Source organism: Carcharhinus amblyrhynchos, chromosome 15 (assembly GCF_965287045.1).
Source record: "Carcharhinus amblyrhynchos chromosome 15, sCarAmb.v2.hapA, whole genome shotgun sequence".
Taxonomy (NCBI): Eukaryota; Metazoa; Chordata; class Chondrichthyes; order Carcharhiniformes; family Carcharhinidae; genus Carcharhinus; species Carcharhinus amblyrhynchos.
This window is the reverse complement of record NC_137338.1, coordinates 12,006,401-12,143,807: the sequence shown is the minus strand read 5'-3', so window position 1 is coordinate 12,143,807 and position 137,407 is coordinate 12,006,401. Positions and strand designations below refer to the sequence as shown.

Here is a 137,407-nt window from a genome sequence, read left to right as displayed (position 1 = left end):
GGTTGAGTAAGAAAATTAAAGGATTCGACTTTCCGATTCATCGGAAGTCTGCTGACCATCCTGAACTAGGGTGGGATTTTGGTAGTTTACTGGTCAGTAGGTAGGGGGTGGGGTTAGTTGCTGGGAGGCATGGTGAACCAGTGAGATGCTGGGGACAACCTTCAGGATGGCTTCCCAATATAACCCACTGCCTGGCCATTTACCTGGAGGCACAAACATCAGTGGTTTGTCAGCCCGTATGTCAAAGGGGGGGGGGGGGGTGGGGGGTGCTGCAAATTGAAGAATTAAAGGTTCAGTTGACAGCTACTATCCTAGGCTGCTGGCAGATTTTGCAGGCGGAGGGGGAGCACCCCATTCATCGAGGCGGGTGGGGGGAGGTCTGGTAGCTGCCTCAAGGTAACTTACCAAGGGGGTGATGGAGCAAGTCAGAATAAGGCCTTCGGTGTTCCTCACACAAAGTGCCTAAAAGCACGAATAAAGAAAGAACTGACGGCTCTGAGGATGACGTTCTGTCAGAACTGTGCAAGCATCAGGCTGAGTTGAAAGCCATCAGTACACACAATCGAACAAAGAAAGAGGAGCTTCTTAGACTTGCCAAAGAGGAGTTAAAAAAAAAAAGAGTTACGCGCTGTATTAATCTGCTCTCTGGCTCACAGAGAGAACCTCCGCAGTAACTGTTGCCCCCAAAGCCACCACAGTCCAGGGGGATTAACTCTTTGATCACCAGAGCCTTGCCGCCTGGGGAATGGCAAAAAAAGTGGTTTGTTTTCCTCCCTTGTAGCCTCAGGAGGAAAAATACACCTCCTCCCCTCCCTCTCCCCCCTCCCTCTCTCTCTCTCTCTCTCGCCTTCTCTCCTCTCAAAGTGATCACCACTTCCTGTTTGGTCTCCCCAGTGTAGAAGAGAGTGCAGAGTGAGCAGTGAATTCAATGTGACAAAGTCGAAAGAAACACAAGTGAAACTGCTTCCCCACCCCCACCCCCGAAAGCGGTGGTTGAGTCCTTGGACAGTGAGAAGAGAGGGGATAAAGGGAGCAGGTGTTACACCTCCTGCAATTGTATGGGAAGGTGTTACGGGAGGGGGTGCATTGCTGTGGATGAAACATAGAAAATGGAAGCGGGAGTAGAATGAGGGAGGGTAGAATGAGGGATATGCTGTACGATGAGGCCATGCATTGTGGTTGACTACAATTCTGCTGCCGCTGATAGCCCACAGTCCCTTACGGATATCCAGTCTTGAGCTGTTAGACCTGTTAAAATCTATCCCATTTGCACAGTAGTTGTGCAACTCAATAGCAGGTATCCTCAGTGTGAAGGTTGGACCTCATCTCCACAAGTTGACTGCGTAGCAGTCACTCCTACCAACACTGTCATGGACGGACATATCAGCAACAGATAGATTGGTGAGGACAATATCAGGCCTTGTTGGTCCCCTCACCAACTGCCACAGATGCAGTTTAGCAGGAATGTCCTTTAGGACTTGGCCAGCATGGTCAGTAGTGCTGATAGCAGGCTACTCTTGGTGAGGGATATAGACATCCCCCATCCAGGGTATATTCTGTACTCCTGCCATCCTCGATGCTTTTTCCAATTGGTTTACATCATCAGGCTGTTGCTTGACCGGTCTATGGCACAAGGCCCTTGATGTCGACATGGATGCCATCATCTCACGTGAGAACACCATCCATCAGTTACACGGTACATACTCTTGCAACTCGGCCAACGTTGTCTACCTGATGCGCTGCAGCAAAGGATGTCCTGAGGCATGATACATTGGAGAGACCATGCAGATGCTAAGGCATCTAAGGCATGCTAAGATGAATGAACACCACTCGACAATAACCAGGCAAGAGTGTTTTCTTCTTGTTGGGGAACACTTCAGCGGTCACGGGCTTTTGGCCTCTGATCTTTTGATAAGTGTTCTCCAAGGTGACCTTCATGACACATGACAACGCAAGTCGCTGAGCAGGTTCTGCACACATGAGGACAGCCTCAATCGGGATCTGTAACCCCCACGGCTTACCTGACTTGCAAAATCTCACTAACTGTCCTGGCTGGAGACAATACACATCTTTTTAACCTGTGCTTAACACTCTCTCCACTCACATTGTCTGTACCTTTAAGACTTGATTACCTGTAAATACTCGCATTCCAACCATTATTTTGTAAATTGAGGTTGTATCTTTATATGCCCTGTTTGTGAACAGAGCTCCCACTCACCTGACGAAGGGGAAGCGCTCCGAAAGCTAGTGGTTTTTGCTACCAAATAAACCTGTTGCACTTTAACCTGGTGTTGTGAGACTTCTTACTGTCTAGCTTGGAAACAGAAGCTTAAAAGTGAAGGCAGAGGGATCAAAAGAATTCTCTCCTAAGGTAAAGATGTGTTGAAGCCTTATATTAGTTTTCTTGCTTCTTCTTTTAAGTAGTTCATCCTATTATTATTGGCCCATTTAAAGTGTAATTTTTGATTTTATTTAATATGAATAAATGAACATAGATTTTATTATTTGTTTTAAATCTATGAAACTATTTAAATCCCATCCCTGTAACCCTTTGCATTTACCCTAGCTAACCCCCCTGACGCTAAAGGGCAATTTAGCATGGCCAATCCACCTAACTCATGCATCTTCAGGCTATGGAAGGAAACCAGAGCACCCAGAGGAAACCCACGCAGACATGGGGAGAACATGCAGACTCCACACAGGCAATGACCTGAGGCTGGAATTGAACATAAGTCCCTGGCACTGTGGGGTAGCAGTGCTAACCATTGTGCCACCATGCTACCCACTAGGGCAAGACTGCAGTGCAACCCTTGAACACCTAGATAACAAGTACACCTATGTCTGACTCTTATTTATTGACTATAGCTTAGCCTTCACCATCATTATTTCCACAAAACTCATCTCCAAATTCTGTGGCCTGGGTATCGGCATCTCCCTCTGTGACTGGATCCTGAACTTCTAACTCACAGGCCACAATCAGTAAGGAGAGGCAATAACACCTCCTCCATGATCATCCTCAACATCGGTGCCCCACAAGGCTGTGTTCTCAGCCCCCTACTATACTCCTTGTACACCTATGACCATGTGGTCAAATTCCCCTTCAATTCGATTTTAAGTTTGCCGATGACACCACCGTAGTGGGTCAGATCTCTAACAATGACAAGACAGAGTACAGGAATGAGATAGAGAACCAGGTGAAGTGGTGCGGTAACAATAATCTGTCCCTTCTTCACAAAATGAAGGAGATTGTCACTGACTTCAGGAAGAGTAAAGGAGAACATGCCTGTCTACATCAATGAGGACAAAGCAGAAAGAGTCGAGAACTTCACGTTTTTAGGTGTCCAGGTCACCAACAACCTTCTCTGGTCCCCCCATGCAGACACTATAGTTAAGAACACCTCTACTTTCTCAGAAGACTAGGAAATTTGGCATGTCAGCTACGACTCTCACCAACTTTTATGGATGCACCTTAGAAAGCATTCTTTCTGGTTGAATCACAGCTTGGTATGGCTCCTACTCTGCCAAGACTACAAGGAACTACAAAAGCTCATGAATGTAGCCCAATCCATCACGCAAACCAGCCTTCCATCCATTGACTCTGTCTACACTTCCCGCTGCCTCGGCAAAGCAGCCGGCATAATCAAGGACCCAACGCACCCCAGACATTCTCTATTCCAACTTCTTCCTTTGGGAAAAAGGTACAAAAGTCTGAGGTCACGTACCAACCGACTGAAGAACAGCTTCTTCCCTGCTGCTGTCAGACTTTTGAATGGACCTACCTCGCATTAAGTTGATCTTTTTCTGCACCCTAGCTCTGGCTGTACTACTACATTCTGCACTCGATCCTTTCCTTTTCTATGAATGGTGCGCTTTGCCTGAATAGTGCGCAAGAAACAATACTTTTCACTGTATGCTGATACACGTGACAATAATAAATGAAATCAGATCAAATCAACACTTCAATCATGTCAGCTTTAAGAAAGCAAACTGAGGTTTAAACTTGGCATGAGAATGCATGAGAATATTACATCATCAAAATGACATGTTGGTCATAGTGAAAATAGACTATTATTAAAAAATGTAGATCCGTTATTATAATTATAGTTCGCCTTTGCTGCTGCAAGTGCAAAATTTTCACAATCCTGCCACAATTTGGCACTTCCCTGCACAATCTCTGTAAATTCGGATTTGGGCTGGAAGCTACGGACTGCAGGCAGCACGGTAGCACAGCGGTTAGCACTGCTGCTTCACAGCGCCAGGGTGCTGGGTTCAATTCCTGGCTCGGGTCACTGTCTGTGTGGAGTTTGCACGTTCTCCTCGTGTCTGCGTGGGTTTCCTCTGGGTGCTCTGGTTTCCTCCCACAGTCCAAAGATGTGCTGGGTTAGGTTGATTGCCCCTTAGTGTCCAGGGATCGTTGGATTAGTGGGTATAATATGTAGGGATATGGGGGTAGGGCCTGGGTGGGATTGTGTTTGGTGCAGACTCGATGGGCTGAAGGGTCTCTTTCTGTATTGTAGGATTCTATCACCCCAGACTGTCTAACTGAAAGCGACAGGCATTGTCTGGGATTTTCACAATAACTTTATTGCAGTGTTCATGTAAGCCTACTTGAGGCACTAATAAGTAAACTTTAACTTCTCTCTTGTACACAATAAAGGGTGTTTAGTGATGGGAAACTGGCATTTAGTAGAATTACTACAGTCACCATTACTGAGACAAAAGTACACAGCTGGAGGGGTTCCAGACAATTCATTCTGACGGTTATCTGCTACAAAAGAGCTCCCCCTAGAGCAGGCAGCTGAAGCTGCAGCTGATTAACTTGCAGTTTCGATTCACCAGAAACTAAATTGAAACAGTAAAGATTTCCATTTCCAGCGAAATCACTCAGATGGTGTTCTTCCAGCCAGCCCCTGTATTAAAAGTGTCAGTGTCTTCGTTCTTTGTTCTTTGTTCAGTGTGACTGTGGTGTGCCAGCAGGGCTGGCTGCTTTATCCTGCAGGTTGGGGACCTCAGTTTTCAATTGCTCTGTGATAATTCTAAGTTCAGAGTTTGGAGTTCTGAGTCATTGTAGCTCATCTCACTTGTAGATGAATTGTTCAGCCGTTCTGCACCTCTGAGTGGCATTATCTAGTCACTGGGTGAGATTGAGACATCCAATTCCTGTCTCCCAGCCTAATACAGGTAAATGTTTCTTAAATTTTAGTGAACTGGTTCAGTTTAATGTCATTTATTGTACAAAAGGTTTGCAATAATTTCAGTAATTTCCCTCCCAGACCTTTGAGTCCTGCTTTCTGAATATAAATGTTTACTTTCTCATGTCATTTAATTTCCTCTTTCCTTTGTGTCAGTTGCAGATAATATAATGTTTGTTGCATTACAGGTCTTGTCAAATCCTGCTGTTTCTGTAGGTCAGTGCCTTTAGCTAAGGTTAACTGTGCACCCCGCCCTCCCCACCCAAATTACTGCCCCCGCTCCACCCCTTCCACCCCACTCTGGCTAATCCCCGATGCAGATTACCTCCGCGACAGAGGTTACCCCTCCCCTGCCTCCCGTCATGGCCTCTCCCGAGTCATGAAGCTTTCCCCTTCAGACCCTGCTCCCTCATGGCTCTGCACCCCCCCCCCCCAAACCCCCCACCACCACCTTGGTCCTGCCTAGTTCCTGGTGGGCACTGGCAGGGCGCCAGGCTGGCAGTGCCAGGCTGGCATTGCCCAAGGGATGGAGCCCAGCCCTGCCTCCAGCCACCCAGTGGTCTTCAATGCCCACCAGCCAGGCCATCACATCAGGCCCCCATTGGTAGGGAAGACAAGTGATCCTCGATGGTGAGGACCTCCACTGGCGAGAAGGTAAGGATAAGAACCCAGGTGATTGTGTCCAGGACTCGCTAATATGTCTGATTTGACCCAAGTTTTCAAGTTAAGGCAAACAGAAAGGGTCAATAACCAAAGATATGAATAGATAGGGAGCAAGGAGTGAGAAGTGGGACGTCTCTCTTTAACTCAGAAGCTCCCAGTTCAACTCCCACTCCTAGTCCTGATGGCCATGGAAGATGGGTTCATAATGTGAACAAAGATGTTGAATGTCAATTACTAAATATCTCCCACACGTGCCAACGGCAGACAGCAAGATTAGCCATGCGATGGAAAGAAATCGGAGCCTCCACCACCACTAACCGTAGCTCTACAGCATGCATTTAAAAGCGTATGTTGCAACAGCAACTCAGACCCCCTGTGGGAAGGGGAGTCAGTTGTCTCGGTTGTCTGGTCCGCTGGTGCAGACTGATCACTGGCAACAGCACAGGGTTATATCCTTGTTCCAGCAGGTATGGATTCAGGACCTGTGCCCTTGCCACACAGTGATGGATTAGACCTGCCCTTGGGAAGGGAACCCTGAGGAATTAGGGAATGAGGTGACAGGTTGGGATTTAATCGAATGACAGAATAGGTTTGCAAAGGTATAAGGGACCTGTCATGTTTCCAATACCCAATGTTCCTGCAAAACATTGAAAGTTAGGAAAATCTCCAGATGGACTGGTCACAATTTATATAAAATTACTTGGGATTGCTCTACAGGAAGTCAGCATGGATTTGAGGGGCTGAATAACATTCCTCTGTGCCAAATGGGCTACATTTTTCGGAGTGGCAGAGACCCCACATGTCTGGCTAAAAGGTTGGGAGGGAGCCTGGTAAGGCTGCCCTGCACCAATGAAATGGCCAGTGAATTGAGGCTGGACTTCCATTCGTTAGGACAGGTAGCCCCACCCCCAAGAGTTGCTGGTTAATCAGAGGCTGGCAGTTCTCCAGTACCAACAGCGCCAATGTGAGCAGTGGCAAATCCTGGTACTGCACTAGGAGCTTGATGAGGTATTCAGTGCTAGAAAAGTAGGCTTAAAATAACACTGCAATGAAGTTACTGTGAAAATCCCCTAGTCGCCACACTCTGGCGCCTGTTTGGGTACACTGAGGGAGAATTTAGCACGGCCAATGCACCTAACCAGCATGTCTTTCGGACTGTGGGAGGAAGCTGGAGCACCCAAAGGAAACCCACGCAGACATGGGGAGAACGTGCAAACTCGGCACAGACAGGTACCCGAGGTGGGAATGAAACCCGTGTCCTTGGTGCTGTGAGGCAGCAGTGCTAACCACTGTGCTGCCCTAATAGGAGTTGGTAAGTACTTGGGGTGTTATAGTGAGGTAAGTAGTTTGAGGAATGAGTGCAGTGGGAGGGTGCGAGGGTTTGGTATAGGGAATGGATTCTCCGGGCCCGCTTGCCCCGGTCCCAAATCGCGATTGCCTGGAGAATTGGGAGTGGACGGGAAAGCGGGTTTGGTGCCATTCGCCAAACCCGTTGCAACCCGCGCAGGACCGGCTGCTGGCCCCGATTGTGTTCCTTGCCAGGAACCTGGTGCACATTAAGCACACAAACATTTAAATATAATTAGTGGACTTGCAGCCTGAGTCAATCAACCCTCCCTATCCACCCGCTTCCCCAGCCAGACCTGCCACGAGCGGGGCTTTGTACTGGTGCGTTGGAGCCCAAGGGCCAAGGAAACACCACCCACCCTGCAACAAATGAGAGGCACCATTCCCCTCCCCACCACACCCCACCCATCATGCAGTCATGAGGTTTATCCGACCCAACCCCCCCACTCAACCCTCCTCCCTCTTCAGACTCCCACTGATGCCCTGAGTAACCCTTCACCTTCAGCCCCCTCCCCACGTAGACTCCCACTCAGCTTCCCTTCAGATCCAGCACCTTGGCAGTGCCAGCAGTGGACTGCCTCAGGCACCCTGGCACCCTGGCCTTGAGGGGTTAGGTACAGTGGCCATTTGCCCCTCTGCTGCTGCCACGCTGCAGAAGGAGAGTGCCTCCAGGGTTCTAGGGGTTGGGTGGTCCCGGGCTGGGGGCAAGGGGTCGACCTCTTCATGCTGTTTTGGGATGGGGGTGTCATGGCTGGACTGCCCCTTCTAGCCCTGGCAAACCTGACCCCTGGCATGGTGATTTCAGGCAGCCTGCGATCAACATCTGCCGGTCAACTGTGCAAATTTTGTGGGGGTCAGGGGCTGGTCACCCTCAATCCTACATGGTTTGGGTGGGGGGATGTCACCCGTTATTTGTGGATGGGGGGGGTTGGGGAGGACACCCATCTCAGGTGAGGGGTTGGTAGTGCTCCCCTGGTCAGTGTGGGGTAGGCAACATTCCAATTTTGGGTGAGCAGGGTGGGGGGGAGGTCGGGGGGGGGAGCTGATAAACAAGCACGGAGATCTGGTCACCCTTTAAGAATGGCGGCCCTGTCTCAGAACAGCGGGGTTGGTCGCTGGGTTACCCGATATGAATAAATCTATCAGGTGGGAGAATCCCCCCAGATAGATACTGCTAACACCAGCAGGAAACTCCAGGTTTCTCACTGGCGTGGGCACTTTGTCCCAATTCGGCAGAATCACGGCTAGACTGTGGGGGGGGGGGGGGGGGGGGTGGTGCTGGGGGAGGAGGGGGGGTGGGGGAGGCTGTGGGGATGACACCTTTGGGTGAGCCCTTCAATGGGCGGAAGGAAACTTGACAGGCCGGACACTAATGTCAGACTCGCGCCACTGGTTAAATACCAGCGGTGAAGGGTTGAAGCCCTTAAGTAAGCAGTCATTATCTGCTTAAGAGTCTCAGTTTGGCCGACTGGTGGCCAGACTCCCAATAAACAGCCCCCCACCACTGCCCCCCACCTCAGATAAAGTTGGCTCAGGTCACTGCTGGATTTTACCTGTTGCCCCACCTTCAAACCCAGAAACGATGGAGCGTAATACCAAGCCCTATAACTCTATAAATGGAACTGTCAACATCGCTGGTCACGTTTGTTGTTCTGTGGAATTGTGCCCTGAATAAATTTTCCTGCAAAACAACAGTGACTATTCTTCAAAAGAATAATTAATTGGGTGTGAACCCCCCCCCCCGGGAAAGCCACATGTTGTCAAAAGTATAAAATGCAAGTCCTTTCTCTTATCACTGCTGCTGCATCGTGCGTGATGTTGCAAACACATGTTAGCATGACTTACCCTGCATACCACATTTCATGCAGTGAAAGTTTCATTGAAGAGGGAAAAAAAAGAAAGCCCTTGGTTTTTACAGTCATACAGGAAACAATGCAACCCATTCATCCATCAGCTACAGACCCAATGTTTGGTTCCAGGATTTTCTTTATTCATTCATGGGGCTTGGGCGTCGCTGGCTGGCTAGCATTTATTGTCCATCCATAGTTGCCTAAGGGCAGTTGAGAGTCAACCCTATTGCAGTGGCTCTGGAGTCATATGTAGGCCAGACCAGGGAAGGGCGACAGATTTCCTTCCCTGAAGGATATTAGTGAACCAGATGGGTTTTTAATGATGATCAACAATGGTTCATTGGTCATCAGTAGATTCCAGATTTTTAGTTATTGAATTCAAATTCCACTGTGTGCCGTGGCGGGATTCAAACCCAGCTCCAATGAAGATTGGCTGCGTTTCTGGGTTAATAGTATAGTGATAATACCACTAGGCTATCACCTCCCCTCTCTCGAATAGTACCAGTGCTGGCACAATGTCCCAGATTTTACTCATAGAGTTTTACAGCACAGAAAGAGGCTGTTCAGCCCATCGTGTCTGTGCTGGCCAATGCTGGGAACAGGGGAGAATGATCAGTCTGAACTTTGTCCCCTTGCTACAATTCATGAAATCCCTGACCCATACGTGGGAGCCATTAGGTGGTGCAGTTGGGCTTTAATTTGGTGCAGTTTAAATCCTAGTGGTATAGATGCATAGATGAATGCACAGAGGCTCGACGTCAGCTATAGGTCAGTTCCTAGCACTGAGCCTGAAGGTTTTAGTGTCAGGTCTCACCCCTGAGATTTATGTCAAGAAATCTAAGGTGATGTTGGTGTAGTGAGTAATCAGTCAGTAACGGTCAGAGTATCTGGATTTCAAACGAGGGTTAAATTAAGACCCTGACTGTCCTCTGGATGTAGAAGATCTGTCGCCTATGTTCGTGATATCTCTCCTATTCGCATTCACGATGACAGAGCACCAGACTTGTGGCCTAGACCTCGGAGTCAGGCCCCAGGCCTCTTCAGAAACATGGAGCCTTCCTGAGAGCAGAGTCCTTTCTCACAGCGCAGGATCGACAGCCCCTTTTCACAGCACTTGGCATCAAATTTTGACAATTCTTCATTTACTAACGGACTGAAAAGCCTCACTAGAAAGAATGGTGACAGGGGACTGCAAATCTGAAGAGAATCGGGAAAGGCGAGTCTCTCTGGAGAGATGGCGTTCTGCAATATCTCCCGCTCCTTCCTAGTGATGTCACAAGGTTCGAGCCCACAGTGGAATTCCATTTAAATATATTTTAATCTAATTAACTGACCCCCTGCCCCCCCCCACCATAATTCCACCCCCCACCCCACCCTCCCCCCACCCCACATTTGTATTTTCATACTTTGCCAATGTGAGGTCACATCGCCACGGGTTACAAGAGGATCTTCCCCAGATGTGAGCCTGTCATGGGGAACCCCACCGAGGTGTAAAGTTGAACATTTGTTCCGGCGAGATTCGGACATAGGCCAAACTGGCAGTGCCAATGTGTGCCAGGTGGCAGACCCTAGGGGGAGCTTCATGGTGTGTGAGGGGAACATGTGTGTATAATGGTGAAGGGGGGGTGTGGAGAGATATGGCGGCGATATCTGTTGTTGGGGTGGGGGGGGGGGGGGGGGTGGGGTGGAGGGTGGGGTGGGGGGGGAGGTGGAAGGAGGAGAGAGAGAATGATGCCAGTGTTGAACACGTGAGTTGGGGGGGGGCACTTCTGGTCTTGATACCGGGGGAGGGACAATGCCAGCATTAAAAGGAGCTGCGGGGGTTGGTGGGGGGGGTGGGGGGAGTGCATGGTGCGGGAGGGTGTGTTGAGGGGATGCTGCCATTGATCAGAGGGGGTTAGGTGGCTGGAGGCCCTGAGACCTCTGTGTGAGGGAGGGGGGAGGTTATTTCTTAGTTTGATCAGGGCACCTTTCTCAGTGCAACTGGCTTTACCAGTGTGTTTAGTCCCCACCCCTCAAAACGATGGCGTGGAAACGCCTCCCAGCTTCCCATTGACAAAGTGCCGTAGGAAGCGGAGAGGGAACCGCCTGTTTCTCTGGGGAAAATCAGCTGGTTTTCAGTCAGGCCCTGACACAGAGTGTGAGGTCAGAGGGTTGGTTGTAAGGTGGTAAGGTGCCATCTGGGTGGTGTGGCAATGTGGTAGGAGTCACAGTGAGTGGGGAAGGGGGAGAGGGGCAGTGGTGGAAAGTCGAGGGATTACTCAGGAATTTGACTTGGTTTTAATCTGCCCCTGATTTTCCTGGGTGACTATTCAGATAAAGTGCTCGGAAAACTCTGAAGTCTTCCAACTCTAACTCAGAGCTGGGGGCTTCCTCAAAGGATTCCTGGCACAGGGGAATTACCCATTGGAAGTTCAAGTTGTTGGCAGCATTCCCATTGTGCTGGGAGCTCTGAGGGAATTTGACAAGTACTTTTCAGTGATATGGAGAGTAGATATGCTGGACCGTGGTGTTATGAAGAAATGATGTGGAGGTGCCGGCATTGGACTGGGGTTAACACAGTAAAAAGTCTCACAACGCCAGGTTAAAGTCCAACAGATTTATTTGGTAGCAAAAGCCACTAGCTTTCGGAGCACTTGCTGCCCCTTCGCCAGGTGACTCAAGTGTTGTGAGACTTCTTCCTGTGTTATGAAGGAAAACAGCAGCTTTTTTTCCTGATCTCCTGGTCAAAGTTCACCCATGATGTAGAGATGCCAGTGTTGGACTGGGGTAAGCACAGCAAGAAACCTCACCACAGCGGGTCAAAGTCCAACAGGTTTATTTGGCAGCACTGAGCTTTCAGAGTCTCAAACGCCTTCACCAGGTGAGTACCAGGGTTGGACACAGAAGTGAGGGTGATGCTGGTCTTGATCCTGGGGGAGGGGCAATGCCAGCGTTAAAAGGGGCAGCTGGGAGTGGGGGGAGGCGGTGGGTGCTGAGGAGATGCTGCCGTTGATCAGAGGGGATTGGGTTGGAGCCCCTGAGACTTCGAAGGTGATCAGGGCACCTTTCTCAGTGCAACTGGCTTTCCCCTCAAAATGATGGCGTGGAACTCGCCTCCCTGTTTTCCATTGACAAGGTGCCATAATACGTGGAGAGAAAGCCGCCTGCTTCTCAGGAGAAAACCGGCTGGTTTCAGTCAGAGTTTATCCACCAGTCAAAATCAGTAAAACAGATTATCCTATAGCCGTCTGTGAATGCTTGTGTACATATTAGCCGTCAGGTTACCCTAGTGATTATGTTTCTAAAGCACTAATTGGGTGTAAAGGGCTTTGTGATATCCTGAAGTTGTGAAAGACTCCAGGTAAAATTACACTTATCTTTCTTTTATAAGGCAGCATTGAATGTAATGTCCAAAGCAATTTCAATGAAGCGAATGTGTTCAAAGAGAAGGAACATCAGTCCGTTTCCCCACCAGCTGAGGCTAGTTTATGGTCAGTGTCTCTATCTCCGCTCTACCTGAGATCAGCTGGTTTAGCACAAGGTTAGTTGCTACCATCCCAATCACTTACAGCAGGTACTTTAGTGTGAACATGATTTGCCTGCTGCGTACATGGTAACCTGTATAAGGACATTTCACAAACGCTTCCTGGAACAGTGACGTGCTTGAACAATGCAGCAGTAAAATTACCCTCTATTCTCTGAAAGACATTGGGTGGAATTTACTTGTCCTGCCCGCCACAGAAATCGGGACAAGGACCATGCAACATTGTTCAAGGTGCAAGGACAGTTGCTTACTGGAACACAGCAATATAAGCCCTTCACTCCTATTCTCCTAATCACCCGTGGTTGAGCTGTATCTTGTCTCCAGCTTGGCTCGTTAGTGGCTGTTAGCGATGGTTTTCTTGTTGTATTTAAAACGATTGTTCCCCTCAAGTGTGCAGACAAAGGAACAGAGCGGTTCAAGGTGAATTACACTAAAGCTGTAGGACTCTGAATGAACCCATTCAGAGCGAAAAATTCCGAAGTACAAAGGCAATTGAAGCCTCAGCTTCGATTGCAAGGCGCTTCCTGGGAGGCTGGTGGAAGCGAGTTGCCTCATGTGCTTTAAAAAGTACCGGGATGAGTGCTTGGCACGCCATAACATTCAAGGCTATGGGCCAAGTGCTGGGATTAGGTGGGCAGTAAGAAGTCTGACAACACCAGGTTTAAGTCCAACCGATTTATTTGATAGTAAACCCACAAGCTTTCGAGATTTGCCTCTTCGTCAAGTGAATGGAGAGTTCTGGTGGGCAGGTCAGGGCCTTTCATGTGTCAGTGCAGACTGTACTGTAGTGTTCTGTGATTCTGTGATAAAAGTAATTAACATATCACCAATAGACGAATAGGAGTTACCGCTATCCAATCATACTTGAGGTTACATCATGCAAACATAAGGATATAGTGTCAGTTAAGACTTGTGCATGTTATGTTATGAAGTGATAACTATATCTCTGATCAATGGTATAGCAATTATTATCCACTATTCCTTGTTTTTATGGGCAAACATGAACTGCAGCTGCACATCATTCGATTAGATGGGCCTTGCCTTTCACCTGGGCTTACTTTCCCTGTGCGACTGAGGTTCAACTTGCAGCTTATGTGATTCTTAAACCTGTGAGATTATTAACCCTTTTATGACATATGGGCTCCATATCTTTTAGGGGTGGCACGGTAGCACAGTGGTTAGCACTGCTGCTTCACAGCTCCAGGGTCCTGGGTTCAACTCCTGGCTCAGGTCACTGTCTGTGTGGAGTTTGCACGTTCTCCTCATGTCTGCGTGGGTTTCCTCCGGGTACTCCGGTTTCCTCCCACAGCCCAAAGATGTGCAGGTTAGGTTGATTGGCCATGCTAAAATTGCCCCTTAGTGTCCAGGGATTAAAGGGGATAATATGTCGGGATATGGGGGTAGGGCATGGGTGGGATTGTGTTCAGTGCATCTCGATGGGCTGAAGGGCCTCTTTCTGCACTGTAGGATTCTATGTTCTATATCATTGTACATCCTCCTGTGGCAAAAATCTATCAATCTCAGGTTAAAAAGTGATTGTTTAGGCTGGCACCTACTGCTTTTCTGGTGAGAGTATTCCGTATTTCTGCCATCTTCTGCATGAAGAAATGTTTCCTAACTTCTTTTTTGAATGGCCTGTCCCCTTGTCAGAGAGTATCCCATCAGTGGGAAAAGTTTCTCACTATAGAGTATTTTACTGGCACGTCCACCCCGATTTCGGGGGCGATGAGTCTTGGAGAACGGCATTTTCCATTGGCCTCGGACGGGATCGTACGAACCTCGGGCAGACGTGCCGGTAAAGTTCCACCCAAAGAGCCATACAGCGCAGAAAAGACCTTTCAGCCCATTGAATCTACACTGACATTATCTACCACTAAAGAGGCGCTAATCCCATTTTCCTGCACTTGTCCCATATCCTTGACTGTTATGATATTTCAAGTGACCATCCCAATATTTTTTAAAGGTTGTGAGGTTTCCAGCCTCCACTATCTTCCCAGGCAGTACATTCCAGATTCGCTACTCTACCCCAGCAATTCCTTCCAGAGTCCTAAAACCTTCAATCAAATCACTGCTTACCCTCCTATATCCATGGAGATCAGTGCAGGATTCCTCATCAGCCCCTTTAACCTGTATTCTCTATATAAAATGATGACTGTTCCCCATTTACTTGCATTGCTGTATTTTTGTTAATCAATTGATTCAGTTTGACTATTTAACCAAGTCAATGTCTTGTGATCGTCTCAGGCACAACTAACACTGGAACAAAAATCTACTCATAATCTCCACAGATTAACTGCAAGACTTCCAAAGACACTGGAACTTGGCGGCAAGCATGAAACGGAGTAAGAAATCGCAACCCCATGTAATGTCTCCCCAGGTAATCCATCCCCCAGGTATTACGTCCCCCAGGTACTGTGTCCCCCAGGTACTGTGTCCCCCAGGTAATGGGTCCCCCAGGTAATGGGTCCCCCAGGTACTGCGTCCCCCAGGTAATGGGTCCCCCAGGTACTGCGTCCCCCAGGTAATGGGTCCCCCAGGTACTGCGTCCCCAGGTACTGCATCCCTCAGGTACTGCGTCCCCAGGTACTGCGACCCCCAGGTATTACGTCCCCCAGGTAATGCATCCCCAGGTATTGCGTCCCCCAGGTACTGCGTCCCCAGGTAGTGCGTCCGCCAGGTACTGCGTCCCTAGAGTGTAAAAGGAAAATTCATATTGAATAATAATGCTAAACGCACAGTATTGCACTGGTTGCCTTTACATTCCACCATGACATTCTCCACTTCTTATTGTGCCCACCCCATCCAACGCTGGCGTCTCCACATCATGCCTCTCCACCTATTATACTCCCACCCATAAGCAATCTGTCCATTACACTGTCCATTACACCCCACTCCCACAGAAAAGCATCAGCTGTGAGGAGAGACAGGATAGGCTGGGTTTGTTTTCCCCGAGGCCGAGGGATTTGATAGCAGTATACAAAATTACGAGAGGCATAGATAGATAGAGGAGATTGTAAAGAATATTTTCTCTATGGCAGAGATGTTTACGACCAGAGGGTGTAGGTTTAAGGTGAGGAGCAAGTAGTTCAGAGGGGATCCATAGAAAGATTTTTTCTCCCAGAGGATGGTGGAAATATGGAACGCGCTGTCTGAGTGTGATGGAGGCAGCTACTCATTGAAGAAGTATCTGAACAAGCACTTAAATCACCAAGGCATAGTGAGCTACGGTCCAAATGCTGATAAATGAGATTAGTATAGATTGATTTTGATGGTTGTCGCAGACGTGGTGGGCTGAAGGGCCTGTTTCTATGCTATAAGACTCTGTGATTACAGTCCCTACCCATTACACTCACCACATGTTATACAACATGTTCATTACATGTAACGAGTAGGAAATGCAGTGGGCAAGGAGTGTAACAGGGAGAAGAAACAACACTGTCCATTTTCAAAGGCACAAGTTCAAATTTTGTTCCTGCAATTTTTGAAATCACAGTGGTTAGCATTACTTCCCAGCTTGTGTCATTGCCTGTGTGGAGTTTGCTCATTCTCTCCGTGTCTGCGTGTGTTTCCTCCGGATGCTCCGGTTCCCTCTCACAGTCTGAAAGACATGCTGGTTGACCATGCTAAATTCTCCCTCAGTGTACCCAAAGAGACGATTTTCACACTAACTTCATTGCAGTGTTAATGTAAGCCGACTTGTGAGAATAATAAATAAATTTTAGCTCTTCAAACTTTCTTGCTGGCCTTTGGAGATCTGAATAGAGTTTCCCGTGAATTTTTTCAGATTTTTAAAACCTGTGTATTACATTGATCTCTGCTTCCTGGAATGATGGCTGGAATCTTCTGGAAGCCAGGTCTGGAGGAGAAAGTTGACGTGAATAAATCTGGGTGGCTGAGCACACGCGATCTTCCTCTTTCCAGCCCATTAACTGAGCATCAGCGAGAAGGTCAGAAAATTTGTGCTGGAGCAGGAAGGAAGACCCCCAAGGGAACACAGGATTACTGAAGACAGATTTAGAATTATAAGAAACTTCTAGAAATCTTTAACACTACAGGACGTTTTTTACTCCATAGATCAGTGGATAATATACTACAGCCTCCGAGCTAAAGAGCTCAATGTTAGCAATGTTACTCAATGTAGTCCAAAGATGTGCAGGACAGGTTGATTGGCCATGATAAATTGACCCCTAGTATCAGGGGGATCAGCAGGGTAAGTATGTGGCCTTACGGGAATAGGGCCTGAGTAAGATTGTGGTCAGTGTAGATTTGGTGGGCCAAATGGCCTCCTTCTGTAGGGATTCTATGATTGTTATGCAGTTGATTCCTAAAAACAAACCACTTTCATTCTGCCCAAGGGGAGATAATTGCTACATTTATCACAAGACTAAGACAATTAGTGATGAGGTGTGAATTTGGGTCATCAATGAGTGATATGCTGCAAGACAGATTAGTCAATAATTTAAATATTCAAATAAATATCTGATTAGGATTGAATCTGATTAGATAAGGAGACAGCCCATTAGGTACCCTATGGGATTTTCAGTGTTCCTGAAGAACCTTCCACACACCTGACAAAGGAACAGCACTTCCGAAAGCTTGTGGGTTTACTAAGCTGGTGTTGTGAGACTTCTTACTGCGTTTACCCCAGTCCAACGCCGGCATCGCTACACCCTGAAAAAATGGCCAGAGAGAGGAGGCCATTCAGGCCATTGGGTCTGCGCCAATCACAACCCCACCCAGGCCCTATCCCCATAACCCCACGCATTACTCTAGCTTGTCCCCCAACACTAAGGCGCAATTTAGCTTGGCCAATCCACCTAACCTGCACATCTTGCAAGCAGTGCCCAGCATACCTTCTAATTCTATCTTTTACTCTTGTTCTATGCTTCTAAAACTTCATTTTGACTCTTTTAAACTATCTTTCTCTACACCCTAGCTATGACTGTGACACTACATTCTGCACTCTTTCGTTTCCTTTTTTATGAATGGTTTGCTTTGTTTGTATAGCGCACAAGAAACAATACTTTTCTCTGTATTTTAATACATGTGACAATATCAAATCAAATCTAAGCACCCAGAGAAAACCCACGCAGACATGGGTAGAATGTGCAAACTCCACACAGACAATGACCCAAGCCAGGAATCAAACCTGGGCACCGTGAGGCAGCAGTGCTAACCACTGTGCCATCATGCCACCTGAACAGGCCATGAGGGAACGTGCTTGGTTAACATTCAATCTTTTTACACCACATTCTCCTCTCTCTGCAGAGCCCATATTATGGAGTGTGAAACGTTGCTGCTGTCCCTGTGGGTGGAGGGAGTGAGTGGGATGTGAGTTTGAGGGTGTCCATGGGAGACAACGGTCAGACTCGCATTCGCATAAGATAAAGACTCGCATTCCAGCCATTATTTTGTAAATTGAATTTGTGCCTTTATATGCCCTGTTTGTGGACAGAACTCCCACTCACCTGACGAAGGGGCAGTGCCCTGAAAGCCAGTGGATTTTGCTACCTGTTGGACTTTAACTTGGTGTTGTGAGACTTCTTATTATGTTTGCCCCAGTCCAATGCCGGCGTCTCCACATCATGACAACAGAGAGGCCAGGGATGAGTAGCCGGGCTGGGATGTGTTTGATCTTTTGGAATTGTGTCTGTCGAGTTACACAGTTACTTTCTTTCCTTTCCAAGGAGCTTGAATATTTGTTGCCATTGCCGTTGCCGGAACTGCCCAAAGGACCTGTAACTGGTACTCCAAACGCGGCTGGTCCAACTGAGGTCTGGCTGTCTGCATTTGATGCACTGGGGACACAAAAGGAAGAACAGAGAAAAATCTCAGTCAAGGCAAGCGACTTTGTGTTGTGAAAGTAACGCAGAAGCCACAGCCTCCTGCAATCTATCCGCCCATCCTGCACCCTTCCTCCACAGCCCCCCACACCCCCATACCTGCCCCGTACCTCCCCTACCCTTCGCCCTTCCTCCCCCACACCTGCGACTTTTCCGTTCATCTCTCAAGGGAATAGATTTGCATGATGGTGGGTTCCACTGGAACTAGTGGCATTAGGCATAACCAGAAAAAAAAGGACATGCATTTATATATCGCCTTTCACAGCCTCCCAGTGCACTTTACAGCCAATTAAGTACTTTTTGAAGTACTGTAGCTATGTAGGGAGTGCAGCAACCAATCTGCACATAGCAAGCACTGCAGACAGCAATCAGATAATCAATAGCTGGGGGATATTTATTGGCCAGAAATCGCTAGTATTTGTTACATTGCTAGTTCTACATGCATCTGGCATTTCATCACGCGGGCAATGGTGGGAGCTTCTGACCTCCTCTTGGTGGCACCCACTGAAGGAGATTAGCTGGTCTAGCCAAAAGTCCATCGATTTTCAGAGGAACCAGGCAACCCCAGCGTCAGGCAGGGCCAGTAAATCCAGCCTAGTGTCTAGATCTCAGTTAGCACACTATAGTGGGCGGTTATAAAATGCAAATAGATTTTTGCTCATGCAAGTCATCGCTGTGTACAGTTTTGGTGCCCTTATCCGAGGAAGGGTGCCCTTGCTGTAGAGGAGAAGGTTTCCCAGGCTGATTCCTGGGATGGCAGGTCTGCCATATGAGGAGAGACTATATTGGTTAGAATCATATTCACTGGAGTTTAGGAGATCATGATTCCGGCTTAGGATTGGGGTAGGCACAGTAAATAGTGTCACCTGATGAAAGAGCGGCACTCTGAAAGCTCGTGCTACCAAATAAACCTGTTGGACTTTAACCTGGCATTGTGAGACTACTCACTGAGTTTAGGAGAGTGAGAGGGGATCTCAAAGAAACTTATAAAATTCTAACCGGATCAGAGAGCGCAGATTCAGAAAGAATGTTCTCAATGGTGGGGGAGTCCAGAACTAGAGGTCATAGTTTGAGGATACGGGGTAAACCTTTTAGAACTGAGATGAGTTGAAATTTCTTCAACCCCAGAGGGTGGTGATTCTGTGGAATTAACTACCACAGAAAGTAGTTGAGGCCAAAATGTCTGATTTCAAGAAGAAATTAGTTCTAGCTCTTGGTGCTAAAGGGATCAAGGGATATGGGGGAAAGGTGAGATCAGGATATTGAATTTATTAATTAGCTGAAATCAAAATGAATAGTGGAGCAGGCTCGAAGGGCCGAATGGTCTATTCTTACTTCTGAGTCTGTATCTTTCGATCAGGCATGGGGGGCAGCTGCTTGGCAAGATTTTTCTCAAGCAGATATAACAATTGTGGTGGACTCAGAACATCATGGCAATCCACAGACATTGATTGTCAAGAAAAATACTGACAATTCACTTTGTAGCATGTGACAAACTTGTGGCGCAATGGGTAACATCCCTGCCTCTGAGCCAGAAGCTTCAGGTTCAAGTCCCAACCCAGGACTTGATGGCCAAAGATTGAGTGTCAACCTACAAATAGTTTTAATACACTCAAGGCGGGCAGTAAGAGTGGGAGAGTCTCCCAGTCAACCATGCTTAGTGCGGAGTGGCACTCCTCAAGCTGTAGGCCTCTGGTGACAGATTAGTGACCTGTTCCAGGAATAACTAGCTATGGAATCAGGCAAAGTAAGTTTGCCTTAGTGCCCCATTAGGTGCAGGAAGGGAATTAGAACTCTGCATTTGTGTTAGGGAAAGAGTGGATATGTAATAAGAACATAAGATATAGGAGAAGCATTAGGCCATTCAACCCATCGAGTCTGCTCCACCATTTGATCAAGGCTGATAACTTTCTCAACTCCAATCCCCCATTCTTTCCCCGTAACCTTTGATCCCCTTACCAATCAAGAACCTGTCTATCTCTGTCTTAAATACACGTGTACAATATCTTATTCCTACTCTGGAAACTCGATTAAAATATCATTGTTTAAAAAAAATTGGATTTATTTGTTTGACAACATTCTCTCTTTCAGACAATGGACACTGTGTTTTACAATGAGTATGAAATGAAGGTACGACCTTGCATCGATCTCATTGACTCACTGAGAGCATTTGGTGTGGACAAGGACTTGGGACTTCCTGCCATCGCAGTGATCGGAGACCAAAGTTCTGGGAAGAGCTCGGTCTTGGAGGCATTGTCAGGGGTATCACTTCCCCGGGGGAACGGTAAGGCAATTTCAGAATCATTATCTGTTCGTCTCGCTCGCTCTATATATTTCTTGGTGTGTTTTCTTTTCGTTCAATCAGTTCTCTATCCTATGATAACACTATAACAAAGCTTGCCTGTCCACCTTGCCATGCAGTTTTGCAAGTTTACTAAACTAAACTGAGGAAATTATTCATCCTTATAATGGGTTTAAGTACTGAAGACATTAAAATGAGGAAGTGAGCCTTCTTTACTCTAAATGGGAATAGAGTCATTGAATTCTACAGTGCAGAAGGAGGCTTCTTGACCCGTCAAGCCTGGCATTTCATCACATGGGCAATGGCCAGAAGCTTCTGGCCCCCTCTTGGTGGCACCCACTGAAGGAGATTCGCTGGTCCAGCCAGAAGTCCGTCGATTTTCAGGGAAACCAGGCAACACCACCGGCGGTGGGGCCAGTAAATCCAGACCAATGTCCAGATCCCAGCACACCACAGTGGTCGGTTATAAAATGCAACAATAGATCTTCGCTGTTGCAAGTCATCACTGTGTACAGTTTGGTGCCCCTTTCCAGGGAAGGATGTCCTTGCTATAGAGAGAATACAACGAAGGTTTACCAGGCTGACCCCTGGGATGGCAGGTCTGCCATATGAGAAAAGGCTATATCGGTTAGGGTTATATTCACTGGAGTTTAGGAGACCATGGTGTGGAGTTGCCGGCATTGGGGTCAGCACAGTAAGTAGTCTCACCCAATGAAAGAGCGGCACTTTGAAAACTCATGTTACCAAATAAACCTTTTGAACTTTAACCTGGTGTTGTGAGACCACTTACTGAGTTTAAGAGAGTGAGAGGGGATCTCCTCCCCCTTTCTTTCTTTTCTTTTCCTGTGTTTCCTTGCATCCAGGAATATTTTGTCCCCATTTTGGTCCTTTTCTCACCCAGGTCTGTATAATGCCACAACCTGATAAGTGAGGGGTGATTCATTTTGGTAGGACAAACTTGAATGCGGATTACAGGCTCAATGACAGGGTTCTGAGGAATGTGGAGGAACAGAGAGATCTTGGCGTTCATATCCACAGATCTCTGAAGGTTGCCACTCAAGTGGATAGAGCTCTAAAGAAGGCTTACCGTGTATTAGTGTTTATTAACAGGGGGTTTGAGTTTAAGAGCCGTGGGGTTATGCTGCAACTATACCGGACATTGGTGAGGCCACATTTGGAGTATTGTGTTCAGTTCTGGTCACCTCACTATAGGAAGGATGTGAAAACATTGGAGAGAGTGCAAAGGAGATTTACGAGGAAGCTGCCTGGTTTGGAGGGTAGGTCTTATGAGGAAAGTTTGAGGGAGCTGGGGCTTTTCTCTTTAGTGTGAAGGATGATGAGAGGCGGCTTAATAGAGGTTTATAAGATGATGAGGGGGCTAGATAGATTGGACTTGGAGAGACTATTTCCTCAGGTGGATGTAGCTGTTACTAGGGGGCATAACTATAAGGTTCATGGTTGGAGATATAAGAGGGATCTCCGAGGTAGATTCTTCACTCAGAGAGTGGTTGGGGTGTGGAATAGACTGCCTGCTGTGATTGTGGAGTCAGACACTTTAGGAACTTTCAAGCAGTTATTGGATAGGCACATGGAACACACCAGAATGATAGGGAGTGGGATAGCTTGATCTTGGGTTTGGACATAGCTCAGCACAACATTGAGGCCGAAGGGCCTGGACTGTGCTGTAATGTTCTATGTTTTATGCTCTATATTCTCACTGGCAGAATTTAATTTAGGCAACAGAGCTCTTGCCTCTTGGCTGGACAATTGGCAAGAGACCAATGTCGCCAACACTTCAGGAAGGTTCACCGAATTAAGTACAAATCAGGCATTTAACTGGGCAGTAGCGGGTCTTCGGATCCTGGGTCAAAATTCCATCCTGTCAGCTACTGGCAATTAAGGCTGGCAGCTATGCATTACAGGTAGGGCAATTGGCTAGACAGTGACCACGGCCAATCATACACCCAGAAGCTGAGGATTGCCAAGGGATCCATGCTAGAGGTGTGTGACGGCAGGAAGGAGGTCACAGGGCGTAGGGAGTGGGATAAGGAGGTTGGCAGCAGTTCTAGGTACCCACCTTCTGCAAGCAACACCAACAAGTCAATGGGCTTTCAAGGACCAGGGAATCAATGCTTAAAGTTGACTTTCTTCTGTATCTCACTCAATTAATTCAACTTATGGACAGCACAACTGCCTCACAGCGCCAGGGACCTAGGTTTGATTCCTGGCTTGGATCACTGTTTGTGCGGAGTTTGCACGTTCTGCTGGGTACTCCAGTTTCCTCCCACAGTCCAAAAGACGTACTGGGTAGGTGCATTGGCCATGCTAAATTCTCCCCCAGTGTACCTGAACAGGCACCGGAGTGTGGCAACTGGGGCATTTTCACAGCAACTTCATTGCAGTGTTAATGTAAGCCTATTTGTGACGCGAGTAAATGAGCTTTAGAAGTTTTTGCCATTCGTTAGGGGACAGAAATACTTGCCAGTAATTCTCCTTTGGAGGAAATATCATCAAAAGTACAGGCTGTTAATAAAGAACATATTTATTGAGTTTGTTTGTAAGAGGTTCTTAAGGTACCAACTCGCACTATCCAGTCAATTTAAATTATATTTTTAAGACAATGCACCAACGTTTAAAATGGAAGATTCCGTAAGGAAGACTGTTGTTTCAGACCACCTTGCCCGATTGGACATGTCCAAAATAATCCCTCACCCAAGCCATATTTTAATTTGAATTGAGATGTTATTTTTAGTCATTGGCTTTGTGTTCAACATAACAGGAATTGTGACAAGGTGCCCACTGGAACTGAAGCTCAAAAAAGTCAAAAAGGACAATGTTTGGAAAGGAAAAATAAGCTACAACAATTACTCACGCAGACTTAAAAATGTGACCGAGGTGGAAGAAGAAATTCGTAAAGGTTTGTTCCAACAGTTTTTTCTCTCATCCAGTACAGATAAAGAAACATAGAAAATAGGAGCCCTTTGAGACTGCTCTGCCATTCATCATGATCACGGCTGATTGTCTAACTCATTTGGCTGATGCCACGTTTCCCCCCACCCCCCATATCCTTTGATGTCCTTAGCCCCAAGAGGTATATCTAAATTCTTCTTGAAAACATATAGGCACAATCTTCCTATTTTGCCCAATGGCCAATGGGCGGGACAAGCCGGTAAGAGCATGAGGGAGCTAAGAAATCAGGTTCACACCCAATTTCTTGCCTGTCGTGATCTTACTAGATACTCGCCGAGGCCAACCTCGCGCCCGTAAAGGAGGCAAGGCTGATTTCAGTATTTAATTCCTATTTAAAATTGAATTGAAATATTACAAGTTAGCCCCATCCGGGCTCACATGCCTCTGCAGCCCTGTCGGTAAAGATTCTCTCCGGCAAGATAACGTATGGTCCCAATCAAACGGGAAAAGACATGATGGCCTCACCAGTAGAACTGGGGGCCATGGAGGCCCTCCCTAGGAGCTGGGGAGAAGGGGGCTGGAACCTAGCGTTGCCCATCAGGCACCCTGGCACTGCCTTTTAATTTATCCCTCAATTTGTTGATTCAGTTTAATTGGTTAACCCAAAAGAAGCACTCACACACACAGACATGCAACCTTCTTTACAGAATAACACAATTCCCCAAAACTATTTTAAAAAATAACATCCATCCTCACACTGTCAGATCACAGTTTAATTGACAACTCCAAGTACTTGTTGAGTCTTTAAGGTGCGACTATGAGTAAAAATGCTTGAGGTAAAAGAAAGTTAAATGTAGTGGATGTAATTTTATCATTTTTTTAAAAATATTGAATGAATCAATAGTCATTTAAGAACTTTATTTAGTCTCCACACAGACCCTGAGGCCTGCCCAAGGTGGACACTGTGGGTGAATTGGCATGGAGGGTGTAAAGGTGGTGGGTAGGAGGCATGGTTTCACATGAGTTGGCACTAAGTTGGCATACTGGCTATAAAAAGGCTTTGGGGATGAATGGGATGGGGTATGGGTTGGAATGGAAGGTGCGAGGTGTCTTGGGACATTGCTAGAGGGGCATATGATAGCACGGGGTTTGTGTGAGGTGGGGGTGAAGTGGTGTGAGATACAATCCTTTTTTGGGAATTGTCTGCACTCTGGCCCCCGAAACCCACCAGTGAATATTTGGGCTTCAATATACCATAAGATAGTGAGGAATAGCCTGAGAAAACACAATGGCAAATTCCTGTCCCGAATATAATTATTGCTGTCAGATTCTAATCTAATGATTACCCTCCAGTGTGACATCTTAACAAGTGTATTTAATGGTAACAAAGCTATTAAAAGGCCAGCATCTACTCATATAAGAAGGATGTCTTTTTATTCAATAATTCAAGAGTGTAAATAGTACGTAACATGTAATATATTTTGTTCCTTTGAGACCTGTGCACTTTCGTCATGCATTACTTCTTGGTCAGTTCCCCAACCAAATGGTCTATCTCTAATTGTAGTCATTTGAACTGGTGCAGTACGAACTGCAGTTTAAAGAGGAAATGGAAGCATGGAATCCCTACAGCCTAGAATGAGGCCAGTCCGCACATTGACTGTGCACTGGAACAATCCCACCCAGGCCCTATCCCCGTAACCCACATTTTTACCCTACCAATCACCCTGACACTTAGGGACAATTTATCATGGTCAACCAATCTAATCTGTACATCATTGGAGTATGGTAGGAAACCAGAGCACCCGGAGGAAACCCATGCAGACATGGGGAGCATACTCTACAGACAGTCACCCGAGGCCAGAATCAAACCCGGGTCCCTGGTGCTGTGAGGCAGCATTGATCACCATTGAAAGGTAAAGTGAATAGATTTCTTGTATTTTAAATGCAATGGTGAGAAGACAGCAAATTTACTGAAAGTGTAGGATGATATGGAACTGACGGCTCTCCTAATCTAAGACACATTTTATCACCTACACGCATAGAAACAATAACAATCAGGAAAAGATCCATTGGTCTATTCAGCCTGTCACATTGCTTTGCACTTCACAATATATCTAAACAATTTAACTTAGCGCTCCTGAAGGTCATGTAGTCTCCTGGAAGAGCCAAAAGCCCCCATCAATCTAGAGGAAACAATATGGAACCTTCCTCTTAGGAGACTGACGTTAGTCAAGGAGATCTTGTACCAGCTCGAAGGAAACCTGCAAGCAGGCAGCCATTGAATGAGCTGGCAGCCTCTTCCACAGGACCATTCTGATTCCATAGAAAAGAACCACCTCCTAATATCACCACCTCTAGCTTGAAATGGTAATCAACCCGTGCCCCACCCCCACTCCTACCTTTCCCCCTTGCCCTTACTATCTTATCTAACTGAAACAAGCTGTCTACACAAACTCATTCAGTACTTTTTTTTATTCATTCGTGGGACATGGGCATCGCTGGCTGGTCAGCATTTATTGCCCATCTCTAGCTGCCTGAGGGCAGTTGAGAGTCAACCACATTGCTGTGGCTCTGGAGTCACATGTTGGCCAAACCAGATAAGGAAGACAGATTTCCTTCCTTAAAGAACATTAGTGAACCAGATGGGTTTTTACAACAATTGACAATGGTTTCATGGTCATCAGTAGATAGTTAATTCCTGATATTTTTTATTAAATTCAAATTCCACCATCTAATGTGGTGGGATTCGACGCTGGGTCCCAGAACATTAACTAAGTTTCTGGATTAATAGCCTAGCCAATGCCTTCCCTCTTAATCATTTACTTCAATCAAATTACCTCTCGGTCTACTCACCTCTAAAGTTTAGAGTCTCAGGTCCCTGAGATTATCTTCACATGTAAGATGCTTCAAACTTGCAATTCGGCTCTTGACCCTCCTTCTGTACCCTTCCAAAAGCTTCAATATCGCCCACCATGTCAAAACTGCAGACACTCTTCTATCTGAGACCATTTTAAGACCTTACAATGTCAAGTTCACTCATGACTCAGATGCTAACAGATCCATAACAAACATTTGGGTTTTGGATGAATGGGATATCTGACCTATCACCTTATATCTTGATTTGCAGTGATGCATTTATCCATCAGATTTGAGATCTCATCTGGACAATAAAGTCCACATGGTATGAGTCACCTGACCCATCCTCTTAAAGGGCCATGCCGCAGTGTACATCACGATAACTATTCCATATTTTTGATAGATGCATCAAATGCTTCTCAGTAAGTGCAAAGAGTTGGGTGATTGGCACAGAATAAGTTCAGGGCATTAGCTAGGTGTACATAACCGAGGGAAGATGTTGTAATAAGTCTCATAAACAATATATTTGAGCCTGATTTCTCTTTAAGCTACATTAATTACTCACTGCACAAGATAGTGCGTCTTATCACGATGTCTAATCTAGTTACTTTTCAATATGTGACATCTTACCAGCCCAGAACACAATCGCAGGAGAAGGACAGGAAATCAGCAGTGAATTGATCAGTCTTGAAGTTGAATCCACCAGAGTGCCTGATCTGACTCTTATAGATTTGCCAGGAATCGCCAGAGTTGCAGTTGGCAAACAGCCAATAAATATCGAAGACCAGGTATGAAGATTAATAGATCACCTTTTCTATTTACTGAAAATAAGGATGATTGTCTCATTGTTTTTTTTGTGAGGCCTTGATCATAAATTTTGCATCTGGAATTCGGCTAGATAAGCTTGATAGGTTTCACTTCAGGTGTGATTCAAATAACCCACTAAGGAGTTTTTGCCAAACGAAGTTTATTCAAGAATACAGTTAACATGTATAGTAAGAATATTAGCAACAACTTCTAGCAATTACAAACAACACCAAAACAATAACAATAACCTTTAATGAATATTGCAGCTGTCTCAATCAAACCAATCCCATAAACAGGACTCTTCAAACAAATTTAATACAGCATCGACTAACCTTCATGTGAGACAGGAATTGAGTCTTTTGGATGAAGTCTGCAGTTCTCTGGATAGACTCAGAACAGTTTGATGTCAGAATAGCTTCCCAAAACAGCAGGGACTCCAGCCAAGCCACCAACAGCAGATTTTCTACTCCACAAAGGTTTTCAGCTAACCCCTAGAATTTCCAAAACCAGAGAGAGGGAGAGACACTTCTTTCCACCTTGCTGTCCCTTCTAAAACTGAAACCTGCAGCTCAGAACTGAAAATGAAAGCGCTCCTATCACCTGACCTGCCAACCAGTTTTTCTCCTACCAGTGCAGAGTCTTAAACACCCAGTAAGAATAAACAAACCCCCTTTAAGCAGCAATAAAAGGTTTTCTCAATATGTGGTGCCAAAATGAGAAAACAACTGAAGCCAAAAAAGCCTACTTACAAATGCAGCAAACATGATTTAGAAAAAAACATCTCTTAAAGGTACATTAACGTCACAAATTTAATAAAATAACAGATACTCTAAGTTATTATCCCTGATTTAGGTTTAGAAGTTTATTCTGGGTATCAACAACCACCAAATTATTGTTTGCGCACAGCATATTTATCGAGCACTCTACAAATTTTACACCCAATAAGACTCATAACCAACCATGTGTCCGCATATTCAAAGTTGCCAGGGCTTAATATTTGAGGATCAAAGCAGTCAGAGAGTCAGAAGGTCAGAGATCAGTTCTCTCCTTCTGGTCTCCAAGTGGTTGGCCAGCCTGTTTTATCCTGAACTAACCAGTGATCACCTCGGGGCCTGGTTTTTTTTTATACTCCGTTCAGTGGATCCTGCCCACACAATGGGCTCTGGATCAGCCGAACCAGCCTTCCCTGGCCAGTTGTCTCTTGGGGCCTTGTCAAGCTTTAATCATTTTGCATGGCTAGTTTCTTGTGCTCCAGCCCTCACACCAATAACCAGTGAATGAACTCATCACTGCCAAATTCTCGGTTTCCAAGCAACCAGCGTATGAGGCACATTCGTTACAAATTTAAGTATAATTTTAACCATACCAATTTAACATTTAATCTCATAGAACGCCAACCTGCAGGATTTTGTCTGTTCAATTCCTTTAACAGTAGCACAGTACACCACATCAATCACATTACAGGCTTTGTATCAAGATAGGCAGACCTTAAAGTTAAAGTTTATTTAAACTTTGATTACTGCAAGTAAACACCATGCCAGTGCTTAAAGATTAACAGGGTCAATTGATTCACTATGCTCCACTCCCGTTTTCTTCAGACTTTTCTTAATTTGTCTCAGTTATTTATTATTTACGTACATCAGTTCCCCCTTCACTAAGTTTCATATCGTTCACAGATAAGGTGGGAAAAGGGGGATCGCTTACACTTTAATAGTACTTCACTGATTGTAAAACAATGGAACCACCCAAAGTTAAAAGCAAATTACTGCAGGTGCTGGAATCTGAAACAAAAGCAGAAAACGTTGGAAAATCTCACAGCAGTATCTGTGGAGAGAGAATAGAACCAACATTTCGGGTCTGGACAACCCTTTCCATCCAGACTCGAAACAGTTCGATTCTCTCTCCACAGATGCTGTCAGACCTTGTGGACATCCTAAAATGTTATGTAAATACAAGACTTTCTTCTCTTTCTACTTTATATAAATGTCCTACTTTTACTAAATTTACTGATTCTGAACACATTTTCTGAACCAATGCACTTTTAAGAACAAACCACAGAACTGTTACAGCACAGAAGGAGGCCATTCAGCCTCTCCCTGCACATTCTTACTTTCCAGATAACTCTAAGTCCCTTATGAATTCCTCTCCTGAATCTGCCTCCAGCACAATCTCCGACAGTGCTTTCCAGATCTTAACCAATCACTGCGTGAAAATATTTTTCCTCATTGCTCCTTTTGACTTAAATCTGTGTGCCCTCGCACCTCTTGAGTGGGAACAGATTTTCTCTCTCCACTCTGACAAGCCCATTCATGACTTTGAATAGCTCTTTGAAATCTCCCCTCAGCCTTCTCTTCCCTACGGAAAACTGTCCCAACCTCTCCAACCTATCTACATGACTGAGATTCCTCATCCCTGAAACCATTCTCATGAATCTTTTGTGCAGTCTCTCTAATGCCATTACGTAGAAACGTAGAAACATAGAACTTTACAGCACAGTACAGGCCCTTCGGCCCTCAATGTCATGCTGAGCTATGTCCAATCCCAAGATCAAGCTATCCCGCTCCCAATAATTCTGCAGTGCTCCATGTGCCTATCCAATAACCGCTTGAAAGTTCCTAAAGTGTCCCACTCCACTATCACAGCAGTTAGTCTATTCCACACCCCAGCCACTCTCTGAGTGAAGAATCTACCTTGGAGATCCCTCCTATATCTCCCACCATGAACCTTATAGTTATGCCCCCTAGTAACAGCTACATCCCCCTGAGAAAATAGTCTCTGCACGTCCACTCTATCAATCCCTCTCATCATCTTATAAATCTTTCCGAACGTGTTGTGCCTTCAACAGTTGAGGCCGAAACAGTCTTTTATACATGAGTTTACAACTCATATATTTGTATTTGTACTCTAAGCCCTGATTAATAAAGCCCAGAATACTGTGTGCTTTATTAACTATATGCCCATCCTGTCCTGCCTCCTTCAATGACTTATGTACACAGATACACAGGTCCCTGTGCTCCTGCACCCACTTTAGAGTTGTACCCTTTCTTCTATACGGGACAGAATTTTCCATTTGTTTAACTAAGGTTCCCCTCCACACACACGGTTAGAGCCCCCTCCCCCAGCCAAGCACACTGGGACAAGGGGAACCCCCTCACCCCACAGACATGGAAAACACCCACACCCTCACAGACACTGGGAATCTGCCTGCCACCTCCCATGGACCTCCCCAGTGGAAGCCCCTCTGACGCTGCCCCTGACACTGCATCCCTGGCACTAGCCCCTGCCACCGCCCCTAGTGCAAGCTTTGAAATTACACCAACATTCACATATCGCCTCAAGTGTTTCCCGCTCAATCAGCAAGCACACAACAAATTTTACTGTCTGTAAAAGGAAAATGCGCTTGTTTGATGAACTTGAACGTAGTGTTGACTGCCATAAGTTTCACCAAACATTCTTTTTGATTCTGCTGTCACGTGATCTGTGTTCCATTTCAGATTAAGAGCCTCATTAAGAAATTTATTAAACGACAAGAGACCATTAACCTCGTGGTTGTGCCTTGCAATGTTGACATCGCAACGACGGAAGCTCTGAAGATGGCCCGGGAAGTGGACCCCACCGGAGAGAGAACTCTGGGTAATTGTATATCAGCTAAGGAAAGGGAACTATGGACTCTTTAATTGGACCCCGCGACAGAGAATAATCTTTCTGTTGCGGTGTTAGTAAAGAGAAAAAGTTGTGAAAAGAGTTTGTTGTCTAGCCAACATGTCCAGTACAATGTCTCGACATCTCCGTCTCTGGCCCCCATCCAATATTTATTCCTTTCTGGAGAGGTTGGACAATAGAGATTGTGGTGGGAAACTGTAAATTGAGCGAGCAAAGATGGGCCAGGTAATTTCTGAAATAACTCCTCACAGGCTGGCGTCCCTTTTCATAGTAACTTCATTGCAGTGTTAATATAAGCCTACTTGTGGCACTCATAAATAAACTTCACCAGTATCCCTTTATTTACAAAGCCATCTCCACTCAGATAGAAAGTCAGAATCCAGGGTGTCAGTTGACCTGATACTCCTCATTATACACACAGGTGAGATTCTCTGGTCAGGCAATCGTTACCTCAATCAGGGAGCTCATAGTCCAAGAAGTCCACCTCAAGGGCCTCGTTGAGGTCATTACAGTTTCTTCATCCATACTCTTGTGACACAGCCACGCTCATAGCTACTAACTTGTGTTTGCTCTGGAGGACTATTAGTGTCTGGCAATATGTGTTGTCTAAGGTAGTAGAAAGATTTTTACTGAAAGATAATTCATCCCAAACAGTTGATTGAGGCAGAATTGTCACTTGAAAGTAACAAAAGGAAAGAATATGACCAGGATTCTCCCATCTTGTCCGCCACTGGAATTCTAGTAGGCAGGGGAGTAGACCATGTAACATTCCATTGAAATCAGGCAGGAATCTCTGGTTTTCAGATGAGCGTGGCCAGAGAGTCTCGGTCTATATCTTGAATCTGTGACTCTCCAGACATGTTATGAAAGATCCCTCAAGGTGCAAAGGCTGACTAAAGATGGGGAGCACTGATTATTCTAGGTCAAAACACCATAGCCCTATCAGTCACTTTCTCTGTTGATGAATCCCTGCAAAGACTTCAGCAGGAGACACATTCCAGCACATCTTAATCTGAACATCCACGTTATTTAGATTTTATTTTAGTGTGATAGAAAGTTTTCACTTTCGACACATTAACTTACACTAAGCACTCAAAGATGGGACAAAAAGTTAAATGATTGCTGCCTCAGGCCCTCAAGTCAACACAAAAATTGTTAAGGGTTGGAGGCTAAAATGCAGCACCACTTCCCTCCCTGTGACAAAATTCCTACTCTCACCAAATCCCCACTCTCTCCAAATTCCCACTCCGTAATTTTCAGGCCTCGTTCACAGCAGATGCAAATCCCATTATGGCCACTAAATTGCGCGATGTCGGGAGGTTTTGGGAGGGAGGCCTTTAACTGCACTTTGCGAATAGGCCACCATTTAAAAATGGAAGCCCAGTCTCTGAATCATAGCCTGGCCGACGGGTTTAGGCCACCTCCCGCCCACCCCTTCCCCACTCCCCTCCCCGAACCTCCACTCCCCCAATGCTGGCTGTGTAATCCTCACCAGCAGTTTAAATTACACACAATGCCGTTGGATCTGACTAGGAAAGGCAACTGTGAAACCAGCGGGGCTAGATAGGGTGGAGGTAGAGAGACTCTTCCCACTTAGAAAGGAAAACAGAACTAGAGGGCACAGCCTCAAAATAAGGTGGGGGGGGGGGTGCAGTTTAGAACAGAGTTGAGGAGGAACTTCTTCACTCAAAGGGTGGTGAATCTCTGGAATTCTCTACCCATTGAAGTGGTGGAGGCTACCTTGTTGAATATATTTAAGTCACGGGTAGATAGGTTTTTGATAGACAAGGGAATTAAGGGTTATGGGGAGAAAGCAGGAAAGTGGAACTGATCCACTTCAGATCAGCCATGATCTTATTGAATGGCGGGGCAGGCTCGAAGGGCTAGATGGCCTACTCCTGCTCCTATTTCTTATATTCTTATGTACTGATTTTCTCACATTATGCAGCATGTGCAATTTTGGGAAAATTCTGCCCCCACTCTCACCAAATGTCCGCTCTCAGCGCGAATTCAGATCCATTCGGAGTTGTTTGAAAAGAAATAGTGCAGCTGAGTAAATTTATTTTGCCTTTTATTTCCAATCTGAAGGCATTCTAACAAAACCTGACCTGGTCGATAAAGGAACAGAGGCGAATGTGGTTGACATTGTACAAAACATCGTGGTGGAGCTGAGGAAAGGTTACATGATTGTCAAGTGCCGTGGGCAAAAGGAGATCAATGACCAATTGACACTGGATGACGCAATCACAAAAGAGAAGGCATTCTTTGAGGACCATGAACATTTCAAGTAACGTGTGAAGACTTTTTTCCAATTGATTTCCTCTCATTTTTCTTTCCGCGGTGGCACAATGATTAGCACTGCTGCCTCATGCCACCAGGGACCTGGATTCCATCCCAACCTGGAATGCGGAGCTTGCACGTTCTCACCATGTCTGGGTGGATTTCCCCCTAGTGCTCCGTTTTCCTCCCACGTTCCAAAGATGTGCGGATTGGCCATGCTAAATTGCCCCTTAGTTTTCAAAGATATCTAAGTCAGTTGGATCAGTCATGGTAAATGTGTGGGGTTACGGGGATAAGACAGAGGAGAGGGCCGAAGTAAGCCTCGGGATTTTTCAACCGCGCTCACCCCAAGATCGGAAAATCCCGCCCAAATGTCGATGGACCTTTGCCTGTGTCCTGCCCGCTAAGTTTCCTGTGGCAGGTAGGATGGGAAAATCCAACTCTCTGTCAGAGAGTCAGTGCAGACTCAATAGGCTGAATGGCCTCCTTCTGTACTGCAGGGATCCTATGATTTGAACTCTTCAACTTTTGTCCTTGGATTGACCTGTGACCCATTTCACTCTATCGCTTTGATTTTGTCATTTTTATGCCATTTTGATGTGTGGAATTTAAAAATATTTTTGATCTTTAAAAATATTTTGATCGTTAGAGTTTAGAAGAATGAGGGGAGATCTCATTGAGACGTATAAGATGATGAATGGGATGGATAGGATAGAGGTGGAGAGACTCTTCCCGCTCAGAAAGGACAGTAGGACTAGGGGACACAGCTTTAAGATAAAGGGGGGGCGGTTTAGAACGGAGTTGAGGAGGAACTTCTTCACTCAAAGGGTGGTGAATATCTGGAATTCTCTGCCCGTTGAAGTGGTGGAGGCTGCCTCGCTCAATATTTTTAAGAAGCGGGTTGATGGGTTTTTGATAAGAGAGGGGATTAAGGGTTATGGGGAGAGGGCGGGAAAGTGGAACTGAGCCACGACAGATCAGCCATGATCTTATTGAATGGCGGGGCAGGCTCGAAGGGCCAGATGGCCTACTCCTGCTCCTATTTCTTATATTCTTATCTAATTAATCATCAGAATGCGAATTTGATTCCATTGCACACACTAACCCAAAAATATTGAAGTAGTCAATGTTTTTGAGGTCACAGGCGGGGACAGTCCAAGTGTGGAAGGTCATTACCATGTTGGGATTTAGTCATATTGAGGCAATGTGAACATTTGAAGGAGCTTCTTGAGGCTGCACGGTGGTACAGTGTGGTGAGCAACAAGTGCCAGCCCAGCCAGCAACGCTCACATCCCATAAATGAACAAAATAACAGATTGAAACTTTCTTGACCACACACAGGTCCCCTGCTGTGTCAAGAGCACAACAATGCAGCGGCAAAAGGAGACCAGTGGGCAGCACTGAACAAACCTCCCCATGCTGGAATCTAATCCCCAGCCAAAACTCCAAGGCCACACACCGGTCCTCAACTCAGAATGGAGGCAAACATCAGGATAATCACCGAGCTGGAAAAATTTACCTCGTCCAGGGCAATATGACCAATAGAACGGTCACATTGCCCTAGATGAATGCCATCAAGGGTGAGAGAGAGAGAGGTGAAAGGTTTGGGGAGCTCTAATTCTAGAGCTTAGGATGTTGAAGTCACAGCTAGCAATGGGGGAGCAATTGAAACTGGAGGTGTGCAAAGTACCAGAATGAAAGGAATGAAAAGATTTTGAAGGGTGATTTGATTTGATTTATTGTTGTCACTTGTATTAGTCTACAGTGAAAAGTATTGTTTCTTGTGCGCTATACGGACAAAGCATACCGTACATAGAGAAGGAAAGGAGAGAGTGCAGAACGTGGGAATCAAGTAGATAGGGTTGTTAGGAAGGCATACGGTGTCTTGGCGTTTATTGGTAGGGGGATTGAATTTAGGAGCCGCAGCGTCATGTTGCAACTGTACAAAACTCTGGTGCGTCCGCACTTGGAGTACTGTGTGCAGTTCTGGTCCCCACATTATAGGAAGGATGTGGAGGCTTTGGAGAGGGTGCAGAGGAGGTTTACCAGGATGTTGCCTGGTATGGAGGGGAGGTCCTATGAGGAGAGACTGAGGGATTTGAGGTTGTTTTCATTAGAAAGAAGGCGGCTAAGAGGGGATCTTATTGAAACATATAAGATGATTAGAGGTTTAGATAGGGTGGACAGTGATAGCCTTTTTCCTCGGATGGAGAAAGCTAGCACGAGGGGGCATAGCTTTAAATTAAGGGGTGGTAGTTATAGGACAGATGTCAGGGGTAGGTTCTTTACCCAGAGGGTGGTGAGGGATTGGAATGCCCTGCCTGCTGCAGTTGTAAATGCGCCTAGTTTGGGGGCGTTTAAGAGATCTGTGGATAGGTTTATGGATGGAAAGGGTTTGGTTTAGGTTAGAGGGTCATTGTTTTTTAACTGGTCGGCGCAACATCGTGGGCCAAAGGGCCTGTTCTGTGCTGTAATGGTCTATGTTCTATGTTCTATGTACATAGAGAAGGAAAGGAGAGAGTGCAGAACGTGGTGTTATAGTTATAGTTTGGGTGTAGAAAAAGATCAACTTAATGCAAGGTAAGTCCATTCAAAAATCTGATGGCAGCAGGGAAGACACTGTTCTTGAGTCAGTTGATACATGTCCTCAGACTTTTGTATCCTTTTCCCAATGGAAGAAGATGGAAGAGAGAATGTCTGGGGTGCGTGGGGTCCTTTATTATGCTGACTGTTTTTCCGAGGCAGTGGGAAGTGTAGACAGTGTCAAAGGATGGGAGGCTGGTTTGAGTGATGGACTGGGCTTCGTTCACGACTTTTTGTAGTTTCTTGCGGCCTTGGGCAGAGCAGGAGCCATACCAAGCTGTGATACAACCAGAAAGAGTGCTTTCTATAGTGCATTTGTAAAAATTGGTGAGAGTCGTAGCTGACATGCCCAATTTCCTCTGTTAGAATTCAGGGGTGGTGGGACTGCAGCAAATTACAGAGATAGGGAGGGATGAAGCAATGGAGGAACTTGAAAACATCCTGTCCTGTTACAACATCAAAAAATATAATGCTGTTTCCTTGTTGGAGTGCTTAGCTATTTTCTCACAAGGCATCAATCCTAACCACTGGCATTTTTCTTGTTCAATTTGCTATTCAGGCATCTTCTGGATGAGGGGAAGGCTGGCATCCCATGTTTAGCGAGTAGACTAACAACAGAACTTGTTAATCACATCAATGTAAGTTTTATTTTGTCAAAGTATCTGTCTTTGATGTCTGGGTTGCCATGATTCCTCATTATAATCTAGGGTTCAGAGGTAGAATTCTTCCAAGTTGGCATTCCTAGCGAGGGTTTCATTTGATTCAGGTGCGTTTTGCAAACTCCGGTGGGATTTTCCACATGTTAAAATCATTCTGGGAATTCTGATCTCCAGGCCCGAAATTCTAGAATGTTTCCCATTGCGTTGGTGGGTGGAGGGAGACATTGTGCTCAAGGGTATTCATTTCCAAGGTCCATTTTCTGGGCCATTATCATTCGTTAAATATGAGGGGTAGTCGGGTGGGGGGGTGGTGAGTGGGGGGGGGGAGGGGGGTGGGGGGGACGCAGTTTAATTACGAGAATGTTTAGTAGTGAACAGAGACTTTTTCACTCAAATGCAAGTTGAGGCATAACTCACGAGGGAAGGCCACGAGTTGAGACAGGGTGGGGTGGTTGACGATCACCTGAGATTTTGTGGTCGCACCTTTGCCTCTGCATCTAAAGGTTGTGGTCCGAGTCCCACTTGAGAAACCTCAGCTCAAAAATCTAAGCTGACCCTCTGATGCAGAACTGAGACCATAAACTGTGGTTCCGTCTGCTCTCTTAGATAAACGTAAAAGATTCCGTGGCAAAGGTGAGCTAGAGTCTTTTGACCGTATCTATCCTGCAATCTCAACAGATTATTGGGTGGCGTGTTGTGGGATCTTGCTGTGCGCAGCGATCCTCTTCAGTTTTCTTAATTCATTCATAGGACATGGATGTCGCTGGCTGGCCAGCATTTATTGACCATCCCTTTTGCTTCCTTGAAATACTGCAATCCACGTGCTGTAGGTTGTCCCAGTGCATTTCCAACCAGCGACAACTAGACTTCCAACAGTACCTCACTGGCGTCACGATAGGCAGGTCTTTCTTCCTTATTTCATCAGGGGCAAAGGATTGAGGGGGAATGCGAGGAAAGAGGGTTAATGGGGGTAAGGGCTGATCAAAATGACCAAGTTTGCTCACTTAATCAACTTGTTCTGTTCGTAAAAATGATCTTCTCCTGATTTGTCTTTGCAAGAAATCATTGCCACAGTTGAGGAAGGATGTTGAAACGAAACTGTCCAAAACTCTGCAAAGTCTGCAAACGTACAGCACTGGCGTTCCCACCACCTATGATGAGAAGGTGATGTTCATGATCGAGGTGAGGTCTTTTTTTTATCCATTTGTGGGACATGGGGCATCACTTGCTGGCCAGCATTTATTACCCATCCTTAGTTGCTCTTGGGGGACTGTTGAGAGTCAACCACATTGCTATGGCTTTGGTGTCACACGTAGGCCAGAAGACCAGGTCAGGACTGCAGATTTCTTTCCTTAAGGAACATTAGTGAACCAGACGGGTTTTTACAACAATCGGCAGTGGTGTCATCAGTAGATATTTCATTCCAGATTTTTTTTATTGAATTCAGAAGAAGGCAAGTTATCACCTGAATGGTTGTAAGTTAGGAGCGGGGAGTGTGTAGCGGGACCTGGGTGTCCTTGTGCATTAATCACTGAAAGTAAGCATGCAGGTGCAGCAGGCGATAAAGAAAGCAAATGGCATTTTGGCTTTCATTACCAGAGGTTTTGAGTATAGGAGCAAGGATGTGTTGTTGCAATTATATAGGGCCTTAGTGAGAGCACACCTGGAGTATTGTGTGCAGTTTTGGTCTCCTTTTCTGAGGAAGGATGTTCTTGTCTCAAGGGAGTACAGCAAAGGTTTACCAGTTTCCGGGGATGGCCGGACTGATGTATGAGGAGAGATTGACTAGGTTAGGATTGTTTTCACTGGAGTTCAGACGAATGAGGGGGGATCTCATGGAGACTTATAAAATTCTAACAGGACTAAACAGGGTAGATGGAGGAAGGATGTTCCCAATGGTGGGGGAGTCCAGAACCAGGGATCACTAGCTAAGGATTCAGGATAGACCATTTAGGACGGAGGTGAGGAGACATTTCTTCATCCAAAGAGTGGGGAGCCTGTGGAATTCATTACCACAGTAGTTGATGCTAAAACATTGAATGTATTCAAGAGGCAGCTGGATATAGCACTTGGGGTGAATGGAATCAAAGGTTATAGGAAAAAAGCAGGATTGGGCTATTGAGTTGGATGATCAGCCATGATCGTAATGAATGGCAGAGCAGGCTCGAAGGGCCAAATGGCCTCCTCCTGCTCCTATCATCTATGTTTCTAAATTTCATCATCTGCTGTGGCAGGATTCAAATCCAGATCCCAGAACATTAGCTGAGCTTCTGGATTAATAGTTTTACAATAATAACAATAGGCATCACCTCCCCATAAACTGGATTTATCTGGATGAGCACCTGGCATTCAATGCAACGGGCCAAGTGCTGGTAAATGAGATTAGAGAATGTTTCTGGCATGTTGGTGCAGACTTGATGGGCTGAAGGGCCTCTTCTGCACTGTTTGATTCTGTGTTCCATTTTCCATAACATTAATCCTCAGTGAATGGGTGGGGTTGGACTCGGTGGGATAGAGAGAATCGTGCAGTGTGTAAAGTGGGCTCCTGTAGCCGGCGTTACAACCAAAGGCCAGTTCCGCTCCCAGGAAGTGTTCACTCGCAAATCGCTGGTTCGTTTCACTCTTGGGACTGATTTAAAACAGGCCACCAACTTGATCAAAGATAAAAGACTGAGATCGGGGTTTGACTTGCCAGCCTGTTATTGCTCCCACCCTCCTCCACACCCACTCCCACGCCAATGCCAGAAATCAGTGGAATGGATATGGAAATCACTGCGGAGAGAGTGCACAACACAACCACCAGCCTGAGAATCATATGCTGGAGTTAAATTCTAGGTTGTTCCTTTTTTTGTCTGAACTTACCGTGATTTTTCAATGTGTGCTTTTTTAAAATGTGTGCTTGAACTGGACCATCTCGAGGGCAACATGACAGCTCAGAGACTATCTCTGTTGCTGTGCGGACACATGGATTTGGGCCTGTGTCTGTGGGAGTTTGCACGTTCTCCCCGTGGTTGCGTGGGTTTCCTCCGGGTGCTCCGGTTTCCTCCCATATCCCCAAAGATGTACTTTTAGGCTGATTGATTGGGTACTAAATTGTCCCTAAATTGGACCTCCCTGATCCTCGCACATTAGGCGTAGGCTAAAATCATGAATAGGACACTGAGACAGTGGGACGGCGGCGCGGGCTCGTTGGGCCGAAGGGCCTGTTTCCCGTGCTGTGTTGTGTTGTTCTTTGTTCTTCTTTGTTCTAATAATTGGGAGAGCACTATGAGTTAGCAACACTGGTATTTAATCGAGGTCTGAGAACCAGCCCCTTATAAATGAGTAGCCAATACATTGAAATTAAATGCGCGCGGATGAAACTGACAGACAGGAAAGGGCCGACTCTGTCCCATGTTCATGACAGCTGGAGCATCAATACTGACAATTTGCCCACACCCTCACCCCCAGCCAGAACCACCTTCCTTCTCCCCCAGCCACCCAACCCCCACTTCAACCCAGCCCACCCCACACCCTGCCACCACTTATGCCCATCCCCACATCTAAGGAGCAACTTAGCATGACTGAAGGAGGCCATTTGGTCCATCCAGCCTGCACCGACAACAATCCCATCCAGGCCCTATCTCCATAACTCCACATATTTACTTATCCTGCCAAACCACTTGATGCTAAGGACAATTTACCATTGCCAATCAACCTAACCTGCACAACTTTGGACGGTGGGAGGAAACCGGATCACCCAGCAGAAACCCACGCAGACATGTGGAGAATGTGCAAACTCCACATAGACAGTGGCCCGAGGCTGGAACTGAACCCAGGTCCCTGGCACTGTGAGGCAGCAATGCTAACCACTATGCCACTGTGCTGCACTATAGTAGTGGGAAAGGCAGCTAAATGCATGAATCCAGAACAGTGTCCCAAGGTATGAAAAGTTGAAGCTGGACAAGACAGACAGAAGAAAGCATGAAGAAAAATTTGAAGAAGCTTCACCACTGAAAATTGCAAACACCTGAGTGACACAGTTAGAGACGTAGAAACTAGAAGCAGGAGTAGAACGTTTGGCCCTTCGAGCCTGCTCCGCCATTCATTATGATCATGTCTAATCATTGAATTCAATCCCTGATCACCCCCTTCTCCCCATATCCCTCAATCCCTCTTGCCCCAGAACTATATCTAATTTCTTCTTGGAATCCCATAATGTTTTGGCCTCAACCAGTTTCTATGGTAGTGAATTCCACACATTCACCACCCTCTGGGTGAAGAAATTTCTCTTCACCTCAGTTCTAAAAGGTTTACCCTCTTATCCTCAAATTATGACCTCTAGTCCAGGACTCCGCCATCATTAGGAACGTTCTTTCTGAATTTACCCTGTCTAACCCTGTTAGAATTTTATAAGTTTCTATGAGATCCCCTCTCTTTCTCTTGAACTCCAGTCAATATAATCGTATTTGACTTCGTCCCTCCTCATTTGACAGACTTACCATCCCAGGTAAACCTTTGCTGAATTCCCTCTGTAACAAGTACATCCTTCGTCAGATAAGGACACCAAAACTGCACACGATATTCCAGGTGTGGCCTCACCAAAGCCCTTTACAATTGCAGCAAATCATCCCTATTCCTATACCCAAATCCTCTCACTATGAAGGCCAATATACCATTTGCCTTCTTTACTGGGATAATGTTTTTACCATTAAGCTAATCCCAGTTGCCCACATTTGGCCCATATCCCTCTATACCAATCTTACCAATGTAATTGTCTAAATGCTTTTTAAATGACAAAATTGTACCCACCTCTACTACTATGTCTGGCAGCTTGTTCCAGACACTCACCATCCTGTGTGTGGAAAAATTGCCCCTCTGGACCCTTTTGTATCTCTCTGCTCTCACCTTAAACCTATGCCCTCTAGTTTTAGACTCCCCTACCTTTAGGAAAAGATATTGACTAACGAGTTGATCTATACCACTCATTATTTTATAGGCCTCTATAAGATCACCCCTAAGCCTCTTACGTTCCAGGGACAGAAGTCCCAGTCTACTCAGCCTCTCCTTATAACTCAAACCATCAAGTCCTGGTCGCATCCTAAGAAATATCTTCTGCACTCTTTCTCGTTTAATAATATCCTTCCTATAATAGGGTGACCAGAACTGCACACAGTACTCCCAAGTGTGGCCTTACCAATGTCTTGTACAACTTCAACAAGATGTCTGAACTCCGGTTTTCAATATTCTGACCAATGCGCAGTACAAAAATGATGAAAACTGCAGAATTTAAAAGAAGAGTTAAGGGCAGCAATTGCTGCAACGTTTGTTGTCAAACAGGAGAAAGTTTTAAAAGTTGAGAAGCTTGAAGAAAAAGAGAAAGTCATAAAGGCGCGGAAAATCAAAGCCCAAAGTGATCCACAGCTTGCAACTTGAAAGAGAAGCTTACCTGCCAGAACTCCCACAGCGCAGAGTTCAAGGGAAAAGGGGCCTGCAGAGTAAAAGAGAAGGAATTGCCATGAGGTTGATTTTCGGAGCCCAGAGTAGGAGTTGTGGCAGCAATTTTTCTGAAAGTGTAAAAGAGAAAGGCCCATGATTTTGTGTGTGTGTGTGTGTGTGTGTGTGTGTCGTGGTGGGGGAGGGGGCAGTGGTGGGGATCAGAAAAGTAGGGGGAGGGTCAGAAAAGCACTGGAAAAATATAACCACAGAAAGCTCATAAAGCAGAGAGCCTGGCTGGAATTTTACCACCCCACCCGCCATGGGAATTGAGGCGAGCAAGGGGTGGACAATGGAAAGGTCTGTTGATCTCAGGATTTTATGGCTTCAGGACCAATCCCATCCTTTGAGTGACTGTCTTGAAGAAAGAACATATTCACAGTTGGGAATACAAGAGATAGGAGAATAGCCATGGATTGAACATTACAAGAGACCTCAGACTTCTCTGAGGGGAATAGGGAGTGGGATAGCTTGATCTTGGGTTTGGACATAGCTCGGCACAACATTGAGGACCAAAGGGCCTGTACTGTGCTGTAATGTCCTATGTTTCTATGAGAACAAGATAATCCCGAGAGAGGGCAACCCTGCCAAGGGCAACAAGAGACTCCAGAGAGAAGGTTAGAGTCCTGAGGGTAACACAAGGCCTCAGAGAAAGGGCAATGACAGGACAAACAGTAGAAAGAACAGTTGATTATCGTTTCAAAATCAAATGCAAGAGGAATGTGTGATCTATCAGCAACACGAAGAAAGAAAGACTGTCTCAATCAGCAGGATGGAAGTGCCATGGATAACACTTGAGGTGACTCTACTCAACTGCGGGAAAGCTCAAGATGAGGAAGGCAAGCTTCACAAAGAAAAGAGAACCCTTTTGAAATGCCTTTACATCACACAAGAATCCCTCAGGACAAAATATATTCTTCTAGAAAATTATGAAGAGAAGGAAAGTGAATTTAATATCGCTCGGAACCAACTGACAAAACCAGTTGGCAGAGAAGACTCAGCGATGTTTTATACTCCATGAGGAAGCCAGAAGCTACAAGAAACAGACTGAAGAGTTGAAGAAGCAGCTGAGTGGCAAAGAGGAGGCGTTCAACAGGAAAAGCCATAGAACTTTCAAGTTGCAAGAGGATAATGAAGCCATAATCACATAACTCAAAGATGTCAACACTTCATAGGGTCAAGAGCTGGCCAGCAGTGAAACCAACATGAAGGAAAAGGACAAAGTTCTGTTACAAAGAGAAAGAAAAGACAGAACCATAGAATCTCTCCAACACAGAAGGAGACCATTCAGCCCATCAAGTCTGCACTGACTCTATGACAGGGCATCTTTCCCAGGCCCTATCCCTGTAACCTCACATATTTACCCCGCCAATCCCCCTAACCTACACATCTTTGGACACTAAGGGGCAATTTAGCATGGCCAATCTGTCTAATCAACACTTCTTTGGACTGAGAGAGAAAACCAGAGCACCCGGAAGAAACCCATGCAGACACAGGGAGAATGTGCAAAATTAGATATAGCTCTTGGGGCTAAAGGGATCAAGGGATATGGGAGGAAGGGGGGGATCAGGATATTGAATTTGATGATCAGCTGTGATCAAAGTGAATGGCGGAACAGTCTCGAAGGGCTGAACAGCCTACTCCTGCTTCTAGTTTCTATGCTTCAATGCATGGAGACAACAGTATGACCAAGCCTTGGATCTGCAAATAGTTAAGCACTATCAATAGAGGATTCGTGTTTTTTATTCATTCGTGGGACATGGTGTCACTGGCTGGCCTGCATTTATTGCCCATCCTCAGTTGCGCAAGGGCAGTTGAGAGTCAACAACATTGCTGTGGTTCTGGAGTCACATGTAGGTCAGATTTCCTTCTCTAAAGGATATTAGTGAACCAGATGGGTTTTTCTGACAATCAACAATGGTTTCATGGTCATCAGTGGATTCTTAATTCCAGATCTTTTTTTATTAAATTCAAATTCCACCACCTGTCACGGCAGGATTCGAACCGGGCTCCTCAGAAAATTAGCTGAGTTTCTGAATTAATAGTCCAGCAATAATACCACTAGGCCATCGCCTTCCCAAGTCTCCAAATCTCTTTGGTGAGACAGCTGTATAACAATAGCTGGGATGATGGAAGCCTCGGCATTTAGGAATTGCTAATGAGGAAAGGCCATGGTCCATCTCCATTGCTTAGAATATTTGGCGGTCAAACAGAACAGCAACATCGGAGCTGTCATTTAACCATAGTACTCAATTAGTCTGCAGCAGGTTCAGACATGTCCGCAGGAAAACACCAGTGGTGGCAAGCTGTAAGATTGGATAGGATTCTGGAATGTTTCCTGCAAGGGAGGGAATATTTTGAAGAAAGTTTCCTTGGGAGTTTGAATGGGTAGACAAAGCTTCAAGTTTATTTATTAGTGTCACAAGTAGGCTTACATTAACATTGCAATGAAGCTGCTGTGAAAATCCCCTAGTTGCCACACGCTGGCACCTGTTCGGGTACACTAAGGGAGAATTTAGCATGGCCAACGCACCTAACCAGAATGTGTTTTGGACTGTGGGAGGAAACCAGTGCACCTGGAGGAAACTCACACAGACATGGGGGAACACGCAGACTCTGCACAGACAGCGACCTAAGCTGGGAATCGAACCTGGGTCCCTGGTGCTGTGAGGCAGCAATACTAACCACTGTGCCACCGTGCAAGTGGATGGTGTTAGTTACACATGGTCTGAGGAAGGAAGAAATCTCAATGGTAAAACAGTTATTCCTTGTTGGATGCTTTCTTGTGTTTTCACAATGGTAACTTTCCAATACGTTGATTGATCACAGAAAATCAACACGTTCTGCAATCATACGAAAAGCTTGACAACTGGGGAAGAACCTCCAAATCACCTAAACGGGGAAAGGTACATCACCAAAATACGGAAGGAGTTTGCAGCTTGGAATTCATTTCTGGATAAGAATATATCAAACTGTGAGTGTGAATCATTTGCTCTCCCTTTGTTTAATTAGACTACTAGCTGAGGTATGATTGGCACTAAAGCAATGTAATCTGACTTTCTGATTGAAGGTCTGTCTCAAGGAGGGTTACATTGGAGGTGATGACCAGCCCTCCCGTGCTTCTGAGATACCCTGGAGAAGACAAGTTCACAGAATTATAGTATCCTGGTAGTGCAGAAGAGGTCACTCGGCCCATCAAGTCTGCACTGACTCTCCGACAGAGCATCTTAACCAGGCCCTATCCCTGTAACCCTGTGCATTTACCATGGCTAATCCATCTAACCTATACCTTTGGACTGTGGGGGATCTGGAGCACCCGGAGGAAACCCACACAGACATGGGGAGAATGTGCAGACTCCATGCAGATAGTGACCCAAGGCCGAAATTGAACCCGGGTACTCGGAGCTATGAGGCAGCAGTGTTAATCACAGTTTTTTTTTGTTTACTTTATTCCAATCCAATCAAGTCAAATTAAAGTCAATTCAGAGTGCCAACAAGTTGGGACATTCCTGATCCAAGCTGACGAGACAGGGCTCTCACCTCCTGTCTTGGGCTTGATCCACATGATCCAAGCTGATTGGAGTAGGTATAGCTCCTCCTCCAAGGCTTGATCTCACTTGCATCTTAGCCAAAAGGCCCAGATGCCGCTTTAAAAAATTGCTTCAAATGAAGCTGAAATGTAACTTAATGACTTCAACCAAGTGTGGCATGTCGATACTACACTTGATCTTAGCCAAAAGGCTATAGAAAAAAGCTCCAATGTGTCTCTAACCAAGGAGCTGTTAATCACAGTACAGAAGGAGGCCATTTGGCCCATTGAGTCTGCACCAATTTTCTGGCAGAGAGTCTTACCCAGATCCTTTCCCTGTAACCCCACATATTTATCCTGCTAACCCCCCACACATCTTGTGACACAAGGGGCAGTTTAGCATGGCCAACCAACCCAACCTGCAAAAATCTCTTTTCTTCAAGTCTGGGAGAGAAGGTTGATGGATTCAAGTCCTTCACCAACATATAATCTATACTGAGTGAATGCTACACTGTCGAAAGTGCTGTCTGCGTGGGTTTCCTCCGGGTGCTCCGGTTTCCTCCCACAGATTAAAGATGTGCAGGCTAGATTGAATGGCCATGATAAGTTGCCCCCTAGTGCAAGAATCACCAGCAAGGTAAATACGTGGATTAATAGGGACAGGGCCGAGATAGGATTGTTATAGGTGCAGGTTCGATGGGCTGAATGGCTTCCTTCTGCACATTAGGAATGTTAATCTTCCATCTCCATTTTAAACTGCAGTTAGTACTGCATCAGTTCAATTGACTGCAGTTAGAGGTAGACCATTTGGTTGGGGAATTGACCAAGCAATATGTGATGAAAGTGTTCAGGTTTTAAAGGAGCAAATATATTAGATATGATGTAATATTTATACTCTGTGTAGGTTAGATGGATTAGCCAAGGGGAATGCACCGGGTTATGGGGATAGGGTGCGGAGAGGGCCTGGGTAAGATACTGTGTCAGGGAGTCAGCACAGGCCCCATGGGTCAAATGGCCTCTGTGGGGATTCCATGTTTCTCTTAAACCAGTAAACAAAAAGACACCTGGGGCACGATCTCACCTTCTGTTCATGCCACGCTCCCGCTGGGATGAGGTTGGAGATTTTAGCGGCCAGCCGAATCTCCATTCCCTCCGGCGGGATTTTCTCATCCTGCCGGCGTGAGTGATGGTAAGATTCTGACCTTGGGGTTTTACAAAGTGATTTTGCTCAATTGCCGTATTCTCTCTTTTAGTCCGGGATCACTTACATGACGAAGTCCTACAATTTGAGAATTCTTACCGTGGGAGAGAGCTGCCTGGATTTGTCAATTACAAGACATTTGAATCACTTGTAAGGACTGAGATTAGGAAGTTGGAAGAACCGGCGATGAAGAAATTGGCAATCATTACAGGTACCTGACTGCATAATTAATGTGTGTAACCCTGCATGGTAAGATCACTGGCTCAATACTGTGACAAGAACATTCATTAAGTGTACCAGATAAACCTTCACTCACCAAGGATTCATCTGGAGTTCAATCATCCTGACTATTCATCAGAGCTCATTGTGCCTAACCCCAGCATATCAAAATCTCCTTACATCAATCATTAAATCAACCAGTTCAGATTAGAATATATGCAACTAACCACATATCAGAACCCACACTAGCTATTGAATACATTAATCATAGAATCCTCTACAGTGTAGAAGGAGGCCATTCAGCCCATCGAACCTACACCGACAGCAATCCCACCCAGGCCTTATCCCCACTTAGTTGCCCTGCTAATTCCTCTAATCTATCACATCCCGGGGCACTCAGGGTTAATTTAGTGTGTCTAATCACCCTAACCCTTACATCTTTGGACTGTGGGAGGAAATGCTCACAGACACAGGGAGAACGTGCAAACTCAACACAGACAGTCACCTAAGCCGGGATTCGAACCCAGGTCCCTGGAGCTATGAAGCAGCAGTGCTAACCATTGTGCCACCGTGCCGCCCTTAAAAGGTGTTGCTTTTTTATTTTGTTATTCTTTCAGAGGCGGTGGGCATCGCTGGTTAGGCCAGCATTTATTGCCCATCATTAATTACCCTTGAGAATTGGTGGTGAGCTGCTTTTTTAAATAACTGGTGTCCACGTGGTTCAGGGATACAGTGCTGTGAGGGGGGAAGTTCCACGACTTTGATCCAGCGACAGCAATATGTTTCCAAGCCAGGATGTCCTTGTTTTCGATTATCAATTCTCTATACTCACTGCCTATAGAATCAATACTAATTTTGTTAACTCATTTAACATGAGTGACATTGGAGCCACACAAGAGCCAAGCAATGATTATCTCCGACAAATGAGGATCCAACCATTGTCCCTTGACTTTCAATGGCATTACCATTGCTGAATCCCCCACCATCAACATCCTGGGGGTTACCATTGACCAGAAACTGAGCTAGACTAGACGTACAAATACTGTGGTTATCAGAGCAAGTCAAAGGCTAGGAATCCTTCAGAATGCAACTCACCTCCTGACTCCCCAAAGCCTGGCCACCATCTACAAGGCACAAGTTAAAGAGTGTAAAGGAATACTCTGTATTTGCCTTTCTCCAGCAACACTCAAGAAGCTCGACACCATTTAGGACGAAGCAGCCTGCTTGATTGCCACCCCTTCTACAAACATTCAATGCTTCCACCATCAATGAACAGTGGCAGTGTAACATCTCCAGGATGCACTGCAGGAACTCAATAAGGTTCCTTCGGCAGCAACTTCCAAACACATGACCATCTAGAAAGACAAGAGCAGCAGATACCTGGAAACACCACCACCTGGAGGCTCCCAAGCCATTCACCATCCTGACTTGGAATTGTATCTTCGTTCCTTCACTTGGTTAAAACCCTGGAACTCACTCCCTAACAGCACTGTGGGCGTACCTCAGGGCTGCAGTGATTCAAGAAGGCAGCTCACCACCACATTCTCAAGGGCTATTAAGGGTGGGCAATAAATGCTGACCTAGCCAGTGACACCCACATCCTATAAATGAATTCTAAAAACTTGTGTATTTTTTAAATATTTATGAAAACACTTCCTATCTATTTTTATATTTCTGGTTAGCTTACTCCTTCCTTATTAATCTTTTAGTTAGCCTTTGCTGTTCCTTACATTTTGTCCAATCTTCTGAACTTCCACCTGTCTTTGCATGATTGTCATTTTTCTTTAAGTTTGATTCTATCATTAATCTCCCTAGTTAACCACTAGTTAAATCTTTCCACTGCATCTCTGTTGACGTATCCCTTAACCTAATTTGCCTATTCACTTTAGCCAGCACTCCTTTTCTTCCCATGTGATCGTCCTATTTTAAAATTAAAAACATAAAGTTGAATTTCCTGGTCCCGCCTGCCACGGGACCTCAGGGGGGCTTTGATGGTGGATGCAACCGGAAAATCCATCCACAGTCTTGGACCCACTCCTCTCTCCCTCAAACTGAATGTAAAGTTCAATGATATTATGGTCACTGCTACCTAGAAGCACCTTCAATTGGAGATCCTTAATTAATCCATCTCATTGCACAATATCAGGTTTAGTATAGACTGTCCTCCGGTTGAGTTCAGAACATGATTCAAAAAGCTATCCCAAAAACATTCTATAAATTCCTCATCTATGCTCCCTTTGCCCATCTCACATTTCCAGTTTGTAGGTAGATTAAAATCTGTGAAGATTGTCACTGCACTTTTCTGACAAGCTCCCATTATCTCATCCTTTTTGCTTCACTCTACCATGTGATTATTACGACATGATGTGGTGATGCTGACGTTGGACTTGGGTAAACACAGTAAGAAGTCTCACAATACCAGGTTAAAGTCCAACAAGTTTATTTGATGGTTAAACCCATCTACTTTACAATCAAATAAACTTGTTGGACTTTAACCTGGTGTTGTGAGGCTTCTGACTGTGATTACTACGACATGACATGACAGGGGCAGAATGGTGGCACAGTGGTTAGCACTGCTGTCTCACAGCACCAGGGACTTGGGTTCGATTCTCAGCTTGGGTCACTGTGTGGAGTTTGCACATTCTCCCCCTGTCTATGTGGGTTTTCTCTGGATGCTCCAGTTTTCTCCCACAGTCTGAAAGACGTGCTGATTAGCTGCATCATCATGAACAGGTGCTGGAATGTGGTGACTAGGGGGGTTTCAGTGCAATGTTAATGTAAGCCTTACTTGTGACTAATAAATTAACTTAAAGAAAATGACTCCCGCAAGTGACTTCTTGCCTTTACCATTTCTCATCTCTACCCAATCTGTTCCCACATCCTGCTTTCCATAATTTAGACCATCTCTCTCTACTTATTTACTATTGTCACAAGTAGCTTATATTAACACTGCAGTGAAGTTACTGTGAAAATTCCCTAGTCACCACACTCTGGCACCTGTTTGGGTACACTGCAGGAGAATTTAGCATGGCCCATGCATCAAACCAGCTTGTCTTCAGACTGTGAGAGGAAACTGGACCACCTGGAGGAAACCCATGCAGATATGGGGAGAACATGCAAACTCCACACAGACAGTGACCCAGGCTGGGAATCAAACCCAGCTCCTTGGCACTGTGAGGCAGCAGTGTTAACCACTGCGCTAATACCATCACTAACGACAGAATATATCTCCACCTTTTCTTGTCTTCCTGTCCTTCCTAAGTGTCCTGTACCTTTCAGTATTCAGGTCCCAGTCCACGTCACTCCCACAACCATGTCTCTGCAATGGTTATTAAATTGTATATACTTAGTTCTGTGTGCCCTCTTGGTTGAGCCGTTTTGTTTGGAGTTCTTGCATTAGTTTTATAGTTTTCTTTTTATAACTTCTTCTCAAATTTGATTCCTTACTCCCCCTCATTTAGTTTTAATCTTTATTTCCCGAGTTGTGCAGCTCACTAGAACACCAGCCCCAGCACAATTGGGGTGTGGACTGTACCAACGATACAGATCTCACTTTCACCAGTACAGATGAACCAGATCCCACTTTTCCCACGCCAGTCGTTGAGCCAGATCTCCCTAATCTAATTTTTCCTACACCAATTTGTATGTAGCTCAGGTAATAATCCAAAGGTTGTTACCTTTGAGATTCTGATTCTTAATTTGATGTCTAAATCCTCATACTGATGATGTAGAAACTCCTTTTTTGTCCTGTCTCTGTTGTTGCTACCTCCATGGACCATGATGACTGGGTCATTCCCCTCCTACTACAAGTTTCAGCTCCAAGTAGGTGTCCCAAATCCTAGCACTGGACAGGTCACACAGCCTGGATTCATAGAGAATGGTGTCGATCCCTCTGATTATGCTGTCCCTACTACCATCAGTTTTCTTGTTAACTTGCCCACTTGAATGGCTTGAGTGCCACGACCAGTTAGCTCATCCATCCTGCAGCCCCTGCTCTCAATCCAAACAAGCTGAAAGGCCTTAAACCTGTTGGACAAACTCTTGCACTCTGCGTCCCCTTTACTGCTTCACTTGCAGTCACATCACCGGACCACCGGCCAAATCAAAAGACAGCCTCCAGGCAGGGAGATAACTTTCTCCCTCCTGATCTGTCGCCGTATCTGCAGCTTAGCCTCCAGCTCAATAACTCTGAGCTGCAGTTCCTACAGCCATGAACAATTACTGCAGATGTGTATGCCCTGGCTCAGAGAATATTTCCAGCATTTTCAGTTTTTATTAAAGCTAAGTCTAGGCCTGATTACAGCGCCCAAACAGGGGGAATGGTTTTTCCCTGATTTGCATTCAATGAGACCTCGAATAAGATCTGGATAAAAGCAAGTTACTGTGGATGCTGGAGCCTGAAGCCGAGAGAGAAAATGCTGGAAAACCTCAGCAGGTCTGGCAGCATCTGGAAGGAGAGAAAAGAGCTGACGTTTTGAGCCCAGGTGACCCTTTTTTTAGAGCTCCTTTCTCTCCTTCCAGATGCTGCCAGGCCTGCTGAGTTTTTCTGTTTTTGTCCTAGAATAAGATAGTTTTCAAAAGGAACGACAGCGTAACAAGAAATGGGAAGCACAAACTGAAACTCGTTCTGGATAATTAAGGTTGTGACTGGAAGGTGTGACTCTATCCCTTATTTTCTGTTACAGAATTTACAAGAGCGGCTTTTATTGATATTGCCGAGCAACATTTCAAAGCTTTTTGCAACATTTTGAAAGCTGCCAAGGTACAGTCTAAATCTATCATTATAACAAACCATTTAAATAAGGTTTGATTACAATAGCCAATGGTTGGGGTTTGTTACCAGTGGCAAACTATACATTGCTAATTGATTCATGTTTTTTGTACATGTGAACTATGGAATAAGGGTAGCTCAGACAGCCCCTTGAGACCATCCACTATTCAGTCCCAAAGTTTTTTATATTCTATATCCTTATGTTCATTCATGGAAGATGGGCATCGCTTGTTGGGCCATTCCTAGTTACCCTTGGAGGGCAGTTGAAAGTTAACCACGTTGCTGTGACTCGGGAGTCACAAGTAGGCTAGACCAAGTAAGGAGGGCAGATTTCCTTCCCTAAAAGGACATTAGTGAACCAGATGGGTTTTTCCAACAATCAGCAATGGTCATCAGTGGATTCTTAATTCCAGATTTTTTTACTGAATTTAAATTTCATCACCTTCCGTGGCGGGATTCGAACCCCGGTCCCCAGAATATCAGCTGAGCTTCTGGATTAATAGTCTGGCAATAATACGATCAGGCCATCGCCTCCCCAGAAACGCAGTCGATATCTACCCCCGTGCGGCTAAGAATATCAATCCGGGAATTGGGCCAAAATGGACGTGCTAAATAAAAGTCTGTTTTGGGCGCTCCAGCTGCAGAACAGGTGAGTTCAGAACTTCCAACGGCTCTCTGACTCAGATCGGTGCTGGGGGGAGGGAGATCATTATCTTGTGAGGGAGGAGGGAGGCCCGATCATTGTCTTATGGGCGGGGGTGGGGGATTGGTGGGGGGGGGGGTGGAGGGCAGATCATTATCTGGTTGGGGGAGAGAAGACGGAGGCAGGTAAGATGTATCTCTGGTGGTGGGGGTGGCGGGGGGGAGGAGGCCAGATGGATCTCTGGTGGGGTGGGGAGGGTGTGGAGGGGGTGCAGTGGGAGAAGAGGGGTCCACTGCCACTCTGCGGGCGATGTGTGGGGGTCGCGATTGGTTTGGGTAGCAGTGGGGAGGGGTGCTGGATCAGGGGGACAGTGATGTCTGTGGGGACCATTGCTCCCGGGCCACTTTCTCTGCTTTCTGTGGCCCAAAAGTGATCTGACACGGGCGCGCTTTTTCAATTATTTTCTAACTGCGCACGCGCAGTTCAGAGCGCCGACTGTTTCGGGTGCACTAAGCCCCGCCCACAGCGCAATTTAGACTCGCGTTTTTTTTTCAGGCTAAGGGCATATGGGGGCACCTGAAAGCAGATTTCCAAGTCGGATCTGAATTAGAATGAAAATGGTAAAATCAGGCCCATAGATTCCCAGAATCATTTTGGTGAATCTACTATGTTCTTAATCCAAGGCCAATAAATCCTTTAGAAGTTGCAATGCCCAAAACTGAATGAAGTCATCCAGATGTGGTCTGTTAAATCTCTGTAGAAAATAAGTAACATCCCTTCCTCTTTTCTAATCCAGCCACTTTGAGATTAAAACCAACAGTTTTTGATGGGATTAGACAGGAACTTTCAAAAGTTGACTGGGGGAGTCTGTTGGCAGGTAAAGGGACAATTGGGAGGTTTTCAATAATTTGTTAACCTAGGTTCAGGGTGAGCACATTCCTCTTAGAGTGAAGAGCAAGGATGGTAGAAGTAGGGAACCCTGGATGATTTGAGATATTGAGGCCCTGGTCAAGAAGAATAAGGAGGCATAGGCAGCTGGGATTATGCGGATCCCTTGAAGAGTATAGAAGATGTCAAAGTGGAGTTAAGAAAGAAATCAGGAGGGCAAAACGGAGACAAGAGATTACTTTGGCAATCCAAAGAGCTCCTAAAAATAAAGGGCAATAAAGTAATTAGAGAGAGAATATGGCCTCTCAACAGTCAGCAATGTGCAGAATCACAAGAGGTGGATGAGATCCTAACTCTTTCTCATCAGTACTGTTGAGAAAGGCATGGATGTTAGGGAACTTGGGGAAATAAATAATGATGTCTTGAGGAGTGTACATATTACAGAGAAGGAAATGTTGGAAATCTTAACATGCATCAAGATAAATCCCCAGGGCCTGATGAAGAGTATCCCGGCATGCTGTGGGAGGCTAAAGGGGAAATTGCGGTCCCACAGCAGAGACATCTGAATCATCAACAGCCACAGGTGACATGCCTGAAGGTTGGAGGGTTGCAAATGTTGTGCCTTTATTTAAAAAGGGCTGCAGGGAAAAGCCTAGGAGCTATAGGCTGAATGTAACATCTGTCGTGGGTAAGTTGGTAGAAGGTATTCTGAGAGACTGGATCTACAGGCATTTAGAGAGGCAAGGACTGATTAGAGACAGTCAGCATGGTTTTGTGAGCAGAAAATCATGTCTCACAAATCTGATTGTGTTTTTGAAGGGGTAACCAAGAAGGTAGATGAGGGCAGTGCAGTCACATTGCCTACATGGTCTTTAGCAAAGCCTTTGACAAGATACCGCATGGTAGGTTGTTGCATAAGGCTACATTGTACGGGTTCCAGAGTGAGTTAGCCAATTGAATACCAAATTGGTTTGATGACAGAAGACAGAGGGTGGTCGTAGAGGGTTGGTTTTCAATCTGGAGGCCTGTGACCAGCGATGTACCTCAAGGATCAGTGCTGCGTCCACTGTTATTTGATATTGAAATTAATGATTTGGATGAGAATTTAGGAGGCATGGTTAGTGAGCTTGCAGATGACACCAAGACTGATAGCATAGTGGAGGCAAATGGAATTTCGTCCTTCATTGCTAGAGGGATAGAGTTTGAAAACAGTGAGATTATATTGCAGCTATATAAGGTGCAGGTGATACCACACCTGGAGTACTGTATAGTTTTGGTCTCCTTGAGAAAGGATATCCTGGCACTGGAGGGGGTGTAGAGGAGATTCACTTAGTTGATTCCAGAGTTGAGAGGGTTGGCTTATGAGGAGAGACTGAGTAGACTGGGGCTATACTCATTGGAATTCAGAAGAGTGAGGGGAGGTCTTACGGAAATATATTATATTATGAAGGGAATAGCTAAAATAGAAGCAGGGAAGTTGTTTCCACTGGCGGGTGAAATTAGAACTAGGGGGAATAGCCTCAAAATAAGGGGAAGCAGGTAGTTGAGGAGGAACTTCTTCACACAAAGTGTTGTGAATCTGTGGAATTCCCTGCCCAGTGAAGCAGTTGAGGCTACCTCATTGAATGTTTTTAAGGCAAGGATAGATTTTTGAACAGTAAAGGAATTAAGGGTTATGGTGAGCGGGCGAGTAAGTGGAGCTGAGTCCACGAAAAGATCAGCCATGATCTGATTAAATGGCAGAGCAGGTTCAAGGGGCCATAATGGCCTACTCCTGCTCCTAGTTTTTATGTTTTTATAGTGCATAGTGAAGAAGGTTATCTAGGATTGCAATAGGATCTTGATCAGTTGGGCTAATGGGCTGGTGAATGGCAAATAAGAGTTTAGCTTAGATAAATGCTAGCTGATGCACTTTGGTAGATTGAACAAGGGCAGGACTTACTCAGTTAATGGTTGGGCACTGGGGAGTGTTACAGAGCAAAGAGATCTAGGGGTACAGGTTTATATCTCCTTGAAAGTAGAGTCACAGGTGGACGGGTTGGTACACAAGGCATTTAGCATGCTTGGTTTCATTGGTCAGAACATTGAATACAGGAGTTGGGACATCTTGTTGAAGTTGTACAAGACATTGGCAAGGACACAGGTAGTAATGCCAGAGGTAGTAGTAGAGGCCATGCTCATCCCAAAAGCAGAAAATCCTGCTTGAGGCCACCACACTTCCGTGGTGGAACTCCCATCCGCTACAATTCCCATGGTGGGTGGGACCAGAAAATTCCACCCTATCGTTGGAATTCTACCGCCCTGCAAATCATGGATTCGGAGCAGGCACGGGGCGAACAATGGAAATGCTGATTGACCTCAGGCGGGATTTTCTGGGAAGGGGTCGAGTGAGGCCTTAAAATTCCACCTGTATCTCTTATCACCAAACCAATTATCAACCAATGTCAAAAGCTAACATCCACTTCCAATTTATTTTGAGGAGTAGGTTCAAGGGGTTGTGATCGAAACATGAGATCGAACGGTCCGTTTCCTACTCTTAAACACTTGTACATCCTGAGACACGAGCTTTACCAAGCAAATGCCTTTTCTCATTCCTGATTTCCTCATGGGGAAATGGACTTGGTTCTGACAGAAACATTTTTGTCTTTGAGCACAGATCAATATTGAGTCTATCAGCCGACAGGAGGAGAGTGAAGCAGAGAAGATGATACAAGCCCAGTTCAAGGTTGAACGTATAGTGTACTGCCAGGACACCATCTACAGCAAGCAATTAGGCAACGCAAAAGTGAACTCATTTGTGCAGACTGCAAATGCCAGCGTCCAAGAAATGTCACACCATGTGCAAACGTACTACAAGGTAAGGAAACCATCAGGTTAATCAAAGAGCATCAGTTAACACTCTGCATTGCGTCCTGTTTTTCGATTTGATCTTATTTTATTCATTATTGTCACATGTATTAGTATACAATGAAAAGCATTGTTTCTTGCACACTATACAGACCGTTCATGGACCAGGAGAGGAGAGAGTGCAGGATGTAGTGTTACAGTCATAGCTAGGGTGTAGAGAAAGATCAATTTAATAAATGGTAGATCCCTCAAAGGACTGCTGGCAGCATTGAAGAAGCTGTTCTTGAGTTGGCTGAATGTGTCTTTAAAGTGATTGGCAAAAGAACCAGAGGCACACAAGATGGGGCCGATTCTCCTGTCCCGCTGCGCTACTTTTTTAGTGCAGTGGGCCAGGAGAATTGGGGGGAGGTACGATTCACGGGATTCCCGCGTGCGTTCGCGCCCCGCTAACATCTCCCAGCAACAGATTTCCAGCACGATCTGCACCGCACCAGAAATTGCTGGGCAGATGGGGGTTAGCACTTAAGTGGCAGGGGCATGCTGGGCTGAATGGCTCCCTTCAGGATTGTATCATTTGTGCCGACATCACTGGCAAGGGCAGTATTTATTGCTGATTTCTAATTTATCTCGATAAGGTGGAAATTAACCATCTTCTTTGAATAGACCAAAGTGATTTGTTCAACCTTTTCAGGGGTGGGCAGAAGTCAACCACGTTCCTATTGGTCTGGAGTCACATGGCTAAGGACAGCAAATTTCCTTCCTGGAAGAACACAGTTGGGCCAGACTAGTTTTTAATTCCAGGTTTAATTAACAAATTGAATTTAAATGCTTTCTTTTCGGTTAAACTAAAGCAAGCAAACTAAGGGATAAGGCCAGGCGGGCAGCCCCTTCGAAGGGGAGGTCTGCCCAAAACAAAAGAACAAAGCATTGAGGAAACTTAAAACGTCAAACCAAAATGTGGTTCAAGGGTTCGATAATACACCCCGGCCCCTGCACACACTGCATGTTCCCTCTCCAGGCTGCAAATATAGCCATGGTAGTGGGGCAGGCAGTCAGGTTGGTCGACCCCCTTGGACGCCCACTGAAATATGGATCTGTTTAATGCATGTTTGACCAGGCCCGGAAGCAGGTTCACGAGGAGGTCGTCCTCCTTCTCCATCTGCTCCCCCCCCCCCCCCCCCCGCAACTTCCACACCAGGCGAATGCCCAACTGCAGTGTTGGAATTTGAACTCACAACTCCACATTGTTAGATCAGGCCCCTGGTTTGCTAGTCTAGTAACGTCACCACTAGGCCATGTTACCTCAACATTTGCCATGGTTCTTATATTAATCGGCTAATGCGTAATTTTCAATCTGCGTTTTTGGCCTTCCTATTCCAGATTGCTTCAAGTCGACTGGCTGACCAGATTCCCCTGGTGATAAGCTACCACATTTTGAATGAATTTGTTGATAAGCTACATTTGGAGATGATCAGGCTCCTCCAAGATAGAGACCGTATCGATGAATATCTGTTTGAAGATCAAGAAACAAAAATGAAGAGAGAAGCCCTTCAGAGCAGAGTGCAAAGGCTGAAAAAAGCTCACAAGATATTGCTTGAATACGCTTAAGTGCTTATTGAACAACTAGATTAACTTGATGTGTTGGTCTCTTTGCTCCTTCACCTCCACTTCTCAAATTGTTCATTTTGTATTGTTCCACAGTCGCTGGTCATTGGTCACGTTTGAGCTTTTGACAGTCAGGCATAGCCAAATATTCAACTGAGCTGGAGGAACATCAGTATGTTCAAGGTCCTCACTCACAAACCATCTTTTACCAGGAGTCACAAAGCAGATATTGGGTGAATCAATTCTGACAAATTTATTCTCCCTTACGTTGTGGCAGCTCTGAGTGTCATCCTGAATGGAATCATGGGCAGGCTTAAGGCCTAGTGGTATTATTGCTAGACTATTAACCCAGAAACTCAGCTAATGTTCTGGGGACCCCGGTTCAAATCCCACCACGGCAGATGGTGGAATTTGAATTCAGTTAAAAAAAAATCTGGAATTGAGAATCTACTGATGATCATGAAACCATTGTCAATTGTCAGAAAAACCCACCTAGTTCACTAATATCCTTTAGGGAAGGAAATCTGCTGTCCTTACCTGGTCTGACCTGCACGTCAGCGCAATGTGGTTGACTCTCAACTGCCCTCTGAAATGGCCCAGCAAGCCTCTCAGCTGTTCAGGAAGATATCGCCTTCTCAAGGGTAACTAGGGATGGGCAATAAATGCTGGCCAGCCAGCGATGCCTTTATCCCACAAATGAATAAAAAATCAGTAAATGTAAAGCGCTCCAAAAACCCAACCTTGCAATCCCCCTATCCACGTGACTCCACTCTTAGGAAAGAGAATTAATTTACCAGAAGTCCTTGAACTTGTCTTTGAGGTGTCTTGTGTAGAACCTCTTACCTTCAGCTTCCAAAGTAGCAGATTCTACATTCTGCATTATCTGTCACTATCCGTTACAATTCAGAATGTGACAATCACCAAATGCTTAATCTGAAGTAGGGTAGAAATTAAATCCAGTAAACATTAGCTGTTACCTTCACAAGTGTATCGATAGTGGGGGGAATGGAGATTCCTTTTCCTATACACTTAAGTTGAATCTATACTGCTGGATTTCCCATAGTGTGGTACACATTAGTCCAATGGATAAACTATTTAGTAATTATAGGATGTTAGTCAATATAACAATAAGTTATTCCCTTTCTAAGACTGAACTTTATCATAGAACGTCAAACAGGACAGCACAGGAGCAGGCCCTTTGGCCCAGATGTTTGTCATACATGACACCAAATTTAATTAATCCCTTTTGCCTCCCCTTGTTCTGTATCCCCCTATTCCTTGCATATCCACATGCTTATCTAAAACGCCCTTACTGTATCTGCCCGCACCATCACCCCTGGCTGCATGTTCCAGACACCTATCACTTTTGTGTAAAAAAAACCTGCCCCTCCTTTGAACTTTCCCCCTCTCACCTTAAGTGCATACCCCCCAGTATTAGCCATTTCAACTCTGGGATAAAGATTTTGACTATCAACCCTATCTATGCCTCTTATAATTTTCTAGACTTCTATCATGTCTCCCCTCAGCCTCCACGCTCCAGAGAAAACAACCCTAGTTTGTCCAGCCTCTTCTCATAGCTCATTCCCTCTAACCCTGGTAAACCTCTTCTGCACCCAAAGCCTCCACATCCTTCCTGTAATACTTATAAAATGACGAGTTCTATTTATACGTAGAGACCTATCCCCCGCAGGCAAAAGGAACATGTCCAGACATGACACCTTTTTTGAATTAAGCAAAAGTATGGAGGACAAATAGCCCTCTGGTGCATTATCCATGCTGATGCTTCAACCAATCAGAGTCAGTTGCTAAAAAATCAGTATCCGTTTCTCATTTGAAATTTGGAATTCTTGTATCTGTCCTGATAAGTGCAAGATGAAAAGCTTCAGAATATATCTTTTTTCAGCAATATCTCAAGATTCGCTGCTCATAAATGGTTGGCTTCTCTCTGGGGCCAAGGGAACCTGGCACTTAATAGCCATTTTTCTTTCTCTGTCTGCTTAAGTACTGTAACATGCAAGTATGACTTGTACCGGATGCAATATTTATTTCTAATTATAAACAGCATCAATAAAGAATCTACACTGTGCTTTTAGAGAAGGATGATTAAAACTTCTCTCACCACCTTTAATCTTATTCTGTCTCAGGGTCTCAAAGTTCTTTCCCTCCCTTTGTCATCACCTCCCCTCAAAACTTACCATTTAAAATCTACAATTGTAAAGCACTATTTACCATCATTATTTCTATCTATTTTATCCTTTTTCCTGGACCCTCATTCTGCATCACAAGCAGTTTTGGACTTGAACTCAATGGGACAGGAAATTCAAAGTGAAGTGATGTTTATTGTATACTTCATGGGCGACATGGTGGCACAGTGGTTAGCACTGTCGTCTCACAGCGCCACGCACCCAGGTTCGATTCCCAGCTTGAGTCACTGTCTGTGTGGAGTTTGTATGTTCTCCCCCTCTTTATTTTCTCTAAGTGTTCCGGTTTCCTCCCACAGTCCAAAGATGTGCAGGTTAGGTGGACTGGCCATGCTAAATTGCCCCTTGGAGTCAGAGAGACGAACACAGTTACAACGAGAGGGCCTGGGTGGGATTGTTGTCAGTGCAGTCTCAATGGGCTGAATGGCCTCCTTCTGCTCTGTAGGGATTCTATGACGTGTTTAGGTCAGACCCCATCTTGTGCACTGCGTCAGTTCTGGGGCATTAGGTTTCAGATAGGTTGGATTAGATTCAGGAGGGGAAAATTCACCAGAACTCTACCAGAACCTAAAGAGATAAAATAAGTTAACCGGGGAAGTGGCAAAGTGCTTAATCCTTGGGGATTTTGACAAGCCTACTTTTTCAGCGGGTTTCTTGGAGTAGAAACCAGGCCTCAAAAGCTAAGGCCACCTCCACCCTTTAAAAAAAACACAATCGGCCTAGTAGCTGTTAATATTTAATCAGAGATCTATGGAAGCCATTTCTGCCTCAGAGCTCACAACCCCAGAATCCTGTGGGGTTGTAACGCACATTTTGGGAATCCTTGGTATGGGGGATTCATTAGGATCGAGGAGGAGGTAGTCTTAAAGCTTCCTAGGCGCTCAATGAACATCTTAGGATCCAATATAGCCGAGAATACAATTCAGGCACTGACTGAGCATGTGCGTATTTTGTGCCATGTTGGCTCTTTGGACGTGATCAGATTTCTAGGCCCGTGGATTACTTACTCTGATAGATGAATCTGGAACACACATAGCCAGGCATACTCTTACAATGATAGTGTGGCCAGTTAGGACTGAAGTGAAGAAATACTTTTTCAAACAAAGGGTTGTAGAAATCTTAACTCTTTCTCCTCTAAAAGGCAGTGGTGGCTGAAAGAGGTGGGAGGGAGCTTGGCGGGGCAGGGGGGAGGGGGGGAGGTGAGTGAGGAGGAGGTTGGAACATTTCAAGGGTTAAGGTGGCAGGTTTCTGTCAGGAAGGAGTATCGCTGATCTCAAAGGTGGATGAATGGAGATGTGCGATATGGATCACCCATGGTCTGGCAGAATAGGTTCGAAGGGGCTTCAATGGCATACTCCTCTTCCACCGTCAACAACTTCATTTCTTTATCAATCTTGAGGGCGGAGTCTCCTCATCCCACCTGCCATGGAAATTGGAGCAGGCAGGACATGGACCATGCAAAGGTCCGTAGACCTTGGGCGGGATTTTTGGGTCTTGGGGCAAGCGCGACCGGAAAGTCCCGCCCTTAGTATCTAAAATGCCCCATTTGCAGACGCATAATCAACCCACGCCAAGCCAAAGAGGGAGGCACCCAACTTTGAAACAGAGCTTTAAAGGAGAGAGGGAGGTGGAGAGACAAAGATTATTTTATTTTATTTGCTCACAGAATGTGGAGATCACTGGTGAGGCCAACATCTATCACCAATCTCTGATTGCCCTTCAAAAAGCAAGCCATTTTCTTGAGACATTCTAGCCCATGTGGTGTGGGTATCCCAACAGTGCTGTTAGGGAGCTCCAGGGTTTAGAACCAGCAAAAATGAAGGTGATGAACATAAGAACATAAGAAATAGGAGCAGGAGTAGGCCATCTAGCCCTTCGAGCCTGCCCCGCCATTCAATAAGATCATGGCTGATCTGTCGTGGCTCAGTTCCACATTCCCGCCCTCTCCCCATAACCCTTAATCCCCTCGTTTATCAAAAACCTATCAACCCGCGTCTTAAAAATATTGAGCGAGGCAGCCTCCACCACCTCAACGGGCAGAGAATGCCAGAGATTCACCACCCTTTGAGTGAAGAAGTTCCTCCTCAACTCCGTTCTAAACCGCGCCCCCCCCGCCTTTATCCTGAGGCTGTGCCCTCTAGTCCTACTGTCCTTTCTGAGTGGGAAGAGCCTCTCCACCTCTATCCTATCCATCCCATTCAACATCTTATACGTCTCAATGAGATCTCCCCTCATTCTTCTAAACTCTAACGAGCACAAGCCTAGTTTATTCAGCCTCTCCTCATAGTTCAACCCCCTCAACTCCAGAATCAGCCTAGTAAACCTCCTCTGCACTCCCTCCAAGGCCAAAATATCCTTGCGTAAGTGCAGCGACCAAAACTGCACACAGTACTCCAGCTGTGACCTCACCAATGCCCTATACAGCTGCAGCAAGACCTCCCTACTTTTATATTCAATCCCCCTCGCAATGAAGGCCAGCATCCCATTCGCCTTCCTGACCACCTGCTGCACCTGCAGGCTGGGTTTTTGCGACTCATGCACAAGGGCCCCGAGGACCCTCTGCACCGTCGCCTGCTGTAGTTTTTCACCACGTAAGTAACAGTCCTTCCTACCATTATTCCTACCAAAGTGGACCACCTCACATTTGCCAACATTAAATTCCATTTGCCAGTTCCTGGCCCATTCGCCCAGCCTATCTAGATCCTTCTGCAGACTCTCCACACCCTCCGCACAATTTGCCGTTCCACCAATCTTGATATATTTCTAAGTCTGGTTAAGGTGCAGGTTGGAGGGGAACTTGCAGCTGGCATTGTTTCCATGCATCTGCTGCCCTTGTCATTCTAGGTGGTAGAGTTTGTGGGTTTGGAAGATGACGATAAAAGAACCTTGGTGAGTTCTTGCAGTGTATCTTGTAGATGCCAATATGCAGTGATGGCGGAGGAGGCGGCTGTTTAAGATGGTGGATGGGTGCCAATCAAATGGGTCTGTACTCGTTGGAGTTTAGAAGGATGAAGGGGGGATCTTATAGAGACATATAAGATAATGAAAGGGATGGATAGGGTAGAGGTAAAGAGATTCTTCCTGCTCAGAAAGGACAGCAGGACTAGAGGGCACACCCTCAAGAGGGGGGGGGGGGGGGTTGCAGTTTAGATCGGAGTTGAGGAGGAACTTCTTCACTCAAAAGGTGGTGAATCTCTGGAATTCTCTGCCTGTTGAAGTGGTGGAGGCTGCCTCGCTAAATATATTTAAGTCACAGGTACATAGGTTTTTGACAGACAAGGGAATTAAGGGTTATGGGGAGAGGGCGGGAAAGTGGAACTGAGCCACGACAGATCAGCCATGATCTTACTGAATGGCGGGGCAGGCTCGAAGGGCTAGATGGCCTACTCCTGCTCCTATTTCTTATGCTCTTATGTTCTTAAATGGGCTGTTTTGTCCTGGATGGTACTGAACTTCCTAAATATATTGAATCTGTGCTGATCCAGGCAAGTGGAGAGAATTCTGTTAAACCCCTGACTTGTGCCTTGTAGATAGTGGACATTCTTTGGGGGAGGGGGGAGCAGCGTCATGAGGTGCGTTACTTGCTGCAGGATTCCTAGCCTCTGACCTGCGCTAGTAACCACAGGATTTATATGGCCAGTGTAGTTCAATTTTTGGTCAACGGTAACCCACAGGATAGTGATAACGAGCGGCTCAGCAATGGTAATGTGAAGTGGTGATCATTCAATTCTCTCTTTTTGGAGATGTTTTGCCTGACACTTGCGTGACATGAATGTTGTCATTTAGCAGCCTAGACCCGGATATTATCCAGGTCTTACTACATTTGGACATGGACCGCTGTAGTATTCGGCAAATAGTGCTGAACGTCATGCAATCATCAGCAAACTTCACCCCATGTCTGACCTTATGATGGAAGGAAGGTCATTGATGAGGCAGCTGAAGATGGCTGGGCCTAGGACACTGCCCTGAGGAACTCCTGCAGTGATGTCCTAGAACTGCAATGACTGACCTCCAACAACCACAACCATCTTCCTTTGTGCTAAGTATGGTTCCAACTAGCAGAACATTTTTCATCTGATTCTCATTAACTCCCGTTGTGCTAGGGCATCCATAAAGCCACACTCAGTCAAATACCGCCTTGACGCCAAGAACAGTCACTCTCATTCATCTTTTGGGAGGGAATTCCAGAGTTTAGGGCTCAGGTATTTATAGGCAGAGCCACCAACTTATGTGCAACCGGTGACAACCTAACAGCTCATTACAATACATGACTCTGATGGGGTTCCTTTCTAAACTGAGGTTTGGAGAAAAGACATTTCCTTTTACTGATCATTTGGGCAGTAATCTGGCACAATAGACTTCCCACTTATTAAGTTGACCCTGTCCAATTAAGCACTTCATCATCTTAACAAATAAATTTACCCCAGAGTCTTGACGATTGTCAACAAATGTGCGTCTTGTAGGGCAGCACAGTGGCACAGTAGTTAGCACTGTTGCCTCGCAGCGCCAGGAAACTAGGTTCGAATTACAGCTTGGGTCATTGTCTATGGGGAGTTTGCACATTCTCCATGGGTTTCCTCTGGATGCTCCGGTTTACTCCCACCGTCCAAAAGACGTGCTGGTTAGCTGCATGGGCCATGCCAAATTTTCCCTCAGCTTACACAGACAGGCACCGGAGTGTGGCAATTAGGGGATTTTTACAGCAACATCACTATGGTGTTAATGTAAGCCTACTTGTGACACTTAGAAATAAACTTTAACTTTTCTCCTCTTCATTGCTTTTTGGATATGAGGTCTGAGGAATGTTTCCCCATTGGATAATTTCAATCTGCCATGGTACCTTTTGATCAAAATGTCTCCACCGGTAGAAAGCGTGTTTGTTTTTCTTTTACATCTATCGCTCAAAGACAGATAAGAAGCTGCCAAGGATTATGAGCCGTCCACAGATTATCATTGGTTACAGCCTGCCCAGCACACTGAACTATCAAAGTACAGGAATACAACACAAGAGAAAGCCTTCCCATTCTGCCTGTGATGTCTATAATTGCCAATTCTGGTTGGGTGTAATGCTGGAGGTTATAGCACATGGCCAGCCCCCAACGCCACCCCCCCCGTCCCAACACCCGCCCTCATCCACTGTCCTACCCTCACTTTCTCCCATGGGTTACCTGACCCTTCCATTCGCACACTTCCTTGTCTTCCTGCCCCATTTGGAGACAAAATTATATTTTCCTCATCTGATTGGATTATTCTTGTCAGCCAGCCGAGCCACCTTCGGGTGGACTGGCACAGAGAGAGTCTCATTTCCTACGTTTGCCGTCACTGGAAGTTTGAAATCATCTCTGTTTAAACCACAAACCTGCTCCTGGAAATTAATCTTCAATTCCAAGAGATTGGTGGCCTTGGAACTGAGTTATTTTCCTTCATTCCATCGTGGGATGTAGGCATCACTGAAGAGAGAGCAGTTAAGAGTCAACCATGCTGCTGTGGGCCTGGTGTCACATGTAGGCAGATTTCCATCCTTGAGATGGGTTTTTAATGACAATTAATGATAGCTTTATGGTCACCATTACCGAGACTAGATTTCAATTCCAGATTTTATTAATCGAATTCAAAATTTCACCAGCGGTCGTGGTGGGATTTGAACACTTGCCCCCTGAGAATTATCCCAATTGCTAGCTCAGCATCATTACCACTGCAGCACCACCTTCTCACACTATCAGTTCTTATGTGCTGTAATACTAACCACCCCTCCCCTCCCCCCGCCCGCTTTGAAAAACACAAACAATGATAGATTAAAATCATTAAATGGCTACACCTCAGAAGGAGGCCATTCAGCCCCTTTGTGTCTGTACTGGCTCTCTGCAGCAGAAACTCAGCTGTTCACAAGGACCTGCCCTTTCCTTGTCACCTGCGATTATTTTCAATCGTTCCTTCCAACGATTAGATAATTTGTGTTTTGAGTGCCATGCTTGAACCTGTCTCCATCGCACTCTCAGGCAGTGCGTTCTGGATCCTAACCACTTTGTGAATATTTTGTTTTAGCTTGCGGGACTTTGGTTACCTGGCAGGTCACATAATAATGTGCAGTGAGCAGTGATACCACTTACACCCTTGTACAAAGATATAAAGAAACCAGGACAAATTCATCTCCCAGCGGACAATTTGAATAGTGGATTCAATTTTCCGAGTTTTATAAAGGGTGTTTCAGATGCAATCTTTCCAACGGGTCATTCAGCCTTCATTCAATCCGCTCACACTTGCTGCGTTTTACCTGTGATGGCTTCAGCACAGTGGTTAATAGAGTCTGTCCCTAGGATGAAGGGTTCGACCGTTGCAATCTGTATATCACTTTAAAAAAAGAGGCCATTTAGTCCTGGGAGTTAGCCTTGGCAAGTCACCAAGCTTATCCTAACAGGGAATTCCTGCACACTGTTCGCGAAATCCTTAAGGAAATTGGGAGGACAAAGAGGGCGGGTGGATGAAGTCACTGGGGGGGGGCGGGGTATTGTTGTGATGGTTGCTGGGACATCATCGCAGGGGATTGTACAGCATCCAAGAAGGAAGAAGAATCAAAGCGCTCGATACGTCCTTTTTCGTTCTCTGTGCTCTCACGAGCAACAGAGATGCTCGCAAGCTTGTCCAGTTTCAGCGATGTCTCTAAAATCAGACAATGGCATTATATGAAAATCAACAAATTAAAGGCATCAATTTACTCATTTTGTAGATTTCCAGATATTTAAGGAGGAGTTACTTTAGTTTTAGAGAGGCATCATGTTAGACATGTTAATAGTTCATAGAATCATAGGAAGTTCATAGAATCCCTACAGTGCAGAAGGAATCTATTCGAGCCTGCACCAACAATAAAACCACCCAGGCCCTATCCCCATGACCCCACACAGTCACCCTACTAATCCTCTCGACACAAAGGGACAATTTAGCATGGCCAATCGATCGAACCTACGCATCTTTAGACTGTGGGAGGAAACCAGAGCACCCAGAGGAAACCCACATAGACATGGGGAGAACGTGCAGACTCCACATAGACAGTGACCCAAGGCTGGAACAGAGCCCAAGTCCCCGGTGCTGTGAGGCAGTAGTGCTAACCACTATACCACCATGCCACCGCAGTGCCACCAAGTCAATGGATTTTACAAGCAGAAAAACCTCAGCCCATAGATGTCAGAAATAGGCAAAACGAGCTTTGGACTGTCTGATGATTGTGGAAGGCACTCCATAAATGCGAGTCTGTCTTTCCTTGAACACTCTGGCAATCTGTGCTGAGATTACCGCACCCAATCACAGCAGGTTCAAGACAGGGTTGAACTCAATCGTGATGCGTTTCTCCCTCTGCAACCCTATCACCAAACCACCATTCATAGAATTCCTACAGAAAGGAGGTCATTCAGCCCATCAGGTCTGCACTGACTCTCAAACAGAGTATCTTACAAAGGTCCTCTTCCCCTACCCTATCCCTATAACCCCACACATTTACCATGGTTAATTCACCTAATCTATGCATCTTTGGACACTAAAGGACAATTTAACACGGCCAATACACCTAACCTATGCATCTTGGGACCCTAAGGGGCAATTTAGCATGGCCAATCCACCTAACCAGCGTGTCTTTGGACTGTGGGAGGAAACCAGAGCACCTGAGGAAACCCACGCAGACACGGGGAGAATGTGCAAACTCCAAACAGGCAGGCACCTAAGGCTGGAATTGAACCCGAGTCCGTGGTACTGTGAAGTAGCAGCGCTAACCACTGTGCCACTGTGCCACCATGTCACATAGTCTGCCAACACTCAATGCCAAGGTTCCCACATGACAAAACAGCCACAGTAAGGTACAGAACATCCATGGTTCCATGGCACAGCTTGAGTCAAGCCTTCTGGGAGAAGGAAGGAGACACATGAAAGTCCATTTGAAATTAAGCATGCTCCGTAGTGGTAATTCTCACTTGCCTTTAATTGTAGGTAAATCCAGTCCAGCATTGTTGTGACTCTCGAGTATACCCCTGGTTTCCCAGGTCTGGCGCATCCATAACCCCAGCTTGTGATACCTACTAGCCACCACAGTGACCTCTGGTTTGTAACTAAAGGGCCACCACTGTCACCCTGTCTCATAGAAAGAAACAGTATTTGTGCAATGCAGAATACTTGAACTTAGATACAAACTTAGACTTAGTTTTAGCACCAAGTAAAGGAACAAAGGTATTGTCTATCAGCTAACGGGCAGATTCAATCCAATTCCTCATGGGAATAGAACCAGAAAACAGCATTTTCCTTTGAGTTCATTTATTCGTGTCACATGTAGGCTTAGATTAACACGAGAATTAAGTTACTGTAAAAATCCCCTTGTAGCCACATTCCGGCACCTGTTTGGGTACACTGACGGAGAATTTAGCACCACCAATGCACCTAACCAGCATGTCTTTTAGACTGTGGGAGGAAACCGGAGCACCCGGAGGAAACCCACACAGACACGGGGAGACTCCGCACAGACAGTGACCCAAGCTGGAATCGAACCAGGGTCCCTGGAGCTGAGTCAGCAGTGCTAACCACTGTGCCACCGTGCTGCACTAGTCCCTCCAACCCCTAGCACTCATCTCAATGAGAACAGAATGACCTCCTCCTGTGCCACAGGATTGTATAATCCTCTGAGAGAAGCTAGGGGGTGAGAGGGGGAAGCGGGGAAGGGGGGCAGGTTTTGGAGTCGAACCCAATATTCATGCTTTGTTCACAAAGGCAAAAAAGACTAATCTGCCTTCTTCCCCCCATCCCAGCCCCACATCAAGGAGCCAAGCCTGGAGGTATCCCATAGATGCTCCAGGAATTTTCCCAAATGTGCACTTATTAGTTCTGATAACTGCCTTCAGCCTAGAGCTGCACTGAGTACAAGTCGGTATCTAATAAAAGGTTCAGAAAGGTTTGCAAAGCAATGGTAATCAATCTGAAATATCAACTGCAATGGGTTAGAAAGAGTGAACTTGCATGCATATACAGCACTGAAAGTTCCCCTCCCCTCCCAAGGAACCTTTGCAAAATAGGTGCAAGGCACAGTTACCTTTTAAAATTAGGTTTTCATTCATAAATTGAATTGAAATTTGTATTTTCTTTTGGACTCAGCATTGATTACGGCATCCCTTTTCCTGATGTGGAGATGCCAGCGTTGGACTGGGGTGGACACAGTCAGAAGTCTCACAACACCAGGTTAAAGTCCAACAGGCTTATTTGGAATCACGAGCTTTCGGAGCACTGCTCCTTCCTCAGGTGAGTGGAGAGGTAGGTTTCACAGACACGGCATATATAGACAAAGGCAGAATTGCAAGACTCACATTCCAGCCATTATCTTGCAATTGTGTCTCTGTCGATATATGCTGTGTCTGTGAAACCCACCTCTCCACTCACCTGATGAAGGGGCAGCGCTCCGAAAGCTCCTGATTCCAAATAAACCTGTTGGACTTCAACCCGGGTGTTGTGAGATTCCTTTTCCTGTGGAGGGTGGTATTTGTCCACCTTCCAGAGTGTTTAGCTCTCCTTCCTGTGGTATTGCTATTGTTGCTAAGGAACTCGTGACAGACAAGTTGAGAATGGCAGGGATTTCTGTTAGCCTGGAGGCAATGTTAAATAACGACTCTTCCCACTCCCGTGGAAGTTACCATCGCGTTGAACTCTTTCATGGCACAATGTGGAACATACGATAGCCATGGGGTGGAGGGTGGGGCGTGGGGGAGGGGGGGGGTGCGGTTAACTATCATTTTCCATTTGGAACAGGAATCAGCTGGATGGGGCAGTTATGTTGCAACAACACAGCTACCAATTTGTATACAGTACAATCCCAGTAAAGAAAAAAATGCTTTTAGGTACAGGTTGAAGGATCAGTGGTAGCTGGAACACCAGGCCCACTGTCCCTGTTCTCCTTTTGCTGGAATATTTTAAGTCAAGTTTACTTATTAGTCACAAGCCAGACACTGCAATGAAGTTACTATGAAATTCCCCTAGCCACCACACTCCGGCACCTGCTCGGATCAATGCACCCTAACCAGTACATGTGAGTGGAAAACATAGCATTGGTTTGAAGTCTCATATGAAAGATGGCATCTTTGATGTCTTTTCATACTAAAATCCCAGCCCGGACTAAAGTTAAAGCTTTATTTATTAGTCACAAGTAAGGCTTACATTAACAGTGCATTGAAGTTACTGTGAAATTCCCCTAATCGCCACACTCCGGCACCTGTTCGGGTCAATGCACCCTAACCAGCACGGCTTTTGGACTGTGGGAGGAAACTGGAGCATCCAGAGGAAGCTCACGCTGACATGGGGAGAATGTGCAGATTCCACACAGGCAGCGACCCAAGCCGGGAATCGAACCCTGGCGCTGTGAGGCAGCAGTTGCGAACCACTGTGCCATCATGACCAAGTCTCTGGGGTAGGTCTTGAACCTAACCTTCTGATAATGGACTTAAATTAGAATGCTTCCATGGCAACATGCCATTGGGAGGCGATAGCCTAGTGGTGTTATCACTAGACTATTAATCCAAAAACTCAGCTAATGTTCTGAGTTTAAATCCTGCCACGGCAGATAGTGGAATTTTAACTCACTAAAACATACCTGGAATCTACTGATAACGATGAAACCGTTGCTGATTATCAGGTAAAACCCATCTGGTTCACTAATTCTTTTAAGGGAAAGAAATCTGCCATCCTTACCCAAGCTGGCCCACATGTGACTCCAGAGCCATGGCAAAGTAGTTGATTCTCAACTGCTCCCTGAAATAGCCTCACAAACCACTCAGCTCAAGGGCAACCAGAGACTCCCATGAATGAATGAAAAAAAGACTGAGTGGAGGTCCTTTGTGTCCATATTTCTTTATATTCATTCGTGAGACATGGGCATCACTGGCTGGCCAGCACTTATAGTGTCAATGTAAAAAGCCCTGGTGCCAATTGCCGTACCCTGTACTCGGCGAAAACTCCGTGCTCTATCCACAAATTCCTGTTCCAAAATGATGTGAAGCATTTTGCGCGCACTATCAGGCAGTGTGAGGTGTTCTTTAAAGGTAAGACCATTCTTCCTTTTTATTGCATTCTATTCTATCCCTCAGAGAGGCTTCATTCTCATTGCTGCCTTTGTCTATGGATCTTCTGCATTTAGTGAAGGAATGGTTTCCCACTCCAACAGGAACCATCATCCTTTATGACACGCTCTGCACAGGAGCGGTACCTGCCCGCATTATCCATTCATGAAAAATAGACTCCAAAAAAGGATGCAGTGCTTTGAGAACTGCTTCCCCTTGGAGACTGCATGCCCTCAAACCCAACCATCCTCAGAGCCATAAAGTCATAGGGGGGAGTCTTCCCATATTTCGTCAGGGAGTCAGCTCCAGAGAGAAAGCTCTCTGGCTGCACAGCCAAGCTTTCTCTCCAGATTCTTTACCCAGCTCCATTGAGATTGGGACACAGCTTTCAATGGGGACCAATCTGCACCAAAATTCCTTGGCTTTTTGTAGTGAGTAAAGTAGACAACTGTACTCCTTCCCTGGCTGAGAGTCACCAACGGTGATGATAGTTTGACATCCAAATTTAACACAGAGCAGGGATTGAATCTGGTGGGCTGTGGGGGTGGGGGGAGTGGGGGGGGAGCGGGGGAGGGAGATTTGCTAAAAACATATCACATATGAACAACACCTGACAAGCATCAACTCCACCCTCACGCAAACCGGCACACAGCATGCGAGGTGTGATGAAATCATAATATACAGTCTTGCAATCAATGTGAGAAATGAGAGGCACGATGGTCTTCTGTAGATTGCTAGATTGAATACCTGTAGAAATGATGAGAAAACACGCTAATGGTCCAAGCAACATCAAACTTAAAACGAAATTTATTAGTCACAAGTAAGGCTTACATTAACACTGCAGTGAAGTTACTGTGAAAATCCCCTAGTCGCCACACTCCTGTTCGGGTACCCTGAGGGAGAATTTAGCATGGCCTATGCACCTAACCGGCACATCTTTCAGACTGTGGGAAGAAACTGGAGCACCCTGCAGAAACACACCCAGATGTATGGAGAACGTGCAAATTCCACACAAACAGTGACCCAAGCCGGGAACTGAACGCAGGTCCCTGGCCTGTGAGGTGGGATTATGGTGCTAACCACTGTCCCATTGTGCCACCCCCAATGCTGTTGTGAGAGGATTGGTATCGTTGGGTTTGTGCATGTCCTAGGCGAAGGCTGGGAAACACCATCGCCAGCATGCCCAGGAGGTCTGGCGCGAGTGCAGGGTGTGACAGAGTAATGTGTCACGGATATGCCACTCTAGCTTGACAGCTGCTCAGGATTCTCTTGAGCCAATTTTGTTTTGCCAAAGGCTTCCAACCAAAAGCCGGGTTCACATTTCATTTGTTTTCGATGGTGGATCGAGAACATTAGCCTCCAGGCCATGTCTTAGACTGAAAGCTAAAGAGCTGGGCCATTTGATTTGATTTATTATTATCACACAGAAACCCTACAATGCAGAAGGAGGCCAATCGGCCCATCGAATCTGCACCAATAACAATCCCATCAAGGCTGTATCCCCATAATCCCAAATATTTACTCCGCTAACCCCTCTAACCTACTCATCCAGGGACACTAAGAGGAAATTTAGCACGGCCAATGCACCAAATTCGCACATCTTTGGACTCTGGGAGGAAACCGGAGCACACAGAGGAAATCCAGGCAGGCCCAGGGAGAGCACATGCAAACTCCACACAGACAATGACCCAAGCCAGAAATTGAAGCCAGGTCCTTGGAGCTATCAGGCAGCAGTGCTAACCACTGGGCCACCCATACTGCTCTGTGCAACATGTATTAGTATACAGTGAAAAGTATTTTTTTTTAATCCAATTCAATCAAATCAAGTCCAATTCTGAGTCTCAACAAGTTGAGACATTTCTGATCCAAGCTGACAAGACAGGGCTCTCACCTACTGTCTAGGGCTTGATCTACATGATCCAAGCTGATTGGAGCAGGCATTGCACCCCCTTCAAGCCTTGATCTCATTTGCATTCTAGCCAAAAGGCCAAGATGCCGCTTTTAAAAATTGCTTCAAATGAAGCTAAAATGTAACCTACTGACTTCAACCAAGCACAGCATGTCGATACTACGCTTAGTCTTAGCCAAAAGACAAAGAAGCTATATACAATGAAAAGGATTGTTTCTTGCACTCTATACAGACAAAGCATACTGTTTAAGTGAATGGGCAGATAGAGTACAATTTTGGTAAATGTGAAGTCATCCATTTTGGTTGGAATTTCAGTAAAATGGACTGTAATTTAAATGGTAAAAAATTACAGCCTGCTGCTGTGCAGAGGGACCCGGGTGTCCTTGCGCAAGAATCACAAAAAGTTGGTTAGCTGGTAGAGCAGGTATTTAAGAAGGCAAAAGGAATTTTGTCCTTCATTACTAGAGAGGTGGAGTTTAAAAACAGGGAGGTTATGTTGCAGGTGCTGGTGAGGCCACACCTGGAGTACTGTGTACAGTTTTGGTCTCTTACTTGAGAAAGGATGTACTGGCACTGGAGGGGTTGCAGAGGAGATTCACTGGGTTGATTGCAGATTTGAGAGGGTTGGTTTATGAGGAGAGATTGAGTAGACTGGGGCTATATTCATTGGAATTTAAAAGAATGAGGGGAGATCTTATAGAAAAATATAAAATTATGAAGGGAATAGATGAGATAGAAGCAGGGTGGTTGTTTCCATTGGCGGGTGAAACTAAAACTAGGGGGCATGGTCTCAAAATAAGGGGAAGCAGATTTAGGACTGAGTTGAGGAGGGACTTCTTCACACAAAGGGGTTGTGAATCTGTGGAATTCCCTGCCCAGTGAAGCAGTTGAGGCTACCTCATTGAATGTTTTTAAGGCAAAGATAGATTTTTGAACAGTAAAGGAATTAAGGGTTATGGTGAGACGGGGGGTAAATGGAGCTGAGTCCATGAAAAGATCACCCATGATCCTATTGAATGGCGGGGCAGGCTCGAGGGGCCAGGTGGCCTAGTCTTACTCCTTGTTCTTATGTTCTTATGCTTTCATGGCATGGGGGCAGGCTTGAGGGACCAGCTGGTCATTTCCTGCCCAACAATTTTATACAGTCAGGCCTGGGTGGTCCACGAGTGCATTACACACAGGGGCACAAAGCTCATCTATGCCAACGCTCCTTTGAAGCTGTGTGGTTGCACTGCCAATCAGCAATCCGCATTCTCTTACCTGCTTCCTCTAAGTCTCCCCAACCAGAGATCCAGCTATCCGTTGCCGTCGCAAATTCTTGTCCATAGTTTGGCAAACAGATTGGTTGTATTGTTCCTAATGTCAGCACAAAATAACAGAACTGTTATCCACCGGTGGAATAATTTCGAGACTAATTTATACATGAGTTAGCTAATGCATTTTTTAAACTGCAAAGTTTCGCCGTTTTGTCGGTGTTCGATTGGTTGATTATGTAAATCTGGCTGATCCATGCTCACTCTTCTTGATTGGTTCAGCCTGGGTGTGGAATCAGGGGAAATAAATGAAGGTGTGGAAAGAGCGGGAAACCTGAGGTATTAGCATGGGTGCAGACACTTTGGAGCACTGTGAATAAAACCAATTAGCGAAATAGAAACTAATGACATCCCGGCTTAGATCTGAGATACAAAATATACAATATTATTCTTGTCAAAGAATAAAACAGACTTTCATTCATTCGCCAAACTTCTTAGAATTAGAACTTCTTGTGAGTTAATTTGAATCTGAATTATTCCTGATCCGTTCTTACGCATCAGGACCGGTCTATGACACCATTGCCCAACTCTGGCAAAGGGTCATCAAGACTCAAAACATTGGGTGGGATTTTTTGGCTGCGCTCATCCCAAAACCGGAAAATCCCGCCTGAGGTCCTTTGCACGGTCCGTGTCCTGCCTGCTACAATTCCCATGGCGGGCGGGATGGGACAATTCTGCGCATTGGCTCTATTCTTTCTCCACAGATGCTGTCAGACTTGCTGAGACTTTCCAGCATTTTCTGCTTTTGTTTCAGATTCCAGCATCTGCAATCATGATGAAGGGGCAGCACTCCAAAAGCTCGTGATTCCAAATATACCGGTTGGATTTTAACCTGGTGTTGTGAGACTGCTTACAATGCCCACCCCAGTCCATCGCCGGCATGTCCGCTTCCTCCGACGACGCATTAGGAAAACTGAAATCGTTGCCAGAAGCCCAGCAACAAACTCCACTCTCTCTCCCTGACAACTTTCTGAGGCTCAACTTGGTTGCTTTCAACCCTAGTATGATACCTAGCCCCAACACGAGCTTCTGATCACACACACACGCACAGACACACACACACGCACAGATACACACACATACACACACACATGCACCCACAGACATACACACACACAGATACACACACACACATACACACACACACACATGCACAGATACACACACACACACGCACAGATACACACACAGACACACACACACACATGCACAGATACACACACACGCACAGATACACACACACTCACACACACACACACACCCACAGACACACACACACGCACAGATACACACACACACACACACACACACACATGCACAGATACACACACACGCACAGATACACACACACACTCACATACACACACACACCCACAGACACACACACACACGCACAGATACACACACACACACACACACATGCACAGATACACACACACGCACAGATACACACACACACTCACATACACACACACACCCACAGACACACACACACACGCACAGATACACACACACACACACACATACACGCACACACAGATACACACTCTCCTACATTGACTATTTCCACCTCAGCAACATTGCCCAACTCTGTCCCGGCTTCAATTCATCTGCTGAAATGCCCATCTGATGCTTTTGTTTCCTCGAGACTAAGCTTTTCCAATATGTTTTGGGCTGGTCTCACATGTTTGAATCTCAACACACTGGACATTATCCAAATTTCTGCTCCCAGCATGTGAAGTCCCATTCACCTGTTACCTCTGTGCTCACTCACCTACCCTACCAGACTCCTGGTTAATCAATGCTTGTTTTTAAAATTCCCGCTTTTGTTTGCAAGTGATTCACTGATCTCCTCCAACCCTACAACTCTCCACAAAATCTGCACAACTCAAATTCCAGCTATTTGAACATTCCTGATTTTCACCACTCCATCACTGGAGGTCTTTCAGCTGCCAAGATTCTAAAGCTCTGGAATTCTCTCCTTAAACTTCTCTGCCTCTTGTTCCTCCTTTACAACACCCTAAAATCCCTCTCTCTGTCAACCTTTCGGTACATCCCCTTACAAGGTGTGAAACACCTTGGAACATTTTGTTAATGTGTGACATAAATTCATAGAATCAAATCATAGAACCCTACAGTGCAGAAAGAGGCCCTTCGGCCCATCGGGTCTGCACCGACCACAATCCCACCCAGGCCCTACCCCCATATCCCTACATATTTTACCCACTAATCCCTCTAACCTAAGCATCTTAGGACACTAAGGGTCAATTTTAGCATGGCCAATCAACCTAACCCGCACATCTTTGAACTAAATACAAGTCCTTGTTATTAGGCAAAGAGAGCAGCGGTATTACACGCAGCAAGATGCCACATAGAGAATGAATTAAATGATTAACTAATCCTTTTTTGATAAGTGCTGGCTTAAGATAAACGTTGGCCAAAACATCTAGAGAACTTCCAGTTCTAAACTATTCCCTATTCATTCAAACCTTTTCGATACATGTGTCTGGGTCTTGCTACATATGGGCACAAACTCTGTCGGCATCCGAGGAATTGCAAATGGAAATTAAAACAATGCAATCATCAGGGAACATGTCGACTTCTGCTTTGTATCAGTCAAGTTTCCTGCCTTCCACCTTTACAACAGATCTTCCCTTTTGTTCTTTACTTCCTCCCCTCTTTCGTTATCTTGAAACATTTTTCATCCAATTCAGACAAAAGGTCATTGACCTGAAATGTCAACAGTACTTCTCACTCCACAGAAGCTGACTGATCTACCAAGCCTTTTTTGTCATTCAACTTTGAGCTGTAGCTTCACTGTTAAGACCAGCATTTTTATTGCCCATCTCTTACTGCCCTTGAGAAGGTGGTGGTGAGCCAACTGCTTGAATCGCTGCAGTCCATGCTGTATGTTCGGGAGGGAGTTCCAAGATTTTGACCCAGCAACAGTGAAGGAACAGCGATATATTTCCAAGGCAGAATGCCATGCTGGCCTTCATAGCAAGAGAATCTGAGTATAGGAGTAAGGATAACTTGCTAGTTATACAGGGCCTTGGTGAGGACACACATTGAGTATTGTGTGCAGTTTTGTTCTCCTAGTCTGAGGAGAATAGTCTGCTATTGAGGGAGTCCAGCGAGTTGTTCACCAAACTGATTCCTGGAACAGCAGGACTGAAATATGAAGTGACCCTGGATTGACTGGGCTTATACTCACTGGAATTTAGAATGAGAGGGGATCTCATAGAAACATATAAAATCCTGATGGGACTGGACAGGCTAGATGTGGGAAGAATGTTCCCGGTGTTGGGGAAGTGCAGAACAAGGGTCACAGTCTAAGAATAAGGGGTAAGCTAATCAGGACTGAGATGAGTAAGAACTTCTTCAATCTGAGAGTTGTAAACCTGTGGAATTCTCTAACACAGAAGGCTGTTGGGGTCAGTTTGTTAGATATATTCAAGGGGGAGCTGGATGTGGCCCTTGTGGCTAAAGGGATCAAGGGATATGGAAAGAAAGCGAGAGTGGCAAACTGAAAGAGGATGATCAACCATGATCATATTGAATAGTGGTGCAAACTCGAAGGGCCGAGTGGCCTTCCCCTGCGTCTATTTTCTATGTTTCTTTCTTTGACCTCTGTGGCCTTTGGCCTTCGAGTGGTCGAGATTGCAAGTTTGGAAGGTGTTGTCCAAGAAGCTTTGTCGAGGAGTTATGTTGTTCCACTATTTTCACTGGGGATTTTCACAGTAACTTCATTGCAGCGTTAATGTAAGCCTGCTTGTGATGCTAATAATTAAACTTTAAAACTTTAACTGTGACTGCTATCATTTGGCCACATTTAAGGCACTACATCAATGCAAATGTTGTGCTGCATCAGTTATTAAATATTGGAGATGGGGAAAGAAGTATTTTTCAGTTGCTGAAAAGTGACTGAAAGGTGTAAGGTATCATGATGCAACACCTTAAAATACAGCCAATCAGAATAGAGAACACAAGGAATGTAGCGGCGGGAAGAGTGAAGTATGTCCATAAAATAATGTTGGAGTTACCTGACATTTGGAAAGGCTTTTTTAGCTTCATTAATGCTACGTCATAATCCTTGTTTCTTTTGTTAAACTTTTCATGTCTGAGAAATTTCTCTACACGGTGAGCCAATGGAAAGTTTGTTTCAGTTTGCCACAGAATGCCACCATATACACGCCATTGGGAAGGAAAAGGATGCCTGTGAAAAGAGGGATAAAAGATTTTGATGAATAACCACCACTTCGTTCCTGGAATGCTGCCGGGATAGTTTCCTGGAACAGTGTGTGTTGGAGCCAACGAGGGAGCGAGCTATCTTGGATCTGGTGCTGTGTAATGAGGCAGGTAGAATTAGGGACCTTGTGGTGAAGAATCCTCTTGGGAAGAGTGATCATTGTATGGTGGAGTTTCTGATGCAGATGGAGGAGGAGAAAGTGGGCTCCCGGACATGTGTCCTTTGTTTGAACAGAGGGGAGTACGGTAGGATGAGAGAGGAATTGGCGAATGTTGATTGGGGGAGCGCGTTGGAAGGTAGGTCTGCTGAGGAACAGTGGAGGATCTTTAAGGACATCTTTCTTGGTGCTCAGCAGAAATTTATTCCGATAGTTAAAAAGGATCGTAGGAGGAGAGGTAATCAGCCGTGGATAACGAAGGAGGTGAAGGAAAGTGTTAAATTAAAAGCGGATGCATTTAGAGTAGCTAAGAGTAGTGGGCGAGAAGAGGATTGGGAGAGGTTTAAATGTCAACAAAGAATGACAAAGAAATTGATAAAGAAGGGTAGGATAAACTATGAAGCTGGGCTAGCGCTTAATATAAAAAAGGATAGCAAGAGTTTTTATAAATACATAGAAAGGAAGAGGCTGGCTAGGGTGAACATTGGACCCTTAGAGGATGAGAGGGGGGACTTAGTGGTAGGGGAGGGGAAATGGCTGAGGCCCTGAATAACTTTTTTGTTTCGGTCTTCACGGAGGAGGACGTGAGTAATTTGCCGGGTGTTAGCGATGGATAGATGGTAGGAGTGGAGGGCCTGAATGACATTATTGTTACTAGAGAGGCGGTGCTCGACAGACTGGAGGGGCTGATTGTGGATAAGTCCCCAGGACCAGATGGAATGCATCCAAGGGTTCTGAAGGAAATGGTGGAGATGATAGTGGATGCCTTGGTGATTATTTTCCAAACGTCGCTGGATTCCAGGGAAGTGCCGGAAGATTGGAAAACGGCTAATGTTACGCCATTGTTTAAGAAGGGTGGCAGGCAAAAGGCAGGGAATTATAGGCTGGTTAGTTTAACGTCTGTTGTAGATAAAATGTTAGAATCCGTGATCAAGGAGAAAATAGCAAGGCATCTTGAGGAGAATTGTTTGGTAGAGCAGACGCAGCACGGTTTCGTTAAAGGGAAGTCGTGTCTGACGAATTTATTGGAGTTCTATGAGGATGTGTCTAAGGCGGTGGATAGAGGAGAGCCGGTGGATGTGGTCTTTCTTGATTTTCAGAAGGCATTTGACAAGGTGCCTCACAAGAGGTTATTGCAGAAGGTCAGGGGGCATGGAGTTGGGGGTAGGGTGTTAGCGTGGATAGAGGATTGGCTGTCAAATAAGAGGCAGAGAGTGGGGGTCAATGGGTGCTATTCGGATTGGCGGTTGGTGGAGTGCCCCAGGGGTTGGTGCTGGGCCCTCAGCTATTCACCATTTATATAGATGATCTGGAGGAGGGAACCGAGTGTATGGTGTCGAAATTTTCTGATGACACCAAGATTGGTGGAACGGCAAATTGTGCGGAGGGTGTGGAGAGTCTGCAGAAGGATCTAGATAGGCTGGGCAAATGGGCCAGGAACTGGCAAATGGAATTTAATGTTGGCAAATGTGACATGGTCCACTTTGGTAGGAATAATGCTAGGAAGGACTATTACTTACGTGGCAAAAAACTGCAGCATGCAATGGTGCAGAGGGACCTCGGGGTCCTTGTGCATGAGTCGCAAAAACCCAGCCTGCAGGTGCAGCAGGTGGTCAGGAAGGCGAATGGGATGCTGGCCTTCATAGCGAGGGGGATTGAATATAAAAGTAGGGAAGTCTTGCTGCAGCTGTATAGGGCATTGGTGAGGCCGCAGCTGGAGTACTGTGTGCAGTTTTGGGCGCCGCACCTGCGCAAGGATATTTTGGCCTTGGAGGGAGTGCAGAGGAGGTTTACTAGGCTGATTCCGGAGTTGAGGGGGTTGAACTATGAGGAGAGGCTGAATAAACTAGGCTTGTACTCATTAGAGTTTAGAAGAATGAGGGGAGATCTCATTGAGACGTATAAGATGTTGAATGGGATGGATAGGATAGAGGTGGAGAGGGTCTTCCCGCTCAGAAAGGACAGTAGGACTAGAGGGCACAGCCTCAGGATAAAGGGGGGGTGGTTTAGAACGGAGTTGAGGAGGAACTTCTTCACTCAAAGGGTGGTGAATCTCTGGAATTCTCTGCCCGTTGAAGTGGTGGAGGCTGCCTCGCTAAATATTTTTAAGACGCGGGTTGATGGGTTTTTGATAAGAGAGGGGATTAAGGGTTATGGGGAGAGGGCGGGAATGTGGAACTGAGCCACGACAGATCAGCCATGATCTTACTGAATGGCGGGGCAGGCTCGAAGGGCTAGATGGCCTACTCCTGCTCCTATTTCTTATGTTCTTATGTTTGTAGAATCATAGAATCCTACAGTGCAGAAGGAGGCCATTCAGTCATCAAGTCTGCACCGACCACAATCCCACCCAGGCCCTATCCCCATAACCCCATGCATTTACCCTGGCTTGAGGAGGTAACAAGGAAGTTAGATGAAGGAGAACCAGTGGACATGATTTATTAACGTTTCCAAAAGGCCTTTGACAAAGCACCACATAGGAGACTGCTAAATAAATTAAGTGCCCATGGCGTTAAGGGAAAGATCCTGGCATGGATAGAGGATTGGCTGACTGGCAGAAGGTAGCGAGTAGGGATAAAGGAGTCTTTCTCAGGATGGCAGCTGGTGATGAGTGGTGTGCCTCAGGGGTCAGTACTGGGACCACAACGTTTCACAATATACATTAACGATTTGGAGGAAGGAATTGAAGGCATTATTGCTAAGTTTGCAGATGATACAAAGATTGTAGAGGGACAGGTAGTATTGAGGAAGCGGGGTTGGGGGCGGGGAGATGCTGCAGAAGGACTTGGACAGGTTAGGAGAGCGGGCAAAGAAGTGGCAGATGGAATACAATGTGGAAAAATGTGAGGTTATGCACTTGTGTCTGTTTGTTTTGTCTGTACAGTGCACAAGGAACAATACTTTTCACTGTATACTAATATATGTGTCAATAATAAATCAAATCAAATCAAACTTTGGAAGGAGGAGTGGAGACATAGACTATTTTCTAAATGCGAAAATGCTTAGGAAATCAGAAATACAAAGGGACTTGAGAGTCATTGTTCAAGATTCTCTTAAGGTTAACGTGCAGATTCAGTCGGCAGTTAGGAAGGCAAACGCAATGTTAGTATTCATGTCGAGAGGGCGAGAATACAAGAGCAGGGATGTATTTTTGAGGCTCCACAAGGCTCTGGTCAGACCCCATTTGGAGTATTGTGAGCAGTTTTGGGCCCCATATCTAAGGAAGGATGTGCTAGCCTTGGAAAGGATCCACAGGAGGTTCACAAAATGATCCCTGTTATGAAGAGCCTGTTGTATGAGGAACGGGTTGAGGATTCTGGGTCTTTGGAGTTTAGAAGGATGAGAAGGGATCTTATTGAAACTTACAAGATTCTGTAAGGCCTGGATAATGTGGGCATGGAGAGGCTGTTTGCACTAGTAGGAAAAACTAGAACCAGAGGGCACAACCTCAGGCAAAAGGAATGATGAGAAGGAATTTCTTCAGCCAGAGAGTGGTGAATCTGTCTGTGGAGCTCTTTGCTGCAAAAGGCCATGGAGGCCAGGTCATTGAGACAGAGATAGATAGGTTCTTCATTAATAAGGAGATCAGGGGTTATGGGGAAAAGGCAGGAGAATGGGGATGAGAAATAAATCAGCCATGATTGAATGGTGGAGCAGACTCGATCAGCCAAGTGGCCTAATTCTGCTCCAAAGTCTTATGGCCTTATGGTCTAGCCCCCGGCACTAAGGGCATGGCCAATCCACCTAACTTGCACATCTTTGGACTGTGGGAAGAAACCAGAGTACCCAGAGGAAACCCATACAGACATGGCGAAAATGTGCAAACTCCACACAGACAGTGACCCAAACCAGGAATCAAACCCGGGAGATTGGCACTGTGAGTCAGCAGTGCTAACCACTGTGTCACCATGCCACCAAAAATCTTGAGACGGTGACACAGTCTTAATCTTGGAAAATCCATCAAACATATTGAACAGCAACAACTGGTATTTATACTCTCTAGGATTCACATCATTGGAGCAAACTACTGATCCACATTGGTTGGCGTCAGTGTTTAAGCTCCGCATGAGCCTCCTCCTATCCTCTTCCATCAAACTCAACTTAACACGTGTAAATGTAGTGAAACATCCCAAAGTGATTCATGGGCAATTACTGGTTGGTGGTGTAATGGCATTGTCACTGGACGGATGAATTGGTGTGACAACAAAAATCTCACCTTCGACGTCAACAAAATGATGGAGAGCATCATCAAGCGGAGAGGAGGACATGCCTCTGTCTACATCAGTGAGGATGAAGTAGAAATGGTTGAGAGCTTCAAGTTTTTAGGTGTCCAGATCACCAACAACCTATTTTGGTTCCCCCATGCTGACATTATAGTTAAGAAAGTCCACCAACACTACTTTCTCAGAAGATTGAGGAAATTTGGTATAATAACTACAACTTTCACGACATTATACAGATGCACCATTCTTTCTGGTTGTATCACAGCTTGGTATAGCTCCTGCTCTGTCCAAGACCACGAGAAAGAACAAAGAGTTGTGAATGAAGCCCAGTCCATCACTCACACCAGCCTCCCACCCATTGACACTGTCAACACTTCCCGCTGCCTCATAGCCAGCGTAATTAAGGATCCCACCCGCACCGAACATTCTCCCTTTCACCTTCTTCCGTCGGGAAAAAGATACAAAAGTCTGAGGTCATGTACCAACCGACTCAAGGACAGCTTCTTCCCTGCTGCCATCAGACTTTTGAATGGACCTACCTCGCATTAAGTTGACCTTTCTCTACACCCTCGCTATGACCATAACACTACATTCTGCACTCTCCCCTTTCCTTCTGTATGAACAGTATGCTCTGTCTGTATACAGCACAAGAAACTGTACTTTTCATTGTACACTAGTACATGTGACAATAATAAATTAACCCAAATCAAATCAAATCAAACTAGTAATCCAGAGACCTAGGGTGATGCTCTTGGGTTCAAATCTCACCACATCAGGTGGTGAATTTTGAATTTTTAATGAATTTTTCATTGAAAATTCATAAAACCATTGTTTTTTGTCACTTAAAAATATCTGCTCCTTTATCCTTATCTGGTCTGGCTTACCTGTGACTCTTAACTGTCCCCTGAAATGACCTAGCAAATCACAACAGTTCAAGGAGTAGTTAGGGATGGGCAATAAATGATTCCCAGTCAGAACTGACACATTGACATCCACATCCCATAAACAAAAGAAAAAGAATCAGACAAAATTCGACACTGAGACAAAGCGGTTAGAACAAGTGGCCAAAGGCTTGGTTGTAGAAGAAAGTTAAGCACCGTTTGACAGGAGTGGAGATTCACAGGCAGAGAAGTTTAGGTAGGTTCCTGGAGGAACACCAGCCAAGGAAAGCCATGGATGTACTGGAGGCCAGAGGCCAGATGCATACGACTACAGAAGTCCTGGTTGCTCCTATTCTCAGTAACTGGCCTGTTGATGTCAAACCTTTCATTGCAACAGGGAGGTGATGGCCTAGTGGTATTATTGACTATGAATCAGCTAATGTTCTGGGATCCAGGTTCAAATCCCACCAGGGCAGATGGTGAAATTTGAATTTAATAAAAGATGTTTGGAATTAAAAATCTACTGACGACCATGAAGCCATTGTTGATTCTAAGAAAAACCTACCTGGTTCACTAATGTCCTTTAGGGAAGGAAACCTGCTGTCCTTACCTGGTCTGGCTGACATCTGACTCCAGAGCCACAGCAATGTGGTTGACTCTCAACTGCCCTTCATAGCATAATAGAACCCCTACAGTGCAGAAGGAGGCCTTTGGCCCATCAAGTCTGCACCAACCACAATCCCAGCAAGGCCCTATCCCCATGCGTTTACCCTAGCTAGCCCCCCCTGACACTCAGGGGCAATTTAGCATGGCCAATCCCACCTAACCTGTACATCATTGGACAGTGGGAGGAAACCGGAACACCCAGAAGAACCCCATGCAGACAATGACCCAAGCTGGGATTCGAACCTTGGACCCTAGCGCTGTGAGTCAGTAGTGCTAACCACTTGACTAAGTAACAAATAGCATTCAGAATAGTCGTATGAGATTGTCAGAAATGTTCATGAGATTCTGGAAAAGGTTACATATTTGCTTTTGGAAATCTGACACTCATTACAGCACAAGGAGTTAATGTTAAATATGTAAATATGTGGTCTGTATCTTCAGCAATATAAGATCACATGATAACGGAGCATCAAGAGAAATTGACCTGTGTAGACTGTCACATACAGACCGCCTTGTAAATAGTTAGAGTTAAGATGGAGTTCACTAAGAGTATCACCTCCAACCTTATTTCCAAGTCCACGGCCAGAACTACCACCATAGCAGACCAAGAGCTGTTGGTGGCAAAGATTAAACATAGCAAAAGCAGCATCAAGTCAAGAGCCCCAGTGACTGGAAGAAGCAGCGAGGGAATTAGCTGCAGGATTAGGACAGTGTGAGAAAATCTTCAACTGTACTCCACAAGAAGCCACAAGTCAGAGAGTACCGGGGGGGAGAGGTAGCATAAAAAATTCATCTTAAATTTATCGACATCATCGGAGACATAGGGTAGAACTCTCCGTCCACACTGCTCTAAAAGCCAGAAATCCCCATCTGACCGTTAATGGCATTTCACATTCTCCGCAACCCGCCCGCTAAAATTCCAGTGGTGGGCGAGGTGGGAGAATTCTGACCATAAGATCACAAAATAGAGCACGGACAGAAATAAATCTATGCAAACCTCATATAGAGACTATCTTGTAAATAGTATAATGATTAATATAAGTCAGAATTCACTAAGATATTGCCTCCAGCCTTATCAATGAGTCCAGGATCATGCCTACCACATACCATACCAAAGCAAGAATAGCGACTTCATGCTTGGAAGGGTTATTTGGTTACAGATGGCCTATCTAGAGAGCTGGACATGCAATTAATTATTTGATGGCACCAGTCAGTGGCATTGTTCAAAAGAGATTTCTTTTTATTTTTCAAAGATCTACAGGTAACAGTAATATATCAAGAAAAGTCAATGCATTTTACGCAGCTGATTTAGGATAGATAAAATGTGAAAATTAAAACGGAACAAATGAACTTGCCTTTCTCCACAATGTGCTGCTGTAATCACCCAATAGGGTGTGATAATGCTGCCCCCACAGACGTGACGTTTATTAAAGTGGAGGCTGACCTGCCACGGGAACTCCCCTTTACTTGCTGCTATTCCACCAACTATCCTGGAGGAAGTACCATTCCTGTACTTGCGGACTCCACAATCTACATCAGGAGACACAGAGGAGAGAGAAGGCAGAATGTCACTCACAACTGAAGAATAAAGGCCTTTGAAAAGTATCATTGCTGGGCGATGTGGAGCAAGCTGAACTTGAGTCCACAGGAACTTTTAGAAGCGAATCAAGGGAATGGCTTGAAAAGAGGGTAGTCAAAAGACGTATAAGTGTTGGGGGGGGTGGTGGTGGGGTGATTGGAGGTGAGTAGAGCAGTTGTTTGCTCAGGGGCACTGAGGTTAAGTGCCAGCCGAACCCACATGTAGTTAAGGTCCAGTTATTGAGCCAAATCATCTGCAGCAATTTATGATTCAGGAATGTCACCTTTAGCTTAATTTATCAGTGTTAATTTGTCAGTCAGTTATCTTGGATGTAAAGTCACATCTAAAGCTGTTTTTTCCATCTCCTGCTGAAGACTGAAACTGCAATCTTAGTTTAGCATAGATTGCAGATTTCCAACATTTACAGTTTTCCTTTTGGTTTAATTAAACCTGTGGCTGACAAGTCAAGTCTTCATTTAATGCTCTGCAAACATGAATCATAGATTAGAATCGCTACAGTGCTGCCTAGAGTCTGCCTAGTGCTTCACATCATTAGTGTACGCTTAAACTGGACCAGCTGACGGGCAACATGACAGCTCAGTGACTATCACTGTTTGCTGTGCAGATACATGGATTTGGGCCAGTGTCTGTGGGAGTTTGCACGTTCTCCCCATGCTTGCGTGGGTTTTCACCGGGTGCTCCGGTTTCCTCCCACACACCCCAAAAACATGCTCTTAGGCTGATTGGTGTTAACAAATTGTCCCTAAATTAGGTGTCCCTCAATCTGGTTATAATTCCTTTATCGTGGAGCCCAATAGCCCTTTCTACCTATGACAAAGGTCATAGGTAGAAAGGGCACTCTCAATGTTAAAATGGCGGCGCGGGCTTGTTGGGCCGAAGGGCCTGTTTCCTGTGCTGTGTTGTTCTTTGTTGAGTCCATTCGGCCCATCAAGCCAGCACCGACAATCCCACCCAGACCCTATCCCCATAACCCCATATGTTTACCCTGCTAATCCCCCGACAGTAAAAAACAATTTAGCATGGCCAATCAACCTAACCCACACATCTTTGACTGTGGGAGGAAACCAGAGCACCCAGAGGAAACCCATGCAGACACAGGAAGAACGTGCAGACTCCACACAGACAGTGATCCAAGCTGGCAATCAAACCCGGGTCCCTGGCATTGTGAGGCAGCAGAGCTAACCATGCCGCTCCAAATGCAATGGTGAGGTTGGAAGGACAGCTCTCCAATCATTTCTACTGACTATTAAAAGCAGTGAAGTATTGCTGCTACTGAACAAGGCATTAGTGAGACCCTACCTAGAGTAGTGTGTAAGTTTTATCCCCTTACTTGAGGTGGCTCAGAGGAGATTCAATGGATTGTGTTGGAGGGGTGGGGAGGTGGGGTGGTTTGTCCCAGATGCACACATGGTATATCCTGAAGAATGAAGCCCCTCCCCTATCTTCTCACTTTTTTGCCACAGATGATAAAAAGCCGACTCCCCACTCTTGCCCCCCCTACCAACACCAACTCTATTATGTGGAACTCCATTGGATTAACAAGCTCACTTGTCTATTAATAATTTTTTTCAAAAATGGTGGGTGGACTGCCAATTTTGGCATTCGCCCATGTAAGGTATTATGGGAAGCTAATATGTTGACGTTGGGTTCTTGACACGATGTCACCGTGCCAGGTTTGAATCCCTTTAAGGGGACGGTCCGTGAGGACCACATGATTTTGGAGTATGGGAAACTGAGGCAATTGGTTGGAAGGTTGAGAATCTTGGGTCGGGGAGGAACTGCAGTTGGAGGCAGGGAGCAGCGGACAGTAGACTTGTATTACAGTCCTATTAGACCATCACTTGTACATATATAAATATTTGTTGATAATAAATACTTCATTATTTGAAGCCACAATGAGTAGCCTTTGACGTTATTACATTGGCGATGAGGAAAATTTTTCATTAGTTACTGGGAGATCGCAGTGCGCATCTCGAGGTAGAGGAGAGTGAGTGTGGAAACCACAAAGAAGCAAGCTACATGTGGCACCTAAAAAAGCCTTTAATTGAAAAGATTGAGCTGTTCGACCCAGAAGTGGAAAACTGGGAATAATTAGTTGAAAGCCTGCATCATTTCTTTGTATCAAATGAGATTGCAGCAGGGGAGTAATGAAAGGTTACTCACAGTTGGTGGCCCACAAACTTACAGCTTAATGAGGAGCCTAACAGCGTCTGATCATAGAATAGAATCCCTACAGTGCAGAAGGAGGCCATTTGGCCCATCAAGCCTGCACAAACAACAATCCCACCCAGTCCTATCCCTGTAATCCCATATATTTACCTGCTAGTCCCCCTGATATTAAGGGGAAATATATCATGGCCAATCAACCTAATCTGCATGTCTTTGGACTGTGGGATGCAACCCACACATGTTTCGAACACAGCCTTTTGACAGATACGAAAAAAAGTTAATTTATTAGTCACAAGTAAGGCTTACATTAACACTGCAATGAAGTTACTATGAAATTCCCCTAGTCGCCACAATCTGGCACCTGGTCAATGCACATAATCAGCACGTCTTTCAGGATGTGGGAGGAAACTGGAGCACCCGGAGGAAATTCGTGCAATTAAACGAACTGGATAAGAAGCCTGACAGGGGACACTGAGTTGTATACTTTAAAACAGATCCAACATAATGAAGTGCCATCTACATTGATGGTAAAAGGCAGATCTCTTTCAATGGAAGTCAACACAGGAGCCATGGCCACAGTTATAAGGGAGCAAGCATTTCATTACCTTCAAGAGAGTCATCAACAATAAAAGTTGAGTGAGACACTTATTATCTACTTACATAGGAGAGACAATGAAGACGGTGGGGTCAGCAATAGTTCCTGTATCCTACAGAAACCAAATAGCTTGACTAACTGTTCTAGTAATTGAGGGTCACAGACCTTGACTGATGTGTTGGGATTGGCTGAAGCAGCTAAAATTAGATTGGTTGGATATATTAAACTGCATGACACAGGTTTTCAGGAGTAACTGCGCAGATACTCCGAGGTTTCTCAAAAGGAGCTGGGGCAAATAAAAGGAACTAAAGCCGCAATCTATTTGAATCTCAGAAACCAGAGCACACAGAGGAAACCCACACAGACACGGGGAGAACATGCAAACTCCACACAGACAGTGCCCAAAGGCCAGAGTACCGGAGCACCTGGTGGAAACCCACGCAGACATGGGGAGAACATGCACACTCTGCACAGACAGTGACCAGAGGCCAGAATTGAACCCATGTCCCTGGTGCTGGGAGGCAGCAGTGCTAACCACTGTGCCACCATGCCACCAATTAGAGTCCTCCTCCTCCATCAGCTACTATGTCCTAAGAGGTACCACGTATGGTGAAGTAGTTTATCATTGCCTTCTGCAGCCAGTAAGAGTATCTGCCCTATTTCCCTTTATCTGTCTTCCTCTCACGCAGTAATATATCTCCTATTCAGATCAATAATTTACCTTCGATTCCATGAACTTTAACCATGATTCCACCATAAGAGCTGTTTGAGGGACTTTATCAGGTGCTTTTGGGAAATCCATATGAAGAACATCATTAGACATTCCTCTATCCACTACTTTAGTCTTCTCTTCACAAAATACAGTTAAGTTAGTCAGCTTTGAGACGTCCCTTTATTAAACTCACTGATCAATTAAAAATGTTTAAGGTATCAGTCACTCCTTCCTCAATTATACACTGTAGCAATTACTCCAATCACAGATGTTAGGCTAACTGGTGTCGAGTCCATTGAGTCATAGAGTCATAAAGGTTTACAGCATGGAAAGAGGCCCTTTGGCCCAACTTGTCCATGCCACCCTTTTATTTTAAACCCCTAAACTAATCCCAATTGCTCGCATTTGGTCCGTATCCCTCTATATCCATCATACTTATGTAACTATCTAATTGCTTTTTAAAAGGTAAAATTATACCCGCCTCTACTACTACCTCTGGCAGCTTGTTCCAGACACTCACCACCCTCTGTGTGAAAAAATTGCGCCTCTGGGCAATGGAGGTTTCCGTTCAGACATTGTTTGCTTAATTATGCTATGGTTTTTGTTTATTTGTGTTAGGTTGTGAACAACGCAAAAGCTTAGCCACCACCGAAAGGTCATAATGTACCATTTGGTGCGAATAAGAACATAAGAAGTAGGAGCAGGAGTTGGCCATCTAGCCCCTTGAGCCTGCCCCGCCATTCAATAAGATCATGGCTGATCTGAAGTGGATCAGTTCCACTTTCCCGCTTTCTCCCCATAACCCTTAATTCCCTTGTCTGTCAGAAATCTATCTACCCGTGACTTAAATATATTCAGCGAGGTAGCCTCCACCACTTCAATGGGCAGAGAATTCCAGAGATTCACTACCCTTTGAGTGAAGAAGTTCCTCCTCAACTCCGTTCTAAACTGCCCTTCCCTTAGTTTGAGGCTGTGCCCTCTAGTTCTGTTTTCCTTTCTAAGCGGAAAGAATCTCTCTGTCTCTACCCTATCCATCCCTTTCATCATCTTATACGTCTCTATAAGATCCCCCCTCAGCCTTCTAAACTCTAACGAGTACAGACCCAGTCTATTCAATCTCTCTTCATAAGCTAAAGCCCTCATCTCCGGTATCAGCCCAGTGAACCTTCTCTGTATTCCCTCCAAGGCCAATATATCCTTGCGCAAATGCGGCGACCAAAACTGCACACAGTACTCCAGCTGCGGCCTCACCAATGCCCTGCACAATTGCAGCAAGACCTCCCTGCTTTTATATTCTATCCCCCTCGCTATAAAGACCAACATTCCATTGGCCTTCTTGATCACTGGTTCCTTGGTTTCCGCTTGTCAAATGTCCTTGGAAGTTTTGGTACATTAAAGACACTTGCATCAAATCAAGATATTGTTGCATGCTCAGTGCAAGAACACTGAGGATTGTGGGTTCCGGGCGACTGGAAGCAAGTTAAAGGGAAGTCAGTTAACCCTTTCAAAACCAACATACCTGTTTGCTTGGGATTGTGTGGGAAGAGAAAGGGGTGGGGTGGGGAGAGAAAGACACATTGGTAGATTGAGATAGCAAAGTTAAAGAAGCTGACAACTTATAAGGTGAAGCTCGTAGTAACAAAGCCATACCTACCTACACAGCGTAATGTAACCAGCAATCCAGAGGAGCAGTTTATGCTGGAAATGAAAAGCATATTTCTGAGCAAGGTGTTCAAAAGGTTGGCTTAAGTTTATTTATTAGTGTCACAAGTAGGTTTATATTAACACTGCAATGAAGTTACTGTGAAAATCTCCTAGTCGCCACACTCTGGTGCCTGTTGAGGTACACTGAGGGAGAATTTAACACAGTCAATGCACCTAACCCGCACGTCTTTCAGACTGTGGGAGGAAACCAGAGCACCCGGAGGAAACCCACGCAGACACGGGGAGAAACTCCACACAGGCAGTGACCCAAGCCAGGATTCAAACCCGGGCCCCTGGTGCCGTGAAGCAGCAGTGCTAACCACTGTGCCACCAGAAGCAGGAGGAGGCCATTCTGCCCTTCGAGCCTGCTCCGCCATTCATTTTGATCATGGCTGATCATCAAATTCAATATCCCGATCCTGCTTTTCCCCTCCATGCCCCTTGATCCCTTTAGCCCCAAGAGCTATATCTAATTTCTCCTTAAAATCACACAATGATTTATTGAGTGCACATCAAATAATAGCAGGTAGTTGAAATGCAAGCTGTTGTATTAGGTGATGTCTGACCTGAGGCTTAGTTTTTGGTACATGTTCTGACTTTTTACGCTCTCATTCAGAACCAGGAACACTGAGGATTCAATACTACTTGCCAAGATTGATCCGTAGTCAAAATAGATGTTCCTGTGAAATAGATTTATGGACAAAAGAAACAAATTATTATGGAGGATTGTCCTGGGAGGTGATGGCCTAATAATATGATTGCTAGACTATTAAACCAGAAACTCAGCTAACGCTCTGGGGACCTGGGTTCGAATCCCACCACAGCAGATGGTGGAATTTGAATTCAATAAAAAAATCTCTGGAATTAAAACTCTACTGATGACCATGAAAGCATTTCCGATTGTTGGGAGAATCCATTCGGTTCACAAATGTCCCTTTAGGGAAGGAAATCTGCTGTTCTTAGCTGCTCGGGCCTACATGTGACTCCAGAGCTACAGCAATGTGGTTGTCTCGGGCTGCTAGGGATGGGCAATAAATGCTGGCCAGCCAGCGATGTCCCATGTGTGGTTTCTGTATGATGTGGGAACTGGTGGACCCCAGGGATGAAGGCGCTTTATCTGAATGCGCGAAGCATTAGGAATAAAGTGGATGAGTTGGTGGCGCAGATCGACACAAATGGATATGATCTGGTGGCGATTACAGAGACGTGGCTGCAAGGTGACAGGTACTGGGAGCTGAATGTTCAGGGGTATCAAGTGTTTAGGAAGGATAGGCGGAAGGGAAAAGGGGGGGGCGTAGCTCTGCTGATTAAGGATAGCATCAGGGTGGTAGCAAGGGATGATATTGGAGCCAAGGAGCAGAACGTGGAATCGTTGTGGGTAGAGATTAGGAACAGCAAAGGGAGGAAGACGCTGGTGGGTGTCGTCTATAGGCCCCCGAATAATGATCTGGAGGTGGGGCGGGCTGTTAACGCGCAAATAAGTGCGGCGTGCAGGAATGGGACGGCCGTAGTTATGGGGGATTTCAATCTGCATATTGATTGGTCGACCCATGTTGGACGCGGTGGGCTCGAGGAGGAGTTCTTGGAATGCTGCTGGGATAGTTTCCTTGAACAGTGTGTGTTGGAGCCAACGAGGGAGCGAGCTGTCTTGGATCTGGTGCTATGTAATGAGGCGGGTAGAATCAGGGACCTTGCGGTGAAGGATCCTCTTGGGGAGAGTGATCATTGTATGGTGGAGTTTCTGGTGCAGATGGAGGAGGAGAAAGTGGGTTCCCGGACACGCGTCCTTTGTTTGAACAGAGGGGAGTACGGTAGGATGAGAGAGCAATTGGCGAATGTGGACTGGGGGAGCGCGTTGGAGGGAGGGTCTGCTGAGGAGCAGTGGAGGATCTTTAAGGAGATCTTTCTTGGTGCTCAGCAGAAATGTATTCCGATGGTCAAAAAGGACCGTAGGAGGAGAGGTAATAAGCCGTGGATAACGAAGGAGGTGAAGGAAAATGTTAAATTAAAAGCGGAGGCGTTTAGAGTAGCTAAGAGTAGTGGGCGAGAAGAGGATTGGGAGAGGTTTAAATGTCAACAAAGATTGACAAAGAAGTTGATAAAGAAGAGTAGGAGAAACTATGAAGCTGGGCTAGCGCTTAATATAAAAAAGGATAGCAAGAGTTTTTATAAATATATAAAAAGGAAGAGGCTGGCTAGGGTGAACGTTGGTCCTTTAGAGGATGAGAAGGGGGACTTAGTGGTAGGGGATGGGGAAATGGCTGAGGTCTTGAATAACTTTTTTGTTTCAGTCTTCACGGAGGAGGACGTGAATAATTTGCCGGATGTTAGAGATGGAAAGGTGGTAGGACTGGAGGGTTTCGATGACATTACTGTTACTAGAGAGGTGGTGCTCGACAGACTGGAGGGGCTGATTGTGGACAAGTCCCCAGGACCGGATGGAATGCATCCGAGGGTCCTGAAAGAAATGGCGGAGGTGATAGTGGATGCCTTGGTGGTTATTTTCCAGACGTCGCTGGATTCCGGGGAAGTGCCGGAAGATTGGAAAACGGCTAATGTTACGCCGTTGTTTAAGAAGGGTGCCAGGCAAAAGGCGGGGAATTATAGGCCTGTTAGTTTAACGTCTGTTGTAGGTAAAATGTTAAAATCCGTCATCAAGGAGGAAATAGCGAGGCATCTTGAGGGGAACTGCTTGATAGAGCAGACGCAGCACGGTTTCGTTAAAGGGAAGTCGTGTCTGACAAATTTACTGGAGTTCTATGAGGATGTGTCTAGGGCGGTGGATAGAGGAGAGCCGGTGGATGTGGTCTTTCTTGATTTTCAGAAGGCGTTTGACAAGGTACCTCACAAGAGGTTATTGCAGAAGGTCAGGGGGCATGGAGTTGGGGGTAGGGTGTTAGCGTGGATAGAGGACTGGTTGTCAAATAAGAGGCAGAGAGTGGGGGTCAATGGGTGCTATTCGGATTGGCGGATGGTGACTAGTGGAGTGCCCCAGGGGTCGGTGCTGGGGCCTCAGCTATTTACCATTTATATAGATGATCTGGAGGAGGGAACCGAGTGTAGGGTGTCAAAATTTGCTGATGACACCAAAATTGGTGGAAAGGCAAATTGTGCGGAGGGTGGGGAGAGTCTACAGAAGGATCTAGATAGGCTGGGCGAATGGGCCAGGAAATGGCAAATGGAATTTAATGTTGGCAAGTGCAAGGTGGTCCACTTTGGTAGGAATAATGGTAGGAAGGATTATTACTTAAGGGGCGAAAAACTGCAGCAGGCGACGGTGCAGAGGGGCCTCGGGGTCCTTGTGCATGAGTCGCAAAAACCCAGCTTGCAGGTGCAGCATGTGGTCAGGAAGGCTAATGGGATGCTGGCCTTCATAGCGAGGGGGATTGAATATAAAAGTAGGGAAGTCTTGCTGCGGCTGTATAGGGCATTGGTGAGGCCACAGCTGGAGTACTGTGTGCAGTTTTGGGCGCCGTACTTACGCAAGGATATTTTGGCCTTGGAGGGAGTGCAGAGGAGGTTTACTAGGCTGATGCCGGAGTTGAGGGGGTTGAGCTATGAGGAGAGGCTGAATAAATTAGGCTTGTACTCGTTAGAGTTTAGAAGAATGAGGGGAGATCTCATTGAGACGTATAAGATGATGACTGGGATGGATAGGATAGAGGTGGAGAGACTCTTCCCGCTCAGAAAGGATAGTAGGACTAGGGGGCACAGCCTCAAGATAAAGGGGGGGCAGTTTAGAACGGAGTTGAGGAGGAACTTCTTCACTCAAAGGGTGGTGAATCTCTGGAATTCTCTGCCCGTTGAAGTGGTGGAGGCTGCCTCGCTAAATATTTTTAAGACGCGGGTTGATGGGTTTTTAATAAGAGAGGGGATTAAGGGTTATGGGGAGAGGGCGGGAAAGTGGAACTGAGCCATGACAGATCAGCCATGATCTTATTGAATGGCGGGGCAGGCTCGAAGGGCTAGATGGCCTACTCCTGCTCCTATTTCTTATGTTCTTATGTCCCATGAATGAATAAGGAGTGAAGGTGCTGTGGAGGCAGCCACAAAACAATCTAAAACGCAAACAGGGATGCCTTTTCAAGCTTACTGGCTCCGTCCAGCTGGAGAAATGAAATTAAATCTCACAACCTAAGTGGAGACAAAGGCTTTGAATTATGCATGGTATAATGCTTGAACGTAACTGTAAATGGGACGGCACCATAGCACAAGTGGTTCGCACTGTTGCTTCACAGCACCAAGGACGCGAGTTCACTGCCCACTTGGGTCACCGTCCATGTGGAGTTTGCACGTTCTCCCCATGCCTGCGTGGGTTTCATCTGAGTGTCCCGGTTTTCTCCCACATTCTGAAAGGCGTGCTGGTTAGATGCATTGACCTGAACAGGAGCTAGGCTATGGTGACTAGGGGAATTTCACAGTAACTTTGTTGCACTAAGCCTTACTTGTGACTAATAAATAAACTTTAAAACAACCATTACCTCAAATCGAAATGGATCATAGAGCCATAGAATCCCTACAGTGCAGAAAGAGGCCATTTGATCCATTGAGCCTGCACAAACGACAATTTCCACCCAGGTCCTATCCCTGTGGCCTCATGTATACACCGTGTCAATCCCCCTGACACTAAAGGGCAATTTACCATGGCCAATCAATCTAACCTGCACATCTTTGGATCTTGATAGGAGGAAACCAAGCACCCGGTTGAAACCCACACAGACACAGAGAGAACGTGTAAACTCCGCACAGTCACCCAAGGCTGGATTGAACCCAGATCCCTGACGTTGAGAGGCAGCAGTGTCAACCACCGTGGCACCATGCCACCCCATGCATTCACAATGCAATCATGGGCAAACATATGTGGCCAAAGAACACAACATCATAAGCATAAGAAACAAATCTCTTTGCGAAAAGCCCACATGCATAGGAATCACAACAGTGTGTACACCTTGCACACAGGTATATTTCACAGGGGTAGCACTGTAGTCATTCAGCACCCGAATACTGGCATCAGTCCAGAGGTAAGCGTCCTGCTAGGTTGGCTGGGGTGGAGCCTCTGATGTGTGGATCATCTCAACACAAGCATCAAATGAACAGAGTGGTTTTATGTGGACAGTTACCTCAATGTGCTATGAGACGGTGTTGTATATATTACTGAGTTGCTAGTTTGGAATCGTTTCAATGATTTCTGAAGACTGCTAGCTTTAAATACATTCACACTTAGCGTATTTACAGATATGGAGAACACATTTCTGACCATGCTTGCTTTCCTGTCACTTTAGTTTGTGATGTGGACATGCCGGCGTTGGACTGGGGTAAACACAGTAAGAAGTCTCACAACACCAGGTTGAAGTCCAACAAGTTTATTTGATTGTAAACACACAAGCTTTGCTCTGAATTCTTCACTCACCTGATGAAGGGGCAAACCCCTGAACTCTCCATTCACCTGACAAAGGGGCAAGCCCCGAAAGCTTTGGGTTTACTATCAAATAAACTTATTGGACTGTTACCTGGTGTTATGAGACTTCTTACTACTTCTGTCTTCCCAGAGGCTTACATCACGCAAGTATGTCACTTCCTTCTCTGACATCACAGCCTATTACAGTTAATCCTGCGTGCAACTCAGTGTAACATACCCCATTTCACTACGCTGCAGGATTAGGATCCTGAGCTGGGAGCTGCGAGGTTTGAGCAGGGGATAAAGGCTGCGGTTGTGGTATCAGTGTCTCTGCATCGAGGGGGGAAGGGGAGTGGTGAGCTCAGGGATTCGTCCCAAACACAGTGATTGAGACAGGACCTTGGAGTTTGAACGGTTGATGCTTCTGACACCTCGGAGGCTGTGGACGGTGTAGGTAAGCTCAGCCGATACGTCAGGGTTTTCAGGAACAGGTTGGGTGAGCCAGGAGAGCTCACCCTGGGTGGTAGGTCCATAGCAGGAAGTGGGACAGATTGCAAGGCCAGCGCAGAAGGAAGAAAGCTTGTGGCAGACAGGCCTCTTGTCTCAATGAGTTATTCTGCAGAGCTGGGAGCTGATGAATTAATGAACAGTGCTCAGTAACAGAGGTGACCAAGTAGTGCTGTTAAGGACCAGGTCAGAAGCACCAAGGTATCTTGTGAAGTTAGACTAGACACCCCCCCCTGCCGAGTTATTTTTGATATACTTTGGCATAGAATCCCTACAGTACAGAAGGAGGCCATATGGCCCACTGAGTCTGTACCGACCACAGTCCCACCCAGGCCCTATCCCGGTAACCCCCCACATGTACCCTGCTGATCCCCCTGACACTAAGGGTCAATTTAGCATGGCCAATCCACCTAACCCGCACATCTTTGGACTGCGGGAGGAAACCGGAGCAGCCGGAGGAAACCCACACAGACACGGGGAGAAAGTGCAAATTCTGTAGTGACCTGATGCCGGAATTGAACCTGGGTCTCTGGCGTTGTGAGGCAGCTGTGCTAACCCACTATGCCACCGTGCCACATTAGTGTGAGGATAAGAGTTTTCACTGCAGGTGCAATTCTATTGACACACCAGGTTTAGGGTGCTGGGGATTAGGTACATAGGAGATGTCGGGGGTAAGTTTTTCACTCAGAGGGTGGTGAGTGAATGGAATCGGCTGCCGTCGGTGGTGGTGGAGGCGAACTCGCTGGGGTCTTTTAAAAGACTTCTGGCTGAGTATATGGGATTTAATGGGATTTGGAGTTACAGATAGTTCTATGGCTTGGTAGGTATGGATATGATCGGCGCAACTTGTGGGCCGAAGGGCCTGTTTGTGCTGTAGCGTTCTATGTTCTATCGGGGGGGGGAGGGGAATGTTCTCATCCTGCCCATGACAGGATTCTTAGTAGGGGGGGAGATAGATCATGCAAATGTCGGTTAACCTCCCGCGTCTGGAAAATCTGGCCTAGGATGCTTTTATCAAAACAAACCCCTCTCCCCCCACCACCACCATCCCGCCCCCAAATCGGGAATATCCTTCCTGCATCTACCCTGTTCTACAACTTTATAGGTTTCCATGAGGTCAAAGAACAAAGAACAAAAACAGCCCGCGAAACAGGCCCTTTGGCCCAACAAGCCCGCGCCGCCATCTTGACACTACCAGTCCCCCCCTCCATCCATGACCCTTATCTATTGTTTTATGGCCATCCACATTGAGGGAAACTAATTTGGGGACAGTTTATTACTGCCAATCAGCCTAATAGGACATCTTTGGGGTGTGGGAGGAAACCAGAGCACCCGGAGAAAACCCACGCAAGCACGGGGAGAATGCGCAAACTCCCACAGACACCGGCCCAAATCCATGTGTCTGCACAGCAAACAGTGATAGTCAGTGAGCTGTCGTCTTGCCCAGCATCTGGTCCAGTTTAAGCACACACTAACGACATGAAGCACTAGGCCAATCTCGAACAATCCCCCCACATTCTTCTAAATTCCAATGAATATAATCCTAACCAACTCAATCTGTCCTCAAACATCAGTCCAGCCAGCCCAGAATCAGTCTGGTAAATCTTCGTTGTATTTTCTCCATAGCAAGAACATCCTTCCTCAGGTAAGGAGATCAAAACTGCACACAATATTCCAGGTGTGGTCTCACCAAGGCCATGTATAATTGCATCAAGACATCCCTGCTCTTGTACTCGAATCCTCTCACAAAGAAAGTCAACACGCCATTTGCCTTCTTCACCACCTGCTGCACCTGCACGCTTTCTTTCAGCGACTAGCGTACGTGGATACCCAGGCCTCACTGCACATTCCCTTCTCTCACTATATCGCCATTCAGATAATAATCTACCTTCCTGTTTTTGCTACCAAAATGGATAAACTCACATTTATCCATGTTGTGCTGCATCTGTCAATCATTTGCCCACTCACTGAACTTGTCCAAATCACACTGAAGCATCTCTGCATCCTCCTCACAGCTCACCCTCCCACCCAGCTTTGTATCATCTGCTGACTTGGAGCTAGTGAATTTAGTTCCATCAGCTAAATCATTAATAAATATATTGTGAATAGTTGAGGCTCCAGCACTGACCTCTATGGCACCCCACTAGCTACTGCCTGCCGATTGGAAAAAGACCTATTTATTCCTACTCTTCATTTCCTGTCTGCCAACCAGTTTTCTATCCATCTCAATACACTACCCCCCAGTCTCATGCACTTTAACTTTACATGTTAATCTCTTATGTGTGACATTGCCTTCTGAAAGTCAAAATAAACCACATCCACTGACTCCTCCTCATTAGTCTACTCATTATATCCTCGACGAATTCCAGAAGATTTGTCAAGCATGATTTCCCTTTCATAAATCTGTACTGACTCTGTCCAATCCTGCCAGTATTTTCCAAGTGATCTACAATAAAATCTTTTATAATGGACTCTAGTACAACCCCCACTACTGATGACAGGTCTATAATTCCTTGTTTTCTCCCCACCTCCCTTTTAAAATATTGGGGTTATGTTAGTTGCCCTCCAGTCTGTCGGAACTAGTCCAGAGTCAAAGAATCTTGGAAGATGACCACCAACGCATCCACTATTTGAGACGCCGTGCCTCACAAATTTGGTTGAGTTTTTTGAGGAGGTGACAAAAATAATTTGACGAGCGAAGGGCACGCATGTAGTCTATATGGATTTTAGTAAAGCGTTTGACAAAGTCCCTCATGGCAGGCTGGTGCAAAAGGTTAAATCTCACGGGATAAAAGGTGAGCTAGCTAGATGGGTGGAGAACTGGCTTGGCCATAGAAGACAGAGGGTGGCAGTGGAGGGGTCTTTTTTCCGTTTGGAGATCTGTGACTAGTGGTGTTCCGTAGGGCTCTATACTGGGCTGTTTGTGATATGTATAAATGATTTGAAAGAAGATGCAGCTGGTGTGATCAGTAAGTTTGCGGAAAACACAAAGATTGCTGGAGTTGCGGATAGTGATGAACATTGTCAGAGAATACAGCAGGATATAGATATGCTGGAAAATTGGGTGGAGATGGAATTTAATCCAGATAAATGTGAAGTGATGCATTTCGGTAGATCTAATGTAGGGGGGAGCTATACAATAAATGGCAGAACTGTCAGGAGTATAGACACACAGAGGGACCTGGGTGTACAAGTCCACAGATCCTTAAAGGTGGCAGCAGTGGGACAGAGTGGTGAAGAAGGCATATGACTTGCTTGCCTTCATTGGCCAGGGCATAGGGTATAAAAGTTGGCATGTGATGTTGCAGCTATGTAGAACGTTGGTTAGGCCACATTTGGAATACTGCATCCAGTTCTGGTCGCCACACTACCAGAAGGACATGGAGGCTTTGGAGAGAGTACAGGAAAGGTTTACCGGGATGTTGCCTGGTATGGAGGGTCTTAGCTATGAGGAGAGATTGGGTAAACTGGGGTTGTTCTCCCTGGAAAGATGGAGGATGAGGGGCAACCTAACAGAGGTGTATAAAATTATGAAGGGCAGAGATAGAGTGAACAGTGGGAAGCTTTTTACCAGGTCGGAGGTGACGAACATAAGGGGTCACAAGTTCAAGGTGAGGGGGGCAAGGCTCAACACAGATGTCAGTGGGATGTATTTTACACAGAGGGTGGTGGGGGCCTGGAATGCACTGCCAAGCAAGGTGGTTGAGGCGGACACGCTGGGATCGTTTAACACTTATCTAGATAGCCACATGAATAGAGGGATACAAACGAATGATCTAATTGGGCGCATGAGTGGTGCAGGCTTGGGACGGGGGGGCGAAGGGCCTGTTCCTGTGCTGTATTGTTCTTTGTTCTTTATTTCTAGGGTCACTTCCTTACTACTCTGGAATGCAGATCAACATATCAGGATTAATCGGCCTTTGATCCCATCAATTTTCCCACACCATTTCCCTACTAATACTGATTTCCTTCAGTTCCTCCCTCTCACTAAACACTGTGTTCCCCAACATTTCTGATATATTATTCATGTCTTCCTTTGTGAAGACAGCACCAAAATATGTATTTAGTTGGTTAGCCATTTCCTTGTTCCCTATTATAAATTTCCGTTTCAATTTGTAAGGGACCTACATTTGTCTTCACTGATGTTTTTTTTCTTCACATACCTATAGAAACCTTTACAATCAGTTTTTATGTTCTCCTGGAGCTTACTCTCATATTCTATTTCCTCCTTCTTAATCTGCCCTTTTGTCCTCCTTTGCTGAATTCTGAACTGGTCTCAATCCTCAGGTCTGTTATTGTTCTGATCAATTTGTCTGCCTCTTCCTTGAACCTAATATTATCTCTAATTTCCCGAGTAAGCCATGGTTTGGCCACCTTTCCTGTTTTAATTTTGCATCGGATAGGAATGAACATTTGTTGCAGTTCACCCGTGCGCTCGCTTCTGTTATCCCTTTAAGTAATGTTCCCCAATCTATCGTAGACAACTTGCACCTCATATAATCATGGTTTCTTTTATTGAGATTTACACCCTAGTCTCAGAATCAACTACGTCACTCTCCCCCTTGATGAAGAATTTTATCACGTTATGGTCACTCATCCCCAAGGGGTCTCATGTAACAAGATTGCCAATTATTCCTTTCTCATTACAAAATATCCCAGTCTCGGTTGGCCTATTGTCTAGTTGGTTCCTCAATATATTGGTCCAGGAAACCATTCTGTACATACTCTAGGGATTTCTCCTCTGCTGTATTGCTACCAATTTGATTTACCCAAACTATATACTGATTAAAGTCACTCATAATTGCCAATATATCTTTATCACATGCATCTCTAATTTCCTATTTGATGCCACCCCCAATATCAACACTACAGTTTGTTGGGGTGAGTTCTATATATCATCCCCCACTAATTTTTATTGCCCCTTGGTGTTTCTCAGCTCCGCCCACACAGATTTCATATCATCAGAGCCACTGTCCTCCTTACTATTGTCTTAAAGATTAGAGGCTAGCCATCACAAAGGGAATCCCAATAAACCCATTTCGTTTTGAGCCGTTATTGGGATAAGATCAAGTGAACAGGCATGTGCGACTAAATTTGTATCCGATACCTGGTGTATCCTATCTTGCTGCAGACTTGTTTCCCATGATCCAAGTTCCAGTTGTCATAGCACACGGGCCTCCAGCCATATATCTTAGTCTTGGCATAAAGCACAAAACTTGAGTTTGCCAACCGGACTGTAATTTGAAAGGAAACACAAGGTTGTAACAAACCTTCTTGTCTATCTCATAAAATTCCTTCACCTGGGTAAATCATCATAAAATGGTACAAAAACTTCAGTTCATGAGAAGCCAGCGAGTTGCATTCTAATAAGTAACTGTGATTACAATGTGGCCGAGGGTATTTATTTAATTTCCCATTGATTAGTAAGCAATACGAAAGGGTTTTTGCAGGTCTAGGATTCAGTGACTTCATGGTGGCACAGTGGTTAGCACTGCTGCCTTACAGCACCAGGGACCCAGGTTCAATTCTAGCCTTGGGTGACTGTGCGGAGTCTGCACGTTCTCCCTGTGCCTGGGTGCTCCAGTTTCCTCCCACAGTACAAAGATGTGTGGGTAGGAGGATTGGCCGTGCTTAAAAAAAGTTGCCCCTTAATGTCCCAGGAGGTGTAGGTTAGATGCATTGGCCAGGGTAAATATGTGTGGTTTCAGGGATAGAGTGGGTGAAAAGGCCTGGGTAAGATATACTTTCAGAGGGTCAGTCGATGGGCTGAATGGACTCCTTCTGCACAGTAGGGATGCTATGATCTCAGTGGCATCATCAGAGGGCTTTATGACCTTTCAATATTTGGTAATAACTCTCAATATCTGTTGACACTTTCATACTCTTGCACTGTTCCCTTGAAGAATCCTCCACACCTCCACATTAATGATCTCATTCTGGGTTTTAAATAAAGGGGTTTTGTGATATTTAATCCACTAAAGCTGCAAGCTAACAGACACACTAATTCAAAGACAGCCATATACTCACAGGGATACAATAAGGGATATCAAATAATACCAACTACCTTGTGCTATAATTCTCTCAGACTCTTTCTGGAAACATCTGTGACGTTTCAGAAAAGATAACAATCAGGCTATCAGTATTAAAGAGTAAATCAACTTCCAGTGACCACATGTTGCATGGTGGCACAATGCTTAGCACTGCTGGCTCACAATGTCAGGGACCTGGGTTTGATTCCCAGCCTTGGGTCACTGCCGTGTGGAATTTGCATGTTCTCCCTGTGCCTGTATGGGTTTCATAAGAATATAAGAACATAAGAAATAGGAGCAGGAGTAGGCCATCTAGCCCTTCGAGCCTGCCCCGCCATTCAATAAGATCATGGCTGATCTGTCTGGCTCAGTTCCACATTCCCGCCCTCTCCCCATAACCCTTAATCCCCTCTCTTATCAAAAACCCATCAACCCGCGTCTTAAAAATATTTAGCAAGGTAGCCTCCACCACTTCAACGGGCAGAGAATTCCAGAGATTCACCACCCTTTGAGTGAAGAAGTTCTTCCTCAACTCCATTCTAAACCGCCCCCCCTTTATCTTGAGGCTGTGCCCCCTAGTCCTACTATCCTTTCTGAGTGGGAAGAGTCTCTCCACCTCTATCCTATCCATCCCATTCATCATCTTATACGTCTCAATGAGATCTCCCCTCATTCTTCTAAACTCTAACGAGTACAAGCCTAGTTTATTCAGCCTCTCCTCATAGCTCAACCCCCTCAACTCCGGCATCAGCCTAGTAAACCTCCTCTGCACTCCCTCCAAGGCCAAAATATCCTTGCATAAGTACGGCGCCCAAAACTGCACACAGTACTCCAGCTGCGACCTCACCAATGCCCTATACAGCCGCAGCAAGACCTCCCTACTTTTATATTCAATCCCCCTCGCTATGAAGGCCAGCATCCCATTCGCCTTCCTGACCACCTGCTGCACCTGCAAGCTGGGTTTTTGCGACTCATGCACAAGGACCCCGAGGTCCCTCTGCACCGTCGCCTGCTGCAGTTTTTCACCCCTTAAGTAATAATCCTTCCTACCATTCTTCCTACCAAAGTGGACCACCTCGCACTTGCCAACATTAAATTCCATTTGCCATTTCCTGGCCCATTCGCCCAGCCTATCTAGATCCTTCTGTAGACTCTCCACACCCTCCGCGCAATTTGCCGTTCCACCAATCTTGGTGTCATCAGCAAATTTCGACACCATACACTCCTCTGAGTGCTCTCGTTTTCTCCCATCCTCCAAAGATGTGTAGGTTAGCTGGATGCTCAATTGCCCCTTAGTGTCCAAAGATTTTTTTTTATTTTTTGGTGTCACAAGTAGGCTTACATGAACACTGCAATGAAGTTACTTTGAAAATCCCTGTCGGTTAGGTGCAATCGCCATGGTAAATGTGCGGGGTCATGAGGATCAGGCGGGAAGGGCCTTGGGCCTAAGCAAAATACTCCTTTGGGAAGTCAGTGTAGACTCAATGGATGGAATGGCCTTCTTCTGCATTGTAGGGATTCTATGGTTTTACTTATTATTTTCATAACTTATTAAGTAAATGGAATGAAAACTTTAGTTAGTTCCAAGTTACTTATATCATTTATGTTTTTGTTGAGATGGTGGTCTTTAAGTGATTGTTCTCCTGGGGACAATACCATAGAAACATCAGAAACATCTGCACTGTCTGTGCGAAGTTTGCATGTTCTCCCCGTGTCTGTGTGGGCTTCCTCCAGGTGCTCAGGTTTCCTCCCATAGTCTGAAAGACGTGCTGGTTAGCTGCATTGGCCATGCTAAATCCTCCCTCAGTGTACCCAAACAGGTGCTGGAGTGTGGCGACTAGGGGTTTTCACAGTAACATTACAGTGTTAATGTAAGCCTACTTGTGACTAATAAATTAAACAAATAAACTTTAAGGGTAGTCATTATCGTTAGCTTTCCTTAAATTATTCTTTCATGTTCTTTCAGTGTTAAATTCCACTAAAAAAAATCAAATATTTTATTCTGAACTTGGTAATATAAACATTCAACTAAAGTAAACACAGTCGAGCCATAGAGGTTCACAGGCTTGGAAACAGGGCCTTTCAGCCCAACTTGTCCATGCTGCCTCTTTTTTTAGCCATGAAGTTAGTCCCAATTGCCCACATTTGGCCCATTTCCCTCTATACCCATCTTACCCATATAACTGTCTAAACACTTTTCAAAAGACAAAATTGTACCCGCCTCTACTACTACATCTGGCAGCTCGTTCCAGACACTCACCACCCTCTGTGTGAAAAAAATGCCCCTCTGGACACTTTTGTATCTCTCCCCTCTCACCTTAAACCTATGCCTTCTAGTTTTAGACTCCCCTACCTTTGGGAAAAGACATTGACCATCTAGCTGACCTATGCCCCCCCTTATTTTGTAGACCTCTATAAGATCACCCCTCAGCCACCTACGTTCCCAAAAAAAATGTCTCAGTCTATCCAGCCTCTTCTCAAACAATCAAGTCCTGGTAGCATCCTAGTAAACCTTTTCTGCTCTCTTTCTAGTTTAATAATATCCTTTCTGTAATAAAGTGACCAGAAATGTACACTGTATTCCAAGTGTGGCCTTACCAATGTCTTGTACAACTTCAACAAGACGTCCCAACTCCTGTATTCAATGTACTGACCAATGAAACCAAGCATGCCAAATGTCTTCTTCACCATTCTGTCCACCTGTGACTCCATCAAGGAGCTATGAACATGTATCCCTAACTTCTTTGATCTATAACTCTTAGTAATGTGGGCAAGTGTCATGTGAGCAAAGGTCACATGATTAAATCTCCAGAGATGCTTCAAACCAGAGTTGGCAAGCTAGATTTGCAGGAAAGAAGAAGATAGTGAAAACACTTTCAATGTAAGACAGACACAAAGCAACGGCATTGCAAAATCTTTCTTACAGCATTCTTCATCCTTGCCATTGTGGCATTGAGGAATTCCATCACACCACTGTGAGGGGTTCACACACTCATCATGCTTTCCACAGGGTATACAGTTGGAAGTCGAAACTAAAACAAGAAATATAAAAGATTAAAAATGCCTTTTGGGCAAAGACTTTCGTCCTGGGACCTGACATATACATATAAAACCACGATAATCTTTTAAAACAATGTGCGGCACTTAAAGCTCCCCCCCCCCACCTCACCCACCCCCCACACCCACCACCAAGGCAGACTTCTGGGATATTAGATTGGGCGGGGAGCGGGGGGGGGTGCCATGACTGGGGATTCTGCTCCCCTCATGCCTCTGTCCCTGATTTAGTCCATGGTGGAGAATCTTGTGGATGGCCTTCCCACTCTGCTACCAATTGACACCCCTTGAGTGAGCAATTCATGCCCACTAAAAACAAGAGAAAAAGTTTAGATCAACGTTTATCCCTCAACCAACACTAAAACACACGGTATTATTGCATTGCTGTTTGTGGCACCTTGCTATGCAGAACCATGCTGCCACGTTTCCTGCGTTACAACTGTAACTACTTTCAACAATTAATTAATTGGCCATACAGTGCTTCAGGATTTCTTCAGGTCATGAAAGGCACTATCTAAATGCAAGTTCTTCCTTTCTAAATCTCACTGCCCCAATATAATTCCATTCATTCTATACATATGGAGTGAGATTTTATGGCCTCACTCTTCCCAAAACCGTAAAGACTATCACTGTTTGCTGTGCAGATACATGGACCTGGGTCGGATCTCCGACTTGGGTCGGTGTCTGTGGGAGTTTGCACATTCTCCCCGTGCTTGCGTGGGTTTTCTCCGGGTGCTCCGGTTTCCTCCCGCACCCCAAAAACGTGTTTTTAGGCTGATTGGTGTTAACAAATTGTCCCTAAGTTAGACCTCCCTTAATCTGGCGCACGTATAATTCTCTAATTGCACACCTTAACTGTGGAGTCCAAGAGACGTAGACAAAAGTCGTAGGTAGAGGAAGGATTGAAACGAGACACTCACTGAGTGTTAAAATGGGCGGCGTGGGCTTGTAGGGCCCAGGGGCCTGTTTTCTATGCTGTGTTGTTCTTTGCTCTTTGTCCTGCCTGAGGTCAACAGACCATTCCATGGTCCACCGGCTCATCCACTCCCACTCCCGTGGTGGGCTGGGTGGTAAAATTCCAGCCATGATGCCCAATTTTCTTTTTCACGCCTCGACCAAGATTTCCACGTTAAATGTCATTTCCCATTTGTCTGCCTAATTTTGGCATTAATCTAAATCTTGGTAAACCTCCAGCTATCCCTTCCAGAAAGGGGTTTACTGACAGTGGGAGACCTCACCTCCATTGGTTTTCCCACCAAAACATTGGCGAGATTCCTGTGGAATGGTAATGGAGCCGACTGCCACTTTGCTTCCAGCTTATCGCCTCAAAATGAAACCACTCCTATCTCGCTCGATCCAGGGTGGGTGAGATTCCTCCCAAGTAATGGATTCCCGCAGCCTACCACTCACCATAGATCAGGTAAGTTTAAAGGTCCAGCCAAATTGACAAGTCAAGAAGAAGATAAGTGGGCAAGGTTTGGGGGCACAGGTTTGATTCAGGTTAAGCCTCTATTGCCTGGGGTGAGGGTCAGGTCAGGCCAGAGGCAGTGGGGGTTGGCAAGGTTTATCGGTTCGGATTGGGCCTGGTGAGGGAGGGCCTCATCACCAGGGGTGGGCAGTCATGCCAGATCAGGCTGTGGGAGAGAAGGGGTGGGTTTTGAAGAGGAGAGTGGGTTAGGGTTGGGTCAGGTTGGTCCTGGCGGTGGTTGAGGAAGATGGAGAGTTGAGTGGGTGGGGGTGTGGGAGGAAGGGGCTGAGGCCAGGAAGTGGTTGAGGAGTGTGCAGTCAAGTCAGACCTGTGGGTGGGGGGAGGGGACGGAGGGGAGAGAAGTTCACGTCTGGATGGGCCAGCTGGTGGAGATCGGGTTGGTATTCTTGGGTCAGGCCAGATGGGGCAAGGTCAGGCAGACAGAAGGTGATTAGGGGAGTGGTAGGGTGTGGTGGCAGGGAAGGCGGGGTGGGTGGTGCAGGTATCCCATTAAGGTTAGGTGGGTAGTTAGTAGTACAGGTGGGAGGGAGTCCTGCTGGGACCCGGATCCAGTTGGGTTGGGAGGGTGGAGGGGGAGACCCATGGGAGGTCAGGAGTGGTGGGTAGTCCTCTGAGCGGTCAGAGGTCCCAAGGGAAAGGTTGGGGTGGGTCAGTATAACATTTACTCAGAAGCTCGTGATGGTTCTTCTGACCTTTCCTGAGGAACCAGTAAGATAGAATGATAGAATCCCTACAGTGTTGAAGGAAGCCACTCACCCACCGAGTCTGCACTGACCACAATGCCATCCAGACCGTATCCCCATGACCCCATTCATTTACCCTAGCTAGTCCCCTCTGACACTATGGGGCAATTTATCATGGCCAATCCACCTACCCTGCATACCTTTGGACTGTGGGAGGATATCGGAGGACCTGGAGGAAACCCACTCAGGCATGGGGAGAATGTGCAAACAAAGGCAGAAATTGAACCCAGGTCCCTGGCGCCATGAGGCAGCAGTGCTATCCACTGTGCCACCAACCGTGCCGTGGAAACAGTCCAAAGTTTGTGATTTAAATTGCATTTTCAAATGGTTCCCTATACAGGGCAATTGCCCGAGTGAAGTTTGAATTTCCCAGACATACATAACTTGAGGTGCTGGAGATGGGGATGGGGTGGGGCCGGGGGGAGGGGTGGGATGGGGGAGGTCGGAGGGGTTCCGAGTGCAACTTTGAGACTCCCCCCACCCCCCCACCCCCTGCCCCCCGACCCAGCTACACAGCCCAGAGGTAATGGACAATTTTTTTTTAAATCCAAAACTTCACATGCGTAATACAGCAGTGAAAAAATTGGCCCCGTTCTCTAGAATACTCACTAAAATACCAGACGATGGCCGAGATAACTCCCAAGGAAAACAGCAAACCCCCGGCAATCAAACCAATCAGTAAGTTTTTCCTTTTGGCTGTAACGACAAAAGCGTATTAGAGGAACAAATATGTCACATTGAGGTAGTTACCCATCCGATAGGCAGCACACCCATTTTAAATAGAATTACCCAGCACAGGATGGACGATGCAGCAAAGACATATGTGCTGGTATTTATGCTCTACACCAGCCTCCTCTGACCCTTCACCATCCAAACCCATCCACATAACCTTCTATTAGTTTCTCCCTTAGGAATATAGCCAGCTCCCCCATTAAAGTTTTATAGGTTATTTACTTAGTGTCACAAGTAGGCTTACATTAACACTGCAATGTAGTTACTGTGAAAATCCCCTAGTCACCACACTCCGGCGCCTGTTCGAGTACACTGATGGAGAATTCAGCGTGGCCAGTGCACCTAACCGGCAGGGAAACCGGAGCACCCGGAGGAAACCCATGCAGAAACGGGGAGAATGTGCAAACCCCACACAGACAGTGACCCAAGCTGGGAGTCGAACCTGGGTTCCTGGTGCTACGAGGCAGCAGTGCCACCAGAAGCAGGAGGAGACCATTCAGCTCTTCGAGCCTACTCCACCATTCATTTTGATCATGGCCGATCATAAAATACAATATCCTGATCCTGCCTTCCCCGTACTCCCCCCCCCCATAATACCTGGAGTTCCTTTAGCCCCAAGAGCTATATGTAATTTCGCCTTGAAATCACACAATGATTTACTGAGTGTACATCAAATAATAGTGCAATGTGGAAACTCCACACAGACAGTGACCCAAAGCTGGGAATCAAACATGGGTCGCTGGCACTGTGAGACAGCAGTGCTAGCCACTGTGCCGCCGTGCCGCCTTCTGCTGCAGACAACAGCACAATAAATTTACACCGACAAAAGTCCCCTCTTTTGTCATTCAATACAGAGATTTAGATAAATATGACGGTTTGTAGTTGGCAGCAGATTCCATTTGTGGTGAATGGTAAGCAATGCAAAGGTGTTATGTTGGAGTGTTATGGTAAGATTATATAAGGCATTGGTGAGGCCAAATTGAGAGTATTGTGTACAGTTTTGGTCACCTAGTTACAGGGAGGATGTAAATAAGGTTGAAAGAGTGCAGAGAAAGTTCACAAGGATGTTGCCAGGACTTGAGAAGCTGAGTTACAGGGAGAGATTGAATAGGTTAGGACTTTATTCCCTGGAGCGTAGAAGAATGAGAGGAGATTTGATAGAGGTGTATAAGATTTTGATGGGTATAGATAGAGTGAATGCAAGCAGGCTTTTTCCACTGAGGCTAGGGGACAAAAAAAGCAGAGGGCATGGGTTAAGGGTGAAAGGAGAAAAGTTTAAAGGGAATATTAGGGGGGGCTTCTTCACGCAGAGAGCGGTCGGAGTGTGGAATGAGCTGTCGGATAAAATGGTAAATGCGGGGTCACTTTTAACATTTAAGAAAAACTTGGACAGGTACATGGATGAGAGGGGTATGGAGGGATATGGTCCAAGCGTAGATCAGTGGGACTAGGCAAAAAGTGGCTCAGCACAGACAAGAAGGGCCAAAAGGCCTGTTTCTGAGCTTTAATTTTCCATGGTTCTACAGTTACAGGTTGGCACACCAACTTCTGCTTTGAATCAGAATCTGGGGGATTAAAGAAGATTCGAGGCAGGAGTTGGAGGAATGGCGTGAAAATGAACGACTCGTAATTCTAGGGGTAAAGGTTGATATTACTGCTAACCTGTTTTCATAACGTTGCTTACTTAGTGTAAGTAAGAAACCTCACAAACTGGAAGGACAGGTAGCGGCCCTTTTTGATATTAATAACACAAAGCATCGATAGACTTTTGCCCCTCTGTGGATGGTTATTACGTACTACCGTGTCAGCCTCGACTGAGTGGCAGCATGTCCACCTCCTCAATCAGAAGGTTCAGGGTTCAAGTCCTGCTCCGGAGGCTGGACCATGTCATTGCACTTGGTGTTTCAGTGCAGTCCTGAGGTAGTCCTGCATCAATCGCTGTGTAAGTGTTGAACCCGGGCTGTGTAGGCTTTCACAAGGGGATGTAAATCCTCCCACAACACTCTTTCAAAGAAGAACAGAGGCCTTCGCCAGGTCAATAGCTGTCCCGTGACCAACATTGTTATTTGTGCTGTGTGCAAATGGGCTACCATATTTCCTGTGTCACACACAGTGACCACACCTCAAATTAAATACTCCATTAGCTGGAGAGAACTTGCCAATGCCCTGAGGTCATGAATGGTGCAATATTCCCTCAGTACTACATGCAAATTCAGCTGAGCTGGAGTTAGTGATCTGTGTAAAAGTTTAATTTATTAGTCACAAGTAGGCTAACATTAGCACTGTTACTGTGAAGATCCCCTAGTCATCACACTCTGGCGTCTGTTTGGGTACACCGAGGGAGAATTTAGCATGGCCAATGCACCTAAGCAGCACATCTTTGGAGTGTGGGAGGAAACTGGAGCACCCAGAGGAAGCCCACGCAGATGTGGGCAGAACGTGCAGACTCCACACACAGACGTGACCCAAGCCGAGAATCGAGCCAGAGTCCTTGGCGCTGTGAGGCAACACTGCTAACCACGGTGCCACCATGCCACCCTGTTGCAAGCTATAACTAGTGTTGCTGCTGTGCCTGGGCGTGTGAAAGTGCCTCACGATGCAGGCAGGAAGGAGAAAGTTTCCTACCTATCTTATACCAGAAATGTGTGTAACAAGCTCTAATCCCGGGCGGCACATTACTTAATCCAGGGGGAAGAGGTGTATACCTGGCACAGCGACGAAGGATTTCTGGTTGAATGACGGCCCCCCATAAATTGGAGGCTCAAAGACATTGTATGTTGGCTGGTGATGTAGGGAAGACGTATAATCTTGAAATAAATGACTTGTACTTTGCGGATATCTCGGACTCATAAAAGATCTGCTTCCCTGAAAAAGAGACATCTTCGCGTGAAGACAGTTTAAGCGTCAATTTTGTCCCCACATCCCCCCCAGTATTTTGACTGACTTCTAATTATAATGGAGTTAGAATGTTCTCTGTGGAAAGAAGGCAAGCAACCTGTACTGGGGACCTGGCTTCAAAACCCACCACGGCAGATGGTGGAAATTGAATTCAACAAAAAATGTCCGGAAATAAGAATCTATTGATGACCATGAAACCATTGTCCCATTTGGTTCACTAATCCCCTTTGGGGAAGGAAATCTGCTGTCCTTACCTGGTCTGGCCTACATGTGACTCCAGAGTCATAGCAATGTGGTTGATACTCAACTGCCCTCAAGGGCAACTAGAGATGGGCAATCAATGCTGGCCCAGCCAGCGACACCCATGTCCCACAAATAAATTAAAAAAAAGGCCTCACCTCGATCATGAACACCACCTTCTAAAAAAAGGTGTAAAAAAGTGGGTGTCACGGTGGCACACTGGTTAGCAATGCCGCCTCACAGCGCCAGGGACCCAGGTTCAACTCAAGCCTTGGGTCACTGTCTGTGTGGAGTTCGCAGGTTCTCCCTGTATCTGCATGGGCAACAATGTCCTTTAGGGCAGGAAATTTGCCATCTGGCCTACATGTGACTCCAGAGCCACAGCAATGTGGTTGACTCTCAATTGCCGTCTGGCAACGAGGGATGGGCAATAAACGGTGGCCAGCCAGCGACACCCATATGCCACAAATGAATTTTTTTCAAATCCATTTATCAGCCACACTGAAGTTAACTGGGATGTGACAGATGCCATCCATCCTAAGCTTTGACCTCCTTGATTCCTAAGCTTCAGAGGGTGAAGGAGCATCGAGCAGAGGCTACGCTACCCATGTCAGGTCATGAGACTCTTGGCATAGCTGAAGGATGGCATCAAGTGTGGATGGCTCCTAATGTCATCGGTGACCAATTTCCCGGAGTTGGGAGACCTACCAACAGCGGGGAGGGGGCAAAGGGTTACAGAGAATAAACAAGGGACGCCGATGTTGGTCTTGAAATGGGTGGATTGAGCACTGGCAGTTGGGGGTGGCAAGGAAGCACTAAGGGTGGTGAGAGGCACTGACATTGGCGTAGGGAGGAAAGAGTGGGGTTAGAGGCCACTGGTAGTAGGTGGAGGGGTCACCGACATTAATGGTGGGAACACCAGTACTGGTGGGCCTGAAGACTGGCAGTAGATGGAGGGAGCTCTGGCTGAGAGGGGGCACTGGCAGTAGTGAAGGGACACTGACAGTGGGGCTTGAGGGCACTGGCAGTAAATGGAGGAAGCACTTGACCAGTGGTTATGAGACACTGATAATAGGTGAAGGGTTGGCAATGTTTGGAAGAAGAACAGACAAGAAGCTGATGGCCTAGTGGTATTATTGCAAGGCTATTAATCCAGCTAATATTCTGGAGACCCAGTTTCGAATCCCACCACAACAGATGGTGGAATTTGAATTCAATAACAAATATTAGGAAATAAGAATCTACATGAAACCGTTGTTGATTGCCAGAAAAACTCATCGTGTTTATGGATGTCCTTTAGAGAAAGAAATCTGCCATCCTTATCTGGTCTGGCCTACATGTGAATCCAGAGCCACAGCAATGTAGTTAACTTTCAACTGGCCTCTGAAATGGCCTAGCCAAGGGCAATTAGGGATGGGCAGTAAATACTGGCCAGCCAGCAATGCCCATGCTCTGTGAATGAATAAATGAGACAGTAGTTGGAACTCACAGTGGCCAGGGGCACTGATGATGGGTGAAAGAAGCACTAACTGGCAAGGGGAACTGAGAGTGGGACTGGAGTCACTGGTGGTGGTTCAGTAGCACTGAAAGCTGTGATGAGGAGGGGGTTCATTGACAGTGGTATAGGAGCCACATTGTCAGTGGTTGGCATGTATCTTAGACCCTGAGATTTACCAAGACACATGGATGTTACAGCACAGAATTAGGCCATTCAGCCTAGCCAATCCATTTTGACACGTACAACCAGTTCCAGCTTAGTCACCTGTTCTTTCCAAATCTTTCTTCTTTATCCACTATCCAATCTAACCTTGAATGGGGGCATTGTTCATACCTTAACCACTAACTCTGAAAATTAAGTCTCACAAATCCCTAAGTAAGATAATATCAGGGATGATTGACTGACTTTAGTTATGAGGAATCATTAGACAAAGTGGGTCTCTGTTTGTTAGAACAGAAAATATTAAGAGGAGATCTAATCAGAGTGTCAAGATTATGAAGTTCTCTGATAAAGAAATGGAAGCGATTATTTGACTGGGTTGGTTACAAGGGATGAGTAAATCCAAATAATTGGCTAAAAGGTCTTAGGAGATTTTCTTCACACAGAGTGAGAATCCACAGCTTTTAAAAATGAAGTGGAGAATTATTTCAAGGAGAACAATGGCACACGAACTCATAGGAAAAGATAATGGAACTCTTCGATTTGATTTGTTATTGTCACATGTGTCAGTTGGTCCGTGACCTCAGGCTTTTGTATCTTTTTCCTGAAGGAAGAAGGTGGAACAGAGAACATTCAGGGTGCATAGGGTCCTTAATTATATTGGTTGCTACGCCGAGGCAGTGGGAAATGTAGACAGAATCAATGGATGGGAGGCTGGTTTGCGTGATGGATTGGTTACATTCACGACCTTTTGTAGTTTGTTGCGGTCTTGGGCAGAGCAGGAACTATACCAAGCTCTGATACAACCAGAAAGAATGCTTTCTATGGTGCATCAGTAAAAGTTGGTGAGAGTTGTAGCTGACATGCCAAATTTCCTTCTGAGGGAGTAGAGGCATTGGTGGGCTTTCTTATCCATAGTGTCGGCATGGGGGTGACCAGGACAGATTACTGGTGATCGGGACACCTAAAAACTTGAAGCTCTTTGGATCATTCTTTTAAAGTTTAGCATTGGTATGGTGAGTTGAATAGCTTTGCCTATGCAGTTCAGTTCTATGGTCTCTAAAATTAGTTAGGGACTGTTTCTGGGCACAGAACCAGTGCTATATAAGTAGTGCAGCCCTCTAACCGCAAGGCCTTAATCGATTTGACGCTTTATTAATATAATTTTAGTGAGCTGTTGTTTTCTACTGCCCCTCCACAGGCACTATGTCCATTTTACATTTTTGAACACCGTCTTGCTGGCAGCGGCTCTGAGTTTAGCTCCTGTCAATAAAATAATGAGGGGCGTAGATAGGATAATGGTCAACATCTTTTCCCAAAGGTAGAGCAGTCTAAAACTAGAGGGCATAGGTTTAAGGTGAGAGGGAAGATATACAAGAGGATCCAGAGGGGCAACTTCTTCATACAGGGGGTGGTCAGTGTCTGGAATGAGCTCCCGGAGGCAGTAATCGAGGCAGTTACTATTTTATCTTTTACAAAGCAATTAGACAGTTGCATTGGTAAGATGGGTATAGAGGGATATGGGCCAAACATGGGCAATTGGGACTAGGTTAGTGGTAAAAGCTGGGTGCAATGGACAAGTTGGGCTGAAGAGCCTTTTTCCGTGCTATAAATCTCTATGACTCTAAGAGCATCAACTGGAAACAGAAGAGGGGATTGGGAATATTCTGGAGTCAGAGGAAGTATTCCTGCTCCTCCTGTCTCAATGGGATTGATATTTCTTTTCTTAAAAAAAAGCTTATCTTTTCACACTTGCCATAATGACTCCTTAAGAATTCCCATAAATATGATTTAGCAATGGGAGCCTAAAACAGACAAAGGATGAGGAAAACTTGACAGGTTGGGCTTGTATCTATCAACATTTAGAAAAGTAGGAGGTGACTTGTTCAAAACCTTTAAGATATTGATGGTTATTAACAGGGTGGATGTGAAGAGGATGTTTTCCCTTGTGGGAGGACCTAGAACTCAGGGGGGGGGGATGTGGTCACTGTTTAAAAATCAAGGGCAGAATTTACCCGTCTGGCCCACCACGGGAATAGTAACGGACGGGACAGGATCATGCAAAGGTCCGTCGACCTCGGACAAGATTTTCCGATCTTGGGGCACGTACAGCCAGAAAATCCTGCCCAAGGAATCATCCGATTAAGACAAAGAGGAGGAGAAATTCTTTCCCTCAGTGCGTGTGAGTCTCTGGAACTCTCTTCCTCAAAGGGCAGTGGAAGCAAAAGTCTTGGAATATTTTTAAGGCAAAACCAGATAGATTCTTGATCAACCAGGGGGTGAAAGGGTAGACAGGAATGTGGGATTGAGGCTTCAGTCAGATCAGCCTTGACCTTGTTGAAAGGCAGAGCAGTCTCGAGATGCCGAGTGACCTAATCCTGCTCCTAATTTTTATGTTAGCATTTATAAGGGCCTTTTTTAAGGGGCAGCCAAAGGTGCCTGAAATATAACCCAAACAGGTCATCTCCTACACGGCAAAGACCCATTGTTATGCCTATTTTGTGAGGTTCTGCTTCTACCATTGAGTCAAAAAGATCAAAAATGTAGAAAGAGGCTCAAAACCTATCCAAAAATAGCCCCATGTAAAAAAAGTGGACATAAAAGTAGCCTTGTACTTACCGACATGAAAGACATGTTTTCACAAGTTCAGACGATGTACTATCTCTGGCCACCAATCTTGAGGCACTTGGTGGAATCTGAAATATGGAAAAGGAAGCTGCTTTGTGAGAACAGGTACAGGTGAGGATGGCACAAGAATTGACAGAACAACTGGTTTCAAACTTAATTAGAATTTCAGAGAGACCCTCTCAATCTCCCAGCTTAACCTCGTTGGCAGATCAATGATTCACATAATGGAGGCAAGATTGGGGACCTTAATCCCAAAAGGATTGTTTAAAGTTCTTATTTGTTATTCACAAGTTAAGGCTTACATTAACACTGCAGTGAAGTTACTGTGAAATTCCCCCAGTTGTCACACTCAGGCGCCTGTTCAATGTGTCTAACCAGCACGTCTTTCAGACTGTGGGAGGAAACTGGAGCACCCAGAGGAAACCCACATAGACACAGAGGGAAAATGCAAGCTCCACACAGACAGTGACCCAAGCTGGAAATCGAAACCGGGTCCTTGGCGCTGTGAGACAGCAGTGCTAAACACCATGCCACCGAGCCGCCCCCCACTGTGTCCACGGGGGCAAAATGTTGCATTCAATCATTCAGAATCATTGGATAATTTAGCGCCAGCGACATTCCAAGTAAGAGATAACACCAAAGAGTGCAACCAACTGAGTTGATTTGGCTGTCACCACTCTTTGCTTATTAATGCAGTATAACTACAGCATGACCGAAATTCTTAAGAAACTAACAAGGTTCTAATTCAAAGGATAGTCTAATCAATGGAGATAGCTTCCACCAAAGCTTTTTTAAAATACATTCATGGGGATGTGGGCACCATCCTTAATTACCTTTGAACAGAAGGGCTGGCAAGGGCATTTCAGAAGGGTAGTTAAAAGTCAACCACATTGCTGTGGCTCAGGAGTCACATGTAGGCTAGACCAAGTAAGGTCGGCCAATTTCCTTTTCCAAAGGATATCAGTGAACCAGATGGGTTTTTGGGACTGGTAGCTACCACAAAGAGAAATAAGTACTGAGATTGTAGTACTAGTGGATGGTAATAAAATAACAGTGCAGGTTTATTGAGAAGGTGTTGCACATTCCAGGTCTAAGATGGAAGAGAAATAAAAGTCCATGAATCTCTCTGCTTACATCACTGCAGATGATGTTGACATTATGGCAGAAGAGATGCATCCACTGTAAATGCATAACATCCCTCCCCCTTTGTTTCTTTAGTCCTCAAACAACAACTTTTCCCAATGATTCAACTGCAGATCTAATTAAGCAGTCGATACATTATGTTGCACCATTATTTTCCACATACACAATTAATAAGACAGTGTCTCGGGGACGCTTATTTCTTTTGGGTTGTAGTCAATGCTCTGGAATTTGGCAATTCAAGATCTTTGGGGTGCCCTGGTGGCACTGCTGCCTCACAGCACCAAGGACCTGGGTTCCACTCCCGGCTTGAGTCACTGGCTCTGCAGAGTCTGCATGTTCTCCCTGTGTCTGTGTGGGTTTCCTCCAGGTGCTCACGTTTCCTTCCACAGTCTGAAAGACGTGCTGGTTAAGTGCATTGGCTACACTAAATTCCCTCAGTATACCTGAACAGGTGCTGGAGTGTGGCAACTAGGGGATCTTCACAGTAGCTATGTTGCAGTGTTAGTGTAAGCCTGCTTGTGGCACTAATAAATAAACTTAAGGGCCCTCTTTTTCTCCATTTGGTAATTCTTCCTGTGAAGTGTCAGCCTCCTTCAATGTTGAAGATTCTTCGGAAATAGCATTTGCATTTACCTCTGTGGTTAGTCTCTGTTCAGACGTGTCACTATTTAACATCCCTGATGTAACTATTTCTGGTGAAGCTTCAGTGAATTCATTTCTTGAGGTTAATATCTGGTCAGTTTGACGTCACCAAGCTCTCTCATTATCTGTCTGTATGGCTGTCAGATATTGGATCTGTTTTTGCTTGGATAACAGCAGGAAGACATTTTTCACTAGCTTCTTGCTAGTATTCGGTCTCCTTGAATAAATACTCTCCATAAGACGATAAGACCATAAGATATGGGAGCGGAATTAGGTCATTTGGCCCATCGAGTCTGTTCCACCATTCAATCAGAGCTAATATGATTCTCAGCCCTGCCTTCTCCCCTTAACCCTTGATCCCTTTATTGAGGTTGTCTCCTGGCAATCTGTGCTTATTGTTGGCGTTCGACAATATCTGAAGTATCAGGTAGTATCACAAGGTCAAAGTTTTGTCTAAGCTTCCTTTTTAAAAGCAGCATTGCTGGCAAATCCTTTGTTGCCGTGTGTGTGGTCTTCCTGTAGGATAATAACTTGTTACCAAAGTCAAAAACTATCTCTGCAGCCTACTAGCTAAAGAAGAAATAGCTTTATATGGCCCGGAGATTGTTGTCAAGCATTTATGACCAATCAAAAGTGTATAATGATGCCCATAAAGTATTGATGAAATTTTTTTACTCCAATTATTTAACTCAAAGCTTCCTTTTCTAGCAAAGCATAATTTGTTTTTGCACTAGTAAGTATTCATGAAGTAAAGATTATATCGGTTGTTCTCTTCCCGAGGATGTTATGTGCGAGACAATTGCGCCTACCCCATAGGATGATGCATTGCAAGCAAGTTGTCATGTGGAAGTTAAAATGTTCAGATTGAAGTTTCATAGTTTGGAAGTTAAATTGTACGGAAGCTAAAGTGTTCAAATTAAAGTTTCACACCTTCTCTGTACAGCAGTGGAAAATGTTTATCAGCTTACTAAACTTCAGAAAGAGTCAGCCTCTACATGAACAGGCTAATCTTCATCATTGCAGGCCCCATAACATTCTGCTTTTCAGCTTTCACCAGACAGTGAGCAAGACCAGATTTTTCCATAACAAATACCAAAGGCGAGATATGGGGATGGGCTGCGCAAATGAAGGATTAGCAGAAGTCAGTTTTCCATCCAATGAGAAAGGGCAAAAAGCCAGGATTTAATTGGTGAATATGCATACAGATGAAGGGATTAAAAAAAGCTACTTGTTTCTGATTTGCTTTAATTGACTAGAATTGCCAAGTTATTTGTTTGTAAGTTCAGAAACATTTGCAGGACAACTGCAAGCTGGTTTCTCCTTGAGCATAAGTCATTAAAGGCCTTGCATTGGATTATGCATGGTGTCTATTGCTGTTTGTATTCAAGTCGACGAAGACTGCCTAAGTTTGCTGGTACCTAGGATCTCTGACAGTAACTTCAACTTGGGATTGAAGTGGAACCGTTAACCCTGACTTCCTTAAAGTTTCTCTCACCTCTTCATAAACTCTCCCACACTCTTCTGTCCCGCGCCTTGTGCGGAGGGTGTGAAAAGTCTGCAGAGGGATCTGGATAGGCTGAGCAAGTGGGCGAGGAGCTGGCAGATGGAATACAATGTTGGCAAGTGTGAGGTTATCCACTTTGGCAGGAATAATATTAGGAGGGATTACTATTTAAAGGGCAAAAAGCTGCAGCATGCTACGGTGCAGAGGGACCTTGTGCATGAGTCGCAAAAACCCAGCCTGCAGGTGCAGCAGGTGATCAAGAAGGCAAATGGGATGCTGGCCCTCATAGCGAGGGGGATTGAATATAAAAGTAGGGAGGTCTTGCTGCAACTGTACAGGGCACTGGTGAGGCCGCAGCTGGAGCACTGTGTGCAGTTTTGGGCGCCGCACTTGCGCAAGGATATTTTGGCCTTGGAGGGAGTGCAGAGGAGGTTCACTAGGCTGATACCAGAGATGAGGGGGTTGGACTATGAAGAGAGGCTGAATAGACTGGGTTTGTACTCGTTGGAGTTTAGAAGGATGAGGGGGGGATCTTATAGAGACGTATAAGATAATGAAGGGGTTGGACAGGGTAGAGGTAGGGGGATTCTTCCCGCTCAGAAGGGACAGCAGGACTAGAGGGCACAGCCTCAAGATAAGGGGGGGGTGCAGTTTAGAACGGAGTTGAGGAGGAACTTCTTCACTCAAAGGGTGGTGAATCTCTGGAATTCTCTGCCCGTTGATGTGGTGGAGGCTACCTCGCTAAATATATTTAAGACGCGGGTAGATAGGTTTTTGGTAGGCAAGGGAATTAAGGGTTATGGGGAGAAAGTGGGAATGTGGAACTGAGCAACTTCAGATCAGCCATGATCTTATTGAATGGCAGGGCAGGCTCGAAGGGCTACATGGCCTACTCCTCCTCCTATTTCTTATGTTCTTATGTTCTTATGTTCTTGACTTATTCTTTGTAGACTCCATTTTGTGGATCTTCACCCCGACTCGAATGTGTGAAGCCTCTTTCACAGCTAGCTCCATTGACACTGCAACGTCTACTGCTCATTTCAGGATTTGAGCTCTTTCTGCAGCAGCTTTCTCATTCAGGAGTCCACATACCCAACTTATCGCAAAGAGTATCATCAAATGCTACACCAAATTCGCAATATTTAGCATGGTTTCTGCATCTTGGAATTCTACCCACTTTACTGAATGGGAAGCAAGTTTAACCTTTGTTTCTTGCTTACTCATGTCTTCTACTTCTTCAGGTTTTTTATAATGCATCGGAAGTTCTTGCCCCCGCCTTTGATCGAGTTTTCGAGCTGCGTTTCATTTTCGACTGGTAGCTACCACAGAGAGAAAAGTAATGAGGAGCCTCACTAGTGGGTTATAGTAAATCAGGGTGCAGGTTTATTGAGGAGATTCTGCTAGTTCCAGGTCTAAGATGGAAGAGTTACAAAAGCACATGAATCTCTCTTCTTACGTCACGTGACATTATGCTAGAAGAGATGCAACCATTTTAAATACATAATAACAGTCACACGGTCATCATTAATTCAAATGTCACCATCTGCCATGGTGGGATTTGAACCTAGACCCCCAATGGGTCCCTGGATCCTTAGTCCAGGGATAACACCACTTCCCCTTGCTGATAACTGTCCAATGACCCAGCCTCATTTTGAGCACTATTGAGTTTTAAATTACCTCTGGCAAAATGTTGTAATTGTATCATTCTGAACCATAGATTTTCCGTCTCCTGGCTGTTTGGTCTACCCTCCTTGAGCTTCAGTTGCTCCTCTCTCTGTCCAGCTTATTGCTAATTTCATTGTCCTCATTCCTTTGTGATTGCTGCAGTTCCCACTCCCAACATCAGCTTCTCGTGGACTTCAGCTGCTTCTTCCCAGTCTGCTCTCTCACCAACGCTGGAAGCCAACTGTGCCTGAAGTTTGTTACTGTCAAAACAAAATAATAAACAAAGAACAACACAGCACGGGAAACAGGCCCTTCGGCCCAACGAGCCCACGCCACCATTTTAACATTATGAGTGCCCTCCTCTACCCATGACCTTTGCCTACACCTATTGGGGAAGATTAAGGGAAGACTAATTTAGGGACAATTTGTTACACCAATCAGCCTAAGAGCACATTTTTGGGATGTGGGAGGAAACCGGAGCACCCGGAGAAAACCCACGCAATCACGGGGAGAATGTGCAAACTCCCGCAGACACCGGCCCAAATCCATGTATCCACACAGCAAACAGTGATAGTCGCTGAGCTGTCGTGTTGCCCGTCAGATGGTCCAGTTTAAGCGTACACTAACAACGTGAAGCACTCGGCATATCTCGAAGCAACATCCAAGAGCAGCCCTCGCACGACCCACCGCGTGTATGCCCCTTGTTGGTCAGCAAGGTGGACCGAATCACCTTAATTAATATCACATATTATCATAATACCACATCAATTAATATTAAATGTAGAGAGAAAGAGAGAGAGAGGGAGAGAGAGAGAGAGAGAAAGAGAGGGAGAGATGCCCCCAAAATGGAAGAGACAATAAAGGACAAATGATGATCCAAAATGAAACAAGGAAATATATTTAAGAAAGGATCACAAGACTAATCGGCTTGATTTCTAATAGCGTCAATGCACTCCAGTGTGTGGGAAGAAATGCATAGCGGGAAAACACATTAAGAAGTCTCACAACACCAGGTTAAAGTCCAACAGGTTTATTTGGTAACAAACACCTTTGTTACCAAATAACCCTGTTGGACTTTAACCTGGGGTTGTAAGACTTCTTACAATGTTGACCCCAGCCCAACGCTGGCATCTCCACATCATAGCAGGAAAATGCCAGGTCCAGTTCCCCGATATATATGTCAGTCTCCACATTCCCAGGATAGAATACCCCTCACCCTGTTGTTACCTGTGCTCTTGTCCAAAGTGAGAATGGTTCTAAGGCTGAGGGATTTCATTTATGTGGACAGACCCAAAAACGCTGGGTTAGAGCAGAGAAGTTTAAGTAGAAACCTGATGGAAATCGTTGTTTACAGAGAGTGAGTGAGGTGAAATCAGTATTCAGGGAGTGCATGTAGAAACATTTTTTACACAGTGAACCATTATGACTTGAAATGCAGTGCTAAGATGAGGAGGAAATTCTTCAGCCAGAGGGTGGTGAATCTGTGTGATTCATTGCCACAGGAGGCTGCGGTGGCCAGGTCACTGAGTGTATTTAAGATAGAGAGAGATAGGTTCTTGATTGGTAAGGAGATCAAAGGGAGAATAGGGCTGAGAAATGTATCAGATATGATTGAATGGTGGAGCAGACTCGATGGGCAGAATGGCCTATTTCTGCTCCTGCTCCTACATCTTATGGTCTCATGGCCCAACAGGAGGGCGGAAGCAGGTTCAAACAGCTTAGTGGCACACAGTGGTTAGCACTGCTGCCTCACAGCGCCAGGGACCCGGGTTCAATTCCGGCCTTGGGTCACCATCTGTGTGGAGTTTGCACACCCTCTCCATGTCTGCGTAGGTTTCCTTTGGGTGCTCCGGTTTCTTCCCACAGTTCAAAGATGTGTAGGTTGGGTTGATTGGCCATGCTAAATTGCCCCTTCTTGTGGGCAGGGGGATTGGCAGGATAAATGTGTGGGGTTGAGGGAATAGAGCCTGGATGGGATTGTGTTCAGTATAGACTTGCTCTGTACCGAATGGCCTTCCTCTGTACTGTAGGGATTTTATGATTCAAAAGAGAATTGGATGAACACTTGAAGGGGGAAAGATTTGCAGGACCACAGGGGGAGAAACCGGGGGAAGTGGGATTCAGTGCAAAGATCCACCAAGGAGCTGCCACAGCCATGTGGGCTCAATGGCCTACTTCAGTGCAGTATCATTCCATAATTCTATATTATGTTACATCACTATGGGGTGGCACGGTAGCACAGTGGTTAGAACTGCTGCTTCACAGCTCCAGGGACCTGGGTTCAATTCCCGGCTCGGGTCACTGTCTGTGTGGAGTTTGCACATTCTCCTCGTGTCTGTGTGGGTTTCCTCCGGGTGCTCCGGTTTCCTCCCACAGTCAAAGATGTGCGGGTTAGGTTGATTGGCCATGCTAAATTGTCCCTCAGTGTCCTGAGATGCGTAGATTAGAGGGATTAGCAGGTAAAATGTGTAGGGATATGGGGGTAGGGCCTGGGTGGGATTGTGGTTGGTGCAGACTCGATGGGCCGAATGGCCTCTTTCTGCCTTTAGGGTTTCTATGATCAAGAGTAGGCTCAGCATTGAAGGGACAACAATTGAAACCACATGTTTCAAAATCTTGGACAGTAACAGTCAGCAAGCAGGAGACAATAAAGAGAAAGCTCAGATTGAAAAGGATTATCAGTCTACACTCAATCAGTTACTATTTGGCTCACCACTCCAAATGGGAAAATGAACCAGCGTATAGGGAGAGGATTTGGCCACTTAGCCCTCTATTAAATTGTAACATAACAGATTTCCACTTCAACTTCCTTTACCCAAGTCAGCTGCGTACATCCCAATCAGGCAAAAAAAATGCATCAATCTCCATCATGAAAGTTGCAATTTCCCCAACGCTGTGTGGATAAGCGCTTCTGAATTATCCTCCTAAAATAGGCTGGTCCAAATGTTAAGATTATGTCTCTTTGCTCTCGATTTGGGTCAAGCCAAAATTCTCCAACTTCGCCTGTGAGCGGGATTCTCCAATGCGGTGAATGGAGTTTTGGCTAAGCGCCAAAATCTTTGTTCCTGCTGGCAGCAGTGGTGCGGTGAATTGGAAAATCCCAGCCAATCCACTGCTTCACAACTACATACAGAGCGATCAGCTGAACAAGACACATGAGAGTCTTGCCCCAAACTGAGTAACCCACCAAGTGGCAGCACTTTCAGAAGAGGGAGGATGAAAACTGGGGAGGTAGGGTGGCATGGTGGCACAGTGGTTAGCACTGCCGCCTGACAGTGCCAGGGAACTGGTTTCAATTCCGGCTTTGGGCCTGCATGGATTCTCCCCCTGTCAGCGTGGGTTTACTCCGGGTACTCCAGTCTCCTCCGACAGTCCAAAGATGTGCAGGTTTGGTGGTTTGGCCATGCCAAATTGCCCCTTTAGTATCCAAAAATGTGTAAGTTGGGTGGATTAGCAGGGTAAATATGCGAGGTTACAGGAAAAGGTGAGGAGGGAAGGGTCTGGGTGGGTTTTGAAGAGTCGGGGCAGACTTGATGAGCCAAATGGCCTCTTTCTTCATTGTAGGGATTTTATCATTCTAAAAGTGGAAGTGAATGAATGCTTCATGGGATCTTTCAAGAGAGGAGGAAATGAATGAGAAGCATCATGGAAGATGACAAAATAATCAAAGTATGATAAAGGATAGGAGGATATTGAAAGGAATTATTGAGAAGAATAAAATGCTGAGCTGCCATGGGCAACCTATCACTGAAATGAACTTTTTCTGTGCAAGGTCCAATGGATACACATCATTACTAATGGTGTTAATGCTTACCTGCCAATAATTGGTTTCCCACACTTGCAAAGTAACATCCCTGCTGGAAACTGACACTTATATTAACCAATCCTTTGTGATGTTCGGTCAGTTGTGATATGTCACAATGGGTGCCTGATGTCAGATGTTAGTCTCATACACACAAACATACAAATAACGGAGTGGGAGCAGACCATTCAGCCCCTTGAGCCTGCTCTGCCATCCAATAAGTTCACGGCTGATCTGATAGCAGCCTCAAATCTGCATCCCGCCTACTGTGCTTACTCTCTATGCACAGTCACTATACACTGAGGAACAGGGACCCCTTGGAGATAAAGCGCCCCCTTGATGATGGTGAAAACCAAGCTGAAGGCAAGAGCTTCTAGAGACTGTGTGATACCCTCACACCTCCCAACAAGAGATAAGCAGGTAAAGAGCTGAGCAGTGACCCAGTTGCGAAAGCAGAATCAGCATGTGTTGCTGCAGTTAGTTAGTGCAGTGTTGGTGCACTTCCTGCAACCCAGATTCAAAACCTCTGCATCAGTGGGTCAAAGGTGGGAGTACAGATAGTCTCTCAACTTCCAGAGTTAACTGATCTCATTCCCGGTATGCAGCAAACTGTCTCCCCAAAATCCTGGGCCATGAAGAGGAGCATCATAGAATCCCTACAGTGCAGAAGGAGGCCATTCAGCCCACTGAGCCTGCACCGACAACAATCCCACCCTGGGCCTAATCCCATAACCTCACACGTTTACTCTGCTAATCCCCCGACACAAAGGGCCAATTTACCATGATTAACTAACCTAACCCGCACATCTTTGGAGTGTGGGAGGAGACTAGAGCACCCAGAGGAATTAAAAAATAAAGTTTATTTATTAGTGTCTCAAGTATATTAATACTACAAGGAAGTTACTGTGGAAATCCTCCAGTCTCGACACTCTGGTGCCTGTTCGGATACACTGAGGGAGAATTTGCATGGCCAATGCACTAATATCAACACATCTTTCGGAGCACCCAAAGGAAATCCACACAGACACAGGGAGAACGTGCAGACTCCACACAGGCAATGACCCAAACGGGGAACTAAACCTGGGTCCATGGATCTGTAGGACAGCAGTGCTAACCACTGTGCCACCCAGTAAGAGAAGCACCCAGGGTCTCTGGGGATGATTTTAACTTGGTGCAATGCTGTAAAGCACATTCTTTTGCACTGTCCACCTCACACAGATTGTTCTTCCATTTACCCCACAACTACTTGACGTTGGACCCATTTCAAGGCCAAATAATGACAAAGGACTGCTTGCCCGCCATTACATGTTTCCTGGTGACAAGGATTGTGTTGTCATTGGGTGGAGTTTTATAGACGACACCAGTAGGTGGCAACTGCGAGCCTCCCATGTCGCTAACGGTCCTCACTGGAAGTCACCAACATAAATCTGACAAACTTCAACTACCACAAGGTGACAACAGAGTCTCAGTGAATCCTGAGACGGCACAATATTCTTCAATGTTTACACGACAAGAAATACATTCATCAGGGGTTGAGAAATGACAACAACAATGTTATGTAGGACAGGGTGGAGCTAAAGGTGGGAATAAGGATTTTGGGCCTTTACTGTCCTCTCCATTTCATACTAGGTGGTGAAGGGAGGAGTGGTTTTCAGTGAATGTGAGGTGCATGGGGATTTTTATCAAGGCCCATCTGCCCTAACTTCAGTGAAAGAGGTTTACAGCCTGGAAACAGTCCCTTCGTCCCAACTTGTCCATGCCGCACTTTTTTTAAAACCCCTAAACTAATCCCAATTGCCCCATTTGGCCCAAATCCCTCTATACCCATCAAACCCATGTAAGTGTCTAAATTCTTTTAAAAGATAAAATTATATCCGTCTCTTCTACTACAGCTTGGTTCCTGACACTCACCACTCTCTGTGTGAACAAATTGCCCCTCTAGACACTTTTGTATCTCTCCCCTCTTACTCCTTATCGCTCTGGGGTGTACAATTCCAAACACTAACCACTCTGTAAGAAATAAACCCAACATATGTGGGAACTTACTCAGCTTTGATTTACTTTACACCTGACGCAGTTTTAAAATACAGCACCTAATTAATCCCCGGCACAATATTAAGAAATTCTAGACCCTCTCTTTCTTTTAATTCAGCAACCTCTGTCTTGAAAATCTCCATTTAAATAAATATGGGACATGAATGTGGTGTGGTTAGATTATGATTACGTTATTAACACGATTACAGATTTAATTTTTCTTTTAGACTTTGCCTTAAGGCATCCAGGGCAAAGGGGAAGAATAAAAGAAAAGGCAACGCAACAATTAAATACATATGTGGTACACTGCGTTGGTTTGAGGGGGTCTCCTAGCTTTGGTCCTATCGAGTTGGTTGAAGCACACTGGTCTCCTGAAACAAATCAAAAACAGAACTGGAAAAATGGCGCAACTCGTGTCTTCATTGTTTATCCAAAGTGTGTGTTGGGAGAGAACTCCAAACTGAAGTTCAACCCTGTGGCACAGTAGCACAATGGTTAGCGTTGCTGCCCCACACTTGGGGTCGATTCCGGTCTCGGGTCACTGTCTGTGTGAAGTTTCCTCCGGTTGCTCTGGTTTCCTCCCACATGCCAAAGGTGGCTAAGTTAGGTTGACAAGTCACTTGTCACCAAGATGTGCAAGCTAGATGGATTAGTTATAGTAAATGTATGGGGGTTAGAGGAGTAGGGGGAGGGGGGAGGGCCTGGCTAAGATACTCTGTCAGAGAATCAGTGCAGAGTCCATGAGCTGAATGGCTTCGGCTGCACGGTAGAGGTTCTATGATAGCTATTGTATTTTACGCAATTCAATGTTTTTACATTTATCGGGGGGAAATGTGGCCTTGCTCGCCCTAAAACTGTAAAATCCCTCCCGTGGTCAATGGACCTTTCCATGGTCCACCCCTCGCCTGCTCCGATTCCTGTGGCAGGTGGGACAGCAGAATTCCAGCCATTATCTTGCTTGGAAGGTTATTCGGATTTCTCTCCAAGTGGGGGTAATTTTAACCCAAATTCTGCACAGGAGGGGGATGGAAATAGGCTGGCTCATTTTACTTCTCACTGATTTAAAGTATATGAGGATAAATATCCAGCAGGATAGAAATATGGCATTCTACTAGATCCCAGATGTAGATTACCAGCTTAGGAAGTTTGATTAAAATAGCTTCTCAAATTCACTAAGACACTCGCTAATCCATTTGTGATCTTGATGCTGGCTGGAGGCTAAGATGGCTGCACTCTGGATGCCTGGAGGACAATAAACTGACCTTGCGTTATAACATGAGGTCAACTGCTTTTCATTGTATCTCAGGGGGAAGCTTCTTCACTCAAAGGGTGGTCAATCTCTGGAATTCTCTGCCCGTTGAAGTGGTGGAGGCTGCCTCGCTAAATATTTTTAAGACGCGGGTTGATGGGTTTTTGATAGGCAAGGGGATTATGGGGAGAAGGCGGGAAAGTGGAACTGAGCCACGACAGATCAGCCATGATCTTATTGAATGGCGGGGCAGGCTCGAGGGGCTGGATGGCCTACTCCTGCTCCTATTTCTTATGTTCTTATGAAGCGATGGTCAAGTAGTATTATCACTAGACTATAAATCCAGAAACTCAGCTGATGTTCAGGGGGCCTAGGTTCAAATCCTGCCACAGCAGATGGTGAAATTTGAATTCAATAAAAATATCTGGAATTAAGAATCTACTGATGACAGTGAATCGATTGTCAGGAAAAATTATCTGGTTCACTAATGTCCTTTATGGAAGGAAATCTGCTGTCCTTACCTGGTCTGGCCTGCATATGACTCTAGAGCAATGTGGTTGACTCTCAACTGCCCTCTGAACAAGGGCAACTAGGGATGGACAATAAATGCTAACCTCCCCAGCAATACCCATGGCCCACGAATGAATGGATTTAAAAAAGAAACTAGTACCAAATATATAAAGCAAAGGACAGATTTTCAAAGCTTGGATTCCCTTGGCCACAAAAGAAGAAACTCAGAATTGTCCATCCAAGAATACTTGTGTTGTTTTGATGTTTCCTTGGAAACCCTGGCTGGTGCTTTCATTGTTATGTTTGCCTCTGGAAGGTAGGGCAAAGTTTGGAATGTGTGTGCAGCTTTCTCCAGATAACTGGACACACCTTTATTTTTAATTCAAAGCTCAGATTGCATAATATCCTGTTATAGTTCAGGTGGCTGGGAGCTGTGGCAAGGAGTGGATATAAATGGAACAGTTTATCCAGTTTGGTGTGACACGGTAGCACAGTAGTTAGCACTTCTGCTTCACAATGCCAGGGACCCGGGTTTGATTCCGGCCTTGGGTGTCTGTCTGTGTGGAGTTTGCATGTTCTCCCCATGTCTGCATGGGCTTCCTCCGGGTGCTCCAGTTTCCTCCCACAGTCCAAAGATGTGTGGGTTAGGTGTATTGGCCATGTAAATTGACGCTAGTGTCAGGGAGGTTAGCTCGGGTAAATTCATGGGGTTATGGGGATGGGGCCTGGGTGGGATTGTGTTTAGTGAATGGCCTCCTTCTGCACTGTAGGATTCTATGGACTCTACCCCTTTTGAGAACATTGGGACAATAGATTTTTTTATTGTTTTCTTACCCCCTTTTTATCTCTGTGAAAAACAAGAAGTTCCGATTCTGTTCTTCATTTTATTTTTGAACTTATTACAAGCCCCAACCCATCTGCTGAGTTAAATACGAAGTGGAAAAACCTGCATCTATATAGTGCCTTTCACTTTAGGGTCATACAATGGCACAGTGGTGAGCACTGCTGCCTCATAGCACCAGGTTCAACTCCCACTTCGGTCACTGTCGGTGCTGAGTCTGCATGTTCTCCCCATGTCTGCCTGGGTTCCCTCCAGATGCTCTGGTTTCCTCCCACAGTCCGAAAATGTGTGGATTAGGTTGATTGGCCATGTTAAATTGCCCCTTGGTGTCAGGGGAACTAACAGTGTGAAGTACATAGGGGATCGGGCATGGATGGGGTAGTTGTCAGTGCAGGCTCGACCTTCTTCTGCGCTATAGGGATTCTATGATTCATAGAAAGATAGGAGGGAGCCATTTGGCCCTTTGAGCCTGTTCTGCCATTCACCACAATCATAGCTGATTGTCCAATTCAACAGCCTAATTCTACTTTTTCAGAGAACAAGAACAAAGAACAACACAGTATTCCTTCTTCTACCTATCACTTTCGTCTATGCCTCTTGGACTCCACAATAAAGGGGGTGCAAATTTAGGGAATTATATGTGCGCCAGATTAAGAGAGATTCAATTCAGGGACAATTTATTGACACCAATCAGCCTAAAAAGCACGTTTTTGGGATATGGGAGAAAACCCACGCAAGCACAGGGAGAATGTGCAAACTCCCACAGACATTGACCCAAGCCAGAGATCCGACCCGGGTCCCTGTAACTGCACAGCAGACAGTGATAGTCACTGAGCTGTCGTGTTGCCCGTCAATTGGTCCAGTCTAAGCGTACACTAACGGACGTGAGGCACTAGGCAACTCTCGAAGCAACATCCAAGAGCAACCCTCGCACGACCCACCGCGTGTATGCCCCTTGTTTACACCTGTGGGTGTGAAAAGGAGACATCAATAAACATCAATAGACGTACAACAGGCTATAAAGGCAGTGATGGAAGATCCCCAATATCCCCCAATCCCCAATAGCACACCAGCTATTTCTTTGGCCCTGTCTACACTTCCCCACTGCAGTTTTGATGGTGTGTTTTTTGGAAAGGGAGGAAGAAGCAAGTTTGGCAGCAACGTGGATGGAAAAGTAAACCACCTACACACAGATTGCTAGGCTGGGAGTTTCCGCATTTACACACCTGACCTCGCAAGTTACTGAGTTTATGGAAATACATCGTTCAGTTTGAAACATTGCCCTGTTGTTACTGAGCCTACCCCGCTTATTGATTTAACAACAGGAAAGTGAAAACAGGGCAACAAAATGAAACATCGAATAGTTTCATTTCTCCTGCACCCCGTATGCCATTCTACAGTGCCCTGCCACTGCTACCAGCTCAGGCAGATCTCCGTTTGCAGCAGCGGGGCTGAAGAATCCCAGCCACTGGTAAGGTGGGAGAATCCCAATGGCGGGAATGAAGGGCATTATGGAATGGTAGGATTGGCCTTAAAAGTGGGAGGTGCTGGCGGGTGAGAATACCTACAGTGCAGAAGGAGGCCATTCAGCCCATCGAGTCTGCACTGATAACAATCCCACCCAGGCCCTCTCCCCGTAACCCCACATATTTATCGTGCCTGGTCCCCTTTACACTAAGGGGAAATTTAGCATGGCCAATCAAACTAACACACGCATTTTTGGAGATATGGCAAAGAAGACCAAGAATGGGGAGTAGTTGAACATTATTCCTGGAAGATGATTCAGAATGAAGGGGGGAGTTTGTCAGTTTTGCTCAGTGCCCTCTCAGTTGCCAAATTGACTTCCAACAGATCAAGAACAAGGTGTAGGCTAAGCGTGATAACAATGATTCAGCTCCATGCGGATTGTAGTCAATGGAAGTGGGGGCAGAGAGGGTGGGGAAAGGAAACGTTGGCGTTGGGTGGGGAAGGGTCTGCATGGCAGGATCATGGTCTATCTTTCCCTCTTCTACTAGTCAGACGGAAACCCATGAGCGAGGCAACCGAGTTGTTAGGTACGTTTCTCGAATAGATCTCGCCCTGAGCTGGAAGAAATGTTTGCTTTCCCTACTGTTCAGCGAACTGATTCTTAAACAAAATGATGGTTATACGGTGTGGTTCGGTCGTCAGAATTTTGTCCTTTATCTACACAACACAACAACACATTGCATTTATATAGTGCCTTGAAATGACACAAAGCACTTCACAGCAACATTATCAATTTGAGCTGCATGAGGAGCTGTTAGGGGCGTGTGACAAAAAGCCTGAGCTGTGAGGTAGGCTGTAAGAGAAGGCTGAAAGGAAAGTGAGGTGGAGATGTTTATGAAGAGAATGCCACAGCTCAGGGCCCAGGCCGCTGAAGGTGCGGCCATCAGTGGTGGAAGGATTAAAACCAGGAATTCTCAGGAGGTCAAATTGGCTGCAGCTTAGAGATCGCGGAGGGTTGCAGGACTGGACAATTTTTTAGTGAAACCATCTACCATGGTCAGAGGATTAACCTGGGTTTGTGGTTTACAAGTTCAGTGACCTATGCCTCTAGGCCACAGCAGGGCTGGAAGATGTTACCGGAATAGGGAAGAGTGAAGCGTTGGAGGAGTTTGTAAACAACGATTGGAATTTTAAAATCAAGGTGTTGCTTAACCTGGAGTTAATAAAACTTGTTTAAAAATCAGACACTCCTTAAATCCAGTCTAATTGATTAAACTTTTGATCATCTGTTTTACAGAATCATAGAATCCCTGCAGTGTAGAAGAAGGCCATTCAGCCCATGGAGCCTGCACCGACAACAAACACACCCAGGTCCTATCCCCGTAACCGCACGTATTAACCATGCTAATCCCTCGACGCTAAGGGGCAATTTTGCCTGCCAATCAACTTTCTATGATTTCCAGATGTATGAAGTAAGTTGGACTGTGGGAGGAAACTGGAGCACCCGGAGAAAACCCACACGGACGCAGGGAGAACATGCCAGGATCAAATCCGGGTCCCAGGCGCTGTGAGGCAGCAGTGCTAACCATTCTGCCACTGTATCTCCCCTTATCGCTTTGTGTGATATCGCTTGGAGTTATCATTTTTCATGCGAGTTTTACTGGCTGGACCAGAATTTGTTGCACACATTAAATTTCTCTTTTGAAGGTGGTGGTGAGTCAACCTCTTGAATTATTTGGTGCAACACAAAGAACGAAGAACAAAGAAAATTGCAGCATAGGATCAGGTCCTTTGGCCGTCCAAGCCTGCACTGACAGTGCTACCCGACTGAACTCAAACCCCCTATCCATCTGGGAACCATATCCCCCTACCAATAACACCAATAATGGTTTAATAATGAATATCTTATGGCACCATTTCAGAGTCAGCCACATTACTGCAGGTCTGGTACTACATGTTGGCCAAACCAGGTTAGCGCATTATGAGCCAGATGGCTTTTCCAACATTTGATGATAGTTTCATGGTCACCATGATTGAGACTAGCTTTCAATTGTGGGGTGGCACAGTGGTTTGCGCTGCTGCCTCACAGCGCCAGGGACCTGAGTTCGATTCCCAGCTTGGATCACTGTGCGGAGTCTACACGTTCTCCCCGTGTCTGCGTGGGTTTCCTCCGGTTTCCTCCGATAGCACAAAGATGTGCGGGTGAGGTGCATTGACCATGATAAATTGCCCCTTAGTGTCATGGAGATTTACAGGGTAAATATGTGGGTTACGTGATTGTTGTCAGTGCAGGCTCGATCATCCTCCTTCTGCACTGTAAGCTTTCGGTGATTTCCAGATGTGTTAAGTAATTGAATTAATCAGTTATTTGAATTCCTTCAGCTGCCATGGTGAGAGTTGAATTCATGAGCCCAGAACATTAACCAGGGCCTCTGAATAACTGGTCTAGTGACATTACCACGACACCACTGCCTCCGATTGCTACTGCGAAGCACCCTGGGACATGTTAATGGGTATTTAATGGAGGCGACAGAGCTCTAGTCCACCATCCGGACAGCTGACAACATTCCCGTATCATCCCTTTGAAGGAAGGCCCACCAACTGGGAATTCCAGGGGACCCCAGGATAGGAAGTCCCACTGGGCAAGAGCTACTGACCGATCAGTGAGTGGCGGCTGAAGGGGATGGGATGGGGGTCGTGGGCAAGAGAGGTTGGCAACAAGGGCCTCTTCCTTCCCAGTGCCAGGTCTCAGGTCCCTCAATCAGGTACTGAATACATTAGGACAAAAGACACCTACCACCTCCACACATCACTCCCCTCCCCGCCTTCCCCCCCATCCCCCAGCCCCACCATCCCCCCACCCCAGCCCATGTTTACTTGCCACTTTCCCCATTTGAAAAGGCTCCCACCCATTCTTGAAGTGGCTGTGGTAGTGAGTGGCAGCAGGCCAAGAAGACCATCCATGGGCCACCTTGTCATGGATTTAATCGGGATGCGGATGAGGAGACAGCAGAGTCCACACTTGCCATTATCCATACCAACAGAATGCTCCTGGGTTCCAATCCCACCGTTACAAGACATTTTTTCATTCATTTGTGGGACATGGGCGTCGCTGGCTGGCCAGCATTTATTGCCCATCCCTGGTTGCCCAGGGCAGTTGAGAGTCAACCACATTGCTGTGGCTCTGGAGTCACATGTAGGCCAGACCCGGTAAGGATGACAGATTCCCGTCCCGAAACGACATTAGTGAGCCAGATGGGTTTTTCCGACAATGGTTTCACAGTCATCAGTAGATTCTTAATTCCAGATTTTTTTTACTGAATTCAAATTTCACCATCTGCTGTAGCGGGATTCGAACACAGGGTGCCCAAAATATTGGCTGGGTTTCTGGATTAATAGTCGAGTGATAATATCACTAGGCCGTCACCTCCCCAAAGTGGTGAAATTTAAATTCAGTAAAATATCTGGGATAAAAAAAATTCTTATGGTGACCACAAAACTATTGTCTGTTGTTGTAGAAACACATCACTACTGTCCTTTGAGGAAGGAAATCTGCCGTCTTTACCTGGTGTGGTCTACATGTGACCCCAGGCCCACATGTGGTTGAAACGTAGAAATTAGAAGTAGGAATCGGCCATTCAGCCCTTCAAACCAGCTCTGCCATTTATTATGATGATGGCTCATTTAAGCGCGGTGGGCGGTGGCCTAAGTGGTATCATCGCTAGATTATTAATCCAAAAATTCAGCTAACGTTCCGGGGAGCCAGGTTCGAACCCCACCACGGCAGATGGCCGAATTTGAATTCAATAAAAAGTATCTGGAATTAAGAGTCCATTGATGAAACCACTGTCAGAAAAATCCGTTTGGTTCACCAATGTCCTTCAGGGAAGGAAATCCGCCATCCTTACCTGGTCTGGCCTACATGTGACTCCAGAGCCCCAGCAACATGGCTGACTCTCAACTGCCCTTGGTCAACGAGGGATGGGCAATAAATGATGGCCCAGCCAGCAATGCCCATGTCCCGAGAATGAATAAAGGGAAATGAATTTTAAAAGATCCAACTGGCTAGCCCGTCCCTATCTTCTCCCCTATCCCTTTTATCCCAAGTGCTGTATCTAACTCTTTCTTGAAAGCAAACAATGTTTTATCCTCAACTGCTTTCTGAGGCAGCGAATTCCACAGGCTCACCAGTCTCTGGGTGAAGAAACTTCTCCTGATCTCTAAATGACTCTTAAATGCTCTCTGAAATGGCCTAGCAAGCCACTCTCAAGAGCAACTAGGACTGGGCAATAAGTGCTGGCCTAGCTAACAATCCTGTGGGCAAACGAAAAAACATACAAATGTTGCCTGATGCTTAGAGTTTGTCATCTTTTGAATCTTTCCCTACAACTTGGGTAAAAGTGAATCACTTCACTGATTTTATTTTTACAGCCGCACCTTGCAATAACATAGTTGTTGCTCAGGTCTTCTGACAAACTAGTTCTGTTGTAATATAATTAACAATGGAGTATTGTCTAGACATGTTGAGATAGGCTTAGCATCATTTCAAGGCAGGTTTACTGTGACTGCAGGATTGCCATGGACATATATTACATTGCTAAATAGATTGCAAAACTGTTCACAGCCTACGGGCTGAATTCAGCATTGGCAAGTCTAACTGAAGCATTTGGACATCTTTTTCCAACTGTTTTTGCTTAACATTTACCTTTTCATCTTCTTGTGCTGTGTCCAGATGGAGCACGGACTTCAGGCTGCCTCCAGTTATTCCAAAACACTCTTGGAGTAACAAGTTCCAGATTTCCATGAACCTTGACATGTTACTCCAGTATGATCTAGCTCTAAATTCGAGGTTATGCCACTTGCTCTTCTATAGAACTTTGCTTAGGCCACAACAGTGTTAATCACTGTGCCACGTGGCACAGTGGTCAGCATTGCTGCCTCAAAGTGCCAGGGACCGCGGTTCAATTCCGGTCTCAGGTCACTGTCTGTGTGGAGTTTGCACGTTTTTCCTGTGTCTGTGCGTGTTTTCTCCGGGTGCTCCCACAGTCCAAAGATGCATGGGTTAGGTTGATTAGCCATGCTAAATTCATCCTAGTGTCAGGGGATTAACAATAATCTCATATGTGGGGTTATGGAGAGAAATTGCGATCGATGCCTGCTTGATGGGCTGAATGGCCTCTTCTGCACTGCAGGGATTCTATAATTTGGAATTTTGCGAACAATTCCTCTCACCACACCACCAGAACTTTGGAGAGGCTACATAAAAGGTGTTCCAGGATGTTGCATCGTTTGCAGGACATTAGCTGTGAGGAGCGATTGGACAAACTTGGTTTGTTTTCACCTGAATGTCAGAAGTTGAGGGGCGACCTGATTCAAGTTTACCCAAATTTACCCAGTGTTTGTGAGATAGATAGCTGGCTCTGGAGTCTCCCCAGTTTGAGGTTTAGTATCTAGAATAGTGTTGTGAGCAACTCCAGAAGAATACATGCGTCTCATTTATATTTTCTTTGAATATTTTCATTTGGCAACACGTCATATCTACAGTGTAGATAGGGGACATTCAGCCTTCAGAGGTAAGACTGATCCGCAACTGACACTAAACAATTAAAAATAAAAATAGAAATGGCTACAAAGGAAAACCATATATAAGTATCTATTATTTTAGAATTAAACCTTGGGATTTGCTTCTAAAATGAGTTATATTGGGATCTTCTCCATTAGTGATGTTTGATGTTTTTGCAACTCACTTTTCTATAAAGGCTCCCATTCAAAATGATCTTAGCTTGAGAATGGTTTTTAATTTATTGCACTCCTGGTTTGGCAAACACAAACGAGCAAATGTTATTTTTTTTCCTCTCGCTGTTGTGTTATGACAGTTGCTACAGGCACTGTCCTGACCTCGCTGATGGATAGGTATGTGAAAGATGAAAAAAAAGCAACCCAACAGTGGGTGGATTTTCCAAGTCTGCAACTCCTGGTGCCATTGTGTGTTTGACAGACATATCCCTTTGCTTAACTGGTCCCTGTTCACACTGATTAATTGAGTCCAGTTCTGT

General features: G+C 45.7%; 2 protein-coding genes across 2 annotated transcripts; one reads left to right on the top strand and one right to left on the bottom strand.

Annotated features, from left to right (window-relative positions):
• The first annotated feature begins 18,301 nt into the window (after window positions 1–18,301).
• LOC145353068 (interferon-induced GTP-binding protein Mx3-like) lies at window positions 18,302–59,733 on the top strand. Its single transcript, XM_080203410.1, has 13 exons — window positions 18,302–18,418; window positions 20,513–20,705; window positions 23,503–23,640; window positions 27,123–27,277; window positions 30,791–30,929; window positions 33,048–33,246; window positions 36,382–36,460; window positions 37,541–37,663; window positions 44,786–44,930; window positions 46,739–46,897; window positions 51,591–51,667; window positions 55,864–56,064; window positions 57,435–59,733. The coding sequence occupies exons 2-13, from the start codon at window positions 20,516–20,518 to the stop codon at window positions 57,660–57,662; spliced, it is 1,833 nt and encodes a 610-aa protein (XP_080059536.1). The 5' UTR covers window positions 18,302–18,418; window positions 20,513–20,515; the 3' UTR covers window positions 57,663–59,733.
• Window positions 59,734–66,347: 6,614 nt separating this feature from the next.
• LOC145353511 (transmembrane protease serine 2-like) lies at window positions 66,348–111,921 on the bottom strand. Its single transcript, XM_080204320.1, has 12 exons — window positions 111,777–111,921; window positions 108,949–109,035; window positions 105,978–106,085; window positions 102,132–102,258; window positions 91,686–91,799; window positions 91,070–91,113; window positions 85,695–85,869; window positions 78,207–78,379; window positions 74,111–74,206; window positions 71,552–71,688; window positions 67,822–67,978; window positions 66,348–66,520 (listed from the first exon to the last, which is right to left on the bottom strand). The coding sequence occupies exons 1-12, from the start codon at window positions 111,919–111,921 to the stop codon at window positions 66,348–66,350; spliced, it is 1,536 nt and encodes a 511-aa protein (XP_080060446.1).
• Between the last annotated feature and the right edge of the window lie 25,486 nt (window positions 111,922–137,407).

Coding starts and splice junctions, on each gene's coding strand:
- LOC145353068 (XM_080203410.1), top strand. CDS start 20,516: ATGGACACTGTGTTTTACAATGAGTATGAAATGAAGGTACGACCTTGC. Junction 27,278..30,790: donor CAATAAATATCGAAGACCAG/GTATGAAGATTA, acceptor GTTCCATTTCAG/ATTAAGAGCCTCATTAAGAA. Junction 51,668..55,863: donor ACATTTTGAAAGCTGCCAAG/GTACAGTCTAAA, acceptor CTTTGAGCACAG/ATCAATATTGAGTCTATCAG.
- LOC145353511 (XM_080204320.1), bottom strand. CDS start 111,921: ATGAGTCCGAGATATCCGCAAAGTACAAGTCATTTATTTCAAGATTAT. Junction 109,036..111,776: donor ATCCTTCGTCGCTGTGCCAG/GTATACACCTCT, acceptor TTGTCGTTACAG/CCAAAAGGAAAAACTTACTG. Junction 74,207..78,206: donor AAAGCCTTTCCAAATGTCAG/GTAACTCCAACA, acceptor TGCTGACATTAG/GAACAATACAACCAATCTGT.